The following is a 140,100-nucleotide window of genomic DNA, read 5'->3' on the forward strand; positions in this document are numbered from 1 at the left end:
GCACTATTTGTAGGAATGGAGTTAAGGATAGTGTGTGGATTCAGCAGGAGAGGGTGCCACGGAATGACAATGCTGTTAATAGTGCTAAAGTCCTGAAGAAACGGCCATCTTTATCCATTTGGTTTACCTTCAGGGAGGATAGGAGTATTACAAGAACTAGTATGTGGAACAATTAGGATCTTATCAAAATGTGTCTCTGTTACAGGAAAAATTTCTTTAAGGTCCTGTACCCTAATGGGGTATTTCTTAATGTTAGGCAAGGCTTTAGATGCATGTACCTGAATTTTAATTGGTGCGAGCGAGTGGAGGATTGTAATCAAAATGAGGAGGAACAGATTCTAACAATTTATTGTTGATTTGGTCACTTATCATGGCCATCATAATTGGAATTTTAAATTCCAACTGCTGTGTAGGGAAGTTATCAGAAGAGTCAAGTATCTTGAGATTAATTTGGCCCTTAGAAGAAAACAAGATATTAGCCTGGAATTTGCCTAAAAGAACTTGCCTGAATAAATGTATTTGGACAGAGGGCACAAGGAGAAATTTGGTATAATCCCAGTAAGAAACCTCTTCTAAAAGGCAAAGGGAGAAACTTGTATGCTTCCATGACATGATTAGAAACATCCATCATTTTGATTTATTCTGTACTCCAAATAAAAGGTATTGAGAGGCTGATGGGGTTAAAAACTGTTAAAGTTGCCCTGGCATCAATGAAGGCTCTAATAGTATGTTAGTTCAGTTTTGCCCTAGAAATTTAAAAGGAAGATTAAAACAAATTTCTGTATGTTTCTCAGCGCATCCCTAGTCTGAATGTATGTATGAATGAAAGGAGGATAGGGCTTTTCAAAAATTTCAGGTAATTCATGAAATGGGTCCACACAAGGAACCTCCGTCTGCAGATAAGGCTTTCACTTTAATTTTGGACAATAGTTTTTCCAGTGACCCGGTTGTTTGCAATAATGACAAATACCTTGTGAAGATGGAGTCTGTCTAGAAAATGTTCCTTGGGGCCTTCTATTTGAGGAGCTACAAATTCATAATTTGAGCAGTTTTTTCCTTGGCTGATCAATGAATGGTTCTAGCCATTTGTGAGGTTAATATGGCCATTCATTGTGAGACAATTTTTTTTGAAGTCCTTTAACCAAGGTGTTTCGTTCTTTTATTTAATCCATTAAGGAATGTGGTACTAAAAAAGGAGTAAGACTGCTGGTGAGTTTGGCTCAGCATTTAGGGCATAGACCCATGGACCAAAGGGTTGCTGGTTTGATTCCTGTTCAAGGGCATGCACCTGGGTTGAAGGTTTGAACCCCTTCCCCGGTTGGGGTTGTGCAGGAGGTAACCAATGGATGTACCTCTTTCACATTGTTTCTCTTTCTCTACCTCCCTCCCTCCCTTTCACTCTATCTAAAACTCAATGGAAAAATATCCTCGGATAAGGATTAAAAAATAAAAAATAAATAAAAAGGGACTAAGAGAAGCATCAATTTTCTCTAACCCTGAATACGGCTTAAAGGCAGCTTCCAGGAGATTGCAATAATCTAAGACTGGTTCATCAGGTTTTTGTATGATTTGCTAGATTCTTTTTCAATCTATGGATGGTGGGAGGCATCCCTAATTTTCTCATGTAAGCACTGAGCTAATTTTTAAAAATTAAATTTATTGGGGTGACATTGTTAATAAAATTATATAGTGTATTATCAAGTGTACAATTCTATGATACATCATCCATGTCTAGTATTGTGTGCCCACCACCCAAAGTCAAATATTCTTTCATCACTGTATATTTGACCCCCATTACCTTTTACAACTCCCATACCCCCTTCATTCTAGTAACCACCATACTGTTGTCTGTATTTATGAGTTTTTGTCTGTTTTTCTTGTTTGTTCATTTGCTGCTTTCAGTTTTATATTCCACATATTAGTGAAGTCATGGGGTTGTTGACTTTTTCTGTCTGACTTATTTTGCTTAGCTTGATAGTCTCATATACAAATGGCAGCATTTAATCTTTTTAATGGCTGAGTAGTATTTCTTTGTGTATATATGTACCACAATTCTTTATCCAGTCATCAATAGAAGGACATTTCGGTTGTTTACATGTCTTGGCCACCACGAATAATGCTGCAATGAACATAAGGGTGAATATATCTTTGTGAATAAATGTTTTCAAAATTTTTGGTAGATACTCACAAGAGGGATTGTTGGGTCATATGGTAATTCTATTCTTAATTTTTTGAGGAACCTCCATACTGTTTTCCTCAAAAAACTGGCTCTATTAGTTTATATTCCTGTGAATGAGGGTTCCTTTTTCTCCAACACATGCTATTATTTTCTTGTTGATAACAGCCATTCTAACAGGTCTGAGGTGGTATATCAATGTAGTTTTGATTTGTATTTCCCTAGTGGCTAGTGAAGGTGAGCATCTTTTCATATACCTGAGGCCATTTGTATGTCTTCTTGGGAGAAGTGTCTGTTCAGGTCCTCTGTGTATTTTTAAATTGGATTGTTTATTTGAGTTGTATGACTTTTTAATTATTTCCCCCAATTTTTATTAACTTATTTCTGTTACATATGTTTCTCCTTTGTCCTCTAGACACCCTCCTCCACACCCCACCTCCCATACCCCCTAGCAATGTTGTCTATGTCCACTGGTTATGCATACATGCATATACGTTCTTTGGTTCATCTCATCCATCACCGGCTGCTCCCCTTTACTGAGGTTTGTCAGTCTAAACCATACTCCTTTCTATGTCTCTGGGTCAGTTTTGTTCATCAGCCCACCTTGTTCATTATATTCCACAAATAAGTGAGATCATGTGGTATTCGTCTTTCTCTGACGAGGACATTTTTCCATTTTTTGTTCAGGTAGAGTGGGGGGGAGAGAGAGGAACAGAGAGAGAGAGAGAAACATTGATGTGAAAGGGACACATCGAGTGGCTGCCACCCGCACAACCGACCAGGGCCGGGGACAAACTGTAACTGAGGTATGCGCCCTTAGCGGGAACTGGACCTGGGTCTCTCAGAACTGCAGGCCGACGCTCTAACCGCTGAGCCAAACTGGCCAGGGCTGTAACACAGCTTTTTTATCCACTAATCTATTGATGGACACTTGGGCTGTTTCCAGATCTTAGCGATTGTAAACAGTGCTGTTATGAACATAGGGGTACATATAATCTTTCTGATTGGTGTTTCAGTCTTATTAGGATATATTCCTAGAAGTGGGATCACTGGGCCAAATGGCAATTTAATTTTCAATTTTTGAGGTAACACCATAGTGTTTTCCATAGTGGCTGCACCAGTCTGCATTCCCACCAGCAGTGTACTAGAGTCCCCTTTTCTCCACACCCTCACCAGCACTTGTTGTTTGATGATTTGTTTGATGGCAGCCATTCTGGCAGGTGTGAGGTGATAAGTCATAGTTGTTTTAATTTGCCTCTCTCTGATGATTAGTGACAATGAGCATTTCTTCATATGTCTCTTGGCCATTTGTATATCCTGTCTGGAGAGGCGTCTATTTAGGTCCGCTGCCCATATTTTAATTGGGTTCTTTATTTTCCTTTTGTTGAGTTGTATGAGCACTTTATATATTTTGGAAATTAACCCTTTATCTGATGTACCATTGGCATTTATGCTCTTCCATACAGTGGGTTGCCTTTCTATTTTGATGGTTGTTTCTTTTGCTATGCAGAAGCTTTTTAGTTTAATATAGTGCCATGTGTTCATTTTCCCCTTTGTTTCTGTTGCCTTAGAGTGATATATCAGTGAAAATTCTGCTGCATATGATGTCTGAAATTTTGTTGCCTACATTTTCTTCTAGGATTTTTATCCTTAGTGGGAACCGAACCTGGGTCTCTCTGAATCACAGGCTGATGCTCTAACTGCAGAGCCCAATAGGCCAGGGCAGATCCTTGTTTTTTTTATAACCTTGATTACTTCATGCCATTCCCTTCTGGCCTGTAGTGTTTCTGTTGAGAAGTCAGCTGATAGCCTTATGAAGGTTCCTTTGAAAGTAACCTGTTGCTCATCTCTTGCTGCCTTTAGGATTCTCTCATTGTCTTTAATATTTGGCATTTTAATTACTATGTGTGTTGGTGAGGGCCTATTCGGGTTCTTCTTACTTGGGGCTCTCTGTGCTTCTTGAACTTGAATACCTTCTTTCTTCACCAAGTTAGGGAAGTTTTCTGTCACTATTTCTTCAAATATATTCTCTAACACTTGCTCATTTTCTTCTTCTTCTGGAACGCCTATGATATGAATGTTGTTACATTTTCAGTTGTCCCACAATTCTCTTAAGCTGTCTTCCTGTTCTTTAATTATTTTTTTTTCTTTTGGTTTTCTGATTGGTTGAGGTTTTCTACTCTGTTTTCTAATTCACTGATCCAGTCCTCAACTTCCTCTACTCTGCTGGTTATTCCTTCCAGTGTGTTCTTTATTTCTGCTATGTCATTCTTCATTTCCACTTGGTTGGTTTTCAGTGTTTCTATACCTTTACTCATGCTGTTGAGCCTCCTCAAGATCATGGCTCTGAACTCTACCTGATAACTTGCTTTACTGCATTTTGCTGATCTCATCTTCAGTAGAGTTCTGTTGTTCTTTCATTTGGGATTTGTTTCTCTGTTTCACCATTTTGCCTATCTCAGTGGGTTTTGGAGCCTGACAAATTTTCCCTGTGGGTATTAGTGTTCTGCTGTTTGTGACTCCCTCTAGTGGGTTTTGATGAGTGTGGGAGGACCCACATTAAACACCATTGTCAAATCTTACTTTCCTGGTAGATTTGCAAGTCCAGGAAAAATTCAGTTATCCTCTTGCTTATTGCGTGGAGGGTATTAGTCTCAATTACTTGACGAGCCTTGGGTTGTAGCCCTCAGCTGAATGAAAAACTTCCTCAGGTGTTCAGCATAAGGGGATTTCCAGAGGATGGGGTAGAAGCTGGCTGTTAATGAGCCTCAATTTTCATTTCTCTGGTCCACCTGGGTGGGGTTAAATCTCCAAGGGAGGGGCTGCTTCTCCCCAGAGCTCCTGGAATGGGCTCCCCAAGCAAGATGGCCACTGTCCTGTGTGGTTGTTACTCAGCAAAAATTCTGAGCACCCTCTGAATCCCATGTCCCCACACTGTTCCTGTCTAGTCTGCCCTTTCTCAGCCAGAGCCCATGGTGAGTGGCTGTAGCTAATTTATTGCTCTGTCCCGGCCCTCTGTGCTGTGGAGCCAGCATGGGATTTTAACCCCGTGAAAGCTGCTCACAGCTAAAACAGCTGCTGTTCGTGGGCTCCCAGCCTTCCCTTTCATGCCTCTGCAGACCTACCAGGTTTGATTCAGTGTCCTTTTTTCCTGTCCCTGGTTATATGGGTCCTCTCCAGCTGCTTTTCTGTTACTTTTGCCCAAGAATTTGTCTTTATTTTAGTTGTAATTCCAGTTTGGTCCTGGGAGATGGTCTTTGTAGCTTCCATTCACTTACTGCCATTTTGGAATCCGAGTGGTATGAGTTCTTTAAATATTTTGCATATTAACTCCTTGTTGGAACTACTGTTTGCAAATATCTTCTTCCATTCAGTTGGCTGCCTTTTAGTTTTGTTGGCAGTTTCTTTTGCTGTGCAGAAGCTTTTAGTTTGCTATAGTTTCATTCATTGATTTTTGCCTTTATGACTCTTGCCTTGTGGGTCAAATTAATAAAAACTTCCCTAAGACCAAGGTCCATACCATTGATACCTATGTTTTTGTCTATGTAATTTATTGTTTTAGGTCTTATTTTCAGGTGTTTGATTCATTTGGAGTTACTTTTTGTATATAAAGACAAACAGTAGTCTAGTTTCATTTTTTGGTATGTGGCTTTATAATTTTCCCAGCACCATTTACTAAAGAGGCTTTCTTTTCTCCACTGTATAATTTTGGCTCCTTTGTCAAACACTATTTGCCCATATACATGTGGATTTATTTCTGAGCTTTTAATTGTGTTTTTGTGTCTGTTTCTCTGCCAATACCATACTGTTTGATTGTCATCAATTAGTAGTATAATTTGAAGTCAGGGAGTATGATACCTGGGGCTTTGTTCTTTTTTCTCAGTATTGCTTTATTCGATTTTTTTGTGTGTGTGTGGTTCCAGACAAATCTGATGATTTTTTGTTCTTTTTTCTGTAAAAAATATCATTTGGATTTTGATTGGATTGCATTCAATCTGTGTATTGCTTTGGGTAATATGGACATTTTAACTATGTTGATTCTTCCAGTTCATGAACATGGAATATCTTTCCATTTCATTGTATCTTTTTCAATTTCATTTAACAATGCTTTGTAGTTTTCAGTATATAGATCCTTCACACATTTTGTTAAATTTATTCCTAGGTATTTTATTTTGTATTGCATTTTTAAAATGAATTGTTTTTTAAATTTTCTTTTTCTGAAATTTTATTTTTAGTACATAGGGATGTAGTAGATTTGTGTACATTGATTTTGTGTCTTGTAACTTTACTGTATTTGTTTATTATTTCTAATACATTTGTTTGGTGGCGTCTTTAGGGTTTTCTATAAAAAGAATCATGTGATCTACAAAAATACTTTTTTTTTTTAATCCTTACCTGAGGATACTTTTTCCATCTATCTTCAGATAGAGTGGGAAGGACGGAGAGAAAAGGAGAGAGAGAGAAACATCGACATGAGAGGGACACGTTGACTGCTTGCCTCCCACATGACCCCAACCGGGGCCGGGGACAAACCACTACCGAAGTACATGCCCCTGACCAGAATCGAACCCACAACTCTTTGGTCTGCAGGCCAACACTCTAACTGCTGAGCCAAACTGGCCAGGGCTAAAAAAATACTTCTTTATTCCAAATCTGAATGCCTATTATTTTTTTCTCTTGTCTGATTGTGCTGGCTAGGACTTCCAGTATTATGTTGAATGAGAGTGGTGACAGTGGACATCCTGTCTTATTCTTGATCTTAGAGGAAAAGCTTTCAGTTTTTTATCATTGAGTATGATATTAACTGAGGGTTTTTCATATATGGCCTTATTTATGTTGAGGTACTTTCCTTCTATAACAATTTTATTGAGTGTTTTAAATGCTTTTTCTGCATATATTGATAAGATTATTGATTTTTATTCTTTATTTTGTTAATGTGATGTATCACATTGATTGATTTTCATATTTTGAACCATTCTTGTGCCCCTGGAATGGACTCTTCCTGATCATGATGTATTGTTTTTTAAATGTATTACTGTATTCGATTTTCTAGTATTGTACTTAGGATTTTTGCATCTGTATTTATCAGAGATACTGGTCTGTAGTTTTTTTGTGTCTTATTGTTACCAGGTTTTTGTACCAGGGTAATATTGGCCTTGTAAAATGTGTCAATAAGTATTGCCTCTTCAATTTTTTAGAAGAGTTTGAGAAGGCTAGGTATAAACTCTTTTGGAATGTTTGGTAGAATTCACCAGTGAAGCCATCTATTCCTGAACTTTTACTTTTTGGGAGGTTTTTGATCATTGTTTCAATTTCTCACTGTTAATTGGTCTATTTAGGTTTTCATATTCTTTATGAGTCAGTCAAGGAAGGTAATATATTTCTAGAAACTTACTCATTTTTTCTAGGTTATTGAATTTGGTGGCATATAATCTTTCATAGTATTCTTGTATGATCCTTTGTATTTCTGTGTGGTCTCTGGTAGCTTTTCTTTCATGTCTGATTTTGTTTGAGTCTTTTCTCTTTTTTTCTTCATCTAGACAGGGGTTTGTCAATTTTATTAATCTTTTCAAAGAACCAGGTTTTTGTCGTATTAATTTTTTTTATATAATCTTTTCTCTATTTCATTCAATTTTGTTCTAATTTTTATTTCCTTTCTTCTGCTGACTTTGGGCTTTGTTTGTTCTTTTTCTAGTTAAGATGTAATGTTAGGTTGTTGAGATTTTTCTTGTTTCTTGAGAGAAACCTGTAATGCTATAAACTTCCCTATTATTACTGCTTCCACTACATCCCAGAAGTTTTGCTATGTCACATTGCCATTCTCATTAGTCTCTCTCTCTATTTTTTTTAATTAAAAATGTTTTTTATTGATGAGAGAGAGACAGAGAGAGAGAGAAAGAGAGAGAGAGAGAGAGAGAGAGAGAGAGAGAGAGAGAGAGAGAGAGGTCAATTTGTTGTTCCACTTATTTATGCATTCATTGGTTCTTCTTATATGTGCCCTGACAGGAAGTTTGAATCCACAATGTTGGTATATCAGAACAATGCTTTAACCAACTTAGCTACCTGGACTTTATATATAGCTTAATCTCACCTTTTATTTCTTCTTTCACCCAGTTACTTTTTAGTAGCATGTTGTTTGATCTTCACATATTTGTGTTATTTTTTGCTTCCTCTTTTTTTTTTTTTTTTTGCAATTTAATTTCTAATTTCAAAGCATTGTGGTCAGAGAATATGCTTGGTATGATTTCAGTTTTTCTTAATTTGTTGAGGCTAGTTTTGCATTCTAACATATGGTCTGTCCTTGAGAATGTTTCTAGAGAAAAATATATAATCTGGTGTTCTGAGATGAAAGGCTCTGTAAGTGTCAATTATGTCTAGTCTAATGTGTCATTTAAGGCTGATATTTCTTCTTCGTCTTCTTTTTTTTTTTTTGTTACAGATGTTTCTCCTTTTTTTCCCATTGACACCCTTCTCCCCCTTGCTCCTTGCCCCATCCTCAGCTTTGTTGTCCATGTCCATTGGTTATGTGTACATGCATATAAGTTCTGTGGTTTATCTTTTCCCCCACCCCCTCTTCTAGGGATTGTCAGTCTGTACCCTACTTCCATGTCTCTGGGCTACCCTGTTCTTCAGACTGTTATGTTTAGTATATTCCACAAATAAATGGGATCATATGATATTTGTCTTTCTCTGCTTGGCTTGTTTTCTTAGGATAATACTTTCCAGGTCCCTCCATGTTGTCTCAAAGGATAAGAAATCTTTCTTTCTTACAGCTACACAGTACTCCATTGTGTATACATACCACAGCTTTTTTACCCATTCATTTACTGATGGACACTTGGGTTGTTTCCAGATCTTAGCTATTATAAGTAGTGCTGCTATGAACATGAGGGTACACATATTCTTTCTGATTGCTGTTTCAGGCTTCTTAGGGTATATTCCTAGAAGTGGGAGCACTGGGTCAAATAGCAGTTCAATTTTTAACTTTTTGAGGTAATACCATGTTGTTTTCCATAGTGGCTGCACCAGTCTGCATTCCCACCAGCAGTGTACTAGAGTCCCTTTTTCTCCACACCCTCGCCAACACTTGTTGTTTGATGCTTTGTTGATGGTGGCCATTCAGACAGGTGTGAGGTGATACCTCATTGTTGTTTTAATTTGCATCTCTCGGATGATTAGTGATGTTGAACATTTCTTTATATGTCCCTTGGCCATTTGTAAGTCCTGTCTGGAGAAGTGTCTATTTAGGTCCTTTGCCCATTTTTTCATTGGGTTCTTTGTCTTCCTTTTGTCGAATTGTATGAGCACTCTGTATATTTTGGAAATTAGGGTATATATCTAATATATCATTGGCAATTATGTTCTCCCATATGGTGGGTTGCCTTTCCATTTTGATGGTTGTTTCTTTTGCTGTGCAGAAGCTTTTGAGTGTGATGTAGTCCCATGTGTTCATTTTTTTCTTTGTTTCTGTTGCCTTAGGTGATGCATCAGTGAAAATTCTGCTGCATATGATGTCTGAAATTTTGTTACCTACATTTTCTTCTAGGATTTTTATGGATTCACAAGTCACATTTAATTCTTCTATCCATTTTGAGTTTATTCTTGTGTATGGTATAAGTTGATGGTCTAGTTTCATTTTCTTGCATGTAGCTGTTCAATTTTCCCAACACCATTGATTAAAGAGGCTGTCTTGCCCTGGCTGGTTTGGCTCAGCGGTTAGAGTGTCGGTGGTCCAGAGAGACCAGGGTTCATTTCCTGCTAAGGGCATGTACTGCGGTTGTAGTTTGTACCGGCCCTGGTTGGGTCGTGTACTCGATGTGTCCCTTTCACGTCAATGTTTCTCTCTCCTTCTCTCTTCCTCCCTCTCTCCTTCCTGCTCTATCTCAAGATAAATGCAAAAAAAAAAAAAAGAGGCTATCTTCACTCCATTGTATGCTCTTGCCACCTTTGTCAAATATTAATTGAGCATAATGTTTTGAATCAATTTCTGAGTTCTCTGTTCTATTTCACTGATCTATGTGCCTGTTCTTATGCCAGTAGCAGGCTGTTTTGACTACAGTAACTTTGTAGTATAACTTGATATCTGGTATTGTGATCCCACCTACTTTGTCCTTCTTTTTCAAGATTGCTGTGGCCATTCAGGGTCTTTTTTGGTTCCATATGAACTTTTGAAGTATTTGTTCTAGTTCTGTGAAATATGTCATTAGTATTTTGATGGGGATTGCAGTGAATCTATAGATTGCTTTGGGTAGTATGGACATTTTAATGGTGTTAATTCTTCCAATCCATGAACAAGGTATGTGCTTCCACTTTTTTATATCATCTTCTATTTTTTTTTTTTTTAATGTCCTTCAGTTTTCTTCAAATAGGTCCTTTACTTCTTTTGTTAAGTTTATTTCTAGGTATCTTACTTTTTTTGCTGCAATGGTAAATGGGATTTTTTTTTAGCTTCTCTTTCTGTGAGTTCATCATTTTGTATAAGAATGCCATCGATTTCTTGATGTTAATTTTGTATCCTGCTACTTTGCCATATTCATTTATTAAGTCTAGTGGATTTTTGATGGCGTCTTTATGGTTTTCTATGTATAATATCATGTCATCTGCGAATAATGACAGTTTCACTTCCTCCTTTCCAATTTGGATCCCATTCATTTTTATTTCCTGTCTGATTGCTGTGGCTGAGACTTCCAGTACTATATTAAATAAGAGTGGCAAAAGTGGGCATCCTTGTCTTGTTCCTGTTCTTAAGGGAAATGTTTTTAGTTTTTGTCCATTGAATATGATGTTGGTTGTATGTTTTTCATATATGGCCTTTATTATGTCGAGATATGATCCCTCTATTCCCAGACTACTGAGTAGTTTCATCAGAAATGGGTCCTGGCCCTGGCCAGTTTGGCTCAGCGGTTAGAGCATCAGCCTGCGGTCCGGAGAGACCCGGGTTCGGTTCCTGCTAAGGGCGCGTACCTCGGTTGCAGTTTGTCCCCGGCCCTGGTTGGTTGTGCAGGTGGCGACCACTTGATGTGTCCCTTTCACATCGATGTTTCTCTCTCTCTCTGTTCCTCTCTCTCTCCCTCCCACTCTACCTGAACAAAGAATGTCCTCGGGTGAGGATGATTAAAAAAAAAAAAAAAAGAAATGGGTCCTGGATATTATTGAGTTTACTGAGCCTTTCTTCTGCTGAATTCCTCTTTAGTTTAATTATTGTATTTTTCAAATTTATAATTTCTATTTTCTACTCATTATAACCATATTAGTTGTACATTTCAGTGTCATTGAGTATACTCATTTTGTTTTGCAACATCACCACCATTCATCTCCAGATTTTTATTTTACTTTTCCAGCTGAAACTCAATACCCATTAAACACTAACTGCTCCTTGTCTCCTCCCTCTAGTTTCTGGCAACCACCATTGTACTTTTTGTCTCTAGGGATTTGACTCTTCTCAGTGCCTCACATTAAGTGGAATTATACAGTATTTTTCTGGCTTATTTTACTTATTTCTAACTGGCTTATTTCACTTAGTATAATGACCTCAACATTCATCTGTGTTGTAGCATGTGTCAAAATTTACTCCTTTTAAAAGCTGAGTAGATATGTATTCCATTGTGTGGAATACATATAAAAATATATATTTCATTTTGTTTATTCATCTGTTGATTGGATATTTGGGTTACTTTTACTTTTTGGCTAGTATGAATAATACTGTTATGAATGTGAATGTACAAGTACCTGTTTTGAGTCCTTCTTTTTAGATCTTTTGGGTATATACACAAAAGTGGAATTTCTGGATATGAGTATGGATATGAATATTAAAAATAGAAAATTCTATTTCTATTTCTATATTTAATATTTTGAGGCGCTATCACATTATTTTCCAGCTGCACAATTTTACATTCTTACTAGCCATGCACAGAGGTTCTAATTTCTCCACATTATTGCCAACACATGTTATTTTTACTTCTTTTAATTTTTTTTTCATGATAATAGTCTTCCTAATGGGTTTGACATGGCTTTGGTTTGCATTCCCCTAATGATAAATGTTGTTGCTTATCTTTTCATATATTTATTGGACATTTGTATATCTTCTTTAAAGAAATAAGTATTCAAGTTCTTTGCTCATTTCTAAAATTGGGTTGTTCTTTTTGTTTTTGAGTTGTGTTTTTCTTAGTGTTCTTGATACTAGATCTTTTTCAGAAAAATTATTTGCAAATATTTTCTCTCATTTTGTACGTTGCATATATATACTCTCTTGTGAGTGTTCTTTGACTCACAGAAGTTTTTAATTTTGATGAAGCCTAATATATCTGTTTTTTCTTTTCTTACTCATGTTCTCGGTGTCATTTCTGAGAATCCATTGCCAATCTAAGGTCATGAAGGTTTACTCCTGTTTTTTCTTTTAAGAATTTTATTTTTTACCTCTTAATATTTTTGCTATTGATCCATCTTTTTTTGTCCACATAATGTCTTTACTTTTTTTGTTAAACCTCACCCGAAGATATTTTTCCCATTGCTTCTTAAAGAGAGTGGAAGGTAGGTGGAAAGGGAGGGAGGGAGGGAGGGAGGGAGGGAGGGAGGGAGAGAGAGAGAGAGAGAGAGAGAGAAACACTGATAAGAGAGAGACACATTGATTGTTTGCCTCCCACACGTGCCCCCTACTGGAGCCTGGGATGGAACCTGCAACCCAGGTATGTTCCCTTGACCAGGAATTGAACCCGTGACCCTTCAGTGTGCCAGCTGACACTCTAAGCACTGAGCCACATCAGCCAGGGCTGTTTTGCTTTTTTTTGAGAATAAGCAAATAGCAGAATTAACATGACATTCAGCAACTCCAGACCAGCTTTTCTTACACCAATGAAGAGTGATCAATAGAACAGGCAGAGACTTTAGAATTTCTGATAGCCTCTTACCCAGCCTGTAGGTAAGCGAGACAGCTGTGCTTCCACAGAAAAGCAACTCTTCCTATTGCTTTTTTTAGTACTGATCTTTAAAGGAACAAGAGTGGGATACTGACACATAGCAAGGTGTACCATATTGGGGGTTAGTGCACATGTCATCATCTTTTGGTTGTCTGGTGAGAGACAGGGCCGTGAGAATACATCTCAGAATGTGCTATCATGCATAATTCTGGACTTGGCTCACAAAGGCAGAGGCAAGAATCTTTTTTTTTTTTTTTTTTTTTAACTCCATTAAACATTTTTTTGGTACTCTGCTGTATTACTATAGACCTGATCTTTTTACCTAAAATTTCTTCTTTAGATTATGAGTTGCTATTTTTATATTAACAACTGATCACCCCATCATAGTACCAAAATATCCCCCAAAATGTAGTTAAAATTTTATCGAATCATAAACCAGTCTTTGTAGAAGGGAAACTCACCCTAAACCCCTGTCTGCTCATGTGTTGCCTGTGAGAGTGGGAACAGGGAAGAGGAGAAATCTACATACATCACTGAACTTGAAAATATTGCTTTGGGCTCCCTGGGTGATTTCTGCCTCCTGGCTTTCTCCTACTTCCCAGACAGCTGTTCTCAGAGCTTGGGCACATAGTCATCCCTTTCTGCCTGGTAACATGTGCCAGCTGCTGGGGACCTAAGATCCTATTTTTTGTGGAAAGATTTGCCATGGTGGTGTCCAGATTGGTTGCTGAGAGTGGGCTTTTCATACTTCAACAGCCTGTCATACTTATAAACTAGCCAGGCATATGGTAAAGGCCTGTGCCCTTGGGAGGCCCAAAGCCCACATAATTGGACCACCAGAAAATGGTGCTATTTTCTATATTCTGGGCCTATCCTGCTGGGAGAATTTGGGTCTGTCAAGACCAAAGTATAGAGTTTACCTGGTTCAAGGCCATCCCATGCAATACTGGTGGGCCAGTTTTTAACCTGAGTAGGTGTAAGCATTTTTTTCCAGCTCATCAGTCTCTGCTCCAGTGTATTTGATCTGCATCAGCTGCTGTGGCTGCTTGTCCACTTCCGGCAGGCTCAAGGGACTAGACCACTTGATGAGGTCCTTTGGCATTCCAGAGCCAGGAAGGTGGATAGCCAGGATTGCTGCAGTAGACCAGGCACAGGTCAGCAGTATGAACTCGGAATGGTCAATGATCCATTTTGAGCTAATTTTTGTATATGGTGTGAGGTAGCATTCCAATTTTTTCTTCTTCTTCTTCTTCTTTTTTTTTTCATTCATTCTGGTTTATTTTTTTATTAACTGTATCCTGCTTCTGTTTCTAATAATGATTTTGCCCCTTAAATTTTATTTGTGCTGTTAACTACATCAACTTTTCTTAGATTAATATTTGTTGTAAATATAGTTTCCCCATCCTTTTATGTGACAAAGCTCCTAGTGCTCACGGTTTTTGCATACATTTTTTGTCCCTTTTCCATTAAATTGGGTCAATTCAAGTAGCTCTTGCTCAAGGGGTTGAGAAGAAAGGATCTGTTCCTTTGGGATCAAGGCAACTAAGAGTGGCTACCCCTCTTTCATCTTTCTTTCCTAATGCACAGTGACCTGAGAAACCAGCTGTGTCTAATTATGTCTGTCTGTGAAGAGGGGCTCAGGTTGCAAGATCTATAGTATCACATGGTCTGAATTTTAACCTCTATCAGAGTCCAGTTGTGAGCTAGAAACATGCATAAAATAAATATACTTGTATACTTATATTAATTTGTTGTGGCTGCCATACGAAGTACCACAAACTAGGAGGTTTAAAATAACAGAAATGTGCTTTCTTATACTTCTGGAGGCCAGAAATCCAAAATCAAGATATTGATTCCTTTTGGAAACTATGATGGAGAATCTCTTTCATGCCTCTTTCCTAGATTTGGTGGCTGCCAGAAATCCTTAGTATTTCTTGTCTTGTAGACATGTTACTTCAGTATCTGCCTCTGTCTTCATATCACTGTCTCTCTTGTGTCTTCTCTTACTTACAGGATACACCCTAATCTGGAATGGTCTTACTTCAAGATCCTTAGCTAACCACACCTTTCAAAGACACTTTTTCCAAATAAGGTTACCTCCACAGATTCTGAGTGGACATGTCTTTATGTGTGTGTGTGTGTGTGTGTGTGTGTGTAGGGGGTGGGGTCAGTCATCATTCAAACCACTACATATGCCAATGAGGACATGTCTGCTTCAAAACCTCAGGAACATTTACTGAGGTTCTCCCAGTGGGGCTTAATACAGGCTCAATTCAGCATTTACATCTGCCACAGATCCTTAGTGTACTGTAGTTTCCCTTGGTCATAAATGAAAAATGGTAGAACTGCCTGCACAGTAGCTTTAGTCAGCTGAGGAGTTTTCTTTTACTCTGGCATCTTACAAAGCTGGCAGCCTATGATTTTTCAGTAAAATGGTCAAAGCAACACAGTTATGTTATGTGTGTTGCCTCCAAAATCCAAAGTGGTTTACCAAGTGTTGTGCTTCTTGCCATTAATTATGGAGGAGTTTTACCATTTCTTCTAGACCACTGTAGATGGATTTTTCTTTTGCATGGTGTGTGCGTAATAAAAACTTTGGCATACCTGCTTCTTACCAAGGCATCTGATATACCTGCTAGTTCAGATCTTATAGGCATGATTTTATGAATATAATCTCCAGAATGATTTTATCTTAGATGGTATATTTTTTCCTATTGTTGCAGTAACAAGTTACCATAACGTTAATGATGCAATACAAATTTATTATCTTACAGTTCTATAAAATTGGTTTCATTGGGCTAAAATCAAGGGGCTGGCATTGCTCTGTTCATTCTAGAGGCTGTCGTAGAAAATCTGTTTTCTTGCCTTTTCCAAATTCTAATGCCTGTTTGCATTCTTTGGTTTGTGAGTCCTTTATTCCATCTTTAAAGCCAAGAACATTGGATTGAGTTCCCGTCCCCTCTTCTACATGTAAAGTTCCTTGTGATTGAATTTAGATTACAGATAATCCAGAATAATCTCTGTATTTTAAGGTCAGTTGAACAGCAACCTTAATTCTCAATTACAATTTGCCATGTAATTTAATATTCACAGATTCTTGGGATTAGAACATGGACATCCTTGGGAGGATTATCCTGTCTACCACAGAGTGTGGTATATTTAGGGTCTAGATAGAAGCAGAACCAGAGATGATAAAGACCTGAGGCAATACAGATGGTGAATGTATACTGCCATTACTGCCAAGTGAAAAAGCGACCTTGCTGCGGTAATTCTCTGCTTATTGAGATAGTGAAAACAGCACTTTTTCTATCAATGGTTACATACAGGTGTCAATTGCTATGTTAATTTGCTTCAGTAAAAGGACCATATTTTAAATAATATTTGTTATTTCAATCATCACCTGACTAAATTTAAAATTTAAATCATTCACACAGATCAAACAAATAAAATAGGAGCATAATAGAGATCACTGACTTTGTATATTCCAAATCACTTCACAGTGGGTCTACTTTCTGGATTCAGGAAGTCTTTTGGTTTAATGTTTTGTTGATGGTGCAAATGATATTCAGAGTTTTCTCTTTGGCCCTTCTTACCATAATAATCCTCATCCTATATATTAGGTAGGCTAGATTATTGATTATATCTATTTCCACACACTGTTCCATAATTGGGCAAATTATGATAAGGCTAACTTGTAGAACCATGAATACACTCGTAGATTTGAACCTAAATTCCATTAATCATCTGAAATTTCCTGGTAAGCATACATTTTATCCTAAAGTGAGCACAATCATATTTTAGGTCCTCAAAAATTAATAGTAGCCTAGATCCAGTATTTATTATTCCACAGAAGGTCTGAATAATTGGGTTTTTATTTTGTGGATCCAGTCTGAGGATTTTTCTTTTATTTGGTCACTTCATCTTACTTACATTTATTGATATGACAAATTTTTTTATCGTAGTGCTTCTTATTTATGTTATACTTTATTGATTTTATGCTTTTGTTTTGGTAAAAAGTCTTTTACCATAAAAATCTGTGACTTGATGTACTTTTTTGGGTTCCTTGTGTATTCATCTTCTTTTAATTTGGAATATTTATAATTTGTTCTATATAATAGATTCAATTGTTCATTTAGGTAGTAACTAGTGATTTCTCACTGTGAGAGATTAGAAAATTTAGTATCTTGCTACTTATTCCTACCTCCTGCTCTCCTTTTTATACATGACTATAGTTTTAGTTCTTCTAATACCTTTATATCATTAAACAATATGTTTCTACTTCTACCAATTGATTTTCAGCTTTAAGTCACATTTTTTTATCACACTGCAATAAATTTAAAGAAATCAGTATTCACATATGGTATTCCTCTCCTGCTATACTTTGTACCATTATTGTAAATGTTACTATGCCTATATAATCATAGTTTATAATATTTGCATTTTATTAAATAACTATAATTCCCACAATTGTTTTAATCTTTATTCTATATTTAAGTTTATTTAATGCTCACTACTACTAGGCTTTTTTCCTCATATCTGTTGATATTTTATTGGGAGAAGTTCATTTGCCCTTTATGACAGGTATATGTGAACTATGTTCTTTGATTTTTTTCTTGTAAATATGTCTTTTGCCTTCTTATTTTAATAACAGTTTTGCTGGGTAAAAATTTCCGGTTCCATACTTTTTCATGAAGATTTAACAAAGACATTGTGATTCGTTTTTTTTAATGTTAAATACTGTTGTAAAAATTTCTCAAGCCAGTCTTCTTTTCTCCCTGTGTGTCCAATACGATTTTCTTTTTCTCATATGCCCATAGAATTATTTCTCTTAGGCAGTCAGTAGCGTTAGTAGAATAGTCTGAGTTTTGATGAATTATTATTGCTTTTAACTTCAATACAGTGTACTTTCCCATCTATTGTTTCAAATATTTCAATTCAGGAAAGTCACCTTGAAGTTCATCTTTGATTATTTTTACTCTATTCTGTGTTTTTCAGGAACAGCAAATTTTGTGTAAGTTGATACTTCTCCCTGTGCTTTTTATGATGTCTTACAACTATTGTTTTTCAATTGTTTTAAAGATTTCTATAGGAATATACAGTGAGAACTCATATTTGCATAAGTGAATTTTACAAAAGAACCTGAAAAAATATTTAGTCAGGTTTAAGACACAGTTATTCACTGTTTTTTAAAATAATTTCTTTAGGTTCTCAAAATTCATCTCTACAGATTGTATTTCCAGAGAAAATCCAAGCAAATACAAATGATAATTCACAAATAGAAAACGTAAGATATATTTTTCACAATCAATATTAGTATATGATATTTCTTGTTTTTATTGTATACCAATGAAATATATCAATCTTAAAGTATGAATATAAGTTCCCAGTATTATTTCTACTAATGAATTTAAAGTTTTGATGGTAAAAGCAAATATGTATATCAGAATGTTCTATTTTTGTTTAATATATCTCATTTCCTCATGGTAAAACTATTAAAAGTTCAAATACAGAAAATAATGCAGAAGAAATAGGGTCTTATCTGAGTGATATCTATATGACTCATATGAAGAGAATGCTTTTCTCCAAGACGGTTAAGAAAAATCTTTTTAAATTAAAGTCTCCTTCCTTCCTCTTTACCATACCACCTACCAGTTCTCAAAGAGAAAAAGCCTTTTATTCTATTCTTTTTGTTAGAAAGGGAGATACTTTATCTTATTCATTAATTTATTTAACAGATATTTTTCTGGACTTGTGCGTATAGCTATAAGCTATGTGTCTTAGGAGATTAAAAAAAAAAAAAAAAAGAAACACAGTGAATCAAGCCTTTCTTATAAGTGGTCAATATTTTGATAACACTTTGTTGTTAACACTTTTATTAAGGTATATTTTGCACACCATAGAATTCACCCTTTGTAAGAGTATATAACTTAGTTATTATTAGTACATCAGTGGAGTTATGTAAATATTATCACCATTCACTTTTACAGCATTTCTGTTGTCTAAGAAGTTCCCTTATGTCTATTTGCAGTTTTTCTCTGCTGCCATTCTCAGCCCTTGGCCACTGCTGATTTGTGTTCTGTTTCTATCTCTGTACTAAATTTTTTTTTTTTTTTATCCTGACCCGAGGACATTTTTGCATTTTTTGTTCAGATAGAGCGGGAGGGAGAGAGAGGAAGAGAGAGAGAGAGAAACATCGATGTGAAGGGACACATCGAGTGGCTGCCACCCGCACGACCAACCAGGGCCGGGGACAAACTGCAACCGAGGTACGTGCCCTTAGCGGGAACCGAACCCAGGTCTGTCCGGACCGCAGGCCGACGCTCCAACCGCTGAGCCAAACCGGCCAGGGCTGTGTTTTGTTTCTATAATTGCCTTTTATGGACATTTCATATAAATGGAAACATATGATATGCATATTCTTCATTGGGTTTGTCCATCTTGTAGCACTTGTCAATAGTTCATAAATTTTTATGTCTTATTAGATGTGGATAACACATTCTTTGACTTCATAGACATTGAATTGTTTTTCAGATATTGGTTATTATGAGTAATTCTGTTATGAACATTTATATGTGGACATTCTCTTGGGCATATTCCTAGGAGTAAAATTGCTACACCATATGACAAGTTTATGTTTAAGATTTAAGGAAACTGCCAAACTGTTGTCCATAGTGACTGTACAATTTTACATTTCACATCAGCCATAAAAGAGGGTTCCAGTTTTTTTCTTGTCAGCACTTGATTTTGTCTCTCATTTTTGGTTAATGTTATTCTAGTGGGTGTGTAGTGTTTTTCATTGTGGCTTCAATTTGAATTACCCTAATGAAAAATGATCTTGAGCATCTTTTATGAGCCTATTAAACATTTATGTCTTTTTTGTAAAATATTTATTCAAATTTTGTTCACATTTTTAAATTAGGTTGTTTTCCTCTTTATTTCTGAATTCTTAGAATTCCATATATATTCTAGATACAAATTCTTTATCTATATGATGCACAGTTATTTTCTCCCAATTTGTGTCTTGCCATATCATTCTCTCATTGGTATATTTTTAAAGCACAGTCATTTTCAATTTTAGTGACATATAGTTTATCAAGTTTTCTTTTTATGAATCTTGTTTTTTCTCATTGTGTATAAAAGCTCTGTTATGGACTAAATTGTGCTCCCTGCCCCTGAATTCATATGTTAAAGTCCCAGTCATCAATGTGACTGTATTCTGAGATAAGGCGTTTAAGGAGATGAGATTAAATGAGTTCATAAGAATGGGGCCCTAATCTAATAGGACCTGTACCCTATAAGAACAGGAAGAGACACCCTCCCTTTCTCTCCAACTGAGCACAGAAAAAAGACAATTAGAGGACACAGCAAGAAGGTAGCCATCTGTAAGTCATGTAGAGAGGTCTCGCTGGGAACTAACGTGATGGCACCTTAATCTTAGACTTCCAGCTTCTAGAACTGCGAGAAAGCAAATTTGTGTCTTTTAAGTCTTTCAATCTGTGGTATTTGGTTAAGGCAGCCTAAGCTGACAAGTACAGATTTTGGTTCTGTGGAGTGGGGTGCTGCTGTAACAAAAGCCTAAAAATGTGGAAGTGACTTTGAAATTTGAGTGATAGGTAGGGGCTGGAATAATTATGATGGCATACTAGAAAAAGTGTGGCTTGCCTTGAAATAGCTATTGATGTACAAATGAATGCTAGAGGCAGTTCTGGTGAGAACTCAGAAAGAAGAGAGAAGAGTTGTAGAAAAAGCTTCTATCATTTTGTAGAATATACATATCATCCACCATGAACACAATATTGGTTGAAATGAGGAACAGGTTATTGGAAACTGGAGGAAAGGCGGTTGTTTTTATAAAGTGGCAACAGATTGAATAGTGTTCTAGTGTTTTGTGGAAGGTAAAACTTGTGTCCACCTTGGATATTTAGCAGAGAAGATTTCTAAGTGAAGTGTTGAAGATGATGACTGGTTTCTCCTTACTGATTATAGTAAAATGCAAGAAAAGAGAGATAAATTGGAGGAATTGTTAAGCAAAAAGGAATCAGAACTTGAAGATGGAAAACTCTCATCATATCCATATTGCAAAAAATTAAAAAGCATATTCTGGAGCAAATACCAGGTTTATGGCTGGACAGTCACTTCATAAAGAGATTAGCTATGGATTTAAACAGCTAATACCTAAAGCCAGCAGAAACATTGCCAGCTAGGAATAAATGGGCAAGAGAAAATGAGATAAAATGAAGAAAGGCTATTGGACTTCTGGGATTCTACAGGACAGGGCAATAGAGCTTTAGAGCTTTGAACATTCATTTTCCTTTAAGAAAAAGAAAGAATGATGCAGAGGATATTCAGAGATAACCAGGGTTTCCACTCTCATTACAAGCCTAGGAAGCAAAGCTTTTTCCTCGATTTCAGAGGGTTTGACGACCTTCTCAGTTTTGGTGGCCAGGATGCTTCTCTCCAGTGTCTCCGGCAAGACCACGGTCCAGAGACATAGGGGTGGGGAGAAGACAGGGCTACTACCTAGGGTTTTGGGGATAATGCTGCTGCCTCAGTGTACACAGAGGGCCAGAGCATCAGTTCCATAAATTATGCTGTGATGTATTTTTCTTTCTTTTTTTTTTTTTTTATCCTGACCCGAGGACATTTTTGCATTTTTTGTTCAGACAGAGCGGGAGGGAGAGAGAGGAAGAGAGAGAGAGAAACATCGATGTGAAGGGACACATCGAGTGGTTGCCACCCGCACGACCAACCAGGGCCGGGGACAAACTGCAACCGAGGTACGTGCCCTTAGCGGGAACTGAACCCGGGTCTCTCTGTACTGCAGGCCAACGCTCTAACCGCTGAGCCAAACCGGCCAGGGCTGTGATGTATTTTTCATTCAGTTCACAATATTTTTAAATTTCCTTTATGATTTTTGTCTTTGATCCATGAGTTATTTAGAAGTTTGTTGTGTAATTTTCATACATTTAGGAATTTCCTAGATTTCTTTCTGTTGTTGATTCTAATTTAATTCAGTTGCAGCAGCAAAAACACTTTTTTGACTTCACTTCTTTTTAATTTTTTGACCTAGAATATGGTCTATCATGAAGAATATTTCATATGCACCTGAAAAGAATATGGATTCTGCATTTGTTGGATGGAGTGTTTTCTATGTCACTTTGGTTGTGTTGGTTAATAGTTTTATGCAAATGTCCTTTATGTTTGGCGATTTTTTGTCTAGTTGTTCTACCCATTATTGTGAATGGAAATTGAAATTTCTGACTATGATTATTAAATTGTCTGTTTTTACTTCTAATTCTTTTAGTTTTTCCTTCATGTATTTTGAGGATTTGTTAATAGATGTCTGTTCATTCAAAAGTTTTATATTTTTGAATGTATTGACACTTCTATCTTTATGAAATATTATTCTTTTTAGTAATGCTTATTGTCTTCAAGCTTATATTATCTGATATTGCTATGACCCCTTTTTATGGTTACTGTTGGTATGATATATATATACATATATATATATATTTTTTTTCTATTCTTTTATTTTGAACCTATTTGTACATTTGAATCTAAGGTATGTCCCTTGTAGATAGCATATTATTGGATGTACATTGTTACAATTTATCTCTGTCTTTTTACTGAGGTGTTTATTTTTATTTTTAATTTATTTTTTTATCCTCACCCGAGGACATTTTTCCATTTTTTTCTTCAGATAGACTGGGAGGGAGGACGGGAGGGAAGGAGAGAGAGAGAGAGACAGAGAGAGAGAGGGAGAGAAACACTGACGTGAAAGGGACACATCAAGTGGTTGCCACCCACACAACCCAACCATGGCTGGGGACAAACTGCAACCGAGGTACATGCCCTTAGCGGGAACTGAACCTGGGTCTCTCTGGACCACAGGCCGACGCTCTAACCACTGAGCAAAACCGGCCAGGGCTTTACTGAGGTGTTTAGATCATTTACATTAAGATCAATAATTTGGACTTCTGGTCAAGATGGCGGCGTAGGTAAACGCGGTATCGCATCCTCCCACAACCACATCAAAGTTACAACTAAACTACAGAACAACCATCATTCAAAACCACCTGAAATCAAGCTGAATGGAAGTCGTACAACTACGGAATTAAAAAAAAAAAAAAGCAGCTACTTCCAGACTGGTAGGACGGGCGGCGGGGCGGCGCGAGGGGTGGCGGCGGCGCGCAGCTGCGAGACGGGCTGGTCCCACACCCAAGTGTGGCGGATAAAAATCAGGAGGCTCCCGCGGCTCGGAAGGTCCTTCCTGAGGACTGAGGGGTCCCCGTCCCACACCAGGTGCCCCGCTCAGGGTTCCAGTGCCAGGAAGAGAATCCCCATAACTTCTGGCTGGAAAATCCAGCGGGAACTGAGGCTCAGGGAGGCTGAGGCGGCTGGAGCCCCAGGCAGCTCCTTAAAGGGCCCGCTCACAGACTTATCGGACTCTCTCCCTCTAAGCTTGGAGGGGAGGCAGCTCGAGGGGCGCCAGAGACATCCAGGGAAGAACTGAGCTGTTTGGCACTGGAACGAGGGCTGGAGAGGGGGCTTCCTCGGGGACAAACGTGGTGTAAGAGTCCTTTGTTCCTTTGGTGAGCCTTTCCCGAGGGCAGCAGACAGAAGCCATATCTGGGACTCCAGCAACCTGGCTCACACTGGTAGCCCCGCCCTGGTGACTCCCTGAGGCCCCGCCCCGCCCAACTTTCAAGCCCACCGAAGCTGTTGCCACTTGCTTAACCATAGGATTGGCCGGTCTTGGATCCTGCTTCAGGTTTTTCCTAAATTCTTTCAAACGAGCAGCATCGGGTCTCAGCGAGCCCCATACCGCTCATTAAGTAATACACTGAAACAAACACAGGGAGGCAGCCAAAATGAGGAGACAAAGAAACAGGTCCCAAATGAAAGAGCAGAACAAAACCCCAATAAAAGAACTAAGCGAAAGGGAGATAAGCAACCTAACAGATACTGAGTTCAAAATACTGCTTATAAGGATGCTCAATGAACTTAGTGAGAACCTCAGTGAACTTAGGGAGGGCCTCAAGAGCATAAAAAAGGACCAGTCAGAAATCATGGATACACAGTTAGAATTGAAGGAGGCATTAACTGAAATAAAGAATAATTTACACAGCTTCAATAATAGAGTACGTAAATCCAAGCAGCAAACCATCGATTTGGAATATAAGGAAGCAAAAAATGCCCAATCAGAACAGCAAAAAGAAAAAAGAATCCAAAAAAATGAGGATAGTGTAAGGAGCCTCTGGGACAACTTCAAGTGGCCAACATTCGCATCTTGGGGGTGCCCGAAGGAGAAGAGAGAGAACAAGAAATCGAAAACCTGTTTGAAACAATAATGGCAGAAAACTTTCCTAACTTGGTGAAGGAAACAGACATACAAGTCCAGGAAGCACAGAGAGTCCCAAACAAGATGAACCCCAAGAGGCACACACCAAGACACATCATCATCAAAATGCAAAAGGTTCAAGACAAAGAGAGAATCTTAAAAGCAGCAAGAGAAAGGCAGCTAGTTACCTACAAGGGAGTACCCATTAGGCTGTCAGCTGATTTCTCAAAAGAAACTTTGCAGGCCAGAAGGGAGTGGCAAGCAAGAACCTACAACCAAAATTACTCTATCCTGCAAAGCTGTCATTTAGAATCGATGGACATATAAAAACTTTCCCAGACAAGAAAAAGTTAAAGGAGTTCATCACCACCAAACTGTTATTATATGAAATGATGAAGGGTCTTTTTGAAGAAAAAGATAAAATGTATGAACAAACAAAATGGCAATGAATACATATCTATCAACAATGGAATCTACAAACAAAATGAACAGGAAGAACAGAAACATTCTCATAGATACAGAGAACATTTTGTTGGTTGCCAGTTGGGAAGGGGGTTGGGGGAACGGGTGAAAAAGGTGAAGGGATGAAGAAGCACAAATTCATTGCTAGACTGACAAACCTCAAAGGGAAAGGGGTTGAGGGAAGAAATAAACCAAAGAACTTATATGCATAACCAATGGACACAGACAATAGTGTGGGAAAAGGTGGGAGGGGGACGGGAGGGGGGAGGAGGGGGTCAATGGGGGAAAAATGTGGAACATCTGTAATACATTTTACATCCAAAAATAAAGATTTGAAAAAAAAAAATCAATAATTTGTATGGTTGGATTTACATTCCTCATTTTGTTATTTTTAAAACATGTTTCTTTGTAGTTGCTGTGGGTACCACAATATGCATTTTAAATTATCACAATTTACTTTATATTAATATGAAAAATTCCAGTAAAATATTGAAACTGTGCTTCTATATAGTGGAATTCTATCTCCTTCCTTTGTGCTATTCTTGTCATATAATACATTTATATTTGTATAAACCAAACTATACATTATAATTATTGCTTCATTCATTGTTATATATTTTAAATAAATTAAAAGGAGAAATAAGAAAAACTACATTTATAATTTTAAAAATTTAATCAAATCTTTTATATTAACTCATGTTTAACCTATTCTGGTTCTTTGAGTTACCATTCTTCTTATTTCCTTTCAACATAAAGAATTTTTTTAGTATTTCTTGTGGGTCAGGCTTTACTTCACCTTCATTTTTAAAGGTAGATTTGCTGGATATGGAATTCTTGGTTGGCAGGATTATTGTTCTTTCAACATTAAAAAAAAACAACTTTTTAAGTACCTTCTGTCCTTATTATTTCAGATGAGCAGCCTACCATTAACTGTATTGATACTTCTGTGTATGTAATGACTTATTTTTCTTTTGATATTTAAAAATTTTTTTCTTCATGGTTGGCTTTCAACAGATTGAACATGATATATTTTTATATGTATCTTGTATTTTTTTTTTAATGAGGGATTTGTCAAGAATTTGGATATGTAGATTACTGTTTTTCATCAAATTTTGAATATTTTTGAACTCGCTCCCATACAAAAAAACAATTTTATAAACCTACTGGTAAACAAATACTTTAATATAACTGGAACCTTAGTATGCTAGAGTTGTACTCATTTAAAAAACCATTCAGCTACCTTTGGTCTTAAAAATTTTTGATATGTTGTTGCAGATTTTAAATCGCACATAGTCTGAGATGCTTTAATGAAGACTTTTTAAGCATTGTTTGGAGAAATTAATTGATGTAAAATTGTTGTTTTGCTTATTCTATTACATTTGTCTTTACTCTCAGTTCTGGATTTTTTTGAAACAGATATCCTATATTATTCCAATAGATGAGAAGCCATATACAGTACACCTTAAACAAAGGTAATTTTTTCATTCTTTAGTTTTGAATTTCATTCTATTTAATGAATGTTTACTTATGATAAAAATGGACTACTAAAATAATAAATATAGTCACTATTACATTTTTAGTTGTCTCAGATGAACAGATACTCTTCTGTGAATTAATTACATTTTTGGTCCTTATTCTTCATGAAAGTAGCCTTTTGTGAACAGGGAGGTTAGGAACAGAAAAAATAGACTCACCTCCTGAACGTGAATCTGTATGATTTTAAGTTGATGGAATGAGCAGGACCTGTATAATCAAGGCAAGATGCCAAAACAAGAACTAAGTCTGTAAATGATTGTATTAGTTAAGATTTAATCAAGGAGGCAGGCCCACCATTAGGGATATGGAATAGGGATTTAATACAGAAATTAGATGATATATTGTGTGAGAGCTAGTGAATAGTTTATGGAAAATGGTGCTAGCTATGTATCATCTTTCAGAGAATTGAGAAAATAATCGAAATAACTTTTTATAAGATTTACTTCTTTAATGGAAACCCAGCTGTGAAAAGCTGGATTGTAAGTAATGTGTGACTTTCAAGACGACAATTTCAGTTAATTTTTGGGTATAAAACTAGACTACATGGAATTAAGGAGTGACTAATTATATGACCAAAAATAGTAAAATGTAAATAACTTATTAAAAATATTGAGCAAAGAAAGAAGAAAGAGGAAGTCAGATAAATGCTTTCAAAGAAAGATAAAACTAAGTTTTTTGACTGAGCGGAAATTTCTTAAAGAGAGATGTGGAAACAAGTGATTTATTGTGTAAGATACCAAAGAATGTCATTGAGTAAAAGAAGAGTTAACCTATTCCTGTAGAGAGAAGGGAAGAATATGGTAAATGATAACACAAATAACTTCTCAGGTATATAAGAGAAAAAGTGAAAGAACTCACATTGAATTTGAACATTTTATCAGGACTATGAACAGTGGTAAGACATACAGGAACTGGAGCTTGGGATATGTATGGATAGAGAATGTGTATATTGTTTTGGGAAATTACCTGCATAATTATTATGATAGCATAATGCTAATTATGTTATTGCAAATAACTTATGTGAGAAATAATGAGAAGCAGAACTATGACTGTGTAGAAATAGAGATTTTTTTTTTTTGAGAAATACTGAGGTGGCAGAAAAAGGATTAGCTAACGGATTGGATACAGTGAGTTGTGGCAGAGATTTATTTAGTGGGGCAATGAAGGATGAGGGGAACAGATTTGAGTTAGAGCAAATATGGGCTCATTTTTGGAGAGGTTGTATATGAAATGCTTGTGGGATATCACAGGAGTAATGTCTAGCTGGCAAGTAGATTTAGTTTAGAACATGGAAGGGAGATGTGGCTTTTACAGCTATTTAAAGAAAATGTAGATATAACTGAAGCACCAACATGAACAAGATAATCTATAGAAGTGAGGATGAATATTAAAGGTGAGAAGGAAAAACAACCCACAAATGAATGCCATGGAAACATTTAAGGGAAGAAGCAGGGATACAGATGAAAGGATTTACAGAAGTAGAAAGATATGAGGAAAACCAGGGGAAATGGTATGATTGAAGTTGGAGTCAATGATTTAAAGAAGGGGAATGTGGTCAGCAACATGAAGTACATTAAGAGTAGTTTTACTTGACTTCGAACTGCCTTCTGGATTTGACAACTAGAGGTTCATTAGGTAATTATTCTATATGAGATCAGTTTTAGTGGAGGATTCCCAACAGAAACTAGTCTGGGTGGTCTAGTTATGTTACTTTGGATGGAGGAGTGAGCATGAGGTGAGGACGCCTAACTAAATTAGCATAAGTTCAGGGAATGGTATCAGAGAAGGTTGAACTTAGACTGTAGTTTTAGTACCTGTATTTTTTTCTTCTCTTCTTTTTCAATTACATTACTTTTGTTACAGATGCTTCTCCTTTTTCTCCCATTGACACCCTCCTCCCGATCCCGCCCCCACCCCAGCACTGTTGTCTGTGTCCACTGGTTATGCATATATGCATATAAATTCTTTGGTTTATCTGTCCCCCCACCTCCTCTGAGGTTTGTCAGTCTGAACCCTACTACTACCTATGTTCTTAATATGATCCAATATTATTTGAGTATTGAGTATTTATCCAAAACTTTTTCACTTCATTATAAAGGAAATATGTATTCATGGTAATAACATTTAGAAAAAATGAAGGAACAGACAACTGTCAGAATCCTACATCCAGTTCACAACTTTGTAAATTTTAAAATGCTTTTCTCTCATCTTGTAGTCCCTTTTCTTTATTTTCTTTAAAGGAGTCCATTAAGATAGGAAAATTATTTTTAGTAAATGTGTATTGCTTTGAATAAAAATTATGTATATGTCAAAAGAAAATACTATCTTTGTCAGAGGTTGGCAGAGTTTTTTGTTGTTTTTTTCCTAAAGCCCAGATAGTAAATATTTTTGGCTTTGAGGGCCATAAATTCTCTGTTAAAATGACTCAACTCTGCTGTTGTAACAGAAAAGCAGCCATTGAACATACAAAAGTAAATGGCTGTGGCTGTATTCCCATAAAACTTTATTTACAATAATAGAAAAGAGCAGGTCATACTTGGCCTGAGGGTGTTAGCTTGCTTGCTGTTGCTTTATATGTTTCAAAAAGAGTAACTTTTAAAATTCTCTCATTCTTTTTTACATTTAGATTTTTTGTGGCAGATAATTTTATGGTTTATTTGTATAATGAAGGTGTGAATTCTTATTCTTCAAATATTCAGGTAAGATTTAAGGTCTACGTTTTACAGATTTTTTTGGAAATCTTTTTTACATTGAATAACTGCTTTCCTAATGAAGAAGACTCTATTCACAGGGTACATGTTTAAGGGATCCATTTTTAGGGGGATCTGATTTTTCCTATTTTATACTTTCCTGAAGTCTCGGTAAATTAAAGACTAATTGGATTTACTTAGCACCTTTACTCTGCCTAGAATATAGGTACCATTTAATTAATTAATTAGTTTGTATTTTGTTGACTAAATGAACATAAATTAAAGAAGTAAAAGCAAACACAAATATTACTGGACACAAAATCATAGATTGAAAACCTTTCCTTTTTTTACTCTCTATCCCAGTGATTTTCAACTGGTGTGCCTCAAGAATTTTTAAAACATACATTACCTGACTATTTAGTCAGGGGCACTGAACTCTTTTCCCTTAGAGCATCAAATAAAAATATGATGACAGCCAACACAACAATAGCTGTCTGGTGTAAATGTATCAAATTTATACCTATTTTTTTGTTCAGATCAACAAAAAGAATGTGTGTGTGTGTGTGTGTGTGTGTGTGTGTCACAGAATTTTAGTAATTCGTTTATGTGTGCCATGAGATAAAAAAGGGATGACAATTGCTGCCTTATCCCATCCATGAAAAAATTCTGTTGAATCTACTCTTTAAATTCTAGTATGTCCATAATCCACCCTCTTCCTTTGTCTCCAACCACTGAAACAACTCTTTTCCAAGCAAACATCAGGGTTAACAGGATTGTCAGAACTTCTTGAATACTTTCTACTTTCACACCTTGCCCATCCCCTCAGAGTCAATTCTGAACACATCAACCAGATTCATTATTAAAATCTGGTCAGATCATGTTGCTTCTCTTGTTAGAGAACCTTCCATGGGGTGACCATTTATGGCTCACAGAGTGAAAACCAAAGTCATTTCAATATCCTACAGCCTTTATACAATTTGCTCCTCTTTATCAGTCTGACCTCATTTCCTGTTATTCTCTACCTTACTCACTTGTTTTAATACATTTCTCTCCTTGCTGTTCTTCAGACACATTAGACATGTTCTCTTTTCAAGAACTTTGCACTTACTATTTCTCTGATCCATGTATTTGATCTTTTACAAAATACCACATGTTTTTCTTCCTCATTTCCTTCAGGTCTTGCTCAAAATCACCCCATTAGTCCTTGACTAACCCCTTTTTTATTTATTTGTTTTAAAGTAGGTTTTTATTTATTAGAGAGAGAGAGAGAGAGAGAGAGGGAGAGAGAGAGATGTCAGAGAAATATTGATCGGCTACCTCCTGCATGTCCCCTACTGGAAACTGAGCCCAAAACCCAGGCATGTACCTTGACCAGGAATTGAATCAGCGACCTTTTGGTGTATTGGATGATGCTCAACCAACTGAGCCACACCAGCCAGGGCCTAACCTTAATTTTAAATTGCATTCTTCCCCTTAGTACTCCGTTACTTTACTTGTTTTGTTTCTCCTCATAATGGTTATCAACATATGATGTGCCATCTACATTATTTACTTTATTTTCTGATTCTCCAGTGCAATATAATCTTCATGAAGCCAGGGATTTTAGTCTGTTTTATTCACTGATGTATTCTCAATGCCTAGAAAAATGCCTGGCACATAGTTAGCATACAATAAGAATTTGTTAAAATATTAAATTGGACACCATGTCACTTTATTTATATTAGATAGGACCATTAGTTTCCTTTACTTGCTTCTTCCTTCCTCCCCTAGGTTCCAACATAAGGCAGTGTGTTTACAAACTTTACATTGATTTCTACCAAAAGTTATAGTACTATTGAATCTTGGAAATTATATAATATTTCTCTTTTTCTATGATGATGTTTGTTAGATCTCTAGCATAATTGTGCTGTGGGCAGAGACCAATCTTTGTATGATTACAGTTATTTAAAATTTATTCTCATGTTTCATTGTCAGCATGTGTTTTTATTTTTTTAAAGGTTCTATGTTCCTTGAAAATAAAATATATTCTACAGTTTTAAAGTATAATATTATGTCTATATTAGGTTGTTAACATGCTGTTTAAATCCCCTATAGATTCTGAATGCTTGGTTTATCAGTTACTGACAGAGTGTATGTTTAAAAATCTTTTACTATGAATATATATTTCTTGCCCTGGCCGGTTTGGCTCAGCGGTTAGAGCGTCGGCCTGCGGTCCGGAGAGACCCGGGTTCAGTTCCCGCTAAGGGCACGTACCTCGGTTGCAGTTTGTCCCCGGCCTTGGTTGGTCGTGCGGGTGGCAGCCACTCGATGTGTCCCTTTCACCTCGATGTTTCTCTCTCTCTCTCTCCCTCCCACTCTACCTGAACAAAAAATAGAAAAATGTCCTTGGGTGAGGATAAAAAAAAAAAAAGAATATATATTTCTCTATTTTTATTATTCTTTCAATTTTGACTTTACATATTTTGAAGGTATGTTATTAAGTGACTACAAATTTGGAGTATTTATTTCTTCTTTGTGAATTGAAACATCATTTTAAAGTGTCCCTCTTTATCACTACTCATACTTCTTGCCTAATGTCTGCATATTTTTGTATTAGTATAGCTTCAAAATCATCCTTTTAGTTTGTGTTGGCATGGTGTATCTTTTTCTACCTCTTCATTCTTTCTGTTCCCTTACATTTTAGATGTTGCCTTTTAGCAGAATATTAGATTTAAAAGAAATTCAGATTCACAATCTTGGTCTTTTAATTGATGACCTAAATTTACATATTGGAAAATAATTTTACCAAAAATATGGAATTAACTTTGGAAGAAGGGTGTAAAATAATAATCCCAAGTATTAATCTGATAAGAGTAGTTAATACAGTAAAAGTGGCAAATGTGGGGAAACTTTGTTTCTGAATGTTGCTTTATTTGTACTGAGAGAGATTGTGTAGCCTGGAAAATATTCAGAAAATTCTATAAAATAAGAAATCATTAGAAAATTTTGTCAATGCCTAAATAACCACCTTACTTTTTTAATTTTCTAGACTCAATGCTACTACCAAGGATATATTGAAGGATATCCGAATTCTATTGTCACACTCAGCACATGCTCTGGACTGAGGTTATATATTTTCTACTGTTGATATGTGAACATAATAGTTATGATATTTGGCTGCATTGAATTTGTTATGTTGATATTAAGTGTGAAGTTGGAAGAAAATTCCCATGTGATTATTCAGTTGTATTTTCTGCTGTTTATTTCCCACTTTCTTCAATGAGCAGAGAATTTCCAGCTTCCTTGAAAGTTTGGATTTTCTGGCATCCTTGCTCTATATTCTGTTTTTTCTTAACTTCAGAAATGACAGCTGAACATGCTTGACTACGGCAAGTTTGAAAAGCCAAATTTAGGGTAGCTCATTTTATAGCAAATATTCTATTTTAATATTACCATATACCAGCTACTAGCCAAGTGTTTGAAGATATAAAGAGAAATAAAGATAAATAAGGCATGCTTTTTCTCAAGGAAAATCATCTGCAGAGAGAGGAAGTCAATTCTATATAAACAAATAATTATTAATGTAGTACTTAATTTTCTAATAATATCAGTATCTGAAAGTTTCTAAGAATTGTAGGATGTCCTCCTTAGTGCTTAAAGAGTTCCCCATCATGTCAGGAAATTCTTCACTCTCATTTTGTGTTGTAGGGTCCTTGTTCACAAAAAATGTTCCTCAGTGCTTTTACATAGAACCCTGAATTTTTTTTTTTAGGGAGTAGTCATTTGAACTGTTACCTGTATTTAGGGAAGAAGAGTTACGAAAGTTGTTTTACTCTTTAAGATCTTGCTTTACATTTCTCATTCAAACTACGTGCATAAACAAAATTAATAAACATCTTTTCATAATTACTGCTAAATTTTATTTTTATAAATAAATAGATCATTATATAGCCTTTTATTATATAAGCACTGCAATCCTTTTTCTAAATCCTTTTCAATCCTTTTTCAGGATTTCCATATTGCTTTCATTAAGTAAGTCACTGACTTGGAGGACAGGGGAATTATTTGATCACTATAAATGCTGTGCACTACACCTAGCAGTTTTTACATAATTTCTCTGTGTTTATAACTGTAAAGGAAATGAGAAGTTAATTTTGTGGATTGGTGGTACTCTTTTGTCTCTTCAGAGTCATTATCAAAATATAAAGGATTTGTATCAAGATATTGAGCTAAAAAAGGTTCTGTATTTTCTCCTTTTTTCTTTTTTGATTCTGTCAGAGTTTTATAAAATTGACTACAAGCACTTAAATTCTTTATCCTTAATTTTACAGAGGATTACTGCAATTTGAAAATGTTTCTTATGGAATTGAACCTCTGGACACTGAAGTTGAATTTCAGCATCTTCTTTATAAATTAAGGAACAAAGACAATCAATTTGCAGTTCATTCTGAAAATGACAGTGGTATAGCACAAAAACCAATGGAGTATAGCATTTTCATAAGTGAAAAAGTTAGTTGTACATGCTTTGTTACTACTTTCAAGATAGTTACTGCTTTTAAAAATTTATTTTAGAAAGAAATTGACCTCATGTATAGCTGTAGCAAATATCCTTTCCTTAAGAACATCCTCACCTTTTCTTATTATTTTCCATCTATTTTGTTCATCAGTTCATTTTGTTCCTTAGATTCCACATATAACTGAGATCATGTGCTACTTGTCTTTCTCTGACTGGCTTATTTTGCTTAGCATAATATTCTCCAGGTCCCTCCATGCTATCTCAAAGGGCAAGAGATCCTTTTTTATCGCTGCATAATATTCCATTGTATAAATGTACCACAGCTTTTTTATCCACTCATCTACTTTTATTTTAATTCTTATTTTGTTTGTTACTTATAACTTTCTAAAAATTAACTAGTGTATATTCAATATAAACTTTTTTTTAAATTCTCACTTGAGGATATTTTTCCATTTATCTTCAGATAGAGTGGGAGGGAGAGAGATAGGGGGAGAGAGGGAGAGAGACATACACAGAGAGAGAAACATTGATGTGAGAGAGACACATCAATTGATTGCCTCCCAGATGACCTTGACCAGGGTCGGGGACCGAACCACAACCAAGGTACATGCCCTTGACCAGAATCAAACCCATGGCTCTTTGGTCCATGCACCAACACTCTAACCGCAAAGCCAAAACAGCCAGGGCTCAATATGCACTTTAAAAATTCACTTTTTGCTTTTGTCTCTATCTTTCTGGAAGTTATTCTGTGAAACCTGTATTTATAAAGGTTGTATTCATAACCAAGGAGTCAGCATTCATTAAATTATAATTTAATTCATCTAATTAAAATGTTATAAGCAGGGTTGTCAGTTGTGGCTATGTAAATTGTTCATTGTACACCCTGTATAACTGCATGTTTTGGTTCTCCTAAAAGTAATTGTGAGAAAGAAAAATTTTGTGCCAAGTAAAAGTGTCATAAATATGCATCGTTTACTGAAGAGGCATATGGCATTGTTAGCTCTTTATAGTACACGTTCTTCTCATTTTGTTTGTTTTTATAATACCCCTCAGAGTTTAGCTGGGCATGTAAAAACGTACCTCTCAACTTTCCTTGCATTTAGGTAGGGCCAGGTGATAAAGTTATGGCTAATGACATATAAGCAGATGTAATATGTATTATGTCTGGATTGAATTTTAAAGGAAGGGGATTTATACTCTCCTCCTTTTCCCGTTCCTGATGGCTGCATTGTGGACATGTTGATTCCTCATAGTCCACAAGGATGAGCATGACACCATGTGTGGCAGAGCGTGAAGGTGGAATCAGCCTTGCTCCTGAAGAATTTACAAGACTAAATCACCATTTCAGACTTTTACGTGAGAGAGAAATAAACTCCAGTATTGTTTAACTCAACATTATTTTAGTGTCTCTGTTATAATGTCTAATGCTATGCTTAAAATAATACAAGAATCAAATGTACGAAGAAATGAAGGTTCAGCACCAAAGTATTTAGTGCTATCACATATAAGTATATGAACTAAAATGAAATTTTGTTAACTAAATACCAAAATTTTCCTTTTCCTTCTGAGAGTTTAGCAGGGTAATTTACAGTACCTTAAATTACCCACTGTGGTGGACAGTGTTAGTGCTCTGCCCAGATTCCTTCAGATCCCTTTTTACCATATTTTTGTGGATATAAGGAGGAGGGGGTAGGACACTGTTTTTGTGCTTTTCCTTTTAACATCTAGAATCTGTGACTCTTTCAAAAAATGCATTTATGCTTAAAATTATTTTATTTCCATCACATTGACATGTACTTGGCATATAATAGTGTGTACATACCACACAGTGATTTGACATAGGCATATATCATGAAATAATCACCACAATAAGTCTAGTTTACATCCATTACCACACATTGCTCAACATCACTAATCATCAGAGAAATGTAAATCAAAACTACAGTGAGATACCACCTTATATCTGTTATAATGGCTATTATGAAAAAGACAAAAAATAAAGTGGTTGTAAGAAAGTAAATTGGTACCACTATGAAAAACAGTATGAAGTTTACTCAGAAAATTAAAAATAGAGCTAGGATATGACTCACCATAGCTCTATATCCTAGGCAATGAAAAGAATATCTTGAAGAGATATCTGCTCCATGTTTATTGCAACTTTATTCACAATAGCCAAAATATGGATACAACCTAAATATCTACTGGATATTTGAGATGGATAAGACATAAATCTCTCTCTCTCTCTCTCTCTCTCTCTCTCTCTCTCTCTCACACACACACACACACACACACACACACACACAGAGGAATATTATTCTGCTTTAAAAATGAATACAATCCTATCATTTGTGACAACATGGATGAATGTGGAAGACATTATGCTAAGTGAAATAAGCCAGGAAAAGAAAGACAAATACTGTATGATCTCACTTTACATGTGGAGTCTAAAATAGTCAAACTCATACATGCAGACAGTACAATGGCAGTTGCCAGGAGGTGGGGACAAGGAAAATTGGGGAAATGTTGGTCAAAAGGTACAAAGTTTCAGTTATGCAGAAGGAATAAATTCCGAAGATTTAATATACAATAATGTGACCATAGCTAATAATACTGTAATGTAGTGTAATGTAAACTTGAAATTTGCAAAGAGGGTTGATAGTGCTTGTTCTCACCACACACACACACACACACACACACACACACACACACTCTAAAGAAATGGTAACTATGTGAAATTGATGTGGTAATTAACTTTATTGTGCCAATTATTTCACAATGTGTGTTTGTGCATGTGTGTATAAACATCAAGTCTTATACCTTAAATATAATTTTGTCAGCCATACCTCAGTAAAGATGGAAACATTTTCATAGTTCAGAATAAACAATGTATGAAAGTTTTTGTTTTTAAATACTGTTTTTTGTTTTTTCTAGTCAGAATCAGCTCTTCCAGACTTAATTCCTCTTTATCTAGAAATGCATATTGTGGTAGACAAAGTTTTGGTATGTATTTTCCTTTACTTTTAAATATTTGGTATGAATATATGATTATCCCTAGCTAGGTAGGAACTTAAAAGACTCTAATCTTCTTAGTTGGAAGTCATAGAACAGTGGAAAGATTTGAAAACATTAAAAACCACATATTCAAAATTATATTAGTTCTATCAGAAATATTCAATTTGAAATCTTTACATGGTACTTCACCTTTTGGAGCCTCTCTCAATCCACAATATTTTTAATGGTGATATTTGTTTTATGTGACATTCTTTAAGCTTTAATTCTTATTTACACTTGAAGAACAGTATATAGTCTAGAGAATATTTTGCCCTATCAAATATTTATTGACACAAAAATGGTAATACTATAGCTATTTACAGGAAATGTTTACATTAATATGTCAATATTTTATAGCAGTTTTTATTGGTGCATCTGTTCCAAGCTGCTGTTTGCCTGGTCTAAATGCATCTCTAGATCCCTGATTCCCATAAACAATTTGAGAACCTCTGAACTTCAGGACTTGGGGTGTTAATTTAGTTTGCACTCAACCAGTTATGGTTTTGTTTCCCTTATATTTCGAAGATTTCAGAAAATAGGAATAAAAATATACTTTCCAGATTTTGTTCTGTTAATAAGCATTGGGTTGTCACCCCTATGGAATACCACAGATAATATAAATTATATTCCCTGGGGCCGCATATGGGAGACAACCAATTGATGTTTCTCTCTCACATTGGTGTTTCTTATTGTCTTTCTCTCTCTCTCTTCCCTCCCTTCCTCTCTCTCTCTCTAAAAAAAAAAAAATCACAAACATATTCTCACTTGAGGATTAAAATAAAGTAGGTTTTATTATTATTCAGGTCTGATGAGGCCAACAGATCAGGAAATAGTTGCTGTTGGAAAGATGTGTGGGAGCCTTGATTGTGGTTTCTTTGGGAAGGAACTGTTGAGACAAGGTAAACAAGTTTAGGATTGGCTAGTTTGAACAACTTTAGTGGGTTCTAGGGTGTAGGGGTTGTCTCTAGTTGTGTGGTACCTAGCCCTGGGTGATTAGGGCAGGGAATAATGGCTTGGAGTATACAAATCTCATAAAACTTTGGGGTCTGCGTTGGTTTATTTGGGTAATGGGGGGTAAGGTGGGGCCAGGGAAGACTTTGTGCAAAACCTTTCTTAGCAAGGGCACATAAATATAGGAGAAAATTTTGATACTGGACACTAAATGGGTCCAAGGCCACCTGTCACTGCTTGAGCCAAATTAAGCAGAAACAGGGTTGAATCATATATGAGCCTTTATTCCTATAATATCGGCAGTATGAGGAGAGCAGTGGGTCATCCTCAAAATTCTGCTCTCAGCCATTTAATTTCAAACAAACTCTTATATAAGGTTAGTAAGTGGGAAAAAAAAAAATCTAAAATTAGTGTTTCTAGGGTCTGCCTTCTTTCATTGTCTTTGCAAAAATTAGCCCTGGAACACTGCCTCACTTCAGATAGGTTCTGTCCTTGATCTGGGCTCTGGGCTGCCTTATCTTCAGGGCCCATTCTCCTTTTTGTAACATGTCCTTCAGTTTCTTTAGGGTCTGTCAGAAAATCTCTTTTTTATAGTGAGTAGCTATTAAACAACTGTGATTCTATTTCTATTACATGCCACTCCCCATCAGGTTTTTTTCAGAAAACTTCAGGAAGTTTAGTATGCTTAATACAAAGCATTGGAGAAGGGAAGTGGAAAGAGATGGATTGAAGAATGGACATGATATTTAGATTTTATCCTAAAGATAATGGAGAGTCATTAGAAGATTTTAAGCAGGGGCGTGACATGTTAATGCTTTCATTTTAGAATCACCGTTTAAAAAGTTTTTTTATTGTTGACCGATGTTCCTCATTTACCCCCATCTTACCTTCCCCCACAGGACTTTACTACACTATTTTCAGTGTCCATGGGCTATGCATATGTGCATATATGTTCTTTGATTAATCTCTTCTAGTCCCCCACTCCCACCCCTCCCTCCTGAGATCTGCCAGCCTGTTCCATGGATTCATGCTTCTGGTCCTATATTGTTCATCAGTTTATTTTGTTCATTAGATTCCACATGTAAATGAGATCATGTGATATATTTTTTTTCTCTGACTGGCTTATTTCACTTAGCATCATAATACCCAGGTCCATCCATGCTGTCATAAAGGGTAAGAGTTTTTCTTTTCTACAACTGCATAATATTCCATTGTGTAAGTGTACCACATCTTTTTTATCCACTCATCTTCTGATGGGCACTTGGGCTGTTTCCAGATCTTGACTACTGTAAACAATGCTGCTATAAATATAGGGTGCATATATTTTTTCTCATTGGTGTTTTGAAAGAATCACCATTTAAAAAATATAATGTAGTGACTGGATTGCTAGTGAGAAGATTGGAGAAGGAGGAACCATTTAAGAGATTATTTCAATAAGGTGAAAATTTATACATTAGTAATATTAGGAATAGAAAGAAAAGACAATTTAAAAAGCGATGGATGAAGTTGAATTAGAAGAGCTTATAAATTGATTAGACTTATTCATTCACTTAATAAGTTTATTGGTATGATCTAGATACCAGTTACTGTTCTATTTATTGGATATACAGCAGTGAACAAACAGAAAAAGTTCTGCTCTCATGGAATGTGTAGTGTAATAAATGTGAGAGGTCATAGATGATAATACCATTTACTGTAGTAGTGAAAACATAAGTAGGAGCAGATTTTTGAGGAAGAATGATGAATTTAGTTTGGATACGTTTAATTAGAGGGTCATGTGGCACATCAAAAGGATAGTGTACTTCAGAGTTATGATTTATAGATATGAAATTTGACATTGGCACTTTCATAGAACTTGTTCAGTTTTCAACAATTATATATACACTCATTTGTGTGTGTAGTTTCATACGATAGCATCACAAATGTAGCCTTGCATAACCACCACCACAGCCAAGACTTCCAACCGTACCATAACCACAAGATTCTCTTATGTTTTCTTATTATAATCATACCCTTCTCTCCCCTCTTCCTAAAGTTACTAACTTCTGGCAATTACTAATCTGTTCTCTATCTCTATAATTTCAGCAATATTGCATAAATGTTATCATGCAGTATGTATCCTTTTGAGATTTATTTTATATTCAGTATAATTTTTCTTGAGGTTTATCCACACTGTTCCATATGTGAAAAGTTCAGTTCCTTTTTATTACTGATATTATTCCTTGGTATGAATGTACCATAATTTTTTTAACTAGTTAATCATTTGAAAGATATATGAGTTTCTAGTTTTTGGCTTTTATGAATAAAACTGTTACGAACATTTATGTGTAGAAATTTTTTGTTTGAATGTATCAGTTTTTATTTCTTTGGGATAAATGCCTAGGACTACAATAGCTGGGTCATGTGGTAAGTCTGTTATTTATTTAGAAAGATGCTCCCAATCTACTTTCCAGAGTGGCAGTATGATTTACCTTCCCACTGGTATGTAAGAGTGTTACATCCATTTTGTATTTGTTACTGGCTTATTTTTAACTGTTCAAACCACCAAGTAGCCAAAAACTTATGCGAGTAGATGGAGAGTCAATCTCAGACATATTGTATAGCAAATCTGTATTTACATTTAAAATTAATTCTGTTTTTCAGTACGATTTCTTGGGCTCTGATAGCATGATGGTAACAAATAAAGTCATTGAAATTATTGGCCTTGTAAATTCGGTAAGTATTTTCCTTTTCACTAGTTAGAAAAATTCTCACTAGTTTTGAAATTATAATTTTTATTATCTTGATGTGGCATTTCTGGATACTTAACTCATCCACATAAACTGAGCATGGATTTGTCAAAACTGAATTAATTTCTTGGTCATTTAAAATAACACAAATGTTATTTTTTCTTGTTTTATCTCTTTTGTTTTTAGGTATTTTCCCAATTTAAAGTTACAATTGTGCTGTCATCATTGGAGTTGTGGTCCAATAAAAATAAGATATCTACAGTTGGTGAGGCAGATGAATTATTGGAGAGATTTTTAGAATGGAAAAAATCCTATCTTACCCTAAGACATCATGATATTGCATATCTATTCATGTAAGAATAATGTTCAGTAGTCTTAGAAAGCAAAGATCTGAGATAATTGTGTAGCTTTATTTAAGGAAGTGTTATTCATTTCTGACTATTCTAAAGGGAAGGGGGGAAGGAAGATAGAAAAAAAGTTTTCCAGAAAGCAAAGCTAAAAGAGATCATCACCATTTGAGTGACCTTACAAGAATGTTAAAGAGACATCTCTAGCTGAAATGAAAAGGTGCTAATTAATAACAGAAAAACATATGGTATATATATATCCAGATTTAATTTAATGTTGTAAAGATGTAGATGTGTTTAATCATTTATAAAATTACTTATGAAGTTTATAAGGCCAAAGTAGTAAAAATAATCATGGCTACAATAATTTGTTAAGAGATACACAAAATAAAAATATATTAATTATGACACCAAAAATATAAAATGTGAGGGTGGAGGGGGTAAAAAAGTAGAGTCTCATATTATGTACAAACGGAAGTTGTTTTCATCTTAAAATAGACTATTACAAATACAAGTTGTTTTATGTAAGCCTCATGGTAACTGCAAAGCCAAAACATGTATATGTATACAAAGGATAAGATAAAAGGAATCTAAACATATCATTACAAAGCAATCAAATCTCAAAGAGTAAGAAAAGAAGATACAAATAAAGCAATTATGAAACAGCCAGGAAATAATAAATAAAATAGCAATAAGTACATAGCTATCACTAATTACTTTAAATGTAAGTGAAATAAAATATCTAACCAAAAGAATAACCAAGTGGATAAAAATAAGATCCATGTATATGCTGCCTACAAGAGACATACTTTGGATGTGAGGATGCACACCAACTGAGTATGATGGGATGGAATAAGATATTCTGTGAAAATGGAAACCAAAAGAAATCTGAGATAACTATACTTATATCAGACAAAATTGACTTTAAAACAGAGACTGTAAAAAGAGACAAAGAAGGTCATTATATAATGATAAAGTTGTCAATTCAAATAAATATATGTTTTCTATTTCTTTCTCTTGCCTAATTGCTCTGGCTAGGGCTTCTAATACTATGTTAAATAATATTGGTGATAGTGGGCATCCTAGTCTTGTTCCTGATCTTTTTCATTCTAAGTATACCAGCTGTTGACTTGTCATATATGGCTTATATTATGTTGAGGTATAGTCCCTTTATACCTACTTGATTGGAAGTTATCATAATGGATGCTGAATTTTCTCCGATCCTTTCTCTGCATATATTGAAAAGATCATATGATGTTTAGCCTTAATTTTGTTAACATGGATTATCACTTTGTTGTTCTCAGATGTTGAACCATCCTTGTATCCCTGGAATAATCCCATGGTGTATGATTTTTTTGATGTTCTATTCAATTCAGTCTGCTAATATTTTGTTGAGGATTTTTTTCAATTATGATCATCAGAGATACTATCCTACAATTTCTTTTCATAGTATCCTTGTCTAGTTTTGGTATCCTGGTAATGCTGACCTCATAAAAAAAGTTTAGAAGTATTCCTTTCTCTTCTTTTTTCCAAATAGTTTGAGAATGGTTGATTTTAATTCTTTTTTAAATGTTTGGTAGAATTCACTCGAGATGCCTTTTGGTCCTGGGCTTTTGTTTTTCAGAAGTTTTTGATTGCTTTAATTTCATTGCTAGTAATTGGTCTGTTCAGATTTTCTGTTTCTTCCTGGTTCAGTCTTGGAAAGTTATATGTTTCTAGAAATTTATCCATTTTTTTCTAGGTTGTCCAATTTGTTGACATATAATTGTTTATGGTGTTTTTAAGTGGTCCTTTGTATTTCTGTGGTGTCAGTTGAAATATCCCCTTTTTCATTTTTGATTTTGTTTCTCTCTCTCTCTCTCTGACGAGCCTTGCTAGAGGTTTGTAAATTTTATTTTTTCAGAGAACCAGCTTTTTGAAATCAGTTTCATTGATTTTTTTCCCTATTTTTTAGTTTCTATTTCACTTATTTCTACTCTGATCTTTATTATTTTCTTTATTCTACTTACTTTGGATTTTGTTCTTCGTTTTGTAGTTATTTTAGTTGGAAAGTTAGATTGTTTATTTGGGACTTTTTCCTGTTTCTTGAGGTAGGTCTGTATAGGTATACACTGTCCTCTTATAACAGCTTTTGCTACATTCCATACATTTTGGAAAGTTGTATTCACATTGTCTTTTGTCTCAAGGTAATTTTTGATTTTCTGTTTCATTTCTTCTTTGATCCATTGGTTGTTTAGTAGGATGTTATTTATTCTCTACATATTTGTGTTTTTTCCAGTGTCTTTCTATAGTAGATTTCTAGTTTCATGCCATTGTAGTCAGAAAAAAATGCTTCATATAATTTCAGTTTTCTTGAATTTATTGAGGATTTTTTTTGTGGCCTAATATATGGTCTGTCCTAGAGCATATTTTATATGCACTTGAGAAGAATGTGTGTACTGCAGTTTTGGGATGAAATGTTTTATAAATTAGATCTTGATGACTGATTTGATGTAGAAACTAGGTAGTAGGCAGTTTTAAATAAAAAAATAACTATTATTGAATCCAGCTCATCTAAGGTATGCATAGAATTTTGGAGGAATTCTTTTCTATTGGGAGAACTATCTTGGATGAAGAAAGAGTGTAAACAATACATAAAAATTGGAATGCAAAGCCAGAGTTGAGTGTTAGGAACAAATACTTGAAAACAAATACTGGAGGGGTTATGTATAAACAATATCAGAGAGAGAGAATAAAGCAGCAGTGGGTACACCATGTAATTATGAAGTAACATGCAGTTGACACCATAGGGACATTTCAAACTGAGAATTGAGTAGCAAGCCTTTTTACATACATCCTGGAATGTTTGTTTTGGTCAGAGTTCTAAAGATGACATAATTTATGTTTGGAACATCTATACCTTTGTGGTTGAAAGTATTGCTCTGGTTACAGGTTGTCCAAGTTTCAATCATTTAGTAGTAGTAACTATTGTTTGTGCTACCTTGAGAACATTACTTACCATCTGATATTTGATATTTTTCAATGAGGTTAAAAATAATATATATTTCAACTTGTTTATTTGAGTAGCAAATGGAATAATTTATGTAGATCTCTGAAAATAGTGCTATTATTACACAACAATTTGTATGGGCCCTTACTCAAAGCAGAAATAATAATATTAAGTTGTAGAACAAGAAAGTTATTTTTATGAGAAACTGATGAGTTTTTCTATATGAGAGTGAATATTTTTAATCCATACATTAAAATTATTTTTTATTGTCATTCCGCAAAATGCTTATGATCAAAATGTTTGATTAAAGGCTTTGGTAGCCTTAACCAAATATGATGAGAACAGTAAAGGAACAAAAAACAAACAAACTTGGATTAATTGGATATGTTTTAGAAATCCAGAGTACTTAATTTCGGTTAATTAAGAAAAATTTTCTAATTTGAAACAATTAAGGACACGTGGAAATATTATACCTCAATTTTCTTCACACTAGGATTCCATGAACTACAGACAGGTTATTAGCAGGAATTCTTACATTTAAATTGCTCGTCAAATAAATTATAAATGTATACTTACTTTATTTAGCTATAGAGATTATCCAGATTATGTGGGAGCAACGTTTCCTGGACAGATGTGTGTTACTCATCATTCTGCAGGGATTGCTTTGGTATGTAATTATTATTATTTTTTTCTTTTTTTTGGGTATGTAATTATTTTAAAAAATTATATATTTAAAAAGTACCCCAAATTGCAGTACTATTTTATACAGTTTACATTTAGAAATTGTGTTAATTTATTTTTTAAAATAATTTTTCTTTATTCATTTTAGAAAGAGGGGAAGAGAGAGAGAGAGATAGAAACATTGATGAGAGAGAGAGAGATAGAAACATTGATGAGAGAGAACATCGATTGACCGCCTCCTGCATGCTCCCCACTGGGAATTAGGCCTACAACCCGGGCATGTGCTGTGGTTGGGAATTGAACCAGTGACTTCTTGGCGCATGGGTGGATGCTCAACCACTGAACCACACCAGCTGGACAGAAACTGCATTTATTTTCAATTACTGTTAAAAATTTGAAGTGTAAAAAATTTTGAAGTGTATAAAAGGAAGAATATTCTGTAGAATAATTGTATTGTTGCAATTATATGGAAGTTAAAGTGGAATAAAAATATCAGCTACACATGCATTCTTCAATATATAGAATAGTGTGTCATGAGAAATCAATCTGCAAATACATTTCTGTAACCCAAATCGAATATTTCTTGTAGACATAAAGTTGGAGAAATAATTTTACTGATAAAAGAGCTTCAAAATCAAAACAAATGGTAAAAATAATAATATTTCCAACAGTGTTTAAATAAACTTTTACATGTATTTTAAATATTTATAGTACTTAAATATTTTATATATAAATAAATTACTGCATCATTGAAAGGTGAAGTAATTTGTTGAGCCATTTTCCCACCCTATTCAGTCTTTTAAAAAACAAGCTTAAGTACTATATATATTTTTAAGTTAGAAAATAGTTTTTACTCATGTCCATTTTTTAAAGTATATATGGGAACAGATAAGGAAACGTATATAATCTGACCTCTTCACATGCAGGGAGCAATCACTATATATATTTAACCCACTCTCTATATTTATTATATATATATGTTCTTATTATTTTATTTTTTTATTTTTATTCCTCACCAGAGGACTTTTTTTTTTTTTTTTCATTTATCTTCAGATAGAGTGGGAGGGAGAGAGGGGGGAAGAGAGAGAGAAACATCGATGTGAGAGAGATATGTCGACTGGTTGCCACCCACACAACCCCAGCCGGGGCCTGGGACAAACTGCAACCAAGGTACATACCCTTAGTGGGAGCCGAATCTGGGACTCTCTAGTCCACAGGTTGATGTTCTAACCGTTGAGCCGAACTGGCCAGGGCGATATATTCTTATTATTTTAATATTTATAATAATATTATTAAAATATAATATAGTATTACACATTATATGTATATTATGTAATGCATATTATACATATGATATATTTTAATATTCATATTTTTATTAGTTATGATTTATTATTTAAATGATACCTATTTAAATTAGGCAATGTCTATTCATTATGTGCTATGAAAAATAAGAGATGTAAAATAGCTGTACCATTCTCATATTCATTGTCAAGGTTTATAAAATTTATAATTAATTCTATAGAATTTTTGTACTTTGTGTACAGGATGATTTAATAAATAAATGTAAATAATATTAACTACTGAATAAAGAAATACATTATTATGCTAGTAAAGAGCTTTGGTAGAGGAAGATCTTTTAGACATCAGGGTCTGAGACAGAGTCTTAATTTTTTTCTAACTTCAATGGGCAAAACCAACTGCCATAGAAAATTAAACCTCCTCTTCTCCTTGGAACTCTTTGCTATTTTTCTGGGATAACTCGAGGTTTTGTAAAAATAGTCTGTATAAATGGTAAACACTGAATTATTTTATTAATGAAAATACTTTTGCTTTCTTACCACATTTGATTGATAATTTGACTAGGTGTAAAATCCGAGTTCTCACATCTTCAGTCTTAGCATTTTGAAGATTGATGTGTTGTGTTTTTCTTAAGCCATTTTGAAGAGAAGGGACAGCAAGGTAACTTGAGGGTGTTTGTAAGAGGATTTGAACTGATTAAGGGAGGAGAGAAATCAGTAAGGAAGTTAGGAGCAGTGGAGATTTAGGAATGAACCATGGTTTGGATATGCTTGTGGGTAGAAGATTGTTGGAGTTAAGTTGCTAGAGGAGTAATCAGAAAAGGAATTAGGTGGTCAAGATGTAGTATGCACCTTATAGAGATGATGCAGGGGTCACAGTTATTGATAAAGAGTTGTTGTCAAGGCTAAGGGTGTGAACCATTTGAATGAGTGGCTGAAGCAGGTTGTAGGATACAATAATTGGAAGAGATGACTTCAAGGAGAGCTTGTTCACAAAGCTCTCATAGTTATACTTTTAGAAAACCTTTATATTTCTTTGCTTAATAGCTCATGCTTTTACCACAATTGAGTATTTCTCTAAACAAGAATTGTTTTAATGCTTTTAACATAATATAAATTGTATCATAATATGTCATTCTGCAATTAAAATTTTTGGTTTCCACTTGTAATTTTGAGATTTATTCAACTAGTACATGGAATTATAGTTAATTTTTTAAAGACTTTATTTATTTCACAGATAATTTTATTCCAAGTGCTGTTAGGCATAATGAACATACAAAAAAGAATGTACAATGTGATTAAGTGAATATAAAGCAATGAAGCCCAGTAAAGCATGGCACATAGTAAGAGCATAATAAATGTTATCTCTTATTATCATCCTTATCATTATTTATGTCATTAGTTAAGGACCCCTAAACCTAGTAGGGGTTTAATGGCATGGATAAATGGCATGCAAATTTTTATAACAGAAGGCAGAACGCTTACAACTTATATTGTTGGTACAGATAAAAATCTGTAGGAATCCAAGGAAAGAAAAAATAATTTCAGACTGGAGATGAACATTTAAGATATATAATAATAGGGAAGCTCAACCCCTTTACCCCTTAGTATTATATAAGACTTTATTTTTAAATCGAAAATTTAGGTTCACAGCAAAATAGAGAGGAAAATACAGAAACTTTCCCATACCCTCCATCATTATTAACATTTCACACCATAGTGGTACATTTGTCATAAATGATGAACATATTGACACATTACAATCACCCAAAGTCCATAGTTTACATTAGACTCACTTTTGGTGTTGTACATTCCATGAGTTTTGACAAATGGATAGTGACATACATCTATCATTACAGTATCACACAGAGTAGTTTTACTGTACTCAAAATGCTTTGTGTCTATTTTTTTGCATTGGTGTGTGATATTTCATTATATAAATGTACCCCACTGTAATCGGTGTGCTTTTCATGAGCATTAGGTTCTATTTTTTCTTAACAAATAGTATTTAAGAAACATTTCTGGACATACCCCTTCCATCTCCATATCATTTTTTTTTGGTTAAAACAAAAAATCCCAGACACCAGAACCCTAGTTTTCAGATAGGCAACACTCCTGCTCATATAAAAGCCTTAAATTTTGCTATTTTTATAGCTATTTTTTTCTGAGTTTTATCTGATGTCACTTAAGTAGAAATAATGTTTGAAGCTTCCAGGAAGCTTCTTTAAAGGGATGGTACCCGTCTTCATGGTGCCCTTTCTTGAATCTGCTGTTTAAAGTGCCATGTGGAGCAAGTTCTTTCTTTAGGCAGCATGGAACAGGAAGCTGGAAGGAGCCCAGATCCCTGAAAACCAAGAAGGTGCTTTTATGTGTGTGAGAAATTTCTTTCCATTCTAAGTCATTATTATTTTGAATTTTCTATCTCATACAGCTACATTGAATCCTAGCAATTCAGGAGTATTTCTTGTAAACAGGATAGAACCGGATCAATTTTCTTGACACAATATGAAAATATTTGTATTTTGACTGTTTCAGTTTAAATCATGAACATTTTTGTGCTTATTGATATTTTCAGAATTAATGCTATCATCTTATTTCCCTTTTTTTTTTTTCTGTTTGTTTCTTTGCTTCCACTACTTTGCCAATAGTTCATTATCACTAAGGAGAATTATAAATAATATACTTCAGAAAAAAGGAAGTGATCCCAAATGGGAGATCTGAGAATCAGAGGGAATGAAGAGTAATAAAACAAATAAGTGTTTGGACATGGCATGCAAGAACCAATGATAGTTGTGTCTGATGAGATTAAAATAGATACAAGATTAAATTAAAACAAGTGACAACGATGTGTCATAGGTGGTTGTCTGATAACATAGTCGACAGCCGTGGCTGGAAAGCATGTGCCAATCCACAGGCAGCATTTCTCAGACCTCCTTATATTAGACGGAGTCATGTAATATGAAGTAATAGGAATAATAGGAGTAATGTGTGTCACTTCTTGGTTGGAGCTGTTAAAACTGTGTGAGCCTTCCCCCTGGTGAGCTTAATGTAAAGACATAAATAAGGATAGAAGCACAATATGTAGTTATTTCAGCATGAACATATGTAAGGGTACCCACAACCAGGAACATCTACACTGGGCATAATGTAAATATATTAAATCACTATGATTTTAGAATCTTGTTTGTAGCTGCATCTAACATTACATTAAATTATATACATAATAATATATGGGTTGGAGGAGTATAAATGGAGTCAAGCAACAAAACAAAATGAAACGTATTTCTATATACTGGCAACACACAGATATTAAAACTAACATAAAAAAAATCAAGAAATTTGGGAATAAAAAGCTATCAAAAGATGTAAGACCTCTGCAAAGAAACTAAAACATTATTAGAGACAGTGCCTAAGTTCCTGGACTGGTAGACAATATTATAAAGATACTGAACCCTGTCCCCCTCCCCCAAATTGATTTACAGGGTGAATGCAGTCCCCAGTAAAAATACTAGCATGTTTGTGTGTGTGTAAAATTGACAGGCTAAAACTACATTTTTTATAGTGATGCAAAGAATTAAGAACAACTAAGATAATTTGATAGTAAAACCTATTTATCATAAAGCATCAGTGATTAAGACAGAGGTAGACAAATGAATAGACCAATAAAATAGAGAATTTTGAAACAGAAAAATGATAAGCATATACTTATTTTTTTTAAAAAAATGATTATAGTGAACTTGCTAGTGCATGATCTTTTTTATTTTAAAATTGAGCTAATATCATGTATAACATTATACTGTAAGTTTCAGGTGCACAACATTATTTGACAGCAGTATGCACTGCAAAATGATCAGCATCAAAAATCTGATTACAGTGGATGATCTTTTTGATAAATGTAATTTCATTGCTATTCAAAAGATAAACTTTAGGTAGATTGTAGATCTATATATAAAATTAAACAATAAAGCCCGAAAGGCAAAAAGGGAACATAGCTTCATGACTATGGGAATAGGAAAATATTTTTTGAAGGTGGACACAGAAAACAATGATCACAAAGGAAACATTGTATGAATTGGACCACCACAAATTAATGAAATTTTGTTCATGAAAAGACATTAAGAGAGTCAAAAAACAAGCCACAGAGTAGGGAAAGTATTTGCAATGCATGACTAACAATGACTGATGTACAGAATATATAAAATGCTTCCACAAATCAATAAAAAGGCTAATGCAATAGAAAATGGACAAGATACTTGAATAAACACTTCACAAAGAAAGGATAGCCAGTCAAAAATATATAAAATGCAAGTTAAAACTTAATGAAATAGTATCTTATACCCACCAGAAATAACATAAAAAAGACCAACAACACCTTGTGTCCCATTCTCCTTGCAAGGAAGTTATCTGTGCACTTCATAAATATATTAGAAGCCTAATCCAAGAATGTGGTTTTTCTTGATACCAGTTGCTGTGTCATTGAGAATACTAGCATGAAGCAGACAGCACACTTAAACTCTGTATTTTGTTATGTGGGCACTTCATGAGCTGGGAGGTGGAATATCATGTGGACTATTTAAGTGTGTATGAGAGCTGTTGTAAGAAATTAGATAAATTGAAGATCATGGTTTATATAGCCAAAATAATAATGCAAAATTTAATGTTAAAACAGCCCTTTTATATATTTATGGTAGCAACTTCTTATGTTAGTTATTCAAATTTTAAATATGGTAAAGCTTGGCATAGACTCAATATGCTTATATCTCAATAAAATGTCCTAAGAACTTCAACTTTTCACCTGTCCAATCATCTGTATTTACCTATTCTTAAGTATTTGATAGAACAGTTAATGTGTTCATAATTAGAAAAATATTATTTTTAACACCCTTCAATGAATTGCCTTTTGTTTGAAAATTTTTTTGTTAATGTAGTATTCAGAGGCGATAACTTTGGAGGCATTTTCAGTAATTGTCACGCAGATGCTGGGACTCAGTATGGGAATATCATATGATAACCCAAAGAAATGTCAATGTTCAGGAGCCATCTGTGTAATGAATCCAGAAGCTATGTAAGTTTTTAAATAATAGTATATATTTATTGATCATGTTTATTTCGTTTTAAAAATTTGAAGCTCAAATATAGTGTTTACTTATAGCACAAATTAGCTATAAATGGACCGAGTACTATGAAATATAAACACAAAATTTTCAGGGTAAGAGGAGTATGGAGGGAGATGTATTATTAAGAACAGTCAAGGATAACAAATTCAATCTGCAAGATACATTATCTAAGGGATTCTCCTTAGGCTGCTGTGTGTTTTCTGAATGCACTTACTAAGGATCTTTAAAAATATGTCTGTAGGTCAAACAAGTGGACTTCATTTTTAGACAGAATAATTAGTTTTGCTTTCAGAGTAGTTTAATGTTGTGGAAAAACTTAGAATAAGTCCTAGTTGGAGCTTCATATGAAATATATGATATTTGTGTGATCTTGGACAAATTACTTCATGTTTAGAGTTATCTTGCTCATCTTTGTAATGGAAATCATTATGTCTACAGTGTTTTTTTTTCATTTGTGAAAGAGCCTATGCTAAGTAAGACCTACTCCTAACTGAAGAAAAATCAAAAGTGAAATATAAAAGTAAGGCATTCATTTTTGAAAACATACTCTTTTCATAGTTCCTTCTAAGCACCACCTAAAGGTTAACTCTTACATTCTAAAATAGCTCAAACTCACACATTTTATATCACCAATAAGTTCAAAATGAATTACATATATAAAAAATTTTAAACACATGTAAAATACAATTTATTAAATTAAATATACAATACATTAAATTTTAATATGTTTATTAAATCAGATATATAATTTATACAGATATATAAACAATATGAAAATTACTCTCTGGGCTTATTTTCAATTTGAACAACTATTGTGAAGTATGCTATGACGAGGTGTTTGCTTATGTGTCCCAGAATCTAGTATTAAGATGATAAGAAAAGCAATATTTACATTGTACTTACTACGTATTAGAAACTATCTCAAACACTACATATGTTTACTCATTTGATTCTCAAAATATCTTTTTAGGGCAGCTTCTATTATTTCCATTTTTACAGATGAAAAACTGAGTTAAAGAGGATAATTATCCATGCTCAGATAACTAGTTTGTGGCAGACCTGAGTTTTGAATCCAGGCATTCTAGCTTTAGAATCTGTGTTAATAAATATTTAGATTTGTAATATTTATAATATTTGTTATTAGATTCATACTATTTTAAATTCTTTTTTTTTTTTCTTTTTTATCCTCACCCGAGGACATTTTTCCATTTTTTGTATAGATAGAGTGGGAGGGAGGGAGAGGAAGAGAGAGGAAGAGAGAGAGAGAGAAACATCGACATGAAAGGGACACATCGAGTGGCTGCCACCCGCATGACCAACCAGGGCCGGGGACAAACTGCAACTGAGGTACATGCCCTTAGCGGGAACTGAACCCGGGTCTCTCTGGACCGCAGGCCGATGCTCTAACCGCTGAGCCAGGGCCTATTTTAAATTCTTTCATACATATTCTCCAGTTTCTTAAAAAACTCTTGTGATGTGTGTAAGGCATGTTTTATCTTAATTTTTATAGTCTAACAAATATATAGCTATCTTTTACATTTCTATAGTACATTGGATACATATTTTATGTAATTTTCAAAGAAGTCATGTGAGTAGGGCAAATCTTTCCATTTTATGTACTTTTTATTTATTTATTAAAAATTTTTTTTCTTTATTGATTTTAGAGAGAGAGGAAGTGAGAGGGAGAGAGATAGAAACATCGATGAGAGTGAACATCAATAGGCCACCTCTTGCATGCCCCCCACTGGTGATCAGGCCTACAACCTGGGCATGTATCCCAGGGAATCGAACTGGTGACCTCTTGGTGAATGGGTCAACTCTAACCACTGAGAAACAGCAGTTGGACCATTTTATGTGCTTAAAAAAAAATCCCTTGAAGTACAGAGACTAAATGACTCTACATCAGATATAAAATTAATGAAGTGGCCAAACTTCAAGTGATGTCAGTAATATCATCACAGATTTGTTAGGTTCTTACTATAAGCCGGAGAGTTGAATTAGGCACTTTATTTAGTATTATTTAATCCTCACAACTTTATGAAGGGGATGGATATTTTTCCTATTTTGTAGATGAGAAAACTGAGACTTAGTCTAATTATTTGCTTAAAAGCCACATAAGTTACAGGATGGGTACTGGTCAACAAGTAAATCAACTTAAAGTTTTGTTGTATTCTTTACTCTATAATGACTTCATATAGAAGGCAGTTAATATATTGGAATTAACTTAAACCAAGTAGCAAGAGAACATTAGTATACTTTATACAAACTTCATTCTTATATTTCAGTGATCCTTCTACTATAGTATTTTGATGATTTAATTTTTATTTACTTTAAAAAATGGGTAGCTCATGTTTTAAACCCTCACTTTCAATATGATCCACGTACAAAAATGAATTAAGAAATGTAGGGAGAAACCTAAAAAAATAAAAGATGTTGGTGGGCAGGATCTGAGTGAGGATGAGTATATGAGAGTGTGAGCAAGTGTGAGGGAGAGTGTGAGTGGATGTGAGTGTGGATAAGCAACCTTGAGCAGTGCAGAAACATGGTGCAGAGGGCTCCTGTGCTGTGGATGGGGAGCAGCCAATTAGTGCAGTAAGAGGCTTGACAGGGCGCTTCTCCCTGAGAGGCTGGAAGGCCCTGCCATTTTGGAAGATCCCTGGTCTTCTTTGGGAGGAGGCAGTGGGAGCAGCTAGGGTTGAGCAACCTAAATCCACCAGTGCACCTTGCACAATTGGATCAGTGGAACCCACTGTGTCAATGCAGTCCAGTGCACAGTAGTGGAGCTATCAAGGTGCCTGCTGTGGTAGCCGCAACCAATGGGGAACTGAGCACTATCCTCCACAGCAGCAGCAACTGGTGGGAGTAGAGCCCCTCCCCCAGCAGCAGCAAAGTCCCTGGAGCTGAGCATCCTCAGCTACCAACAGCACAGAGGATTGGGAGCTGATAGCAACCCCTGGCGGCAGCAGCAGCAGCAGCAGCAGCAGAAGTAGCATTGCAGATCATGAGCTGACACATGCCATTGTGATCTGAGAAGATGCTTGATATGATTTCAGTCTTCTTGAACTTGTATAGAGTTAGTTTGTGCCCTAATATGTGGTCTATCTTTGAGAATGTCTCATGTGCACTTGAGAAGAATGTGAATTCTGTAGTTTTGGGGTGTAGTTCTCTGTAGATATCTGTTAAATCCATTTGGTCTAGGGCTCATTTAGAGTCTCTGTTTCCTTTCTAATTTTTCATCTAGAGGATCTATCCAGTGATGTCAGCGGGGTGTTGAAGTCCCCTGCTATGATTGTATTGCTATTGATTTCTCCTTTGAAGTCCTCCAGAAGATTTTTAATATATTTTGGTGCTCCTATATTGGGTGCTCCTATATTATCAAGGTTATATCTTCCTGTTGGATAGATCCTTTCAATATTATGTAGTGGCCTTCTTTGTCTCTAGTTATGGCCTTCATTTTGAAATCTATTTTATCAGATATGAGAATTGCTACCCCAGCTTTTTTTTCCTTTTCGTTTGCTTGGAAGATTTTTTTCCATCCCTTCACTTTCAACCTATGTGAGTCATTTGTTGTAAGGTGGGTCTCTTGTAAACAACATATAGATGAGTCATGCTTTCTTATCCAATCAGCTACTCTGTGTCTTTTTATCAAAGCATTCAGTCCATTTACATTTAAGGTGATTATTGATATGTACTTATTTATTGCCATTTTTGTTTAGTGTGGTTTTATTTTTCTTCCCATTTCTCCTGCTAGTTACAGCAGTCCTTTTAACATTTCTTGCAGTGCTGGGTTTTGGTGCTAATGTATTCCCTTAGCCTTTTTTTTTTTGTCTGGGAATCTCTTTATTTGACCTTCTATTTTGAATGATAGCCTTGCTGGGTAGAGTAGTCTTGGATTCAGATCCTTGTTTTTCATGACCTTGATTACTTCATGCCAGTCTCTTCTGGACTGTAGTGTTTCTTGTGAGAAGTCAGCTGAGAGCCTTATGGGGTTTCCTTTGTAGGTAACCTGTGGCTTATCTCTTTCTGCTTTTAGGATTCTATCTTTGTCTTTAATTTTTGGCAGTTTGATTACTATGTGTCTTTGTGTGGGCCTGTTTGGGTTCTTCTTACTTGGAGCTCTCTGTGCTTCTTGAACTTGAATGCTTTCTTCCTTCACCAAATTAAGGAAATTTTCTGTCACTATTTCTTTGAAAATATTCTCTAACCCTTGCTTATTTTCTTCTTCAGGGACTCCTATGATGCGAATATTATTCCGTTTCCAGTTGTCCTACAGTTCTCTTACGCTGTCTTCCTGTTTTTTAATAGTTTTTTCCTTTTGGTTTTCTGATTGGTTTATCTTTTCTACCTTGTCTTCTAATTCACTGATTCGGTCCTCATCTTCCCCCACTCTGCTTTTTAGACCTTCCAATGTGTTTTTCATTTCTGATATGTCATTCTTCATTTCTTCTTGGTGGTTTTTAATTTCCAACTGGTTGATTTTCAACATTTCTATGTCTTTACTCATGGTGTTCATGTCCTTACACATGCTGTTGAGCTTCCTCAACATCATGGCTCTAAATTCTAGTTCTGTTAACTTGCTTAACTGCACCTCATTTATATCATCTTTGGTAGGGGTCTCTTGTTCTTTCATTTGGCTTTTGTTTCTGTTTTTCACCATTTTGGCCATCACAATGGGCTTTGGATTCTGCCAAATTTTCCCTGTGGGTGTTGGTGTTCTGCTGTTTGTGGCTCCCTCTCCTGGGTTTGGATGATCCAAGGAGGACCCACTTTAAACACCACTGTCAAGTCTTAGCTTTTCTGGTTAGTGTTGCTAGCCCAGGGAATGGTAGTTATCCTCTAGCTTTTTTGCCTGGAGGCTATTAGTAGAGGTCACTTGAAGAACCTTGGTTTCTGAGTTGCCTGAAAAACTCCCTCAGGTCCTCAGTGTAAGAGGATTTCTTGAGGGTGTGGCAGCTGCTGGTTGTTAATGGGCCTCAATTAGCATTTCAATGGCCACCAGGTGGGGTTGAATCTCTGAGGGAGGGGCCGCCACCTCTCCCCAGAGCCCTGGGAAGGAGTAAGATGACCACAGTCCTGTGTGGCTGCAACTCAGCAAAAGCCCTGAGTGCCCTCCAAATCCCGAGTGACCCTACACAGTTCCAGTGTAGTCTGCCCTCCCTCTGCCAGAGCCCAAGGTAAGTGACTGCTGCTATTTTAGCCTCTGTCCCGGCTCTGCATTGTGGAGCCACTTGGGAGTTTAACCCAAGGCCGTGGCTCACTGCCAAGGCCGCTGCTCCCAGCCAAGGCTGCCGCTCACAGCCAGGGCCGCTGCTCCCAGCTAAGGCCTCTGCCAACCGTGGACTCCCAGTCTTCCTCTCGCGTCTCCACAAGCCTACCAGGATTGAATCAGTGTCCCTGGTTATGTGGTCCTTCAAGCTGCTTTTCTGTTGCCTTTTCCTGACGGTTTTTCTTTATTTTCGTTGTAATTCCAGTTTGGTCATGGGAGATGGTTTATGTAGCTTCCATTCACTTCACTGCCATTTTTTCTATCATGTTGTACCTATTCTTAAGGGAAATGCTTTTAGTTTTTGCCCATTGAGTATGATGTTGGATGTAGTTTTATCATAAATGATCTTTAATATCTTGAGATATGATCCTTCTATTCCCACTTTGCTGAGAGATTTTTTTTTTTAAATAAAAAATGGATGCTGGATTTTGTCTAATTCTTTTTTAGTATCTCTTGATATGATCACATGATTTTTTTAAAATTAATTTTTGTTACAGAAGTTTCTCCTTTTCCCCCCACTGATTCCCCCCTCCCCCTCCCTCCCTGCCCTTTCCCCAGATTGTTGTCCATGTCCACTATTCATGCATACATGCATATAAGTTCTGTGGTTTATCTCTCCCCCACCACTTCCCTCTTTAGGGGATTGTCAGTCTGTACCCCGCTTCCGCGTCTCTGGGACTACCCCATTCCTCAGACTGTTATGTTCATTATATTCCACAAATAAGTGAGATCATATGAAACTTGTCTTTCTCTGTTTGGCTTGTTTCACTTAGGATGATACTTTCAAGGTCCCTCCATGTAGTCTCAAAGGATAAGAGATCTTTCTTTCTTATAGCTGCGTAGTACTCCATTGTGTATATGTACCACAGCTTTTTGATCCATTCGTCTACTGATGGACACTTGGGCTGTTTCCAGATCTTAGCGATTGTAAATAGTGCTGCTACAAACATGGAGGTACATATATTCTTTCTGATTGGTGTTTTAGACTTCTTAGGGTATATTCCTAGAAGTGGGATCACTGGGTCAAATGGAAGTTCAATTTTTAATTTTTTGAGGTAACACCATATTGTGTTTCATAGTGGCTGCACCAGTCTGCATTCCCACCAGCAGTGCACTAGAGTCCCCTTTTCTCCACACCCTCGCCAAGACTTGTTGTTTGATGATTTGTTGATGGCGGCCATTCTGACAGGTGTGAGGTGATACCTCATTGTTGTTTTAATTTGCATCTCTCTGATGATTAGTGATGATGAGTATTTCTTCAGATGTTTCTTAGCCATTTGTATGTCCTGTTTGGAGAGGTGTCTATTCAGCTCCTCTGCCCATTTTTTAATTGGGTTATTTGTCTTCCTTTTGTGGAGTTGTATTGGAAATTAACCCCTTATCTGATATATCATTGGCAGTTATGCTCTCCCATACAGTGGGTAGCCTTTCCATTTTGATGATTGTATCTTTCGCTGTGCAGAAGCTTTTGAGTTTGATGTAGTCCCATGTGTTCATTTTCTCCTTTGTTTCTATTGCCTTAGGTGATGTGTCAGTAAAAATTCTGCTGCGTATGATGTCTGAAATTTTGTTGCCCACAGTCTCTTCTAGGATGTTTATGGATTCATGAGTTACATTTAAGTCTTTCATCCATTTTGAGTTTATTCTCGTGTAGGGTGTAAGTTGATGGTCTAGTTTCATTTTTCTGCAAGTAACTGTCCAATTTTCCCAGCACGATTTATTAAAGAGGCTGTCCTTACTCCACTGTATGCTCTTGCCACCTTTGTCAAATATTAATTGAGCATATTGCCTTGGGTCCATTTCTGGGTTCTCTGTTCTGTTCCACTGGTCTATATCCCTGTTCTTGTGCCAGTACCAGGCTGTTTTGATTATAGTGGCTTTGTAGTATAACCTGAAATCTGATATTGTGATCCCTCCAACTTTGTTCTTCCTTTTCAAGATTTCTGTGGCTATTTGAGGCCTTTTTTGGTTCCATATGAACTTTTGAAGTAATTGTTCTAATTCTGTGAAGTATGCCGTTGGTATTTTGATGGGGATTGCGTTGAATCTATAGATTGCTTTGGGTAATATGGACATTTTAATGATGTTAATTCTCCCAATCCATGAACAGGGTATGTGCTTCCACTTTTTTATATCTTCCTCTATTTCTTTATTCAATGTCCTGTAGTTTTCTGTGAATAGGTCCTTTATTTCTTTGGTTAAGTTTATTCCTATGTATCTTAATTTTTTTTGCCGCAATGGTAAATGGATTGTTTGCTTAGTTTCTCTTTCTGTGAGTTCATCATTGGTGTATAAGAATGCCATAGATTTCTTGACGTTAATTTTGTATCGTGCTACTTTGCCAAATTCATTTATTAAGTCTAGTAAACTTTTGATGGAGTCTTTGGGGTTTTCTATGTACAGTATCATGTCATCTGCAAATAATGACAATTTCACTTCCTCCTTTCCAATTTGGATCCCTTTTATTTTTTCTTCCTGTCTGATTTTGTGGCTAAGACTTCCTGTACTATGTTAAATAGGAGTGGCAAAAGTGGGCATCCTTGCGTTGTTCCTGTTCTTAAGGGAAATGCTTTTAGTTTTTGCCCATTGAGTATGATGTTGGCTGTAGGTCTTTCATATATGGCCTTTATTATGCCAAGATATGATCCCTCTGTTCCCACACTGCTGAGCGTTTTTATCAGAAATGGATGCTGGATTTTGTCAAAGGCTTTTTCAGCATCTATTGATATTATCATGTGGTTTTTATTCTTCATTTTATTTATGTGGTGTATCACATTTATGGATTTGTGAATATTGTACCAGCCTTGCATCCCTGGGATGAATCCCACTTGGTCATGGTGGATAATTTTTTTGGTGTATTGCTGGATCCGATTTGCTAGTATTTTGTTCAGGATTTTGGCATCTATGTTCATCAGGAATATTGGCCTGTAATTTGCTTTCTTTGTTGTATCTTTTTCTGGTTTTGGAATTAGAATTATGTTGGCTTCATAAAATGAGTTTGGAAGTCTTCCTTCTTCTTGAATTTTCTGAAATAGTTTGAGGAGAATGGGTATTAGTTCTTCTTTGAATGTTTGGTAAAACTCCCCTGTGAAGCCATCCGGGCCTGGGCTTTTGTTTGCTGGGAGAGTCTTGATTACATCTTCAATTTCTTCTGTTGTTATTGGTCTGTTCAAGTTTGCTATCTCTTCCTGATCCAGTTTTGGGAGACTATGTGTTTCTAGAAATTTGTCCATTTCGCTTAGATTGTCGAATTTGTTGCCATGTAATTGTTCATAGTCAGTGTTAATGATCTTTTGTATTTCTGTGGTGTCAGTTGTTATCTCTCCTCTTTCATTTCTGATTTTGTATATTTGGGTTCTCTCTCTTTGTTTCTTGGTGAGTATAGATAAGGGTTCATCAATCTTGTTTATCTTTTCAAAGAACCAGCTCTTTTTTTCATTGATCCTTTGAATTGTTTTTTTGTGGTGTATCCACTTATGGATTTACAAATATTGTACTAACCTTGTATCCCAGGAATAAATCCCACTTGGTTGTGGTGTATACTTTAAAAAAATATTTTGCTGGATTCTATTTGCAAAGATTTTGTTGAGGATTTTGGCTCCCATGTTCATCAGGGACATTGGAGTGTAATTTTCTTTTATTGTAGTGTCTTTATCTGGATTTGGGATTTGAATTATGCTGGATTGCATCTTAATTTTTTTGGAATGGTTTGAGCAGAATAGATGATAGTTCTTTGAATGTTTGGTAAAACTCCTGTGTAGTCGTCTGGACTAGGGCTTTTGTATGCTGGGATTTTATTGATTACTTCTTCTGTTTCCTTAATTGTTATTGGTCTCTTTAGGTTTTCTGACTCTTTCCAGTTGAGTTTTGGAGTAGTATATGATTCTAAGAATTTGTCCATTTCACCTAGGTGGTCGAATTTATTGTCATATAATTGATCATAGTATTTTCCTATAATCCTTTGTATTTCTGTGGTGTCTGTTGTTACTTCACCACTTTTTTATTTTATTTTATTAATTTGGGTTTTCTTCCTCTGTTTCTTGGTGATTCTGGCTAAAGGTTGATCAATCCTGTTTATCTTTTCAAAGAACCAGCTTTTGGTTTCATTGATCTTTTGTATTGTTCTTTTAGTCTCTATGTCATTTATTTCTGCTCTGATTTTTATTATTTTATTCCTTCTACTAACTCTGGCTTTTTCTTTTTGTTCTCTTTCTAAATCTTTAAGTTGTTGGGTTAGTTTACTATAAAATTTTCTTCTTCCTCGAGTTAGGCCTGTATTGCTATGAACTTCCCTCTTAGGAGTGCTTTTGCTGTGCTGCATACATTTTGTATTGTTGTGTGCTCATTTTCATTAGTTTCCAGGACGTTTTTGATTTCTTTCTTGATCTCATTGGTAACCCATTCATTGTTTAATAACATGCTAGTTAGTCTCCATGTGTTTGAATGTTTTTGAGTGTTTTTATTGTAATTGATTTCTAGTTTCATGACATTGTGAAAGATGCTTGATATTATTTCAATCTTCTTGAATTTGTAGAGACTTAGTTTGTGTCCTAACATATGGTCTATTATAGAGAATGTCCTGTGTGCACTTGAGAGGAATGTGTATTTTGTAGCTTTGGGGTGAAATGTTCTTAAAGATCAATTAAATCCAGCTGATTTAGTTTGCCATTTAAGGACTCTGTTTCCTTGTTAATTTTTAGTCTATAAGATCTATCCAGTGGTGTCAGTGTGGTGTTCAAGTCACTGATATGATTGTATTGTTATTTATCTCTTCCTTGAAATCCTCCAGTTTAAAAAAATATTTTGGTCCTCCTGTATTTGGTATATATATGTTTACCAGGATTATATCCTCTTGTTGGATTGATTATTTAAATTTCTAGAGTGAATCTTTTTGTCTCTTTGATGGTTCGCATTTTGAAGTCTATCAGATATAAGTATTGCTACACCAGCTTTTTTTTTTTTTTTTTCTCATTTTCATTTGCCTGGAAATTTTTTCCCCATATTTTCACTTTCATCCTGTGTGAGTGTTTTGTTGTGAGGTGGATCTCTTGTAGACAGCATATATATGGGTCATGTTTTCTTATCCAATCAGCTCCCCTAGGTTTTTCGATTGGGACCTTTAAGCCATTTACATTAAATGTTGTTATTGATAAATACTTATTAGTTGCTATTTTTTATTTTATGTCTGTGTTCTTCTCTCTCTATTTCTTTTTCTTCTTCCAACAGTTTCTTTATTTTATTTTTTTATTTTTTATTTTTTTATCCTCACCCGAGGATATTTTTCCATTTTTTTGTACAGATAGAGTGGGAGGGAGAGAGAGGAAGGGAGAGAGAGACAGAAACATCGATGTGAAGGGACACATTGAGTGGCTGCCACCTGCACGACCAACCAGGGCCGGGGACAAACTGCAACCGAAGTAGTGCCCTTAGCGAGAACCGAACCCGGGTCTCTCCGGACCGCAGGCCGATGCTCTAACCGCTGAGCCAAACCGGCCAGGGCCCAACAGTTTCTTTAGCATTTCTTGCAGTGCTTGTTTGGTGGTGGTAAGTTCCTTTAGCTTTTTTTTTTTTTTTTTTTTTTGTCTGTGAAGCTCTTTATTTCACATTTAGTTTTGAATGATAGCTTTGCTGGATAGAGTAGTCTTGGATTCAGACCCTTGTCTTTTATTACTTTGTATATTACTTGCCACTCCCGCTGTCCCATATTTCTGCACTGCTTGAGGTTGCTCTTCCACACTCACGTCCACTCACACTGTCTCTCACACTCACTCACACTCTCACATACACCGCCCCCCCCCACTCTGGTCCTGCCCACTGCCAGGTCCTTTAGCTTTTTATTGTCTGGGAGGCTCTTAATTTCTTATTCAATTTTATTTGTTTGTTTGTTTGTTTATTTTTATTGTTGAAAGTATTACAGATATCCCCCTTTACCCCTCATTGACCCCCTCCTTCCATTCCCACCCCTCTTCTGCCTTCCCCAGCCTAGTGTCTACGTCAACTTGTTGTGCATATATGCATATAGCTTCTTCTTATTCAACTTTAAATGATAGGCTTGCTGGGTAGAATAGTCTTTGTTGTAGTTTTTTTGCTTTTCATCACCTTGAATATTTCATGCCAATCTCTTTGGCCTGAATGTTTCTGTTGAGAAACTAGCTGACAGCCTTATGGGAGCTCCCTTGTAGGTAACTGACTGCCTTTTTCTTGCAGCTTTTATGATTTTCTATTTGTCTTTAACTATTGCTGTTTTAATTATAGTGTGTCTTGGTGTGACCCTCTTTGGGACATTCTGTGCTTCCTGGACTTGTATATCTTTTTTCTTTACCAGGTTAAGGAAGTTTTTAGTTACTGTTTCTTCAAATGTGTTCTCAATCCCTGCTCTTTCTCTTTTCCTTCTGATGGAAGGGGATACTGTTGTGGAGTATGGAATACCTTGAGGGGAATATGGGCTTTGGAGTCTTTCACTTGTTTGTTTGTTAATTTTTTCTAACCCTTAGTTTTTTCATCTGAAAATTGAGCACCATAATAGCTATATCACACAGTTGTGATGATGCAAGTAATCAAGATATATGTAAGTTATTTATAATTGTACTCATATCTGTATGGTTTGAAGAATAGGGAAGGTCTAGGAAAGTATTAAAATGGTCATATAGGAATACACAGTAACAACAAGAAATTTTTTTGGAAAAAAGTGTAGAAGACAGAAAGACCTTGAAAGGAAAATCAGAGAGTATAAAGGGTAAACTTTTCTTTTTTTTCAAACTGCTATTAAATTTTAACACCAATTTCAGAAAAATGGTAGAAAGTACTACTCTTTCTTATTATTTTCTTCTGCCACTTAATTTCTCTGTTCTTTGACCTGAGAATTTAAGTTAGTTATATGACAGTTTCAGTGGGGGTGGGAGTGGGGAACAAGGGGGTCAATGGAGGTAAAGGGGAGATATCTGTAATACTTTCAACAATAGAGATAAATTAAAAAAATAATTTGGGGCCCTGGCTGGTTTGTTCAGTGGTTAGAGTGTTGGCCCGTGAACTGGAGAGACCTGGGTTCGGTTCCTGCTAAGGGCACGTACCTCAGTTACAGTTTGTCCCTTGCCCCAGTTGGGGTTGTGTGGGTGGCAACCAGTCAATGTGTCTCACTCACATTGATGTTTCTCTCTCTTTCGTCCTCCCTCTCTCCCTCCCACTCTGTCTGAAGATAAATGCAAAAATGTCCTTGGGTGAGGATGAAAAAGAAATTATAATAATTTGGGAACAAAGCTAACATAGCATTAGAATTCAAAATGCAAAATCTCAACCAAATAAATGAAAAAAACTTCTGATAACTGATTACAAATAAACTTTGGAAGTGTATGTTCTTAAGTTAAAAACTGTCATTATGGGAAGCAAAAAGCTGAATATATATAGTAAATTATATATAGTTGACCACAAATAGTCCCCAGAGCTAGAACATTATGTAGTTTCTAATTATAAATTTTTATCAAGTTTCAATTTTGGTGGTAAGATAATCAAAATATGTGTTTTCAAAGGGGTGGGGAAGGTTTGGTCTGTGGGCTATATAAGGCCCACGAAATCAATACCAGTTAACATCACATGCCTCACCAAATTAGCCTGACCAAATATAGCAGGTTATTTTTTTTAAATTTTTGTTTTTATTTATTGATCTTTAGAGAGAGAGAGAGAGAGAGAGAGAGAGGACAGAGAAACATTGATGAGAGAGAACATTGATTGGCCACCTCCTGCATGTCCCCCACTGGGGATTTGGCTCACAACCTGGGCATGTGCCCTGACCGGGAATCAAACTGGTGACCTCTTGGTGCATGGGTTGATGCTCAACCACTGAATCACACTAGCTGGGTGCAGGCTAAGTTTTAAGGTAATAATTTTGTATGTCCTACGAATGATGTTATAAAGATCCACTGGCTCTTGGCAGATAAAAAGTTCCTCACCTCTGCAGGAGTAAAACAATATTAATATTTAATAGTATTTTTATTGAATTTTGTAATAGTCACAGATGAATTCTTGGTAAAAAGTACCTGAATTTGACGTCTTTAACTGTGTGCGACGGATCCTGTTAATTATAAACTGTCTGTGTTTGGTGAGGATTTATCTTCTCTGTATGCTGGTTCAATTTCTATAAAATGTTGATGACAATACGAGCCTCCCTGGTTTTGGGGCAAAATTAAATGATCAATTATATGAAATATCTGTTTAATAATAGGTACTCAGGATATGTCAGTTTTCTCCTTGCCTTATAGACTTTTACTACATATTGAGAGTGACATCCTATGGAATTATTTTCTGAAGTTATTTTTATACTGTTATATGGACATAATTAATTTAAATTGTAATTAATTACATTTCTCTGAGATTTTTGAGAAAGTTCAAGACTAAACATAGTATAGTTTGCTTAATATAAGTTGTTAGTATGAAGAATCAATAGGCAATTGATTCTACATTTGGTAAGAATTGTGCAGGTAATGTGAAGCCAACAATAAAGATGACAAAATTTCTTTCTCAGGTAAGGTAAGTTGAATGAATTAACTGTCATATTATATATTTTGTATAAACCTATGAATAAGCTTAAAAAAACATTGAAATAGATTTAAACTGTCAAAGAGTTTGATTCTTAATTTTATAGTGCTCAGGGGAAAGATGGATGAAGTAAAAGAAAAGTTTGAAGAGATATTGATATTCATATGGAGATTTACATAAGAGATTACAGGGTTTTTTTTTATGCCATCATTTCATTTCAGAGACGGTATCATACACATAAATAGCCATTTTTCTCCATGTGGAAGAATTTGCATAAATCCCACTCCCAAACTAAAAACATTTAAAGATAGATTTAGTTTGTAATGCATATAAAAATAAAATTAATTTATTCTTAATTTTGTTGTAAGAATATTTAACAGGAGTCCTTTTAACAATTTAAAAATATACAATATACAATATATTATTGTTAAGTTGTACAGAAGTCCTCTTAGATTTATTCATTTTGCATAACAAACTTATACCCATTGAACAATTCCCCATGTTCTCTTTCTCCTAACCCTTGACATTTGCCATTTTACTCTCTGCATCTATGAGTTTAGCTATTATAGATACCTCATAAAAGTGAAATTATGCAGTGGTTCTTTTCCTCTGTTGGCTTATTTCATTTATCATCATGTCCTTGAGGTTCATCCATGTTGTTGCATATGTCATATTTCCTTTTTTCAGACTGAATAGTATTCCATTGCATGTATACACCTCATTTTCTTTATCAGTTCATCTGTCATTGGATATTTAGGTTGCTTCCATATCTTTGCCTATTGTAAATAAGGCTGCAGTGAATATGGGAGTACAGATATTTTTTTGAGATATGTGTTAGAATGTGTTAGGATCTGGAGTAGCAATACTATATATTGCCATATATATATATATATATATATATATATATATATATATATGCCAGACAAATTAGACTTAAAAACAAAGGCTATAATAAGAGACAATGAAAGACATAATGATAAAGGGGTCAATCCAACAAGAGGATATAACCTTTGTAAACATTGATACTCCCAACATAGGAGCACCTAAATATATACAGCAAAGTGATGGACATAAAGTGAGAGATTGACAGTAATATAGTCCTAGTAGGGGATTTTAATATATATATACCCAGAATATATGCCCAGAAGTGAGATTTTTGGATCATATGAGTTGCCATATTCTTAATTTTTTGAGGAACCTCTCTACTATTGTTTGTAGCAGCAGTACAAATTTACATTCCCATCAATAGTATGCCAGGGTTTCAATTTCTTCACATCCTTAACAGCACTTATTATTAGAAAAAAGTTGATTGGCCATTCTAACTTGTGTGAGGTGATGTCTCATTGTGGTTTTCATTTGAATTTCCCTGATGTTTAGTGATTTTGTGCATCTTTTTATATACACGTTGGCCATTTGTATGCCTTCTTCGGAAAAATGCCTATTCAAGCCCTTTATCCATTTTCTAATAAGTTATTTGTTTTTGCTATTGGGTTGTACTTAAATTAGTTTTAATAAAGACGTGTATTCCAGTAAATAAATCACATAATTTCCTCAAGAATGATTTTGGCCTCTAAGTTTTTATTATGAACGTTTATAATTTTAGATAAATTTTACATTTTGAAATTAATTTATATAATATATAGTTGTATTTTCTAGAGTATACTTCAACAACATTATGTGGATTCTTCCTTAGGCAGTACAGTGGTGTGAAGATTTTTAGCAATTGCAGTTTGAGTGACTTTAAAAATTTCATTTCCAATATGGGTGGCAAATGTCTTCAGAATAAGCCACAAATGCAAGCAGCTCCAGCAGCAATCTGTGGCAATGGCAAAGTGGAGAGCGGTGAAATCTGTGACTGTGGTACTGAGGAAGTAAGTCTGATAACTAGGAAAATTAATTAATAAATTTACTGTTTTATTTTATCTCTTTGTCATGAATGTTCTATATCTCAAATATGACTGAGTATCATGTAGACTATGGCAGTAAGTGAAATCAAGGTTGAAATACATATAAGAAAATACTGTCTAGGTTTTATAGGTTGAAGAGTTTTGAACAAACATTAAATGTACTCCAAAAAATTAATGCTGATGGGAAAAATGGGAGTCTAGAATGAGATTTTAGATTTCAGACTAAATATATAAGATCTTTCCAAACCTGTGCTTAACTTTTGGACATTTTATAAATGTATTATTGAATATTAATGTGACAGTGGACTGTCAAGTATCTTTTAGGGTCTTACTTCACAGTGGAACCAGTAATATGGTAAGGGAGAACTGTGTTAATATTATAGTTTGAACATTGCATGATTTTGATAGGGAAATCCTGAAAATATGAATGCAAAATACCCAGGATATAATATTTCTAGACTATGAAGTATTTGTGGTGATACAGCAGACATTATGGATTTCTATGATCACAAAATAGATAGGAATAATATTTGGGTTTGAATGTCTTTGTGCGTATATCATGTTGTTTTAATTATTAAGCCTTTTTTTGTATTATATATTACCATTTGGTAGAACAAGTCTTCTCTCTTTACTCTTCTTTATCTGTTTTCCAATCATTTTTATTGGGGCATAATCTACATACAATAAAATGTACTCATTTTAAGGATACAGATGGATGAGTTCTGACAAATGTATATAAGCATTGGTGCAATTAAGATACAGATTGTTTTCATTATACCCCCAACTTTACTCATGCCCCTTTTGCAGCATTTCCTCCTCTTCTCATCTTCAGGCAACTTCTGATTACATCTGTTTTGCCTGATCAAGTAAGTTATGTGAAAGAAATGATACAACATGTATTCCTTATGTCTGACTTATTCCTTTAAAGACAGTATTTTTAAGATTCACCCACATTACATAACAGTTTCTTCCTTTTTATTTTGAGTATTATTTCATTGTTTGGATATACCACAATCTGTTTTTTTATCCACTTGATACTGGGCATTTGAATTGTTAACAGTATTGGGCCATTATTCTGAATTCCTAAAATATTTGCTGGGTCATATAATAACTGTATTTTTATGAGAAACTTCCAGACTCTCTTCCAAAGTGGTTATATCATTTTACATTCCTAGCAGCAAGATATGAAACTTTGCCTCCACAACCTCACCAGAAATTGATATTGCAGCCTTTATATTTTAGTCATTCCAACAGTTTGATTTGTATTTCCTTGATGACACTACCGATGTTGAATATTTTCTCATGTCCTTATTGGCCATTTGTTGTTTGGATAATATGTTCAAATATTTTATCAGTTTTTAAAATTAAGTTGTTTATTTTTTATTATTGACTTGTAAGAGTTTTTTGCATAGGTTGGATACCAGTTCTTTGTCAGACATGTATATTATAAAACAGTTACTCTGTTTTGACCTGAAGTACCTTAGTATTTTAATAGAGATGCAAAAATCCATAAATATTGACCATATTCGTGTTCTTTCCCCAAACTCAAAAGCACAGTAAATATAGCTCCTATCAAAGTTTATATTATGTTATAATGTATTTTTATTTGCATTTCATAGCAGTGTGGACCTTCTAGCTGTTGTGATCCTAAAAAATGTGTGCTAAAGCAAGGATCAATGTGTGATACAGGACTATGCTGCCTCAACTGTAAAGTAAGATTTAGTTTATTAACATCATTCAAATATATAATGAATCATGTCTGGGATTCTTTTTTACCCTTTATTTACCATTTATCCCCCATATACCCTCTTCTACATCCAACCATCTTCATCTCCCCCACAGGTACTACACAGTTGTCCATGTCCATGAGTTCTTTCTCTCTTCTTATCTTTTTTGCTCAATCACTTCACCCTCCCAAACCCCATCCCCCACCAGAGCTGTTGTCCTGCTCTCTATGAGCCTGTCTCTATTTTGCTTATTAGTTGAGTTTGTTCATTAAATTCCACATATGAGTGAAGTCTTATAGTATTTGTCTTTCTCTGACTGCCTTATTACACTTAGCATAATGTTTTCTAGGTCCATCCACGCTATCGCAAAGGGTAAAAATTTTTTCCTTTGTACGCCAAGTAGTATTCCATTGCGTAAATGTACCATAGCTGTTTTATTCACTCATTTACTGATGGACACTTGAGCTGCTTCCAAATCTTAGCTATTGTAAATAACGCTGCAATGAAAATAGGGGTGCATATATTCTTTCAAATTGGTGTTTTTGGTTTCTTCAGATAAATTCCCAGAAGTGGAATTGCTGGTTCATAAGGCAGTTCCACTTTTACTTTTTTGAGGTAACTCTATACTGCTTTCCACAGTGACTACACCAATCTACATTCCCACCAAACAGTGCACAAGGGTTCCCTTTTCTCTACATCCTTGCCAACACTTATTGTTTGTTGATTTATTGATGATTCTCTTTTTGGCAGGTGTGAGGTGATATCTCATTGTAACTTAATTTGCATTTCTTTGATGATTAGTGACATTGAGCATTTTTTTTATACATCTATTGTTCATCTGTATGTCCTCTTTATTTTTTATTTTTATTCTTTCAAAATATTTTTTTAAATTTAATTAATTAATTAATTTTTGTTACAGATGTTTCTCCCCCCCCAACTGGTTCCCCCTCCCCCTCCCTCCCTGCTCTGTCCCCAGCTTTGTTGTCCATGTCCATTGTTCATTCATTGTATGTCCTCTTTAAAGAAGTGTCTATTCACTGTCCTTTGCCCATTTTTAATTGGATTGTTTATTTATTTTGGTGTTGATTCTTGTAAGTTCTTTATAAATTTTGGATAGTAATTCCTTATCAGATGTATTGGCAAATATTTCTCCCATTCAGTGAGTTGTCTTTTGCTTTCAGTTTGATATAGTCCCATTTGTTTATTTTTTGGTGTGCTTTGTTTCCCTTATCCAAGGAGATATATCAGAAAAAATATTTTTTTGAGAAATGTCAGAGATTTTATTGCCTATGTTTTCTTCTAGCATTTTTATGGTTTCAAGTCTAACATTTAAGTCTTTAATCCATTTTGAGTTTATTCTTTTGTGTGGTGTAAGAGGGTGGTCTAGTTTCATTTTTTTGCACATATTGGTCCAATTTCCCCAACAACATTTATTAAAGAGACTATCTTTAGCCCACTGTGTGTTTTCACCTCCTTTGTCAAATATTAATTGACTCTACAATTGTGGGTTTATTTCTGGGCTCTGTATTCTTTTCCATGTATGTTTTTGTACCAGTACCATGATGTTTTTATTACTATGGCCTTATAGTATAGATTGATATCATATAGCATGATTCCTCCAACTTTATTCTTCTTCCTCAAGATTGTTGCTGGGATTCTGGGTCTTTGTGGTTCTATAAACATTTTTGAAATATTTGTTCTAGTTCTGTGAAATATGCCATTGGTATCTTGATAGGAATTGTGCTGAATGTGTAGATTGCTGTGGGTAGTATGGACATTTTAATGATGTTAATTTTTCTTATCCATAAACATGGTATATGCTTTTGTATCTTCTTCCGTTTCTTTCTAGAGTGTCTTATAATTTTCCAAGAACAGGTCTTTTACATCCTTGGTTAAATTTATTCCTAGATATTTTTTTCTTTTTGAAGCAATTATAAATGGGATTATTTTTATAGCTTAAACACAGGGCTCCAGCAAGGCATGAGCAATATAGCCTCCTGCAGTACTGGCGAGGAGCGTGGCTCCAGTGGGGCATGTGCCATCAGCTACGTGCAGGACCAGCAGGGAGCACAGCTCCAACGAACCCTGTGTCACCCAGCTGTGTGACTGCAGCAGGGCCTGTGTGATCCAGCTTCCCATGAGACAGGGGGAGAGTGAGCCCCAGCAGAGTTTGAGTGATCCAGCTGCTTGCGTCATCAGCAACCTGCAGAGAGCATAGCTTCAGTGGGGCCCACATGATCCAGCAGCAGCACCTACCAGGACAGACTGATACCAGCCACCAGTGGTCAGTCCTCCAGAACCCACAGCAGGCAAGAGGTGACACACACCAGAACAGTCTGGGAGGCACAGCAGCCTTGTTTGATACACACTGACCTGCCTACACATCCCAACATCCCTCACCTGGTCTAGAACTACCAGATGGCTAAATAGAGAGAGAAAGAGATAACACCAAAATGAAAGAAAAGGGAGAATCACTAGAATAAGAACTTAATGAAATGGAAGAAGCATTTGTCAAATAAAGAATTCAAAGAGATGATTTTAAGGGTGCTCAAACAATTCAGTGAAAACTACAAGCAACTTAATGAGAATTATAGAGTGCTCAGTGGGAACTACATCAGCTTAAAAAAAGAGGTAGGAGCTATGAATAAAAATCAAGAGGAAATAAAGAATGACATAGCTGATATGAAAAATACCTTAGAAAGATTCAATAGTAGATCAGAAGAAGCTGAAGACTGAATCAGTGAGTTAGAAGACAAGGTAGAAAACAATGCCCAAATAGAGCAGCAAATGGGGAAAAAAAATGAAAAAACAGGAGGAGAGATTAAGGGAGCTTTGGGAAGATACAAAACATATTAACATTTGCATCATAGAGATACCAGAAGGAGAAGAATCAGAGAAAGGAATAGAGAACCTGATTGAAGAAATAATGACAAAAATTTTCACTAATTTGGTGAAGGAAAAAGTCACACAAATCCAGGAAACACAGAGAGTCCCCAGAAAGAGGAACCCCAAAAGATCCATAGCTAGACACATCATAATTAAAATGGCAGACATTAAAGACAAAGAATTTTAAAAGAAGCAATAGAGAGACAGAAAGTTACCCACAAGGCAGCTCCCATTATACTGTCAGCTGATTTCTCAATAGAAACACTGTAGGCCAGAAGGGAGTGTCATGATGTGTACAAAGTAATGAAAGGCAAGGGTCTTAGTCCAAGACTACTTTATCAAGCAAGACTATCATTCAAAATTGAAGGTGAAATGGCTTCATAGACAAAAAAAAAGCTAAGGAAATTTACTACCACAAAACCAGCACTGGAAGAAATGGTAAAGGGACTGCTGGAAGAGGAAGAAGAAATAGAGAAAGAGAGAGAGAGAGAGGGAACAAAGGCATAAAATAAAATGTCCAACTAATAAGTACATATCAATAATAACCTTAAATGTAAATGGCTTAAATGTCCAAATCAAAACACATAGGGGAGCTGATTGGATAAAAACATGACCCATATGTATGCTGTCTACAAGAGACCCACCTCACAACAAAAGACTCACATAGGATGAAAGTAAAGAGATGGAAAAAATTTCCCAGGCAAATGGAAATGAAAAAAAAAAAAAAGCTGGTGTAACAATAGTCGTATCTGATAAGATAGACTTCAAAATGAAGTCTAGACAATACGGAGGGACCTGTCTGTGGTTGGACTTCCATTACTGTGTTGGATAGAGTGGTAAAAGTGGTCATCCCTGTCTTGTTCCTGATCTTAAGGGGACCGTTTATAGTTTTTTCCTGTTGAGTGTGACGTTGGCTGTAGGTTTGTCATATATGGACTTTATTACGTTGAGGTATGTTCCCTGTATTCCCACTTTGCTGAGATTTTTAAATAAAAAATGGTGCTGGATTTTATCAAATGCTTTTTCTGCATCCATTGATATGATTATGTAGTTCTTATCTTTCATTTTGTTTATGTGGTGTATCAAATTTATTGTCTATTGGATGTACCAACCTTCATCCCTGGAATAAATCCCACTTGATCATGGTGTATGATTTGTTTAATGTATTGCAGATTTGGTTTGCTAATGTTTGTTGAGGATTTTAGCATCCGTATTCATCAGAGATATTGGCCTATAATTTTCTTTCTTTGTGTGATTTTGGAATCAGGATAATGATGGCTTTGTAAAATGAGCTTGGGTGTCTTCCATACCTGAGATTCTATAGAACACTTAGATCTATAGTTGTAAGTCAAATGAATGACCTTTCAAATGCAAAAAAAAAAACATACTAAATTCAGAATCAGGTTTCTAATTTTGTGAATTATATAGATTGGACGTTGAGGCCTTTTTTTAATGCCGTTATTCTCTCTAACTTGATTGTGTTTTTAAGTCTTGATTGAGAGCTAGTATAGAATCCTCAATAAAAAAATCTCCATTAAAAGGAATTTTTTTCATTTACTTTATCCAAAATTATTCTACAAATTAAAGTGTTACTGACTGTGATAGGTGTCTGTAGGTAAGTAATTGAAAGACACAACAGTTTCCCATAAATGTATAAACAATGAAACTCACTATAAGTAACTATTCCAAATGTTACATTAGCATAATATCTAAATTATGAACTTATTATTCAAAGATCAGGAGTCTTTTAAATATCACATTTTAGCTGATATGGTAAAGATGTTGACTCCTGTCCCCTGTTTTCATTTTTAGTTCTTTCAGTATATTTGTAACAAATTCATCATATGAAAATCCCTTTATTGAACTATCTATCATGGGTTCTATGTTCTTGATTTTCTTTCATTGACACAGTTTTATGTTATTTTTCTCTAGAATCTTACCATGTAGTTACATTCTTACCTTTGATCTTTTTTTTTTCATTTCCCCAAAAGTTTATTGAATACTTACTACTCGCATTGGAAACCATTAATTAAGAAGTATGAGATAGATGCCCATTTAAGATTCTTTATATAAAGTTTTAGAATTTTATATGTGAAAATTTTAATTAACTACAGGGTAATTCAGGGGAAAGATTGCAATTACAGATACTCCATATTTACAAACTATGTTTTGAATAAGTATATTTTATTTGGAAATTGTCTAGATTACACTGTTTTTACCCAAAAGGAATGATTATCACAAGGAAAAAGTGATTTTTCTTCCCTTGCACCAAAACACAACAAAACCTTGACTCTTATCACACCATACTTTGTTATACTTTCCTTGTGTATATGTTTTATCTCCTGTTTTAGTTAAAAACATTCATGCTTTTCAATATAATTAGCATAATACTTTATATAGAGGATATTAAGAGACATTAATGAATAAACCATCAACCTATAAATGAAAGTAACAATTTTGAAATAAATATTAATAAACACAACTATCTTATAAATAATGCTTTATTTTTTTATATTTTATTTTCTACCAGTTTAAAGTAGCAGGTTCTTTATGTAGGCCTGCTGCACATCCTGAATGTGATATTTCTGAAAGTTGTAATGGATCCTCAGCAGCCTGTGCTCATGATATAACTATACTCAATGGACGTTTATGTGAAAACGATAAATATATTTGTTATAATGGAGACTGCCATAATGTTGATGCACGTTGTGCATCCATATTTGGAAAAGGTAATAATGTTTTGTAACATCTAAATTGTTGGTCTTCAATATTTTATTAACATTGCCAAGATAGTAGGCGATTATATAATTTATATTTCATATGCTTATATGTTTTATATACATATATAAATTTAAATTCTATACTGTTTAACATTTATATTTTTTCTAAATTTTATTAAGTATTACAGACAACTAAAAATGCATATATTTATAGTATATTATTTGATGTCTTAATATTCACATATAGTAAAATAATTATCACAATTAAGCGACTTAATATATCCATTACATATATATTTATATGAAATTATATATTATATGAAATTATATAATATATATGAAATGAAATTATATAATTATATGAAATTATAATATTGGCCTCATAAAATTTATATATATATATGTGTGTGTATATATATGCATATATATACACACACATATATATGAAATTACTGGATCATGTTTTTAATTTTTGAGGAGTTTATATGCTATTTTTCATAAAAGCTGTACCAATTTCATTCCCATCAACAGTGTATAAATGTTACCTTCTCTCCATGTCCTTGCTAACACTTATTTATTTATTTTATTAATTTGTTTTTGTTACAGATATTTCTCATTTTTTCCCCATTGACATCCTCCTCCGCTTCCCCCCCCGCTCCATCCCCAGCTTTGTTGTCTATGTTCATTGGTCATGCATACATGCATGTAAGTTCTGTGGTTTATCTCGCCCCAGACAGGCTTGTCAGTCTGTATCCCACCTCTATGTTTCTGGGTTAATTTTGTTCATCAGTTTGTTTAGTTCATTATACTCCACAAATAAGTGAGATCATGTGATATTTCTCTTTCTCTGCTTGGCTTGTTTCGCTTAGCTTATTATTATTATTTTTTGATAATAGTTATCCTAAAAAGTGTGAGTTGTTCTTTTGATTTGCATTTCCCTGATGGTTAGTGATATTGAGCACATTTTCATATATCTGATGACCACTTTGATGTCTTCCTTTGTGAAATCTCTCTTCAGGTTCTTTGCTATTTTAAAATCTCATTATTTGCTTTTGCTATCAAATTGTATGAGTGACATATATTTTGGAGATTAACCCATCATCAGATATATGATTTGCAATTATCTTCTCTTATTCTATATTTCCTTTTCACTGTGTTGATTGTTTCATTTGCCGAGATGTTTTTTTAGTTTAATGTAGCCCCACTTGTCTATTTTTGTTTTTGCTGTCTGTGCTTTTGTATCATAAGCAAAAAATTATTGCCTGGACCAATGTCTAAGAGCTTTTTTTCTTATATTTTCTGCTAGGAGTTTTATAGTTTCATGTCTCATGTTAAAGTCCTCTTCACCCCCACCACTAGTGAGATATAATTGCCATATAGCATTGTATAAGTTTAGTGCACAATGTGTTGATTTGATACTCATATTTTGCAAAGTGATTAGCACCATAACATTAGCTAGTACTTCCACCATGTCACATAATTACTATTTCATTTTTGTGAGGTGAGAACATTCAAGATTTACTGTCTTGGCAACCTTCTATATTTTCCAGTATATAATTTCAGGTACCTAACAGACATTATGTTGTACATTAGATTCCCAGAACTTATTCATTTTATTCCTGGAAATTTGTACCTTTGATGAACATCTTCCCCTTTTTCCCACCTCCCAGCCCACGGTAACTACTACTTTAGTTTGTGTGTTTCTGTGAATTTGGCTTTTTTAGATTCCACATATAAGTGATGTTATAGAGTTTTTTTTCTTTCCCTTTCTAACTTAGTCCACTTAGCATAATGCCTACAAGTTTCATTCATGTCGTTGCAGATGATAGAATTCCCTTCTTTCTTATGACTGAATAATATTCCATTGTATGTATGCATATATGTATATCACATTTAAAAAAAGTTTTTATTGATTTTTAGAGAGAGAGAGAGAGAGAGAGAAAGGGAGAGGGAGAGAGAGATAGAAACACTGATGAGAGAGAAACATTGATTGGCTGCCTCCTGCACATTCCCTATTGGAGATCCAGCCTGCAACCCAGGCATATGCCCTGACCAGGAATTGAACTAGTGACCTCTTGGTCCATGCTCAACTACGGAGCCACACCAGCTGGGCTATATTACATCTTCTTTACCAACTCATCCATTCATGGACACTTAGGTTGTTTCCATATTTTGCCTATTGTGAATAATGCTTCAATGAACATGGGTGTGCATATATCTCTTGAGATCCCGTTTTCATTTCCTTTGCATATGAAGTGTATTGGAAGTAGGATTATTGGATCACATGGTAGTTATATTTTTTAACTTTTAGAGGAACCTCCATACTGTTATTCATAGTTGCTGTGCCAGTTTAAATTTCCACCAAAAGTGCACATGTTCCATCTTCCCCACAACCTCGAGAACATTTACCATCTCTTAACTTTTTTGATGAGAGCCATCCTAACAGGTGTGAGCTGGTATCTCATTAAGGTTTTGATTTGCATTTTTCTGATATTAGTGATGTTGAACACTTTATGTATCTGTTGGCCATTTGTATGTCTTCTTTGAGAACAGTCTATTCAGTTCCTTTGCCCATTTAAAATCTAATTATTATTATTAATATTATTTCTATTGAGTTCAGTGAATTCTTTATATATTTGAAGATTGTTATCAGATATATAATTTACAAATATTTTTTCTTTCTTTAGGTTACCTTATTTTTTCTTGATTATTTCTTTTGCTGTGCAGTGACTTTTTATTTTGATGAAGTACCACTTATCATTTTTTTGCTTTTGTTGCTTGTGCTTTATGTATTATATCCAAAAAGTCACTGCCAAGACCAATGTCAATGAGCTTTCCCCCTATATCTTCTAGGTGAGTTATGGTTTTAGTTCTTACATTTCAGTCTTTAATCCACTTAGTATTGTTTTTTGTGAATTGTGCAAAATAGAAGGTCCAATTCATTCTTTTTTCATGTGAATATCCAGTTTTCCCAAAACTATTTATTAAAGAGCCTCTCCATTTTCCATTGAGTATTTAGTCTTGGCTCCCTTGTCAAATATTAGTTGACCATATATATAGAGGTTTGTTTTTGGGCCCTTAGTTCTGTTCAATTGGTCTATGTATTTATTCTTATGCCAGTACCATCCTGTTTTAATTAGTTTAGCTCTGTAGATGAGTTGCAATCAGGAAATGTGTACCTGTAACTTTGTTCTTTCCCAGGATTTCTTTGGCTATTCAGGGCCTCTTGTGGTTCCATACAAATTTGGGACAGTTTTTTTTCTATTTCTATGAAAAATGACATTGGAATTTTGATAGAGATTGCATTGAATCTGTAGATGGCATTAGGTTGTATTTGCATTTTAACAATATAAGATCTTCTGATCTAAGGACACAGGATATCTTTCCTTTTATTTGTGTCTTCTTAGATTTTTTTTTTTTTTTTCATGAAATTCATGTAGTTTACAGGGTACAAGTCTCTCACCTAGTATTCTCAAAGTATTTTATTGATTTTGATGCTACTGGGAATGGTATTGTTTTCTTTATTTTTTAGCCATTTGGTTGTTAATAAATAGAAGTTTTCTTATTTCCCGTGTTGATTATTTTGTTCTGTAACTTAACTGAATTTGTTGATTAGTTCTAACAGCTTTTTGGTAGAGTCTTTAGGATTTTCTCTGTATAAGATTATATGGTCTGCAAACAATGAACATTTTACTTCTTCCTTTTCAATGTGAATGCTTTTTTATTTGTTTTTCTTCCTTGACTGCTTTCACTGTTACTTCCAGTACTACGTTGAATAGGACTGGTGAAAAATGAGCATCCTTGTCTTTTTCCTGATCTTAGAGGAAAAGCTTCCAACCTTTCACCACTGGGTATGATATTGGTTGTGGGATTATTCCTTTATTATATTAAGGTATATTTTTCCTACACTAAATTGTTGATCATTTATATCATAAAAGGATGTTGTATTTTGCCAAATGCTTTTCTACATCTATTGAGAGGATCATATTATTCTTTTAGCTTCATTTTATGAATGTGGCATATCACATTTATTGGTTTGCATATAACCATCCTTGTATTCTAGGGATAAATACCATTTTACCATGGTGTTTGATCCATTTAATTTTCTGTTGAATTTGGTTTGCCAATATTTTGTTGAGAATTTTTCTATCTGTATTCATTAGGGATATTGGGCTCTCATTTTTTTTCTTACAGTGTTCTTATCTGGCGTTTGTATCAGAGTATAGCTGGAGTCATAGGATTAGTTTGGAAGTATTTTCTCGTTTTCAATTTTGGAAGAGTTTGAGAAGGAATAGCATAATTTTTTCTTGAAATGTTTGGTATAATTTACCAGACTAATCATCTGGTTTGGTTCTTCTGTGTTGGGAGGTTTTGATCACTGATTCAATCTCCTTATTCATTATTAGTCTGTTCTGATTTTTATTTTATTTCTTAATGATCTAGTTTTGGTTTGTTTCTAGACATTTATTTATTTTTTTCTAGGTTATCCAATTTGTTGACATATAATTGTTTATAATAGTCTCATGATTATTTGTGTGTTATGGTATCACTTATAATGTCTACTCTTATTTCTTATTGAGTCATCTTTCTTTTTCTTACTCTAGCTAAAAGTAAATAGATGAATGTCAGTTTGTGTATCTTTCAAAAACAATTCTTAGTTTTGTTAATTATTTTCATTGTTTTTCTCATCTCTATTTTGTTTATTTCTGCTTTCATCTTTGTTATTTTTTTTACTTTTGCTAACTTTGGACTTATTTGTTCTTTTTTTAAAATTTCTTTAAGGCTGTTGATTTGAGATCTTTCTTTTTCCTTAATGTAGGTGTTATAAACTTCCCTTTTAAGAACTAATTTTCAGCATCCCATAGATTTTATATGTTGTGTTTCCCTTTTCAATTGTTTCAAGATATTTTTTGATTTCATGGTTTATGTATTCTTTGACCCATTGGCTGTTTTGAAGTGTTGTCTAATATTTACACATTTGTGGGTTGTACAGCTTTCCTTCTGTATTTAACCTCTGTTTTTATACCTTTGTTGTGAGGAAAGATAGTTTGAATTTTTAAAAATTTTCCAAGATTTGTATTGTGTCCTATCATATATTTAATGTACACTTGAGTATAATGTGTATTCTGTTGCTGTTGAATGGAGTATTCTGTTAGGTCAATTTTGGTTCAAAGTTTGGTTCAAGCCCTGGCCGGTTTGGATCAGCAGTTAGAGCGTTGGCCCATGGACCAGAGAGTCTGGGTTCAGTTCTTGCTAAGGGCACGTACCTTGGTCGCAGTTTGTTCCTGGCCCTGGTGGGGGTTGTGTGGGTGGCAACCACTCGATATGTCTCTCTCACATTGATGTTTCTCTCTCTCTCTTCCTCCCTCTCTCCCTCCCCATCTATCTGAAGATGAATGCAAAAAATGTCCTTGGGTGAGGATAAAAAAAAGAAAAAAAGTTTGGTCCAAGTTCAATGTTTCCTTGTTGCTTTTCTGTCTAGCTATCTATTCATTGTTGAAAATGAAATATTGAAGTTTCCTACTATTGTATTGTTTTCTATTTTCCCTTCAGTTTTGTAAGTATTTGCTTAAGATATTTATGCGCTTCAATTCTGGAGCTGCATGGTATTCCATGTATATATGTGCCACAGCTCTTTTTATCTACTCTATTGCTGAACAATTGAACTGTTTCCAGATCTTAACAATTGTAAATAGTGCTGCTATGAACATAGGGATACATATATTCATTCTGATTGGTGTTTCAGGCTTCTTAAGATATATTTCTAGAAGTGGGATCACTGGGTCAGATGGCAGTTCAATTTTTAATTTTTTGAGGAAACACCATATTGTTTTCCATAGTGGCCACACCAGTCTGCATTTCCACCGTCAGTGTACTAGAGTCCCCTTTTCTCTATACCCTGGCCAGCACTTGTTGTTTGATGATTTGTTGATGGCAGCCATTCTGACAGGTGTGAATCTTATTCATCTTAAATTGCATCTGTCTGATGATTAGTGACATTGAACATTTTTTCATGTGTCTCTTGGCCATTTTATTAAAATTATTTCTTTTTTTGCAATTTTTATTAATTTATTTTTGTTACAGATCTCCCCCCCCCCCCCCACCCCAGACACCTTCCTTCCAATTCCCATCCTCTTTACCTGGCATTGTTGTCTATGTCCATTGGTTATGCTTATGTACATATAAGTTCTTTGGTTTATCTCATCCCTTCCCTGTTCCCCCTCCTCTGAGGTTTTTCAGTCTGAACCTTACTTCTTTCTATGTCTCTGGGTCTATTTTGTTCATCACCTTATTTTTTTAACTATATTCCACAAATAAGGGAGATTATGTGGTATTTGTCTTTCTCTGATTGACTTATTTTGCTTAGCATAATACTCTTCAGGTCCCTCCATGTCGTCTCAAAGGATAAGAGATCTTTCTTTCTTACAGCTGCATAGTATTCCATTATGTATATGTACCAGAGCTATTTTATCCAGCACTCTATTGATGGACACTTGGGCTGTTTCCTGATCTTAGCAATTGTAAATAGGGCTAAGAGCATAGGGGTACGTATTTTCTTTCTAATTGGTGTTTCAGGCTTCTTAGGATATATTCCTTGAAGTGGTATCACTGGGTCAAATGGCAGATCAATTTTTAATTTTTTGAGGAAACACCATATTGTTTTTCATAGTGGCCGCACCAGTCTGCATTCCCACCATCAGTATACTAGAGTCCCCTTTTCTCTATACTCTCACCAGCACTTGTTGTTTGATGATTTGTTGATGGCGGCCATTCTGACAGGTGTGAGGCGATACCTCATAGGTGTTTTAATTTGTGTCTCTCTGATAATTAGTGACATTGAACATTTTTTCATATGTCTCTTTGCCATTGGTATGTCCTGTTTGGAGAAGGGTCTCTTTAGGTCCTCTGCCCATTTGTTAATTGGATTCTTTGTCTTCCTTTTGTTGAGTTTATGACTACTCTATATATTTTGGAAATTAACCCCTTATCTGATGTATCATTGGTGATTATGCTTTCCCATATAGTGAGTTCCCTTTCCCTTTTGATGGTTGTTTCTTTTGCTGTGCAGAAGTTTTTTAGTTTGATGTAGTCCTATGTATTATTTTCTTCTTTGTTTTGCTTGCCTTAGGTGTTGTATCAGTGAAAATTATGCTATATGTGATGTCTGAAATTTTGTTGCCTACATTTTCTTCTTGAATTTTCATGGATTCACGTGTCACATTTAAGTTTTTTATCCATTTTATCTATTTTATCCATTTATTCTTGTGTATGGTGTAAGTTGGGGGTCTAGTTATATATTTTTTTTGCATGTAGCTGTTCAATTTTTTCAACACCATTTATTTAATTTAATTTTTATTATTATTTTTGATCCTTACCCGAGGATACTTTTTTCTATTTATATTCAGATAAAGTGGGAGGGAGAGGATGGGGAAGAGAGAGAAACATCAACGTGAGAGGGACACATTTACTAGTTGCTTCCCGCACAACCCCAAACTGGGCGGGGGACAAACCTCAACTAAGGTACATGCCCTTGGCTGAAATTAAACCTGAGACTCAGTGGTGTGCGGGCTGATGCTCTACTGATGAGCCAAACTGGCCAGGGCCCAACACCATTTATTAAAGAGGCTGTCTTAACCCCATTATATGTTATTGCCACCTTTGTCAAATATTAATTGAGACTAATATGTTGAGTCTATTTCAGGACTCTCTGTTCTGTTCCATTGTTCTGTATGCCAGTTCTTGTGTCAGTACCAGGCTGTTTGATTACAGTGGCTTTGTAGTATAACCTGATATCTGATATTGTGATTCCTCTTACTTTGTTCTTCTTTTTCAAGATTGCTGTGGCTATGGGGTGTGTTTTATTCTATATGAACATTTGAAGTATTTGTTCTAGTTCTGTAAGATATGTCATTGGTATTTTAATGGGGATTTCACTGAATCTATAGATAGTTTTGGGCAGTATGGACATTTAAATGATGTTAATTCTTCCAATCCATGAACAAGGTATATGCTTCCACTTTTTTATACCTTCCTCTATTTCTGTTTTCAAGGTCCTGTAGTTTTCTGCAAATAGGTCCTTTACTTCTTTGGTTAAGTTTATTCCTAGGTATCTTAATTTTTTTTTGCCACAATGGTGAATGGGACTGTTTTTTTAGTTTCTCTTTCTGTGAGTTTATTATTGGTGTATAAGTATGCCATCAGTTTCTTCATTTGAATTTTGTATCCTGCTACCTTGCCAAATTTGTTTATTAAATCTAGTGGATTTTTGATGGAGTCTTTAGGGTTTTCTATGTACACTACCATGCCATCTTTGAATAATGACAGTTAACTTTCTCCTCTCCAATTTGGATCCCTTTTATTTTTTCTTCTTGTCTAATTGCTGTGGCTAAGACTTTCAGTACTATGTTAAAAAGAATGGCAAAAGTGGGCATCCCTGTTTTGTTCCTGTTCTTAAGGGAAATGCTTTTAGTTCTTGCTCATTGAGTATGATGTTCGCTGTAGGTTTTTCATATATGGCCATAATTTGTAGAGATATGATCCCGCACTTCCCACATTGCTGAGCGTTTTTATCAGAAATGGGTGACGGATTTTGTCAAATGCTTTTTCAGCATCTATCTATATGATCATATGTTTTTTTGTTGTTGTCGTTATTGTTTTTTTAATCCTCACCCAAGGACATTTTGCATTTATCTTCAGATAGAGTGGGAAGGAGAGAAGGAGGAAGAGAGAGAGAGAAACATCGTTGTGAGAGAGACACATCAAGTGGCTGCCACCCACATGACCTTAGCTGGGGCCGGGGACAAATTGCAACGAAGATATGTGCCCTTAGTGGGAATTGAACACAGGACTCTCTGGTCCATGGGCTGATGCTCTAACCACTGAGTAAAACTGTTCAGGACTGATCATATGGATTTTATTTTTCATTTTGTTTATGTGATGTATCACATTTATTGATTTGAGGCTATTGTACCAGCCTTGTATCCCTGGGATGAATCCCACTTGGTCTGGTGAATAATTTTTTAAATGTATGGCTGGATCTTATTTGCTATTATTTTATTAAGGATTTTGGCATTTATGTTCATCAGGGATATTGGCCTGTAGTTTTCTTTTTTTATAGTGTCTTTATCTGGTTTGGAATTAGAATTATGTTGGCCTCATAAAATGCATTTGGAAGTGTTCCTTCTTCCTGAATTTTTTGGAATGGTTTGAGGATAATGGGTGTTAGTTCTTTGAATGTTTGGTAAAACTCCACCATCAAGCCATCCGGCCTGGGCTTTTGTGTGCTGAGAGATTCTTGATTATATCTTCAATTTTCTCAGTTGTTATTGGTCTGTTCAAGTTTCCTATCTCTTCCCTGTTTAGTTTTATGAGACTATGTGTTTCTTGAAATTTGTCCATTTTGCTTAGATTGTCTAACTTGTTGCCATATAATTCATAGTGTTTGTAAATAATTCTCTGTATTTCTGTGATGGCTGTGGTTACTTCTCCTCTTTCATTTCTGATTTTGTTTATTTGGGTCCTCTCTGTTTGTTTCTTGGTGAGTCTAGCTAAGGGTCCAGCAATCTTTATCTTTTCAAAGAACAAGCCCTTTATTTCTTTGATCTTTTGAATTGTTTTTATTGGTCTCTATCTCATTTATTTCTGTTCTGATCTTTACTATTTCTTTCCTTCTACTTGCTCTTGGGTTTCCTTTTTGTTTGCTTTCTATTAAGTTGTGAGGTTAGATAGTAAGTTAGAAATTTTTCTTGTTTCTTGACGTAGCCCTGTAGTGTTATGAACTTTCCTCTCAGGACTGCTTTTGCCACATCCTTATCATAAATTTTGTGTTGTTTTGTGTTCATTTTCATTGGTTTCCAAGAAGTTTTTAATTTCTTCCTTTATCTCCTTGCTAACCCATTTGTTTTTTAATAACATGCTGTTTAGCCTCCAAATGTTTGAATGTTTTTGTTGTAATTGAGTTCTAGTTTCATGCCATTGTGATCTGAGAAGATGCTTGATATGATTTCAATCTTCTTGAACTTGTAGAGACTTAGTTTGTGTCCTAACATGTGATCTAACATTGAGAATGTCCCATGTGCACTTGAGAAGAATGTGAATTCTGAAATTTTGGGTGTAATTCTCTGTAGATAGCTATTAAATTCTTTTGATCTTGTGCATCGTTTTGAGTCTTTATTTTCTGGTTAATTTTTTTTCCTAGAGGATCTATTTAGTGATGTCATAGGGTGTTGAAGTCTCCACTATGATTGTATTGCTGTCGATATTTCTTTTGATGTCCTCCAGCACAGGTTGGTGCTCTTATGTCAAGTGCATATATATTTACCAAAGATTTATCTTCCTGTTGGATAGATCCTTTCATATTATGTAGTGGCCTTCTTTGTCTCTAGTTATGGCCTTCATTTGAAAACTATTTTATCAGTATGAGTATTGGTACCCCAGCTTTTTTTTTTCTTTCCGTTTGCTTGGAAGTTTTTTTTTTTTTATCCTCACCCGAGGACATTTTCTAATTTTTTTGTTCAGGTAGAGTGGGAGGGAGAGAGAGGAAGAGAGAGAGAGAGAAACATCGATGTGAAAGGAACACATCAAGTGGCTGCTACCGCACGACCGACCAGGCCCAGGGACAAACTGCAACCGAGGTATGCGCCCCTAGCGGGAACTGAACCTGGGTCTCTCAGGACCACAGGTCGACGCTCTAACCGCTGAGCCAAACTGGCCAGGGCGGAAGATTTTTTTTTTTTTTTTATCCCTTTACTTTCAACCTATGTGAGTTTTTTGTTGTGAGGTGGGTCTCTTGTAAACAACATATAGATGACTCATGCTTTCTTATTCAATCAGCTACTCTGTCTTTTGATCTGACCTTTTAATCCTTTCACATTTAAGGTTATTGATATGTACTTATTTATTGCCATTTTTGTTTATTGTGGTTATATTTTTCTTCCTATTTCTTTTACTAATTACAGCCGTCCTTTTAATACTCCTTGCAGTGCTGGTTTGGTGCTAATATATTCCCTTAGCCTTTTATTGTCTAGGAAGCCCTTTATTTCACCTTGTATTTTGAATGACAGCCTTGCTGGATAGAGTAGTCTTGGATTCAGATTTTTGTCTTTCATGACCTTGATTACCTCATGCCATTCTCTTCTTGCCTGTAGTGTTTCTGTTGAGAAGTAAGCTGATAGCCTTATGGAGGTTTCTTTCTAGGTAACCAGTTGCTTATCTCTTTCTTTCTTTTGGATTATCTCTTTATCTTTAATTTTTGGCATTTTAATTATTATGTGTCTTGGTGTGGACCTCTTTGGGTTCTTATTACTTGGGTTCTCTGTGCTTCTTGTATTTGTATGCCTTTTTTCTTTAGGAAGTTAGGGATTTTTTCTGTTATCATTTCTTCAAATATATATTTTTTAACACTTGCTTATTTTCTTCTTCTTCTGGAACTCCTGTGATGCAGATGTTATTATGTTTCATATCGTCCCACAGTTCTCTTAGGTTGTCTTCCTGTTTTTTAGTTGTTCTTTCTTTTTGATTCTATGATTGAGCAATTTTTTCTAGCCTGTTTTCTAATTCACTGATCTGATCCTTGGCCTCCTGTACTCTGCTGGTTATGCCTTCCACTATGTTTTTTATTTCTGCTATGTCATTCTTCATTTCCAATTGGGTGGTTTTCAATGCTTCTATATCTTTATTCATGCTGTTGAGCTTCCTCATGATTATTATTCTGAACTCTTCCTCTGATATCTTGCTCAATTCCCTTTCATTTATCTCATCTTCTATCAAATTATCTTGTTCTATTATTTGGGATTTGTTTCTTTGTCTTGCCATTTTTGCTGTCTCAGTGGGTTTTGGAGCCTGCCAGATTTTTCCTGTGGGTGTTGGTATTCTGCTGTGTGTGGATCTCTCTACTGGGTTTGGATGAGTGTGGGAAGTCCCACATTAAACACCACTATCAAGTATTCCTTTCCTGGGTAGATTTGCAAGCTCAGGAAACATTCAGTTAACCTCTAGCTTTTTTCTTGGAGTCTTTTAGTCTCAGTTACTTGATGAGCCTTGGGTTGTAGCCCTCAACTGAATGAAAAACTCTCTCAGGTGTTCAGGGTAATAGGATTTCCCGAGGGCAGGGAAGATGCTTGCTGGCTGTTAATGAGCCTCAATGTGCATTTCTCTGGCCTGGCTGGTTGGTGTTAAATTCCTGAGAGAGGGACTGCTTCTTTTCCCTGGGTCTCTTAAAGGAGCTTTTTGAGTAAGATAGCTACTGTCCTGTGAGGGAGTGATTCAGCAAACAACTCCCACTGCTATTCCAGCTCTCCCCGCTATCTGATCTCTGTAGTCTCCACACAGTTCCAGTCCAGTCCACCCTTCCTCTGCCAGAGCCCAAGGTGAGTGGCTGTGGCTAATTTAGTGCTCTGTCCTGACTCTCTCTGCTGTGGAGCCAGTTTGGTGCTGAGGGAGCTGCTCACAGCTAAAAGAGCTGCTGACCATGGGCTCCCGGCCCACCCTCTTGTGCCTCTGCAGATTGTACCAGGCTCTATTCAGTGTTTTTTTTTCTTTCTTTCCCCTGTTATGCGGGTCCTCTCTCACTGCTTGTCTGTTGCTTTTTCTCAATGATTTGCCTTTGTTTTAGTTGTAATTCCAGTTTGGTATTGTGAGATGGTCTCTGTAGCTTCCATTTACTCCACCACCATTTTTTCTTCTTCGTCTTTTATTATGGCCCTTGTTTTGATGTCTATCTTATCAGGTGTGAATATTGCTACACCAGCTTTTTTTTTTTTTTTTTTTCATTTCAATTTGCCTGGAAGTTTTTTTCACCCCTTTACTTTCATTCTGTGTGAGTCTTTTGTTGTGAGGTGGGTCTCTTGTAGACAGCATATATATGGGTCATGCTTTCTTATCCAATCAGCTCCCCTATGTCTTTGATTGGAGCATTTAAGCCATTTACATTTAAGGTTATTATTGATATATACTTATTAGTTGCCATTTTTATTTTATGCCTGTGTTCTTCTCTCTCTCTCTCTCTCTCTCTCTCTCTCTCTCTCTCTCTCTCTCTCTTTCTTTCTTCTTCTTCTTACAGCAGTCCCTTTAACATTTCTTGCAGTGCTGGTTTGGTGGTGGTAAATTACTTTAGTTTTTTTTTTGTCTATGAAGCTCTTTATTTCACCTTCAATTTTGAATGATAGCCTTGGTGGATAGAATCATCTTGGATTCAGACCCTTGTTTTTTTGTTACTGTGTATACTTCATGCCATTCTCTTCTGGCCTGCAGTGTTACTATTGAGAAATCAGCTGACAGCATAATGGGAGCTCTCTTATGGATTACTTTCTGTCTCTCTCTTGTTTCTTTTATATTCTTTCTTTGTCTCTAATGTTTGCTATTTTTATTATGATGTGTCTAGCTATGGGTCTTTTTGGGTTCCTCTTTCTTAGTACTCTCTGTATTTCCTGGATTTGTGTCACTATTTCCTTCACCAAATTGGGGAAGTTTTCTGTCATAATTTCTTCAAATGGGTTGTCTATTCCTTTCACCAATTCTTCTTCTTATGCTAACCCTATGATGTGAATGTTGTTATGTTTTGTATTCCCAAAGCCCCTTTAAACTTTCCTCCTGCTTTTTAATTTTTTCCCTCAATTTGCTGCTCTATTTGTTTTTTTTTTTTCTACCTTGTCTTCTAACTCATTCAGTCTTGAGCTTCTTCTAATCTACCATTGAGACCTTTTAGGGTATTTTTTATGCCATCTGTGGCATTCTTTATTTCCACTTGATTTTTATTCATAGCTTCTACCTCTTTTTTTATGCTGATATAGTTCCCACTGAGCTCTTTATAATTTTTATTAAGTTGCTTGTATTTTTTTTTTTTTTTATCCTCACCCGAGGACAGTTTTCCATTTTTTGTACAGACAGAGTGGGAGGGAGAGAGAGGAAGAGAGAGAGAGAGAGACATCGATGTGAAAGGGACACATCGAGTGGCTGCCACCCACACGACCAACCAGGGCCGGAGACAAACTGCAACCAAGGTACATGCCCTTAGCGGGAACCGAACCCGGGTCTCTCTGGACCGCAGGCGGGCGCTCTAACCGCTGAGCCAAACCGACCAGGGCAAGTTGCTTGTATTTTTTACTAGATTGTTTGAGCATCCTTAAAATCATTACTTTGAATTCTTTATTTGACAAGTTGCTTGCTTCCATCTCATGTAGTTCCTTTTCTGGTGATTCCTCCTTTTCTTTCATTTGTTTGCTGTTTCTTTGTGTCACCATTTTAGCTGATTTGTAGTCTAGGCCTGGTGAGGGATGTTAGGATGTGTAGGCAAGTCAGTGTGTATCAAATAAGGCTGCTGTGCCTCCCAGACTGTTTTGGTGTGTGGTACCTCTTTCCTGCTGTGCGTCCTGGAGGACTGACAACTGGTGGATGGTATTGGTTTGTCATGGTACGTGCTGCTAGGAGGCGTGGGTCACCCTGGTGCACTACAGGGGTGTGCGTCTCCTGCTGGTGCGCTGCTACGGTGTGTGGGTTCAGCTGGTATTCTGCTGGGGTCTTCTGCTGCCTGTGTGGCTCAGCTCCTGATCAGTTGCTGTCGCTGCTGCTGGGGGTGAGTGTCAGCTCCCAGTTTGCACTGCTACTGCTGCTGCTGTTGCCATTGGGTACTCTCAGCTCCCAATCCTCTGCTGCTGTTGGGGGCTCAGGGTGCTCAGCTCCTGGGACTTTGCTGTTGCTGGGGTAGGGGCTCCACTCCACATCTACCGCTGCAGTTGTCAGGGACAGATCTCAGCTGCCTGAGCCTTGCTGCTGCTTGGGATGGGGCACTACTCCTGATCATCCTCTGCTGATGCTGCTGGGGATAGGTCTCAGTTGCTGATCCGTGCTGTTGCTGCATGGGGATGGACATCTGCCCCTGAGCCTCTGCTGCTGGGGGTGGGGCTCTACTCTTGCCCCATCACTGCTGCTGTGGGGGTAGGTGGTGGGCTCCCAAGCTGGCACTACTGCTGCTGGGGGTGGTGCTCAGCCCCCAGCCAGTTGCTGCTTCCCTGAGCTGGCACCTTGGCAGCACTGCTATTGTCCACTGGTCTGCGTTGACACAGCAGGGTCCAGTGGTCCGATGGTGCAAGGTGCACTGGTGGACTCAGGTTGCTTGGCCCTAGTTGCTCCATGCTGCTGCCTCCTAGAGAAGACCACGCATCTTCTGGCCGTGCAGGGAAAAGAAGCAGCCTAACAAGAACTTACTGCGGTGGCTGGTTGCGTCCTGTCCACAGCCCTGGAACCTGCTGCCCCACCTTTCTGCACTGCTCAAGGTTGCTTGTCCACACTCATGTCCAGTCACACTCTCTCACACTCACACTCTCACACACACACCCTTGCTCCTGTTCTGCCTGCTGCCATCTTTTTGTTTTTCAACTTTATTTCTTTTGATTGGAGAATTTAATCCATTTGCATTTAGAGTAATGATGGGTAGTATTTTCTAATTCCATCTTGTTAATTATTTTTCGCTGTTTTGTAGTTCTCTTGTTCCTTTATTCCTCTCTTATTGCCTTTGTGAATATGCAATTTTTCATAATAGAATTCTTTGATTCTCTTCTCTGTATCATTTGTGAATCTACTACAAGTGTTTCATTTATGGTTACCATGAGACTTATGTTGAACATATTATTGGAATAACAGTCTATTTTACAGTGATAACAATTTTACTCTGATTCCATGAAAAGCTCTACCCTTTTCTCCCTTCCTTTCTTAAAAAATTGATTTGTAGGGAAAGGAATAAAGGGAGAGGGAGAGAGAGAGGGAGAGAGAGAGAGAGAGAGAGAGAGAGAAGAGGATATGAGAGAGAAATGTTGATTGGTTGCTTCCTGCACATACCCTGATCAGGGGTTGAATCTGCCACCTGGGTATGTGCCCTGACTGGGAATAGAACCCGCCATCTTTTGGTGTATCGATAATGCTCCAACCAACTGAACCACATTGGCCAGGGCTCCCTTCTATTTTTGATTTCATAATTTGTCTTTTGTAGTATGTATCCATTAAGAAATTGTAGCTATTGCTGTTTTTAATACTTTTGTCTTTTAACCTTTATATTAAATAGTTAACACACCATCATATTAAAATTTTAAAATATTATGAATCTGAGTATATCCTTGCCTTTACTAGTGTTTTGTATATTTTCATTTGTTTGCATATTACTGATTAGCTCCTTTCATTTGAGGCTGATGAACTCCTTTTAGCATTTCTTGTAAGGTAAAACAATTTTTATGGTGATCAATTCTCTTAGCTTTTGTTTTTCAAGGAAGGTCTTTATCTCACCTTAATTTTTGAATGACAAATTTGCTGCTTAAAGTATTCCTGGGTGACAGTCTCCCCCATCCCCCCCCCCATGAACTTTGAATATATCATTCCATTTTTTTTTTTTTTTTTTTTTTATGGGCTGCAAGGTCTCTGCTGAGAAATCTGTTGATAACATTATAGGGGTTCCCTTTTATAAGAGATATTTTTTCTTGCTGCTATAAAATTCTGTCTTTGTCTTTTATTTTGGGCAGTTTATTGTAATATGTCTTGGTGAAGATTAATTTATATTGAAAACTTGGGGTAACCTATTAGTTTTATGAACTGGGTTGTATTCCCAGGTTTGAAATATTCTCAGCCATTATTTTAAAAAATAATCTTTCTACCTTTTACTTTTCCTTCTGGGACTCCAGTGATTTACATATTATTTTTGTTGATAGTGCTCCTAAGTTCCATAGCCTTTCTTCATCCTTTAAAATTATTTTTTTATTTTCTCCTCTGACTAGATAATTTCTAGTGATGTATTTTTTTGCTCACTGATTCTGTCTTCTGTTTGGTCAGTTCTACCATTGAAGCTCTCTATAGTTAAGTCCTTGTAGTCTTCAGTTCCAGAATTTCTCTTTGGCCATTTAAAAATATTTTTTATTTATTTGTTGAACCTCTCATTTTGTTCTTGTGTTGTTTTCCTGATGTCATTAAATTGTTTATTTATGTTTTCATGTTATTTTGTAGCTCTTTGAGCATCTCTAGAACAATTATTTTGAAATATTTCTGACAGTTTCTGGATCTCCATTTTTTGAAGCCATTTATTTTGTTATTTTGATGGTGTCATATTTCCCTACATTTTTTGTGATCCCTGTAGCTTTATGTAGATGTCTACATATTTGAAGAAGCAGTCACCTCTTCCAGACTTTATGGACTGATTTGTTAAGAGAAGGCCTTCAGTAGTGGGTGGGGGCACTCTGACATGTGCTTTGACCTGTGTCTAGTGGTGCCTGGCACCTGGTTCAGGGACATGTTGGTTTCACTGAGTCCTGAGGCATGTGATGTCTCTTCAGCTCATTAATGATGGTGGTCAGCCAGGCAGCAAGGGCTATGGCCAATTATGGGCTAACTGACAGCTTTGGTATTCCTGGTTGTCAGAGTGCTTTACCATAGCTGCACCCTACTGCCCAGTTATGTAAAATGCATTGGAGTCTGGTGACAGTATTTGGGCTGCGTGCATATGGAGGAACCAACTCCAGATGTTCTTGTGGTGTAGGCCAGTGACTGAAGACAATACCTGATGCAAGCTCATAGGAAGCTCTGACAGTTTGTGTGTTCTTTTGTAGCTGAACACCCTCTAAGGTGTACATATTTTAGAGGAGGCTAGTGACAGACATTGAGCCAGTGATGTGTAAGTGAACAGCTGTATGGGCTGAAGCACATACTTATGGTGGTGGGGTGAACTGGGGGTGGGAGTTTATGCCAGAATCTTGTACCTTGCACAGCCACAGAGGCCTGAGCTGGCTGAAGGTATGGTTCTTGGACTCTGGCATGGGTGAATTTGGATGGAACAGGAAGAAACTTAGGCACCTAGCACCAGCAATTATGAGTACCTGTGTGTGAAAGCTGTTGAAATATGCAGGTATGGTATCTGTGGTGACTGTGCTGGCTATGGTTCAGTCAGTGGTGAAATCTCCTGGGTTAATCTGCAGAGCAGGTCCCTGTGGACCTTGGTCACTTCTACTATATGACTGCTATTACTAGACCCAAGTTTCTTCATTGTTTCTAGCTGTTTTGCTGGTGTGGGTAGGGTGAATCCAAAGCAGGACCTTTATGCAGTGCTCTGGAAACCCGGAGAAACTGGTCCCTCACCTCATTCTTTCTTTCTAGGTCAGGGGAACTCTTTATAGGAAGAACTTTCTAGGAAGTTCTCCATTGGTGCTGAACAATATGGACATGGGGGATGGCTAATGCAGACCAAGTTATGCTGTCTTTCTTCTCTTCCTGTGTGATTATTCTCAGGATTTTTTTTTTTTTTCATAATACTTGTATTGCTAAAATTTCCTAAGTGAACATTACATCTCTCCCAGAACTGTTTTTAGTCATGGATAGTTACCCAACTGTTGAATTTTTGTAGGGAAATGGAAAGGCTGGAGTCTCTTATATTGCCATTTTGGTTACATCACTTTTAAGCACACTTAAATCTTTTATCTATTTTGAGTTGATTTTTGTGTATGATGTGAAATAAGTCCAATTTCATTCTTCTGCATGTGGACATCCAGTTTTTTCAACACCATTTACCAGAGAAACTATCCTTTCCCCATGGTATGTTCTTGGTACCCTTTTCGAGAATCAGTTGAATATAGATGTGTGGATTTATTTCTGGCATCTCTGTTCTGTTCCACTGAGTTACATGTCTGTGTTCATGCCAGTATCATATAGTATTTATTACTGTAGCTTTGTAATATATTTTGAAATCAGAATATGTGATACCTCCAGCATTATTATTTTTGCTTTGGCTATTTGTGATTTTTTGTGTGGTTTTATATCAATTTTAAAATTGTTTTTTCTATTTGTGTAAAGAATTCCATTAGGATTTTGGTAGGGAGGGCATTGAATCTGTAAATCACTTTGGGTAGTATGGATATTTTAACAATATTAATTCTTCAAATCTATGAACATAGAGTTTCTTTCCATTTTCTATGTCATTTTTGTTTTTCTTTATTACTGCTTATAATTTTCAATGTATAAGTCTTTTACCTTTCTGCTTAAATTCATTCTTGATTCTATTTCTTTTGTTGTTATTATGAATGGGATTAAAATACTTTTTCTTGCCCAGCCAGTGTGGTTCAGTGGTAGAGTGTCGATCCATGAACCCAGAGGTCACCAGTCAAGTTCCTAATCAGGGCACATGCCCGGGTTGTGAGCCTGGTCCCCAGTGGGGGACATGCAGGAGGCAGCCAATCCATGTTCTCTCTTATCGATGTTTATAACTCTCCTTCTTCTTTTCTCTCTCTCTAAAACTCAATAAAGAAAAAAAAATTTTTCTTTTCTGATAACTCATTGTTAGTGTATTACAAACATAATTGATTTACTGTGTTTATTGATTTTTTTTTGTCTGGATGTTCTGTTATTGTAAATGGGGTAGAGAAGTCTTATAATATTATATTGCTATCAATTTCTCCTGTCAGATCTGTCAGTCTTATGCTTTATATGTTTTATGTTTATATATAAAACATTTATAATTGTTTTATCTTTCTGTTGAATTTTGACCCTTTAGTCAGTATATCATGGATTACCTTGTTGGAGAGGCTGTGAGTCTTTTCTGAGAATTTTGGACAGTTTAAGAAGAAAATTTTTTCTCTGAGAGCTGTAGAGTTTTTGGCAGCTATGATTTTTGCTATGTGGAAAAAGGTGTGCCTCAATGAGATAGAAAAATGAAGCTGCAATGATGAAAACAAGAGAAAGAGAGAAACTTTACCTATATTTCTTCCTTCAAGGCCAATGTAATAAGTGGTGTTTCTTTCTTTTTTTAAAATTTTCACCCAACGATACTTTTCCATTTATCTTCAGATGGAGTGGGAGAGAGGGGTTGGGGGAGAGAGAGAGAGAGAGCGTGAATGGGAAAGAGAGAGAAACATTGCTGTGGGAGAGACACATCGACCAATTGCTTCCCGCAAGATCCCGACCAGGGCTGGGGATGAACAGCAACCGAGATATGTGTCCTTAACCAGAATTGAACCCATGACTCATTGGTCCGAGGGTGGACACTAACTGCTGAGCCAAACCAGCCAGGGCTTAAGTGACATTTCATTTAATGTCTCTTCTCATTCTTATAATTATTTATGGGCTTTCTGGACTTACTAGAAAATGGTTATTTATCATTTTAGCTAATGTTACAGTAGTAATCTGTAGTTTATTGGAGATGGAAAAGAATTATTTAGCTCAAGGAGCTTCAGATTCTATAAGTGAGTTCATGCTTACTTATCTTAAATAATCTCACAAGACTGTTTTAGGAGCCATGAGGAAAAGATTGCTACTCTCTTAACCCATTTGTGGAAAATTTAAATTGGCTTTACCTGATAATTCTTTGAAAAATATTTCTTCACCATGGCTGGTTTGGCTCAGCCTATGGACCAAAGAGTCATGGATTGGATTCTGGTCAAGGGCAAGTACCTTGGTTGCAGGTCAGTCCCGGCCCTGGTCAGCGACGCGCAAGAGGTGGCCAGTCGATGTGTCTTTTTCACATCAATGTCTCTCTCTCTTTCCTTCACACTTTATCTGAAGATAAATAAAAAAATATTCTTGGGTGATTATTGAAAAAAAATTGCCTGTTTCAATAAAGAACATATAATGAAATTAGTGAGGTGACATTGGAAACATAATTTGGGAAGAGATCACTAAGGCATTCATTTCAAATGTTAATCTTTAAAATTCTTTGTTGCTTCAAATAAAACAGGTATAACTTATTTTGGAGGACCTGATTTTAAATGTTAAAATTCATAAGGAAGACAGATCAAGAGATATAGTTACCCAAGATATTGATCTTTTAAAATTTGTTTCATAAATGTATATTTAACACCTCAGTTGGGTAAGGCACTCTTCTAGCACTGGAAATCTAGGGATGAACAGGACAAAAATTAGGGTTCTTATTCCTACAGAGGTTATATTCTACTGAAGGGTTCAGGCAATAAACAATAAAAAATTAGTAAATAAATAAATTTAATCATTTCCATTAGTAGTGTTATAAGGGTTCAGACAAATAATAAAGATTAGTAAATAAATATGCACTATCATTTCTATTAGTGGTCAGTGTTATGATAAAAAACAAAACAAAACAACAGCAGCAGCAACAATACCTGATGACAGGAGAAAGAGTGATGATGAAGGTAGGCTGCTTTAGATAGGGTGTACAGAGACAGTTTTGTGTGGAAGTTACATTTAAATAAAAATCTGAATACTCAAAAGGAGCTAGTGAGGAGATGATCTTGTGAAAGAGCATTTCAGGCAAAGAAATGCGAGAACTGTTGTTACTGAGTTGGGATTGAATGGAGTGAGTTTAAGGATAAAAAAAAGAACAGTGTGGCTGAAGTGTAGTGAACCAGGCTGAGTGAAGATGGTGGTAAAAGATGGATTTTATTCTTTGTGTAAGGGGAAGCCATTAGAGATATTTAAGTGGGAGTCTGCTTTGTGATTTTTATTTTAAAAAATCATTCTGATTTATGGTTTGGAGATGCACTATGAGGAGTGGACAGTGGTGCAAGCAGGAAATTGATCAGAAGGCTGTTGTAGCATATTAGAAGAGAATTGATGACAGCTCCTGCAAGAGTGGTGACCATGAAGAAGGTGAGAAGTGGTCAGGCCCAGGCTGTATTTAGGAAGTAGTGTCAAAAAGACTTGGATTAGACAGTGGAGACAGGTAGTGAGGGGGAAAAAGTAAATCAAGGATGATTCCTAAGTTTTGGCTTGAATATCTGGTTGATCAAATGGTCCCATAAACTGAGATAAGGAAGTCTAGGGGTAAAACATAATTTGGTTTTAGGATATGTTAAATTGTAAATGCCTGTTAGTCATGAGATGAGGTGAGTCGAATGTTAGGTTACGTTCACTATTTTATTGTACTTCATAGCCTTTGACAATAGAATACAGGGAATCTATATCATTTGGAATAGTGAAGAACAAATTCTCTCCCTTAGTAGATTTGGTCAGTATAGTGGACTTAAGGGAATATTTGATATGTGAGTTCACATTTGCAGTGTTGCCCTTTAAGTGTTTTTATCTCACTCCGAAAAACCCAAACTAATCTGAGAGAAAGTCCCTAACACTAATGAGAGTTATTCAAGGGGGAAGTTAATAATATGGCTCATTGGTACCTTTAGATGCAATAGATCAACTAATAAAAATTGGACTGGATGAAGAACGTCATCCCTAGATATTATCATGCTGTTTAACAATCCCTGTATTGGAATTTTTAACCTGGTATTGCAGATACCAGGTTCACAACTGAACTAATTAAACATTGTGAATACTTAAAAATAACATTGCCTGTCTTTATGGTATATACACACCCACTTATTTATTTATTTTGTTAATCCTCACCTGAGGATATTTTTCCACTGATTTTTTTTTGGGGGGGGAGAAGGGAGGGAGGGAGAGAGAGAGTGAGAGTGAGAGAAACATTGCTGTGAGAGAGACATATTGATTGGTTGCCTTCTGCATGACCCTGAATGAGGCTGGGGATCAAATCTGCAACCCAGGTACTTGTCCTTGATTGGCGTTGAACCTGTGACCACAGGCTGATGATCTTAACTGCTGAGTCAAACAACCAGGGCTATAATCACTTTTGATGGACCAATGTTTAAAAATGGGGGAAAGATATTGAATTAGGAGAAGATAAAAAAATTTAAAAAGTAGTGGGAAAGCCTAACTAGTGTTGCTCAGTGGTTGAGCATCGACTTATGCCCCAAGAGGTCACCAGTTCAATTCCTGGTCAGGACACATGCCCAGGTTTTGGGCCAAACCCCCAGTGGGGGGCATACAGGAGGCAGCCAATCGATGCTCTCTCTCATTGATGTTTCTTTTTTTTTTCTTTTAATTAATTAATTTATTTTTGTTACAGATGTTTCTTTTTTCCCTTCACTGATTCCCCCCTACCCCTCCCTTCCCACCCTGTCCCCAGCTTTGTTGTCCATGTCCATTGTTCATGCATATAACTTTTGTGGTTTATCTCTCCCCCACCACCCCCACTTCCGGGGATTGTCAGTCTGTACCCCACTTCCACGTCTCTGGGACTACCCCATTCCTCAGACTGTTATGTTCATTATATTCCACAAATAAGTGAGATCATATGATACTTGTCTTTCTCTGTTTGGCTTGTTTCACTTAGGATGATACTTTCCAGGTCCCTCCATGTCATCTCAAAGGATAAGAGATCTTTCTTTCTTATAGCTGCATAGTACTCCATTGTGTATATGTACCACAGCTTTTTTATCCATTCGTCTACTGATCTCTCATCGATGTTTCTATCTCTCTCTTCCTCTACCTTCCTCTCTCTAAAATCAATAAAAAGAAAAAAAATGGAAAAGATAGTGGGAAAAATGTAAATCATGGAAGGGACAGGTAAACAGGAGAAATCTTGATCTTGAGGAATTAGCTGAGAATTAATAGCGACTAAATAAATACCATCTTAATTCTCATCGCAATTGAGAAACATCTGTAACAAAAATACATTAATAAAAATTGGAGAAAAAAAGAAAAAAATTTTCATCACAATCTATTGCGGTAGATATTATCATCTGCTTTTATAGATGAAGCAGTTAGGCTTAGCGAGGTTCATTTTAGAGAAGGTGACTGTGCTATGCAGAATTCTAAGATGGCCCCCAAGACTCTCCTGATATACATGTCTTGCATAATACACTTTGAGTTGGGGCAGAACCACTATATGCATGATGGGATATCATTCCTGTGATTATATTATATAGTGAAGATGAAGAAATTTGAAGATGTAATTAAGGTTTATAATCAGTTAACTTTGAATTAATTGAGATCATTCCAAGTAGGCCTAACCTAATTATGTGAGCCCTTAAAAGATGGGAGATGTCAGAAAGATTCTCTTGCTGGCTTGGGAGAGATAAACTGCCATGTTTTGAGAGGGCCATACGACTAGGACCTGATGGGGAATTCCTAGTAACCAAGATCAACCCTTGGCAGATAGTAAGAAAATGGAGTTATGACTGTAAAAAGACTTAATTCTACCAATAGTCAGCAAGCTCACAGAAGGACTCCAGCCTCAGCCAATAACTTTATTTCAGTCCTGTGAGACTCTGAGTAGAGAAATCACTTGTGCTTTGCTGGAATTCTGACTTTTAGAAACTGTGACATTATAAATGGGGTTGTAAGCTGCCAAGATTTTGGTAGCCTTTTGCAAAGTGATAAAAAACAACTAATATCACAGTAATAAAGAAAAAGTAGTTAAATATAAAGGTTGGTAATTTTAACCCTTTTATTTTAGACTTCTTGAAGATATAATTAAGTTTCTTCAATGAGATTAAGTAATAGACCTGGCTTTTTATGAGTTCCAACTCAGAATCTAGGAGAACAGTACAATTTTCTTGTGTTATCTTTCTATTGCCTTTCTTCACAGAGCCCTCTCATAGTTTTCACTACTATAACTCTTCTTTCTCCTATTTTTTTTTTGTGATGAAAAGAACAGAAAATGAAGCAAAAGGAGGAATAACCATGATCATTGCCTTTCACTTTAATTTCTCTATTTTTCAACAATCTTATTAGAAAAATTTTTGAGTTATATAATAGAGAAAAAGGAGTAGGAGACATAATATATGAGGAAATGAAGAAAATGAAAAAGAAAGGGAGTTTTAATCCAAATATATTTTAAACTTGACAGGTTCACAAAATGCTCCATTTCCCTGCTATGAAGAAATACACTCTCAACTTGATAGGTTTGGGAACTGTGGTATGGCTAGAGGCTCATATAAATACTGTACATGGAGGTATGTTATACAAATATTAAAGATGCTTTTATGTTCTACAAGATTCTATCTTTAGTTTTTCTTTTTTTAAAATTGATTTTTGAGAGAGAAAGGAAGGGGTGGGGAGAGAGAGAGACATTGATGTGAGAGAGAAGCATCAATTCATTGCCTCCCATATGTGGCCCGACTGGGGACTAAACCCACCACCTGGGTATGTGCCATGACCGGGAATCAAACCCACAACCTTTTGTTGTATAGAATGATGCTCCAACAAACTGAGCCACATTGGCCAGGGCTAGTCTTTCTTCATATGTTCCAAGTACTACATGTGTATGGGAGTGAATCTCAAATCAAAATCTCTAGCCCTGACATCTTGTGCTATAGGATTAAATTCACATCTAATTTTTAAACATATGTAGATGGCTATTCGGCTCCTAAATCCAATACATGACTGAAACTACTAATGTTTTGTGTACCTTTCCTTTCTGAACGTGATCATTTCCTTGACAAAAATACTGTCCCCATTCACTTGATTGCTTGCCCAAGCTGAAGACTGCCTAGTGTTTTTAAAATGAAGTTCACTTTTTCCTGCATCTGAAGAGCTACCTCTTTGATATATTGGTCATGAATATATTTTAACAAGCATTTATTAAGAACCTACTATGTGCTGGACAGTGGGCTAGATACTAGTTAGCAAATCATACATGGCCCTTGTACTCATAAAATTTGTACACAGCTAAACATACCACATAGTTTATACTTCGTGGTTTGTTTATGCTGTTACCTTTGTTTAAAAATGACTTACTCTGTTGAAATCTTACTAATTTGTAAACTTTGACTCAGATGGCATGTTCTCTATGAAGTTTTCCTTGTCTGCTAATTAGAATGTGTCCTCATCTTAAATTTCTGTAAGAATTTATTTCATTTGTAGAACGTTTACCCCCTCAATTATCCTTTATTTAAATAGAATTTATTGGGGTGACATTGGTTCACAAAACCATACAGGTTTCAAGTGTACATCTCAACAAACCATCATATTTAGTATGAGACTGTAAGGTTCTTGAGGGAGAACCTTAAGGGTATGGGTCATAATTGTTTATCATTTTAGCATATAAAATGCTTGCATGAATTGATTATTTGACAATAAGTGTATAAATCTGCACAGTGAATAAAAGGCCATTAATAGTATTGAAAGGTAATCTTGTATCATAGGCTTTATACTTTTTTATTTCAAATGTTAAAGTATTACATTTTCCCTAGATATATTGCAATAAATGATGAACCATTTATTTTTATTTTTTTCAGAAAGCAAATCTGAAACATTTCCAATAAATGCCTAATATATAGTAATCATATAATTTTATTATCTTTGCAGGAATCTTAGATGTGGAAGATTAGTTTGTACTTACCCTTCTCAGACTCCTTTCAAAAAAAATAATGTTTCTGTGCTTTATTTGTATGTACGAAATGTTAGATGTATAACTTTAGACTATACTTTTCATGGCTCAGCTACAGATCCATTGCAAATCCGTGATGGCTCTGATTGTGATACTGACAGGGTAAGTGATCTAAAATGTATTTAAAAAATTATTTATTTATTTATTTAATGTATATTTTCATTTCAGTATTACATGTAGCTTCATTTGTAGTGCTATGTAACCCTAAACATTTAGAAAAAAAGTAAATGAATAAGCTTCAATTGGACCCCAGGTAGTAAGAGGAAAATGGAACTGTTTGATTCATTTTAGACTTTCAATGTTGAGAGCAAGGACACTACCAAGTGTTTTGAGACTGGAGTGGGGAGGGGATAGACCTTGGTTATACATTGTAGTTAAGTACTCTCTATCATGGAAACTTACTTTTCTTCTTGGAAAAAATAAAGAAAACCCACTGGGTAATATGTGTCTCTTTGTGACCCAGAAGATTAGAGCACAAGTTAGATCAGGCTGCATGGAATCAAAATATTACCTCTTATATTTTGACATTTTGCTAGTTATCTAATCAGCCTGAGATACCACAGCTATCTGCAAAGTGGGGATAATAACAGCATTTACTCTGTGGGGTTATTGAAAAGATCAAATGAGATGACAGTACAATGTGATTATCTCAATGTCCAGCACATAGTAAGAGTTAACAACAGGTTGGCAATTATTATTTACTGTTATTATAACTCATTATTTCTGAGGCTGACACAAATCTGGAGAAAACATAGAATAAATTTACTTCAAAATCTATTTTTATTCCTGACCAGATCTTTACCAGGCTTCTTCTTCATGTCTAGGAGTCATGAATGCCCCCTTGAAGAAGAGGTATATACGCCTGGGAGCTCAGTAGATATATTTAGACCATGGAGCCAAAACAATTAAAAAAATAAAACAAGTCTCCATGCCTCTGTTTTTACTTTGTCCATCAGTTTATTTTGTTCATTAGATTCCACATATACGTGAGAGCATATGGTATTTGTCTTTCTCTGACTGGTTGATTTCACTTAGCATAATAATATCCAGGTCCATCCATGTTGTCGAAAAACGTGAGTTCCTTCTTTTTTTATGGTTGAATAGTATTTCACTGTGTAAATGTGCCACAGCTTTTTTATCCACTCATCTGCTGATGGACACTTGGGCTATTTCCAGATCTTGGCTTTTGTAAACAATGCTGCTATGGACAGAGGCATAGATACATGAAACAGACTGACAGCTGTCAGAGTGGAGGAGGAAGGGATGGACTAGAAGAAAGAATGTAAAGAGATTAGCCATATATGCATAACCCACAGACACAGCAGTGTGGTGATGGCCAGAGGGAATAGTGGGGCACAGGGTCTGGGTGGAGGAAGGAAAAGGGGAGAAATGGGGACATTTGTAATAGTGTCAGTGATAAAAATTAAGTTAAAAAAGATTAAAAATGTTATTATAAATTTCCTGTGCAGAGTAAAGCTACAAAATGATATGTAAAATTATTTCTCATAAATAAAATTATGTTTCTAAAAGGGAAAACATAAATTACTAGATGTTTTGATATTATTCAGTTGGTAATTTAATAAGGATAGAATCTTTTCCATAACATGGACATTTATTCTCAATGATAATGTATGAACAATTTTACCAGGTAACCTTTAATGATACTATAAGCCCTGTATGATAAGACATTGTTGAACATTTGTTACAATCGATGAACTTACATTGACACATCATTATTACCCAAAGTCTGTATTTAACATTAGACTTATCTGAAAAATCTCAAAATACTTGGAGATTAAACAACACATTCTGAATAACACATGTGCCAAAAAAGAAATCTCAAGATAAATTGGAAAACATCTTGAACTGAGTAAAAAATGCAAACACAACATATAAAAAGCAGTACTTAAATGGATATTTATTGAATTGAATGATTATGATCTCATGTTATAAGATTACTGACAAAAAGATGCAATTGTATTCAATAATTATAGTTACTGATTTGTTTTTACAAAAAAATAACTTCTGGTCTAAAAATTATATTTGCATATTAAAATATAATGGACTATTAAAAAATTTTAAGATAGCTGAAATTCTCTAAATGGGAAATTTTTTTTCTTTAGGTTTGTATAAATCGTCTGTGTGTAGAATCGAGGTTTGTTAAGGCTCATTTCCTTAACTGTTCATCAAAATGCAGTCAACATGGGGTAAGTAAGCACAAGATAGATGTTTCCCAAAATCACATTAATCTTGGACACTTTTCAGCATCACTCATTAATTCAACATTTATTGGGTTCCTACTATATACTATAGTTGGGTTGCAACCTCCTGCAGAGCTTCCTGAGTATAATCTGAAACTGGGCCCCTATGTGGAAGGCAGGGAGAGACTGAAAAAAAAGGCAGAACACTTCAATTGGTAGGTAACAGGTTCAATCAACAAGAGAACTTACAGGCTTGCCTTGGACAGCCACAAGAGAAAGACTTTTTTGCACCAGCCCACCAGAATTTTAGAATATAGAGGCCCTAACTGGGTTCAGTCACATATACAGGGGGCCTAATTTGGGTTCATTCACATACCTAGTTCAAATATTCTTATCACCACATTTCTATCTCAAGATTGTGTCCTTGGGTAGCTTCTAGCACAGGGAAAGCAAACAGCACATATTCCAAACTTAGTGGATGGAATGGGAGCCTCAAATATCCCAGGTTCAGCTTGTGGGTCAGTCCAGGGGTCACATCTTGATGATCTCTCCCAACAGCTAGATCCTGCTGTATCTAGTTTCAGTATAGAGCTGAATTGGGTTACTACCTTTGTAGCCATAGTTAGTTATAGAGACCATTGTATGGAATTAATTTGGCCAGGATTTCTGGTTGTGTAGGTCTTGGAACTATACTCAGCAGTGGACAGGGCTATTACTCAGGTCTCCTGCGTGGTGAGGGAACAGACCAGGCTCCAGAGGTGGCAAGACTCTTTGTTTGAGGTCCCAAAGTAGACAGACTTGCACCCTGTCAAATTCCCTGGTCATACTGCACCACTGTCTTGGCTCTGCATAGGAGAAAAGCCATTGGTTGAGACTACTACTTGGGCACTGCTGGTAGGAACTTGGACTACCAAGATCCAAGCACTGGTTGTTTGTTACAAGCTCCTCTTGCCTTCTCCAGGAAAATCAGAATCCCAGAGAGCAAGCCCCATAGATTTTCCCATGATCCCCCTGAGGCAAAATGAGAGTGGGGACTCCCAAGAAGAGATACAATGCTGGGGGATCTGTATATCCACCCTCTTTTTCCATTGGTGGAACTATAGGCTCAAGGAAGACCTCTCAGTGTGGTCGTGTGCTGGCCTGGGGGAGGAGCAATGTGGTCAGTGTATTGCCACTCCTCTTACCCTTCTAATGCAGTCTGTCTCCATTTAGGTGGTGCATGGGTCTGCTTCAGTCTCATCCTCATGTTGTAGGATTCTCTCATTGGTGTCTTGTCCATGAATAATTAGTTTTTCTTTTTCTGAGAGGAAGCAAATTTGAGAACAACCTGTGTTGTCATCTTGGTGACATTTTCCTCTATATTTTTCTTTGTCTAGTTGAAGATTTGTCAATTTGTTTATCTTTATTAAAATTTTTCTCTTAGTTTTTTTTTCTTTGTTTTTATTGCTTCTTATTTATTTCACTATGATATTTGTAATTGCCTTTCTTTTGCTAACTTTGGGCTTACTTTTGTTTTTCTAGTTCCTTTAGGTGTAAAGTTAGATTGCTTATTTGAAATGACCTATTTTCTTTACCTTTGCATGTATCATTATAAACTACCTCTAAGGACTGCTTTTGTAGCATCCCAGTAGTTTTGCTTTTGGCATGTTTATTTAGATGTGCTTTGGATATTTTTAAAATTTTCCTTTTATTTTCTACTTTGACCCACTGGTTGTTCAGAGTGTATTGTTTAATCTGTATGTGTTTGTGACTTTTTCAGCTTTCCTCTAGTTGATTTGTAATTTCATACTATTTTGGCCAAATAGATACTTGGTATGTTCTTAAGTTTTCTAAGATTTCTTTTGTGGTCTGCGATAGGACCTATCCTTGGTAATGTTTCATATGAATTTGAGAATGTATATTCTGCCAATGTTTGATGAAATGTTCAGTATATATCTGTGATGTACAATTTATTTAAAGTGTGGTTCAATACAACATTTTCTTGTGATTTTCTGTCTCTATTATCAATTCATTGTTGAAAGTGGTGTATTGAAGTGTCCCACTTTTATTTTATTGCTCTCAAGTTCTTTCTTCAGTTCTGTTAGTATTTGCTTAATATATTAGGTGCTCCAGAGTTGGATGAGTATATTATGATTGTTATATCTTTTCAAAGTGTTGACCCTTGTCTGGCCAGTGTGGCTCAGTGGTTGAATGTTGACCCATGCACCAAGAGGTCGCTGTTTCAATTCCCAGTCAGGACACATGCCCAGGTTGTGGGCCTGATCTCCAGTAGGGGGCATGCAGGAGGCAGCCAATCAGTGTTCTGTCATTGAAGTTTCTATCTCTCTCTCCCTGTCACTTTCTCTCTCTCTAAAAAATTAATAAAGGAAAAAAAGTGTTGACCCTTTATCATTATATGATGACCTTCTTTCTGTATTATTATTTTGGTTTAAAGCCTATTTTGTCTTATATAAGGATAGCTACCCTATCTTTCTTCTGGTTTCTACTTTCATGGAATATTTCTTAATGTCTATTTTGAGCCTATGTGTGTTCTTAAAACTGAAGTCAGTCTCTTGAAGGCAGAATTTAGTTGGGTCTTGCTTTTTTGTTCCTTTATTTTACCATCCATTGATATAATTGATATTTAGAGTACTTGTCGATATGTAAGGATTTATTAATGCCATATCTTTAATTGCTTTCCATCTGTTTTTCAGTTCCCTTGTTCTTTTCCCCCTTTCCTTTTGCTTACCTTTGTGAATTGGTGATTTTATGTGGTGGTAGGTATACTTTGATCCTCCTTTCTTTATCTCTTGTGAATCTACTATAGCTTTTTGCTTTGTGATTACCATGAGTTTATGTAAAACATCTTATAGATGAAACAGCCCATATTAAACTAATTGCAACTTATCTTCATTCCTATATAAAAGTTCTAGCCATTTACAACATTTTTTTGGTTTGTTTTTTGATGTCACAATTTTCTCTTTTTACATTGTGGATTTATTAGCAAATTATAGTATCTATAATTTGTTTCTAATAATCTTTTCCTTTCACCTGTATACTAATGTTAAGTGGTCAATTCACAATCACATAACAGATTTAGAGTTTTCTAAATCTATGTATTTAGTTTTAGCAGTATGTTGTATATGTTTGTTATCTTTCATGTTACTGATTATTCTCTTTTCATTTCAGATGGAAGAACCCCTTTCAGCATTCCTTATCAGGCAGGTCTAGTGGGGATGAATTCCCTTAGTTTTTGTTTGTCTGGGAAAGTTTCTATTTCTCCTTCATTTCAGAAGGATAAGTTTGCTGGGTAGAGCATTCCTAAATGACTTTTTTTCCTTCAGCACTTTGAATATATTATTCTATTCTCTCCTGGCCTTTGGGGATGTTGCTTTGTTGATTAAAATTGTTTTTTCTTTGGGTATTTCTAAGAATTTATTCTTTGTCTTTAATTTGTATGCATGTCATGAGGTAATATATTGTTTTTATGAGTTTTGATGTCCAAGTCTCTGCTTAGGTTTAGGAAGTTCTCAGCCATTATTTTTTTTAAATAGACTTTCTGCCCCTTTTCTTCTCTGTTGTCCTTTTGGTGCTCCAATTATTCTAATATATATATGTTTGATGGTTTTTCATAGATCATATATGCTTTCTTTGCTTTTATTCTTTTTTCTTGTCTACCCTTGGTTTCCATCATCTAGATCATCACTTCAGTCTTCTGTTTGGTCTATTCTGATATAGATGTTCTCTATTACATTTTTCCCCCAATCATTAATTAAATTATTTACCTCTAAAATTTCCTTATAGTCCCTATTTATGATTTTTATTCCTTTGTTAAATTTTTCATTTTGTCTGTGAGATTTCCCTATTTTCATGAATACTCTTTTTGTGTTTTTTTGTAGCTCATCGAGTTCCTCAAAATAGCTATTGTGAACTTTTTATCAGCTAAATAGCTGAATTCTGCATCTTTGAATTTGGTTGCTGGGGTATTATTGTTATCTTTTGGTGATAACTTGTATCCTTGATTTTTCATTTTCTTGGAATTTTGCATTACTGTTTTCACATTTGAAGTAGTAGTCACCTCCTTAAATCTTTACTAATTGTCTTCAACTGGGAAATACTTTTTATTGATCTTGCTAAAGGTTAGGTCTTTCTCCAAACTTGTGTGGGTACACATACAATTGCTCCACAATTCTTGCTCCCTCTTGTGGCATAATTCTTATACTTGTGTATCTTCTCTGGTTCTTACAATTGACAAAGCTGCCTGCTGGAAATCTCTCTTTTGTTTTCCAGAAGATAGCTATAGCTCAAGTTTGTGCTTTCTTCCTTGCCCAAGTACCCTGGCTTGATTTTATGAGGGAAAACCCTGTCTACTGAGCATGTTCTTGCTGCTCAACTCAGGTGTACACAGAAGAAGTAGGCCACAAAGTGGAAACAGTTATAGATTTAGCACTTGAGGTATTTGGGGTGCTTATAGGTCAAGTGGAGAAGATCCCTGTTTAGTTTTTGTAGCAGTTCATGGAAAGCTTTCCTGCTGGAATATTGAAAACATTCAGCAGGAACTGTATCCCTTTAATATTATCATCTGACTCTTTTCTGACCTTACTTCCCCTAGTCATGGAGGTCCTGCCTCATTATTCTGGATATTTCAGGAGAAAAACAGGTTTCTCCAGCTGTGTGATGCTAGTCATTGAGGACTCACTCACTCACTCCTCTCCCTTCCTCTACAGGAGAGGTCACCACTGGCTAGTTCAGCCCTGTGCTTAGGGGAGAGATGGCACTGGAAAAATTACTCTTACCCTCTCCAGTGTGTTCCAAAAGTTATATTACTCCAAAAGAATGCAGGAATCTATTCTTCAAAAGGTTGAATTTCTGCAAGGCTTTTGTGTCCATGGTTTTCTGATGCCTAAATCAGAACTGTCCAGATTTACCCCAAATGCAGTCAAGAGGGGCTGAGGTCTGTTCACTGACTAGTGCTGGTTCCACAGCCTATAACGAGGTCTGTCTACCTATTACCATCTGATGCACAGGTCCCTTAGTGTATGGTGCTCAATTACACAATTCTCACAAAAGTACTTTTGTTCATGGATAGATAGATGCCAAATATAGTTGTTAAAAAAGGGGGACAAAAAGGAGAGATGTCTTTTGTCACCATGATGCTGTTGTTACTTCCAAAACCAGTTTTATTTCTTTCTTCATAATTTATATAGCTTTTATCTTCTTGTTTTCCAGCATTATGTTTAAAGGAATGGTGAGAGGGGACTTCCTTGCCTTGTTCCTGATCTTAGTGGGAAAACTTCTAATCTCTTTCTTTAGGTTTAATTCATCTGTGGAGTTATTTTTAATTCTTTATCTTGGTTAGGGTTTTCGCTTCTGTATTCATCAGATATATTGGTATGTTTACTTTTTTCTTTTTCTTTTTTTTTTTTAATCCTCACCCGAGGACATTTTTCCATTTTTTGTTCAGGTAGAGTGGGAGGGAGAGAGAGGAAGGGAGAGAGAGAGAGAAACATCGACGTGAAAGGAACATGGCCGCCACCCACACGACCAACCAGGGCCGGGGACAAACTGCAACCGCGGTATGCGCCCTTAGCGGGAACCGAACCCGGGTCTCTCAGGACCGCAGGCCGACGCTCTAACCGCTGAGCCAAACCAGCCAGGGCGTGTTTTCTTTTTTCATGTTACCCTTACCAGGTACCAAGATTATGTTCCTCATAAAATGTGTTAGAGAGTATTGCCTTTTCTTCAATTTTTAAAAATATTTTCTTTTCTTAATTGATTTTCTAGAGAGAGGGAGAGAGAGATAGAAACATCGATCAGAGAGAACTTTGATTGGCCGCCTCCTGCATGTTCTTCACTGGGGATCGGGCCCACAGCCTGGGCATGTGCCCTGACTGGGAATCAAACTGGCAACCTCTTGTTGCATGGGTTGATGCTCAACCAGTGAGCCACACCAGCCAGGCATGTTTTCTTCAATTTTTCGGAAGAGTTTGAGAATGATAGGTATCAAATCTTTGTGTTTTTTTTAATCCTCACCCGAGGACATTTTTGCATTTATTTTCAGATAGAGTGGGAGGGAGAGAGGGATGAAGAGAGAGAGAGAAACATCAATGTGAGAGAAACACATTGAGTGGTTGCCACCCACACAACCTCAACCAGAGCCGGGGACAAACTGCAATCGAGGTACATACCTTTAGCAGGAACTGAACCCAGGTCTCTTTGGTCCACGGGCCAATGCTTTAACCGCTGAGCCAAACCAGCCAGGGCTAGATATCAAATCTTTGAATGTTTGGCAGAATTCACTAGTGAAGCTATTTGGTCCTGGACTTTTACTTTTTACTTTTTTAGTTTTTGATGGTTGTTTCAATCTTCTTAGTGTTGATTGATCTCTTTAGATTTTCCAGTTTTTCATGGTTCAATCTAAGAAAGTTATATATTTCTAGGAACTTACACATTTTTTTCTAGTTCATTGATTTGGTGGCATATAGTCTTTTATAATATTCTAATGTGATCCTTTATATTTCTGTAATGTCTCTTTCATTTCTTCTTTTGTTTGTATGGATCCTTTTTATTTTTTTTTCCTTAGGGAGTCTATCCAGATTTTTGTCAATATTAATCTTTTTAAAAAACCAGCTCTTGCAGAGAGCCAGGACAGAGTGTTAAGATAGCCACAGTCACTTACCTTGGGCTCTGGTAGAGGGAGGGTAGACTGGACTGGAACTGTGTGGAGACACTTGGGATTTGGAGGGTGCTCAGAGCTTTTGCTGAGTTGTGGCTATGGAGGACTGTGGCCATCTTACTCCTTCCCAGGGCTCTGGAGAGAGGCGGCGGCTCCTCCCACAAAGACTCAACCCCACCCATGTGGGCCATTGAAATGCAAATTGAAGCTCATAAACAACCAGCAACTGCCTCACCCTTAGGAAATCCTCTTATGCTGAACACATGAGGGAGGTTTTCATTCAACTGAGAACCCAAGGCTCTTCAAGTGACCACAACCAATAGCCTCCAGGCAAAAAGCCAGAGGAAAACTGAAATTTTCCTGGGCTTGCAACTCTACCCAGAAAAGTAAGACTTGACAGTGCTGTTTAACATGGGCCCTTTCAATCAGCAGAACACCAACACCCTCAAGGAAAATTTGACGGGCTCCAAAACCCACTGAGATAGCCAAAATGGTGAAACAAAGAAACAAATCCCAAATGAAAGAACAAGAGACCTCCACCAAAAATGACATAAATGAAATACAGTTAAGCAAGTGAATAGAGCTAGAATTCAGAGCCATAATATTGAGGAAGCTCAACAACATGAGTAAGGACATCAAGACCATGAATAAAGACATAGAAACTGAATATCAACCAATTGGAAATGAAAAACCACCAAGAAGAAATAAAGAATGACATAGCAAAAATAAAGAACACATTGGAAGGACTAAACGGCAGAGTAGAGGAAGCTGAGTACTGGATTAGTGAATTAGAAGACAGGGTAGAAAAAATCAACCAATCAGAAAACCAAAAGGAAAAACCAAAAAAACAGGAAGACAGCTTAAGAGAACTGTGGGACAACTGGAAACGTAATAATATTCGCATCATAGGAGTCCCTGAAGAAGAAGAAAATGAGCAAGGGTTAGAAAATATATTCAAAGATATAGTGACAGAAAACTTCCCTAATTTGGTGAAGGAAGAAGGCATTCAAGTTCAAGAAGCACAGAGAGCCCCAAGTAAGAAGAACCCAAACAGGCCCACATCAAGACACATAACAATTAAAATGCCAGAAATTAAAGAGAGAATCCTAAAGGCAGCAAGAGATAAGCAACAGGTTACCTACAAAGGAAACCCCTTAAGGCTCTCAGCTGACTTCTCAACAGAAACACTACAGGCCAGAAGGGAATGGCATGAAGTAATTAAGGTCATGAAAAACAAGGATCTGAACCCAAGACTACTCTACCCAGCAAGGCTATCATTCAAAATAGAAGGTGAAATAAAGAGCTTCCCAGACAAAAAAAGGCTAAGGGTATACATTAGCACCAAACCAGCACTTCAAGAAATGTTAAAAGGACTGCTCTAATTAGTAGAAGAAATAGGAAGAAAAATATAACTACATTAAACAAAATGGCAATAAATAAGTACATATCAATAATCACCTTAAATGTAAATGGATTGAATGCTTTGATAAAAAGACACAGAGTAGCTGACTGGATAAGAAAGCATGGCTCATATATATGTTGTTTACAAGAGACTCACCTCACAACAAAAGACTCACATAGGTTGAAAGTGAAAAGATGAAAAAAAAAATCTTCTAAGCAAACGGAAAGAAAAAAAAGCTGGAGTAGCAATACTCATATCTGATAAAATAGATTTCAAAATGAAGGCCATAACTAGAGACAAAGAAGGCCACTACATTATATGAAAGGATCTATCCAACAGGAAGATATTATCTTGGTAAACATATATGCACACAATATAGGAGCACCAAAATATATTAAAAATCTTCTGGAGGACTTCAAAGGAGAAACTGACAGCAATAGAATCATAGCAGGGGACTTCAACATCTCACTGACATCACTGGATAGATCCTCTAGACAAAAAATTTGCAAGAAAACAGAGACTCTAAATGAAACACTAGACCAAATGAATTTATTAGATATCTACAGAGAATTACACCTCAAAACTACAGAATTCACATTCTCCTCTAATGAACATGGGACATTCTCAAAGATAGACCACATGTTAAGACACAAACTAAGTCTCTACAAGTTCAAGAAGATTGAAATCATATCAAGCATCTTCTCAGATCACAATAGCATGAAACTAGAAATCAATTGTAACAAGAACATGGAAAGACATTTGAACACATGGAGGCTAAATAGCATGTTATTAAACAACACATGGGTTAATGAGGAGATCAAGGAAGAAATTGAAAACTTTTTGGAAACCAATGAAAATGAACACACAACAACACAAAATCTATGGGATGCAGCAAAAGCAGTTCTGAAAGGAAAGTTCATAGCACTACAGGCCTACCTCAAGAAACAAGAAAAATTTGAAAGGGATGGGCTATGAATTTCTAGGGTGCTCTCAGTTCTGCCCTCTTGTCGCTAGAAGCTACTCATAAAGCTGCACCAAGTTGATCCACCTGCTTCCACTAAGCTGTACAGGAATGGGTGGGGGATAAAATCAGGGGTTTTATCTTACTCATGGGCTTTGTCACAATGAGAATAGACCACTTAGTCTGGAAAGGGTTTTTTTTTCCTTCTTCAGCTCTCTTGCAATCTGCCAAGAGAGGGTCTTGCAGAACTGGTGACACCTCAGGGGGATAAGATTAGCAGATTCTCTGTCTGCAGAATCCTTTCTTTGGTGCTGATGGGCTTTGGATCACTGTGATATTTTTGCATCATTTCTCTGCCCCTGACTTTGGGCCCAACCTCAATGTGTGCCAGCCATCCAGGTCTGACTGCTGTCACTGCCCCTTTGGTCTGGTCTACCCAGAAGGGGCTGAACCCCTGCCCTTCTCTATTATTGTGTTCATGGCACAGTGGTGAGCTCAGGGCTGTGTGCAGATTCTGTCTTTGTCCTTCACCCCATCTTGTGACCAATGTTCATTCAGATATACCTACCTTCAGATGTCTCTGAGCATGTTTCAGACATGTTTTTGTGTTGAGCATGGAATTTTTTTGTTGTTGAATTATAGTTGTCCAAGTAGTTACAACTTCAAAGGGAAAGACTTGGAGGTCCTCTCACGACACCATGCTGCTGACATCACTCCTCATCGCTTACTTCTTTTTAATACAAAGCATTTTGACTCCAGAAAATTTTTCCAAGTTTTGAACAATGTCTAATAATCATGATAGTAAATTATATTATATAACTTTATTTATATTTTAACCATTTCCATATGTTAAATATAATATGGTGTTTGATTCTTCCTTATTATCAAAATTTGCTTTGCTGAACAAACTTGTATATTAATATTTGTAAGCATTCTTTTTTTTTTTTTCTGTAGGGTAGATTCCAGAAGTGTAATTAGAGGTGTAAGGGGGTAATCCCCTTTAAGATATTTACCTAAAATTTTTATATGCTTTCCAGAAAGGTTTAGAAATTTACTCAATGTTAATAAGCATATGGGTGCCTCTTTTAACTCTTCCTTTTGTCTAAGTACTACTTTATTATTAATATTTGCTAATTTGATACATGAAAGTTCTCCACTATTGTTTTGCTTAGATCTTCTTTGACTACTGGTGAGTTTGAAAATAATTTTTTATGTTTAATGACTATGTGCTTATCACAAGTTATCTATTTCTGTCTTTTGCCCATTGGGCTTCTAATTTCCATGTGGTGTCTATGATGCAGTGCTATGTGTATTATTCGTTTGTCAGATATATATAATGGTGATTTTATTTTATTTATCTATTCTCATATTGGTAAAATATTGTTTTATGCTTTTTAGCAATTAGTAAAAATCAATTAAGTATAATATTTGATATGTTAAATTTTCTAATTATTCTGTCTTAGATTATTTATTCAGATCTTTTTTACTGTTTTCAGGAAAATTTGTAGTTTTATCCACATGATGTTGCATATCCTTTGTTAAAATTATTTTTACATATTCCATAGTTTGCATCTGTGATTAGGGCTTTTCACTACTACATTCAGTGTATAAGGAAGTTAATGATACTTGTATATTTATTTCTATTCAGGCAACTTACTAAACTATATAAAAATATTGAGGGTTTTAGTAAACAGTCATCTCTAACAATAAAATTACCCATTTCTTCTTACTAGCTGTATTTTCAATTATTTATATTGCTTTATTATATTGACTAGGTCTTAAAGGAAAAATTAAAATAATAATGGTGATTTTCTCGCTACTTTGACAGTAAGACGTTCTTGCCCCTGATACAAACAGAATATCTCAGATTCTTTTTGAATTATCTAGCTATATTTATAGAATTAGTCACTCTTTGAAGAACTCTAGTACTTTTGAAAAAGGAATGGTATTCAAGAGCATAATTATATCTTCAGGAATCCACACACACTATATGTATGTATGTATGTATGTATGTATAAATGTTTACACGAGGTCTTGAGGTATCGTGGAGAAACATTGAGGCCACTACCTGTTTTTGTAAAAAAGCAGAAGAATTACCCTTTTCTCAAAAGTTCATAAATATTTGGGGTACGGAAAATATGTGGATCTTTAATTATTACACTCTTGCCATAAACAAATGGAAAGCTGAAAAGAAATATTTAAAACAAAAGTTTTCAGATATTAGACAACAAGCAGCACAGAACTTTGTTCCCTGAGAGAAGGAAAACAAAAGAGATGTGTCCTGTGATCGCCCTGGCTTTATTCCTGCTGTCTGTTTTTGGACGTCAGTGCCATGGATGGGATCCAGGTCGAGCACAGTAGGCTCAGTAGGTTGAGGAGACAGAGCTGGTAGTTAAGGGAGCTAAAGGTGGATGTAATTTTGAGGCAGAGTTTCAGAGGAGAAGCAGTAATATGCGGTAAGAGTTTCAGAAATTTGCACAGAGGTTCTCATAGGTCTATTGATGAATATTAAACCCCACAGACAAAGGATAGAATGAGAGAATTTTATGCTGAACAATTATCAGTGTTTGTAGAAGGCCAGGAGATATTTGAGCTATGACTAATTAGAGTGAAGAGATTTTGTGAAAACCTAGAATATTTACTAGAGGCACCAGAAGAGTCATACTTTACTAGTAGTACTAAATTTTCCCTAGAGAAAAGTATGTTTTAAATCTCCCCTCTCAAAGTTTAAAAACAAACTTTGATCAAGCTGTTCTGCAAATAACTTTACTGCCTTCCAGTACAAAGTATAGCAATCTTAAAGGAAAACAACAAGACCCAGACTTTGCACAACATAATATTCACAATGTCTAGCACAAAATTTTAAAAAGTAACAAACACATAAAGAAAAATTATGTGACTTATACCATGAGAAAAAATTAGTCAATAGAAAAGGACCCCGAAATGTTAAAAATTATATAATTAGCTGACAGGGACATTAAAAAGCTATTATAAATATTCTCATGGATTTAAAAGAAAACTTATCATAAGAGAAATGGGAGATATAATATGACACATATGGAATTTCTACAAATGGGAAAACACTGTAACTAAAATAAAAAATTATGTCAATGGATTAACAACACAAGACACTGCAGAAGATAGGCAATGAACTTAAAGATAGGATAATAGAAGCTATACAAACTGAAGCAAAAAGACAAAGACTGAAAAATAAATGTGAGCCAGTGACTCATGGGATGCTATCAAATGGTTCAGAATATGTGTAATTTGAGTTACCGAAGAAGGAGAGAAAGAGAAAAGGTTGGAAAAATTTTAAGTGATTTTTAAGATTTGATAAATACTATAAACTAGAGTTGCAAGAAGTTAAATAAATCTCAAGCTAGAAAAACACAAAGAAATACACAGCAAGGCACATTATAATCAGGTTACTGAAAACCAGTATTGAAGAGAACATTTTAAACATGGTCAGAAAAGAAAGACATTATATTCAGAGGAACAATAAGAATGACTTCAGACTTCTTATCAGAAAATATGTAATGTAGAAAACAATTAAATGACATAATTTAAATGTGAGAAAACACTGTCAATTTAGTATTCTATATCCAATGAAAATCTTTAAAAAGTTAAGGATAGAAAAGATGTTTTAAATATATAAGTATCTGAGGAAATTTATTGCTGGAAAGGATGCATTAAAGGAAATATTAAACTATATTCAGGTGGACGGAAAATAATGTCAAACGGAAATACAAATCTACACAAAAAAATGAAGAGGGCTGGAAATTAAAATTATGCAAATATATAAAAATACTATATTTCATTTAAATGTGTTTTAAAAAGACAATTGACTATTTAATGTAATCACAATAGTAATATACTACGGCATTTATACTTAGAGTAGTTTGTTGTTTTATTGTTAATATTCAATTTTATGGATATTACACAATTTATCCACTCACCTTTGAATGATAATTTGATTGTTTGTTTGTTTATTTTAATCCTCACCCAAGGATATTTTTCTGTTTATCTTCAGATAGGGTAGGGAGTGGGAGAGAGAGAAACATCAATGTGAGACACATCAGTTGGTTGCCTCCCGCACAAACCCTGACCAGGGTCGGGAACCAAACTGCAACCTAGGTACGTACCCTTGACTGGAATCAAACCTGTGACTCTTTGGTCACCGGCCTCCGCTCTAACCATTGAGCCAAACTGGTCAGGGCAATAATTTGATTGTTTAAAGTTCTGGCTATTTTGAATAAAGCTGCTATTAATTTTTTTTGTGATAAAAATCATAACATAAAAATTGCCATCTTAACCATATTAAGTGTATAGTTCAGTAGTGTTACTTATAGTCACATTGTTGTGAAACAGATCTCCAGAATTTTTTCACCTTGCAGATTTTAAACTCTAATACTCATTAAACATCAACTCTTCTTTCTCCCATTCTAACAGCCCCTGCAAACCACTGTTCTATTACAGAGAACTGACTGATGGTTACCAGAGGGGAGCAGGAGGGCTTACTGAAACAGATGAAGAGATTAAGAAGTAAAAATTAGTAGTGACCAAATAGTCATGGGGATGTAAATAAAGCATATGGAATATCGTGAATAATACTGTACTATGTATGGTGCCAGTGGGTACTGGAAATATCAGGGGAACACTGTGTAAAGTATATGATTGTCTAACCTCTATGCTGTACACCTGACACTAATACAAAATAATTGAATGTAGGCTGTAATTGAAAAATAAAATTAAAAAAGAAGAAAGAATGACAAAACCCACAATGACAATGATTTATCATATTGGCTAATATCAGCTTTAATTTTCACATAAGTGTACAAAATATATTATTAGCTTCATTTTACAGATGGGAAACTAATGTTAAAAAAGACCCCCATCATTCCATTTCCTTTTTCTATGAATTTGACTTCTTTAGATATCTCATATAAATTGAACAATATGTTATTTGTCTTTTAGTGATGGCTAATTTTGCTTAGCATAATGTCTTCAAAGTTCATCCATGTTGTAGCAGATGACAGAATTTTCTTTCTTTATATGGTTGACTGATACTTCCTTGTATGCATAAAGCATATTTTGTCAATATAGTCATCTGCTGAAGGTATTTGGGCTATTTCCACCTCTTGGCTATTGTGAATAGTGCTGCTAGGAAAAGGGTATGCAAGTATCACTTTGAGACTCTGCTTTCAATTCTTTTGTGTATATATACCCAGAGTGGGATTGCTGGATTATATGGTAGTTCTATTTTTAATTTTTTGAACAATTTCTGTACTGATTTACAATGCAGTTGTACTGTTTTCCAATCCTACCAACAGTGCTGAAGTGTTTCAATTGCTCCACATCCTTGCCAACATTGTGATTTTGTGATCTTTTTCTTACATATAGCCATCTGAATGTGTGAAAGTGATATGATTATGATTTTTATTTGCAGTTACCTTATGACTAGTGATATTGAAAATCTGTTTATAGCATTGTTGCCATTTGTATATTGTTTTTTTTTTTAGAAATGTGTATTCAAGTCTTTTTCTCACTATTAAACAGGTTTTTAAATTTTTTGTTGTTAAGTTGTATATTCTTTTTATATTCTGGATATTAATCTCTTATCAGATATAAGATTTGTAAGTTTTATCTGTTGTTTTGTTGGTTGCCTTTTCACTGCGTTGGTTGTGTTCCTTGAAGTGTAAATGGTTGCTCTAGATCCACTTGTCTATTTATAATTTTCTTGCTTGTGCTTTCAGTATTATATCCAAGAAATTGTGAAGTCCAATGTCATGAAGATTTCCCTCTGTGTTTTCTCCTATGAGTTTTATAATCTTAGGGCTTACATTTAGGCCTTTAACTCATTTTGAGTTAATTTATATATATGGTGTGAGATAAGGGAAACTTTATTCTTTTGCATTGGATATCCAGTTTTCCCTGCAGCATTTGATGAAGAGACAGACTCTCCTTTTCCCATTGAGTTGTCTTGGCACCCTTGTCAAAGATCATCTGACCATATCAGTAATATATTATACTATATTATAATTATATTATATTAATTATATTATATTATACTATTTAGTTATTACTATAACTGCATAAATAATTGGAAATAAGGGAAAACTCTTCCTAATAGTATAATCAATATAAAAGGAATAATGGAATTAAATAATTATCAGAGGATGCTAAAACTAGTGGGTGAAAATTTTATGAAGTCCCAGATACTTACATAATTGTACAGATATCTCCTCACAAATTACTTATTAATTACAATGGAAGCATAGTACCTTACAGTGGAAAAACTTGAAAGACAGGCCCTTAACCAAGTGATCCAAAAGTAAGAACACAATATTAGAATAAACTAACAAGTGTCTCCTAAGAAGGACAATATTACTTCTATGAAGTATTTCACAGTAAAAGCATACACACACACACACACACACACACACACACACACACACAGTGGTATGAAGGTTGTATGACAGAAGTTGGGGCATTGGATACCTTGAACATTTCCCCTGTGCATTTAAGCCTTAGAACAGAGAAATTAGATTCATGTTCTTAAACTGAGATCTTAGAAACTGAGTGATATTTTATGTTATTTTGAGAAGTAGCATAACACAGTGGTCAAGGACAGAGCTTCTGAAACCCAATTGCTTGGGTTTAAATGCTGGCTCTATCACTTACCAGCCATATGGCTTTTGGCAAGTTAAATATCTAAGCCTCAGTTTCTTTATCTGTGAAGTAGGAACAATAATAGTCTTGACCTCAAAGGGCTGTTATGAGGATTAAATGAATCAATCTGTGTAAAGTGCTCAGAATAGAGACTCATTAGAAGGCATCATAAGGTGTTTGCTATTATTTAATAATTATTAATAACAGAAACCATCTGTTCCTAATGTTATGCTGTAACTAAGTATATGATGCCCTCTTTTAATACAAAAATCTTTTGCTTAAAAATCAAACAAACAAAAGCAAACCAAACAAAACTTGATCATGGTCAAGGGCAGTGTTATGCTTATAAATGTTTTAACAACCACTCCTGGGGGAGGGTAAAGTCCTCATTTGTAGGTGCAAATACTTCAAGTTACCACATGACAACACTGGTCTTGGAGTTTGGTAGAGATGTGCACATCAGCTCTGGGAACTGGTACCAGTTGGCCTCTAGCACAACACTGGAAGCATTTCATTTTCATTATAATTTAAATATGTGCTTTTGAAATTGCACACTAAAATTTCAGGTGAACATTTGAAGATGTTAAAATTTTTTGATGCAAATATTATGAACCTTAATTCATAGCTTTATTTAGCTGTTGTATGTATATGTGTATGTCTGTATCTCTCTGTGTGTGCATGCTATTTAGGCTAAGAATTAAAGCATTTGATTTATAGGCTTATCTCTCTAAATAAATCAAATAAAAAATTACACTAGATAAAAATACAAAAGTAAGCTTGATGATCCAAGTGATAATTTTAATTTTTATGAGGAAATATTTTTACATGATCATTTAAATTTTTCACAATGATTCTAGGTATGCACATCTCTGTCTGAATGCCTTTGTGATGCTGGCTGGACAGGTGCAGACTGCCAAACACACAGCAGAGAAACTTACATAGAGACACCAGGCAAGTATCCACACTTTACATATCCAGTTAACAAAATTTTCAAATAGCTCATCTTGACAAAAACAAAGTTAGATTTTTGCTCCTTAGGAAAAAACCAATATTTGTAATGAAAAGGTAAATAGGCTTCTTTTAAGAAAAGGAAACTAAATATGCCTTCTTAATCTTGCTCTTTTTTCCTCTAATATTAACTTTCAAATATCCAGATGGAAGCTTAGAGTATCTTTTAAAAATGTTATTTACTGATCTCATTGACTTTCCTCCTTTAATACTACCTTTCAACATTGCAACCTTCATAACTGATTCTGCAATCTCAGCTCTATACAATTACTCTGTGTTACTATGTGTTTATTCTAGAATAAAGGAAATTGAAGATAAGTTTTATTGTGAAGAACTTTACAGTTTAAATGAGAAAAATCTACAAATCACTATTAAAGAGATCACAGAGAGATGCTAGCACAGTGTTCTAGTTTGTTCACCGTGACTTTAGTTTCTGTTATTCACTCATTGATTTGGCAAATATTTATTGAACTCCTAATGTATGCTAGATCCCAGTCCCATGGCACGAGGGATGTACAATAAGCTAAACAAAATCCCTCTCATCATGGAGCTTAAAGAATATGTTTAGGGCACCACACCCAGTGCTAAATAGTTGCAGAATAAGGATTAGGAATCAAGTCTGATTTTTTGCCAGTGCCATTTTAGTAGTGCTGCAGTAGCTACATATATAAAAACAGAGCTCTAATGTCAAAAAGTCAACAATCTAATAGAGAAAAATAGAATATACACAAATTTAATGAGATTCTGTGATAATGCAACTTGTAACAATGTCAATTTATTGGATAACCTTGCAATTACACCATACCACATTATGTATCATTGAAAGTTTTGGGCTCCATTTACAGTGTTGTGAGATTTTCTGTAGCTGCTGTGTAATATAAAATATGTTGCAACTTTCTGGAAGTTGTTTTCTATTCTTTTAGAATAAGAGGTAGTAGCCCTGGCCGGTTCTGCTCAGCGTTTGGAGCGTCGGCCTGCGGTACAGAGAGACCCGGGTTCGGTTCCCGCTAAGGGCACGTGCCTCGGTTGCAGTTTGTCCCTGGCCCTGGTTGGTCGTGCGGGTGGCAGCCACTCGATGTGTCCCTTCACGTCGATGTTTCTCTCTCTCTCTCTCTTCCTCTCTCTCCCTCCCGCTCTATCTGAACAAAAAATGGAAAAAAGTCCTCGGGCGAGGATAAAAAAAAAAAAGAGGTGGTAGATATAGTCCAAAGTATCATGACTCGATTATTTTTCCATAGTACTCAAATAGCAACAAAAATAAGAACATTTTAATTAGTTTGCTGCAATTTAACAGTAAAAATAGATTACATTTTAATCTTGATTTAAAAAAACTTTTTTTGTTTTGTTTAATCTTTAGGTTTAATCACAGAAAGAGATTTTTGGAGTTCTAAAAAGAACCGATGGCTTCTAGGTTTCTACATTGCTGTACCTGTTCTTGCCATAGCAACTGTAATGGCTATTTCATGGAATCACAGAAAAAAGTTCTTCAACAAGAAAGAGGAATCCCTAAGTAGCGAGTAAATTTGTGCTCTGAAGTTAAACTTTAGTACCATTTGAATTTAATCATACATAAGGCATTATCATGAGCAGAAACAATACATTTTTTTACACTTATTTGATATTTTATTCTATATGGAATAAATCAGAATTTTAAAATCTTTTTATTTATTTATTAAAAATGTTTTTTCTTTATTGTTTTTAGAGAGAGAGGGAGGGAGAGAGAGAGAGAGACAGAAACATCTATGAGAGAGAATATCGATTGGCCACCTCCTGCATGATTTGACCCACAAACTGGGCATGTGCACTGACTGGGAATCGAACTGGAGACCTTTTGGTGCATGTGTCAACACTCAGCCACTGAGGCACACCAGCCTAGCTATTTATTTATTTTTTAAATTAATTTATTTTTGTTATAAATGTTTCTCCTTTTCCCCCCATTGACACCCTTCTCCTGATCCCCCCTGCCACAGCATTGTTGTCTATATCCATTGATTATACATATATGCACATAAGTTCTTTGGTTTATCTCTTTCCTCCCCTCTGTGCCCCTCCCCTAAGGTTTGTCAGTCTTAACCCTACTTCTATGTCTGTGGGTCTATTTTGTTTATCACCTTATTTTGTTCATTATATTCCACATATAAGCGAGATCATGTGATACTTGTCTTTCTCTGACTGCCCTATTTCGTTTAGCATAATACTCTCCAGGTAACCTCCATGTCATCTCAAAGAATAAGAGATCTTTCTTTCTTAACAGCTGCATAGTATTCCAGTGTATATGTACTACAGCTTTTTTATCCACTCCTCTATTGATATATACTTGAGCTGTTTCCAGATCTTAGCAATTGTAAATAATGTTGCTATGAACATAGGGGTGCATATATTCTTTCTGATTGGTGTTTCAGGATTCTTAAAATATATTCCTAGAAGTGGGATTACTGGGTCAAATGGCAGTTTCATTTTAATCTTTTGAGGAACCTCCATAACATTTTTCATAGTGGTTGCACCAGTCTGCATTCCCACCAGCAGTGTGCCAGGGTTCACTGGGAAGCAGAGGTGGGTGAGGGGATGAAGAGAGAAAGAGACACAGAAGGATACATTTTATATGAGAGAGACATCAATTGGTTGCCTCCTGTATGTGCTCCAACCTGGGCCAGGGATTGAACCAGCAACCAGGCATATAGCCTTGCCTGGGAATCATACCTACAGCTCTTCAATATGCGGGCCAATGTGCTAAGTACTGAACCACACCAGCCAGGGCTGGACCATATTTTCTTATCCATTCAGCTATCCTATGTCTTTTGAGTGGATCATTTAATCTATTTACAATTAAGGTTATTATTGATAATATATCTTTTTTTTTTTTTTTTTTTATCCTCACCCGAGGACATTTTTCCATTTTTTGTTCAGATAGAGTGGGAGGGAGAGAGAGGAACAGAGAGAGAGAGAGAAACATCGATGTGAAAGGAACACATCGAGTGGCTGCCACCCACGCGACCGACCAGGGCCGGGGACAAACTGCAACCGAGGTTTGTGCCCTTAGCGGGAACCGAACCCGGTCTCTCAGGACTGCAGGCCGACGCTCTAACCGCTGAGCCAAACCGGCCAGGGCGATAATATATCTTTATGCCTATATTCCCCCCTCTCTCTCTTTATTCTTTTTTTTTTTTAATCCTCACCCGAGGGCATTTTTCCATTTTTTGTTCAGATAGAGTGGGAGGGAGAGAGAGGAAGAGAGAGAGAGAGAGAAACATCGATGTGAAAGGTACACATCGAGTGGCTGCCACCCACATGACCAACCAGGGCTGGGGACAAACTGCAACCGAGGTACGTGCCCTTAGCGGGAACCGAACCCGGGTCTCTCTGTACCAAAGGCCGACGCTCCAACCGCTGAGCCAAACCGGCCAGGGCTCTTTATTCATTTTTTAAAAAGCAGTTTCTTTATCATTTCTTGCAATGCTGGTTAGGTGATAATGTACTCCTTTAGTCTTTTTTTTTTAAACCTGGGAAGCTTTTTATTTTGCCTTCAGTTTTAAATGATAGCCTGTTTCACAGAGTAGCCTTGGTTTCATTTCCTTGCTTATCATCACTTTGAACACTTCATACTCATCCCTTATGGCCTAAAATATTTCTGTTGAGAAATCAGCTGACAGCCTTATTGAAACTCCCTTATAGGTAACAACATGTTTCTCTTTTGCTGCCTTTAAGAGTCTCTCTTTGTCTTTTGCCATTTTAACTATGATGTGCCCTTGTGTGGGTCTCTTTGGGGTTCATCTTGATTAGGACTCTCTGTGCTTCATGAACTTATCTGACTCTTTCCTTCACCCTGTTTAGAAAGTTTTCTATCATTATTTCTTTAAACAGGTTCTCTATAATTTGCTCACTTTCTTCTCCTTATGTTATCCCTATAATGTGGATGTTCTACCTTTTCTCATTGTCCTAAAGTCTACCTAAAATATCCTCATTTTAAAAAATTCTTTTTAAAAACAAATAATTTTTTTTTTCTTTTTGCTACTCTGGATGTGTTTTTCTACCTGTTCTTCCAAGTCAGTGTACTGATCCTCTTTTTCATTCAATCTACGTCTAATTTGTTCCAGTATATTCCTTTTTGTGTGTGAATGAATATGTATTTATTTATTTTTATCTTTATTGTTCAAAGTAACAGATGTGCCCTCAGTTTTCCCCCAATGACCCCCTCCTCTCCACTCCCCTCCCCTCCAGCTTTCCCCAAACTATTGTCTGTGTCTGTTGGTGGTGCATATATGCACATAAGCTCTTTGGTTTATCACTTCCCCACCCCCATCTCACCCTCACCCCTCTTCCCTCTGAATTTGTCAGTCTGTTCCCTGTTTCCATGTCTCTGGATATATTTTAATGGTCAGCTTATTTTGCTCATGATATTCCATAAATAAGTGAGATCATGTGGTACTTTTCTCTCTCTGACTGGCTTCTTTTGCTTAGCATAACATTCTCCAGGTCCTTCCATGTCATCTCAAAGGGTAGGAGAACTTTCTTTCTTACAGCTGCATAGTGTTCCATTGTGTAAATGTAGATTACTCAGTTTTTTCAACTCCTCTTCATTGGTCTTTTTTTTTTTTTTTTAATTTTAATTTTTTTATTAGTTTATTTCTGTTACAGATGTTTCTCCTTTTTCCCCTCATTGACACCTTCCTCTCCATCCCCCTGTCCCCATCCCCAGCTTTGTTGTCTATGTCCATCAGTTATGCATACATATATATAAGTTCTGTGGTTTATTCCTTACCCCTCGCCCCGTTCTGAGGATAGTCAGTCTGTACCTACTTCTATGACTCTGGGTTTGTTTTGTTCATCAGTTTGTTTAGTTCATTATATTCCAGAAATAAGTGAAACCATGTGATATTTGTCTTTCTCTTGTTGGCTTGTTTCGCTTAGGATAATACTTTCCAGGTCTCTCCATGTTGTCTCAAAGGCTAAGAGATCTTTTTTTTCTCATAGCTGCATAGTACTCCATTGTGTATATGTACCATTGCTTTTTTATCCATTCATCTACTGATAGACATTTGGGCTGTTTCCAGATCTTAGTTATTGTAAATAGCGCTGTTATGGTACATATATTCTTTTTGATTGGTGTTTCAGTTTTCTTAGGGTATATTCCTAGAAGTGGGATCACTGGGTCAATGGCAGTTCAATTTTTAATTTTTTGAGGTAACACCATAGTGCTTTCCATACTGGCTGCACCAGTCTGCACTCCCACCAGCAGTGTACTAGATCCCTTTTTCTCCACACCCTCGCCAACACTTGTTGTTTGATGATTTGTTGATGGCGGTCATTCTGACAGGTGTGAAGTGACACCTCATAGTTTTAATTTGCATCTCTCTGATAATTAGTGATGTTGAGCATTTCTTCATATGTCTCTTAACCATTTGTATGTTGTATTTGGAGAGGTGTCTATTTAGTTCCTCTGCTCATTTTTAAATTGGGTTCTTTGTCTTCCTTTTGTTGAGTTGTGTGAGTACTTTATATATTTTGGAAATTAACCCCTTATCTGATGTATCATGGGCAATTATGGTCTCCTATATAGTGGGTTCCCTTTCCATTTTAATGGTTGTTTCTTTTGCTGTGCAGAAGCATTTGAGTTTGATGTAGTCCCATGTGTTCATTTTTTCTTTTGTTTCTGTTGCCTTAGGTGATGTATCAGTGAAAATTCTGCCGTGTGTGATGTCTGAAATTTTGCTGCCTGCATTTTCTTCTAGGATTTTTATGGATTCACGGGTCACATTTAAATTTTTTATACATTTTGAGTTTATTCTTTGAATGTTTTAAGTTGGTGGTCTAACTTCATTTTTTGTGCATGTAGCTGTCAAATTTTCCCAGCATCATTTATTGAAGAAGCTGTCTTGACTCCACTGTATGTTCTTGCCACCTTTGTCAAATATTAATTGAGCATATTGTCTTGGATCAATTTCTGGGTTCCTGTTTTGTTTTATTGATCTATCTGCCTGTTCTTGTGCCAGTACCAGTCTGTTTTGATTACAGTGGCTTTGTAGTATAACCTGATGTCTGGTAATGTAATCCGTTCTACTTTGTTCTTCTTTTTCAAGATTGCTGTGGCTATTCAGGGCCTTTTTGGTTTCACATAAACTTTCAGAGTATTTGTTCTAGTTCTGTGAAGTATATCATTGATATTTTGATGGGAATTACATTGAATTTATATATAGCTTTGGGTAGTATAGACATTTTAATAATGTTAATTCTTCCAAACCATGAACAAGGTATATATTTTCACTTTTTTATATCTTCCTCTATTTCTTTTTTTAATGACCTGTAGTTTTTTTGTGAAGAGATTCTTTACTTCTTTGGTTAAGTTTATTTCTAGGTATCTTAATCTTTTTGTTGTGATGGTAAATGGGATTTTTTTGAGTTTTTCTTTTTTAAGTTTATTGTGGGTGTATAAGAATGCCGTTGATTTCTTAACATTAGTTTTGTATCCTGCTACTTTGCCAAACTCATTTATTAAGTCCAGTAGATTTTTTATGGAGTCTATAAGGTTTTCAATGTACAATATTATATCATCTGCAAATAATGACAGGTTCACTTCCTCCTTCCCAATTTGGATCCCTTTTCTTTTTCTTTCTTTTTTCTTTAAATTTTATTTTTGTTACAGATGTTTCTCCTTTTTTACCCCATTGACACCCTCTTCCCCATCCCCTCCGCCCCATCCCTGGCTTTGTTGTCCATGTCCATTGGTTATGCATACATGCATATAAGTTCTGTAGTTTATCTCTTCCCACCCCCCACCACCTCCTCTTCTGAGGGTTGTCAGTCTGTACCCTACTTCCGTGTTTCTGAGTCTACCCTATTCCTCAGACTGTTATATTAATTTTATGCCATATATAAGTGGGATCATGTGGTATTAGTCTTTTTCTGCTTGGCTTGTTTCACTTAGGATAATACTTTCCAGCTCCCTCCATGTCGTCTCAAAGGATAAGAGATCTTTCTTTCTTACAGCTGCATAGTACTCCATTGTGTATATGTACCTCTGCTTTTTTATCCATTCATCTACTGATGGACACTTGGGCTGTTTCCAGATCTTAGCTATTGTAAATAGTGCTGCTACGAACATAGGGGTACATATATTCTTTCTGATTGGTGTTTCAGGCTTCGTAGGGTATAGTCCTAGAAGTGGGATCACTGGGTTATGGAAGTTCAATTTTTAATTTTTTGAAGTAACACCATAGTGTTTTCCATAGTGGCTGCACCAGTCTGCATTCCCACCAGCCTTGCACTAGAGTCCCCTTTTCTCCACACCCACACCAACACTTGTTTGATGACTTGTTAATGGTGGCCATTCTGACAGGTGTGAGGTGATACCTCATTGTTGTTTTTAATTTGCATCTCTCTGATGATTAGTGATGTTGAGCATTTCTTCATATGTCTCCTGGCCATTTGTATGTCCTGTTTGGAGAGGTGTCTATTCAGCTTCTCTGCCCAATTTTTAGTTGGGTTCTTTGTCTTTCTTTTATTGAGTTGTATGAGTACTCTATATATTTTGGAAATTAACTCCTTATCTGATGTATCTTTGGCAATGATGTTTTCCTATACAGTGGGTTGCCTTTTCATTTTGATGGTGGTTTCTTTTGCTGTGCAGAAGCTTTTTAGTTTGATGTAGTCCCATGTGTTCATTTTTGCCTTTGTTTCTGTTGCCTTAGGTGATGTGTCAGTGAAAATTCTGCTGCGTATGATGTCTGAAATTTTGTTTCCTACATTTTCTTCTAGAATTTTATGGATTCACAGGTCACATTTAAGTCTTTTATCTATTTTGAGTTTATTTTTGTGTATGGTGTAAGTTGATGGTCTAGTTTCATTTTTTTGCATGTAGCTGTCCAATTTTCCCAACATTTATTAAAGAGGCTGTCTTTACTCCACTGTATGCTCTTGCCACCTTTGTCAAATATTAATTGAGCATATTGCCTTGGGTCCATTTCTGGGTTCTCTATTCTGTTCCACTGGTCTATCTGCCTGTTCTTGTGCCAGTACCAGGCTGTTTTGATTACAGTCGCTTTGTAGTATAACCTGATATCTGGTATTGTGATCCCACCTATTTGTCCTTTTTCAAAATTGCTGTGGCTACTTGGGGTCTTTTTTGATTCCATATGAACTTTTGAAGTATTTGTTCTAGTTCTGTGAAATATGTTGTTGGTATTTTGATGGGGATTGCATTGAATCTATAGATTGCTTTAGGTAATATGGACATTTTAATGATGTTAATTCTTCCAATCCATGAACAAGGTATGTGCTTCCACTTTTTTATATCTTCCTCTATTTCTTTATTCAATGTCCTGTAGTGTTCTGCAAATAGGTCCTTTACTTCTTTGGTTAAGTTTATTCCTAGGTATCTTAATTTTTTACCACGATGGTAAATGAGATTGTTTTTTCAATTTCTCTTTCTGTGAACTCATCATTGGTGCATAAGAATGCCATCGATTTCTTGACATTCATTTTGTATCCTGCTACTTTGCCAAACTCATTTATTAATTCTAGTAGGTTTTGGATGGAGTCTTTGGGGTTTTCTTTGTATAATATCATGTCATCTGAAAATAGTGACAGTTTCACTTCCTCTTTTCCAATTTGGATCCCTTTTATTTTTTCTTCCTTTCTGATTGCTGTGGCTAAGATTTCCAGTACAATGTTAAATAAGAGTGGCAAAAGTGGACATCCCTCTCTTGTTACTGTTCTTAAGGGAAATGTTTTTAGTTTCTGCGCATTGAGTATGGTGTTGGCTCTAGGTCTTTCATATATGGCCTTTAATATGTTGAGATATGATCCCTCTATTCCCACATTGCTGAGCATTTTTATCAGAAATGGATGCTGGATTTTGTCAAAGGCTTTTTCAGCATCTATTGATATGATCATGTGGTTTTTATTGTTTATTTTGTTTATGTGGTGTATCACATTTATTGATTTGCGAATATTTTACCAGCCTTGCATCCCTGGGATGAATCCCACTTGGTCATGGTGATTAATTTTTTTGATGTGTTGCTGGATGTGATTTACTAGTATTTTGTTCAGGATTTTGGCATCTATGTTCATCAGAGATATTGTCCTGTAGTTTTCTTTCTTTGTAATGTCTTTTCCTGGTTTTGGAATTAGAATTATGCTGGCCTCATTAAACGAGTTTGGAAGTCTTCCTTATTCTTGAATTTTTTGAAATATTTTGAGGAGAATGGGTATTAGTTTTTTTTTGAATGTTCGGTAAAACTTCCCTGTGAAGCCATCTGGGCCTGGGCTTTTGTTTGCTGGGAGAGACTTAATTACATCTTCAATTTTCTTAATTGTTATTGGTCTATTCAAGTTTTCTATCTCTTCCCGGTCCATTTTTGGGAGACTATGTGTTTCAAGAAAGTTGTCCATTTTGCTTAGATTGTGGAATTTGTTGCCATATAATTTTTTATAGTAGTTGTTAATGATGTTTTGTGTTTCTGTGGTGTCAGTTGTTACCTCTCCTCGTTCATTTCTGATTTTTTGTATTTGGGTTCTCTATCTTTGTTTCTTGGTGAGTCTAGCTAATGGTCCATCAATCTTGTTTATTTTTCCAGAAAACCAGCTCTTTGTTTCAGTGATCCTTTGAATTGTTTTTTTTTGGACTCTATGTCATTCATTTCTGCTCTGATTTTTACTATTTTCTCCCTTCTACTTGCTCTAGGGTTTTCTTTTTGTTTGATTTCTAGTTATTTAAGTTGTGAGGTTAGGTAGTCTATTAGAGATTTTTCTTGCTTCTTGAGGTAGGCCTGTAGTGCTATGAACTTCCCTCCCAGAACTGCGTTTGCTGTATCACATAGGTTTTGTGTTGTTGTGTGTTCATTTTCATTGAATTCCAGGATGTTTTTAATTTTTTCCTTGATCTCCTCATTGACCCATTTCTTATTTAATAACATGCTATTTAGCTTCCATGTGTTCAAATGTCTTTGCATGTTCTTTTTGCAATTGATTTCTAGTTTCATGCCATTGTGATCTGAGAAAATGCTTGATATGATTTCAGTCTTCTTGAAATTGTAGAGATTCAGTTTATGTCCTAACATGTCGTCTATTTTTGAGAATGTTTCATGTGCACTTGAGAAGAATGTGAATCTGCAGTTTTGGGGTGTAATTCTCTGTTGATATCTATTAAATCCATTTGGTCTAGTGCTTCATTTATAGTTTTCTTGCTAAGTTTTTTGTCTAGAGGATCTATCTAGTGATGTCAGTGGGGTGTTGAAGTCCCCTGTCATGATTGTATTGCTATTGATTTCTCCTTTGAAGTCTTCCAGAACATTTTTGATATATTTTGGTGCTCCTATATTGGGTGCATATATGTTTATCAAAGTTATATCTTCCTGTTGGATAGATCCTTTCAATATTATGTAGTGGCCTTCTTTGTCTCTACTTATGGCCTTCATTTTGAAATCTAATTTATCAGATACGAGTATTGCTACCCCAGCTTTTTTTTTTTACTTTCTGTTTGCTTGGAAGATTTTTTCCCATCCCTTCACTTTCAACCTATGTGAGTCTTAGGTTGTGAGGTGGGTCTGTTGTAAACAACATATAGATGACTCATGCCCTCTTATCCAATCAGCTACTCTGTGTCTTTTATCGGAGCATTCAGTCCATTTCCATTTAAGGTGATTATTGATATGTACTTATTTATTGCCATTTTGTTTAGTTTGGTAATATTTTTCTTCCTATTTCTTCTACTAATTAGAGCAGTCCTTTTAACATTTCTTGAAGTGCTGGTTTGGTGCTAATGTATTCCCTTAGCCTTTTTATTTTTGTCTGGGAAACTCTTTATTTGACCTTCTATTTTAAATGATAGCCTTGCTGGGTAGAGTAGTCTTGGGTTCAGATCCTTGTTTTTCATGACCTTGATTACTTCATGCCATTCCCTTATGGCCTGTAGTGTTTCTTGTGAGAAGTCAGGTGAGAGCCTAATAGAGTTTCCTTTGTAGGTAACCTGTTGCTTATCTCTTGCTGCTTTTAGGATTCTCTCTTTGTGTTGAATTTTTGGCATTTTAATTACTATGTGTCTTGGTGTGGGCCTGTTTGGTTTCTTAGTTGGGTCTCTCTGTGCTTCTTGAACTTGAATGCCTTCTTCCTTCACCAAATTAGGGACGTTTTCTGTCACTATTTCTTTGAATATATTCTCTAACCCTTGCTTATTTTCTTCTTCTTTACGGACTCCTATGATGCGAATATTAATATGTTTCCAGTTGTCCCACAGTTCTCTTAAGCTGTCTTCAAATTTTTAAATTGTTTTTTACTTTTGATTTTCTGATTGGTTGATTTTTTTCTACCCTGTCTTCTAATTCGCTGATTCGGTCCTCAGCTTCCTCTACTCTGCTCTTTAGTCCTTCCAATGTATTCTTTATTTCCAGTATGTCACTCTAATCTCTTCTTGGTGATTTTCAATGTCCAGTTGGTTTATTTTCAGCATCTCTATGTCCTTACTCATGCTGTTGAGCTTCCTCAAGATCATGGCTCTGAATTCTTGCTCTGTTAACATGCCTAACTGCTCCACATTGATATCATCTTTGGTTGAGGTCTCTTGTTCTTTTATTTGGCTTTTGTTTCTGTGTTTCACAATTTTGGCTATCACAGTGGGCTTTGAAGCCTGCCAAGTTTTTCCTGTGGGTATTGGTGTTCTGTTTGTGGCTCCCTCTCCTGGGTTTAGATGAGTGAGGGAGGAGCCATGTGAAACACCACTGTCAAGTCTTACTTTCATGGTTAGACTTGCTAGCCCAGGAATGGTACAGTTATCCTCTAGCTTTTTTGCCTGGAGACTAGCAGTCCAGGTTACTTGAAGTGTTTTGTGTTGTCAGTTGATTGGAAAACTCCCTCAGGTGCTCAGCATAAGGATCTTCTGATGGTGAGGCAGGTTGTGGTTGTTAGTAAGCCTCAATTTGCATTTCTATGGCCCACAGGGGGTGGGGGTTGATTCTCTGAGAGAGGGGCTGCTGCCTTTACCCAGAGCCCTGAGAAGGAGCAATATGGCCACTATCCTGGGTGGCTGCAACTCAGCAAAAGCTCTGAGCACCCTCCAAATCCTGAGTATCCACGCACAGTTCCAGTCCAATCTGCCCTCCCTCTGCCGGAGCCCAAGGTGAGTGGGTTTGGCTGTTTTAGCCTCTGTCCCAGCTCTGCGCTGTGGAATCACTTGGGAGTTTAACCCGTGGGTGCTGCTCATAGCTAAGGCTGCTACTGAGCTGCTGACCGTGGGCTCCCAGCCCTTGTCTCGTGCCTTTGTACTTTTACCAGGATTGAATCAGTGTCCCTGGTTATATGGTCCTCACAAGCTTCTTTTCTGTTGCTTTTTCCCGTCAATTTGTCTGTGTTTTAGTTGTAATTCCAGTTTGGTTCTGGGAGATGGTCTGTGTAGCTTCCATTCACTCCACCACCATTTTGGAATCCTATTTTTTCTTCATGTCTAATTGCTGTGGCTAAGACTTCCAGTACTATGTTAAATCAGAGTGGTGAAAGTGGACATCCCTGACTTGTTCCCATTCTTAAGGAAAATGTTTTTAGTTTTTGCCCATTGAGCATGATGTTAGCTGTAGGTTTTACATATATTGCCTTTATTATGTCGAGATATGATACCTCTATTCCCACATTGCTGAAAGTTTTTATCAGAAAAGGAGTGCTGGATTTTGTTGAATTCTTCTGCATCTATTGATATGATTATATTGTTTTTATCTTTCATTTTGTTTATGTGGTGTATCACATTTATTGATTTGCAAATTTTGTACCATTGTTGCATATCTGGGATGAATCCCTCTTGGTCATGGTGGATAATTTTTTTGATGTATTGCTGGATCTAATTTGCTAATATTTTGTTAAGGATTTTGGTATGTGTGTTCATCAGGGATATTGGCCTGTAGTTTTCTTTCTTTGTAGTGTCTTTATCTGGTTTTGGAAATGGGATTATGCTAGCCTCATAACATGAATTTGGAAGTCTCTTATCTTCTTGGTTTTGTAATAGTTTGAGAAGAATGGGTATTAGATCTTCTTTGAATGTTCGGTAAAACTCGCCCATGAAGCCATCCAGGCCTGGGCTTTTGTTTGCTGGGAGTTTCTTGATTACAACCTCAATTTCCTTAGCTGTTATTGTTCTGTTCAAGTTTTTTATCTCTTCCCAGTTCAGTTTTGGGTGACTCTGTGTTTCTAAAAATTTGTCCATTTTGTCTAGATTGTCCAATTTGTTGGTGTATAATGGTTCATAGTATGTTCCAATGATCCTTTGTATTTCTGTGGTGTCTGTTGATATGTCTCCTCTTTTGTTTCTGATTTTGTTTATTTGGGTCCTGTCTTTTTGTTTCTTGGTGAGTCTGGCTAAAGGTCCATTGATCTTGTTTATCTTTTCAAAGAACCAGCTTTTTGTTTCATTGATCTTTTGAACTATTTTTTCGTCTCTATGTTTTTTATTTCTGTTCTGACCTTTACTATTTCTTTTCTTCTACTTGCTCTGGGTTTTTCTTTTTATTTTCTTTCTAGATCTTTAAATTGTAGGGTTAGAGAGTCAATTAGGAGTTTTTCTTGTTTCTTGATGTTGGCCTGTTGTGCTATGAACTTTCCTCTCAGGATTGCTTTTGTTGTGTCCCACAGATTTTGTGTTGTTGTGTGTTTGTTTTCATTGGTTTTCAGGAAGTTTTAAATTTCTGTTTTGATCTCATTGGTAACCTATTCGTTGTTTAATAACATGCTATTTAGCCTCAAAGTGTTTGATTGTTTTTGTGTGCTTTTGTTGTAGTTGAGTTCTAGTTTCATGCCACTGTGATCTGAGAAGATGTTTGATATGATTGTTCCAGTATTTTCTTGATGTCCGATTTAGTGTTCTTGTTTTCTGACGTCCTTATTCATTGTTTCTATGTTGCATTTCATGCTGTAATAGTTCCCACTAAGTTCTTTGAGAATTCTTTAAAAAAAATTTTTTTAAGTCCACATCCAAAGTTATGTTTATTAATTTTAGAGAGAGAGAAAAGAAGAGAGAAAGAGAGAAACATTGATATGAGAGAAAAACGTCAATCAGCTGCCTCATGCATATGCCCTTATTGTGTATCAAACCTGTTTCTTGTGTATGTGCCCTGACAGGGAATTAAACCCACAATTTTTTTGGTGTATGAGATAATGTTTCAACCAACTGAGCCACCTGGTCAGGGGTCCTTGAGCATTCTTATAACCATTACTTTGAACTCTCTATGTCTGATAAATTGCTTGCCTCCATTTCATTTTGCTCTTTTTGTAGAGATTACTTCTGTTCTTTCATTTGGGGATTGTTTATCTTCCCATTTTAGTTATGTCTTTGTATTTGTTCCTATGTAGTAGATAGAACTGCTATGACTCTCAATCTTTGTGGGGTGGCCTAATGTAGTAGGTGTCCTGTGAGTTCCATTGGTGCAATCTCCATGATCTCCTGAGCTGGATGCTCTAGAAATGTCCCTTGTGTGGGTTATATGGGCCCTACTGTTGTAATTGGGTCTTTATTTCTGTAGGGCCATGAGTGGGTGAAAGCTGGCTGTGAGGCTCAACCTTGACCATGTCATGCAAATTCTTGTACAAGTGCTGACAGAACAAAACAAAAATAAATCTACCACCACCAACAGAAAGAATAAGCAAAATAAATAAATAAATAAAAATAAAATACAAAAGAAAGAAGAATAAGAGAAGAAAAAAGAACATGAAAGAAAAAAAGGTAGAGAAATAAAGAATAGGAAAATAGACCTTAAAAAATGAGTAAGAAAAAAATAGAAAAAGAAAAAGAGAGAAATAAGGAAATATTAAAAAAATAAAATAAAATAAAAAACCAGAGAAGAGAAGAAAGATAAAATAGAAAAGAAATAAAAAGAAAAGAATAAAAAAAAAATGTGGATTTCACTTCAGCAGAGTTCATTGCCTGCTGTGATCACATTTTGGAAATGGTATTTTTGAAGTTTGTTGGATCCTTTTCCAATGTCTGAATTTGGCCACTTGTTCTGCCAGTTCTGGGCCTCTCAGGAGGTGCAATCCCTAGTTTGTGGCTTCCTCAGTTGGGCTTGGCTGTGCACTGGAAGGACCAAGCTGCACTCCAAGGCCAGCTTTTACCAGCTCAGGGCCCCAGAGCAGGTCAGCAAATGTCCCAAGACACCCTAGATTCCTCCTTTGCCTGCCTCTACCAGCCAGCTGGCTGCCAAGCTTAGTCACTTAAAAGGCTCAGACTCTGAAAGAGCGTTTGGTGGAATCAGACGATGAGGCCACAGGATCTCCCATGAGGGGGAGGTACTGTTCATACTTTAAGGAAGATAGTAAGTGTGTTCCCTTGCCCCTGAGCCACACATCTGAGTCTGTCCTGGATTTTTTCCCTGACCGTGGCAGGGTGGAGCCTCTAGTAGTCCAGCAGGTGGACTATTGAAACCCAGAGGTAGGGTTTGCCATGGGTCTCACACTTCGAATGTTCCTGGTCTGAGCTGCTCTCCCTTCCTCCATGCTGCACTCCGGGGGGGGACTTGGCAGGGCTAATTCAAACTTTCTCCCTTGGAGGTGGTGCCTGAAACCTGTTGGAGGAGAAGCAGGCACCTTTTCTCCTTCCTGAAGCAGCATGGGCTGAACTCCAGGGGAGCTGGTATCTGCCTTCCTCAGTGCAGCTGCAGAACCCAGCACTTGCCTGTCTGACTCCCGGACAGAAGCCTCCCCAGGAGACACAGTCCCCAAAACCTAGGTCTACAAGGCTCCTGGGCACCATATGCTCCCATGCTGCCAACCAAGCAGGAGGCCAAAAATGAGCCCTGCTGGGCACTCAGATTTCTCCTTGAGGCTGGCCACAACAGGGAGGGGCTATAATTCCCAGCTCTGCCTGGGTTCCAAATGGGTAGAAAAGTTTGGCTCCCCTATGCCATCAAACCAAGCAGGGCAGGCTTAAATTCCCAGTCCTGCACTGTTCCTCTGTGCCACAGAATCCAGCAGGACTGGGCAGACTGAGCAGTTCAGTGGGTTGGGGAAGGGGTACCACCCATTCTCTCGAGGTGTGTAAGACTGACCTCTTTCCTAAGCCACACAGTTTAGTCACTGACTGGCCTTCTGCCTAAAGCCTTTCCAGAGAATAGAGGGCCCCTCAAACTCATTGCTGGATGTAGTGAGCAGACCCCTATGCTAGACCCTAGCACAGCTGCATGGCCTCTCCAGCACAGACTGGAGCAAACGTCTCAGACTGGTGTTGTAACAATAGGAACATTCCCTCCCTGTAATGATGCAGTCCAAGTCTCCCAAGTGGACAGAATACCCACTGGTTCCCATGACCCAACGCTACCTGGCTCCTCTTCCTATTTGTTGCTCTTGGTTGGGGACCCCTATGTGGTGTTGAGACCCCATGCTCCTAGGGGGAGTTTTGCAGCTGCACTATCTGTCTGGCTTCTCAGCTGTCACACCTGCGTGAGAGGCCTCATCTAGACATTTCTGCCACTCCTACCCTATTTATTTATTTATTTATTTATTTATTTTTAAAATTGATTTTAGAGAGAGGAATTGGGGGAGAGAGAGAGATCTTTTGAACCCACAACCTGGGTGTCTGACCGGGAATTGAACTTGTCACCTTTCAGTGTATGAGACTCCTGTAGGCCATGGAAACAGTACCGGGTGTTAAACCCATGGGGTGAAACTTGACCTGGGTTCAGAAACCTGAGTACTTGAGATCTAGCTAGGAGAGAATTCAGAACCAAGACTCAAATGATAAAAAAATTTATTTAGAAAATCACAGATATGTAAGAAGCAATTTGTAGAAGAAATGGGTTTAGAAAATAAGTTATAGAGGCAAAGGAAAGGCCCTTGAAGCTTAGAAATGAGGAAGGTAAAGGTGACACACTTTGGGGTGTGGGGAGCAAGAAAGGAAAGGAAAGGAATGGGCATGCTCCCTGGAGGGAGAGCAGTCTGCGTTCTCTGCCCCAAGGGTTTTAAGGGTGGAGATTTTAAGGGCGGTCCCAGAGAAAGATCTCAACAGAATATTCAGCAGCTTTCCAGGTGTGTCCTTTCAGGGTTGGGGTCTCCACTGACTGATTGGTTGGCACCAGGGAAAGGGGTCATTATTCAAGTCATCCGGTCCTGAGGTCAGCCATGGAGGGGCTGGTCTGGTTTTGCTGCTTTCCTGGGTGTGGAGCTGAAATACAACTGAGGGCTAGATGTTATCTCTAGGGAGGATAGGTCAGGGGGTCCAAACTGCATGACCAGCGATATGCTAGGGGAGGAAAGGTCAACCTGGGGACAAGGTCTCACCCTACAATTGTCCTTTGCTAGGCACCCAGGACTTTCCACTGTGTGACCTCTGTACCTGGCCCATCCTTGCTCTGCTCATGTCTGTCTAGCTGCCTCTCTCAGCACGACACTCCAGCCAACTGAGCCACACCAGCCAGACCCCGCCTACCCTATTTATTTATTTTATAGTTATTATGCTATGATTCCATAAGGAGTGGGTTCTAGCAACTCAGGTTCCTTTCCATTGGTTCTCACAAGTTCTCTTGGTGGAGCAGATTAGGGCTTCATTTGAACCCATTTGCCTTTCTCTTTAGCTTCTTTATCTGATCATTTTCCTTCACATGTTTCAGGAAGCTGTCTCAGTTTGTAGAGCGCTTATTATGCTCAATATTTACATTAATTATCTTGGCAAGAAACTTGCCCTTAACCTATTTGTTTACATAATGCCAACAGTATGCTGGGTAACATTGTAGACACTTTCAGTTTTGCCATGGTTAACTTTTGTGGGGCATTCCTTTTTGTCCTCACCTGAGGAAATTTTTTTTCCCATTTTTTTGTATAGATAGAGTGGGAGGGAATGAGAGAGGGAGAAACATCGATGTGAAAGGGACACATCGAGTGGTTGCCACCCTCACGACCCAACCAGGGCCGGGGACAAACTGCAACCGAGGTACGTGCCCTTAGCAGGAACCGAACCCGGGTCTCTCTGGACCGCAGGCCGACGCGCTCTAACTGCTGAGCCAAACTGACCAGGGCCGGGCATTCCTTTTTGAACAGTGCCCATTCCCTTGATGTCCACAATATCAGCTTTCTTGTAGATTCACATGTATGTGCCAAAGGAACAACTCTGTTTTTAAAGGGCCTGAAGAATATATAATAGGTGTCTCTTTTTTTCCCCCTTTGTGTTGGAAATTAATGGAAGATAGTAGTTCCAGATGAAAGGCCCCATTTATTAATTGGGTTGTCTTATTAGTGAGTCATGCAAATCTTTCAATCACTTTAAAAATGAGCTATTTGTTGGTATGTGGATTTGTATTTGAGTATTCTTTTTATGTTCTGAATACTTTATCATATATATGATTTGTAAAATACATTCTCTGAGATTTGTCTTTTTCTTCTTCCAAGTAGCAAAATTTATTAATTTTGATGAAATCCACTCTATCAATTTCTTCTTTTATAGATCATGATTTTGGTGTTGTATCTAAGAAATATTTGCCTAACCAAATTTCATGAAGATTTTTTTTCCTATTTTTCCTTCTAAAAAATGATATAGTTTTAGGTTTTGCATTTAGGCCTATGTTCAGTTTGAAATGAGTTTTATATAGTTAAAGAGGTATGGATACAATGTTTTTCCCTTTGGCACAAGAATATCCAATTGTGCCCTGGCCAGTTTCGCTCAGTGGTTAGAGTGTTGACCTGAAAGACCCAGGTTCTGTTCCGTTAAGGGTGCGTACCTCAGTTGCAGTTTGTCCCTAGCCCTGGTTGGTCATGTGGGTGGCAGCCACTTGATGTGTCCCCTTCACATGGATGTTTCTCTCTCTCTCTTACTCCCTCTTTCTCCCACTCTATCTGAACACAAAAAATGGAAAAATGTCCTCGGGTGAGGACGGAAAAAAAAAGAATATCTAATTGTTCTAATACCATTGTCTGTTAAGCTTTGTTAAACAGGATTAGAACAGTCACCACTACTGAGGCAATACCCTTTTGAGTAACTCTGCCCAACTCATCATGAATTAAGAGATTTTTTCACTTGAGGTGGTGGGAACACAAACGACTCCTTCCCCTATGTGAGCACAATGGATTGCTCCCCTTCTTCATTTCAATCCCTCCCCAATCCCCCTCTGCCTCTGGCTCAAGTGGTTTCATCACTGCACTCAATAATCAGTCTTCTACCTAGGACTGAAGGGGACCCTCCACAGATCTTAGGAGCTCTCTGTGTGCAGCTCTTGCCCCTTTTGGTATTTTGCCCTGTGAATTCTAGATGCCTTTCCTTTCCAGGACCCCCTATTCTATCACCTCAGCTTGGAAACTTCTGGCTTTCCCTGGGTCTTACTTGTTTTGCTAGAACATGGAAATTCTCACCAGGCAATAAGAAGGGTCAAATATAAGTCTCATCTTTTATATTCCCTCCTCTCAGAGATCACTATCTTGCATTGACATATTAAATGTCTATAAACCACTGATTCATATATTTTGTCAGGATTTTCAGTTGTTTCAGGCAGAAGGGTAAATCCAGTCTGTTACTCCGTCTTGGCCAGAATTGAGGAAATGTCATTGTGGTTTATAGCTGCATATCTCACATTCAATTTTACTTCCTCAGGTCACTCTTTCATTTCACCAACTCATCTTCCATCTTTATCCTGATTTAGACTTATGGAATCTATTCTTGCAAAGATTTTTATGGATATTCTAAATATTCTTATATTAAAGTTTTAAGAATAATTTGTGTTGTATTTCTTGGTATGTGAATTTGTTGATTTGCTATGACTGCTGACACTCATGCTTAGTGGTTTGTAATCACAGGCTCTTTTATCCTCAGTGTCTATGATTTTCCCACGAGAATTCTGTGTGCTTTATTGAACACACATGCATGTGGGTTGTTTAATTTTTGCTTCTTTTAAAGCAAAAATATTGAAAACAAGTGCTATGCATGATATTCAGGAACTTGCAGTTTGTGAACTGGGATTCTGAAAGTATACTTTTTAAGAGATTCCTACTTCTTTCATTGATGCATTTTCCCCATTTATATATCCTCATGTTTTGTGCTGCATTCCAAACGCCTCTGGTCAGAGGTTGTTTGTTTTTATCTTGAGACAGGCTTTTTGTTTCTCCTCTCCTACGCACACTTAAAAAAATTAAATGTATTGGGATGACACTGATTAATAAGACTACATAGGTTTCAAGTGTATAATGCTATGGTCAGAGCTTTTATTATGCTTGTGTCATGGATGGTATGACCCTCCTTTGCGCCCAGGTTTAATTAAGGGCTCACTTACAGTTTCTGACTGTAAAGGTCTCAGACCCAACCTCCCTCTAAGGAAGGGCTATTAAATCTCTAGACCCAAAGGTATAACACTGGCTTAGATATCCATAAGTCATTCAGTTTTAGCTCCTGTTTATCCTTTGAAGTATGTTTTTTAAATTTTTACCAGCACCAGAAGAAGTCTTTTGTTGTTTTTTATCTCAGCTATACATTACACTTTTTTTTTTTTTCCCCTAGCATTCCTCTATGTGAGGAATGGAAAGGGGAGATATCTTACCTGCTTACTCTGCAGATTGTCTAGAAGTCAGTAGGGGTTTTAATTTACAAGATGTAGCATTTCTTTATAAATGAATAAAAAGTTAAAAGTTGAGGTATGAAGGTAAGAATCAGGCATTCAGAGTCAAATCTATATTTTGTGTTTAGAAGTCACAAGCAAAAAGCAAGGCAAATCTATGCCTTCTTCTCACTGTGGGATTTAATATTTACACTCTTTCTGGATGAGGTATGTGGGTAAATAAGGTTATTTATTGGCATCTTTTTTCAGTGACCTTGGACATTATTTTTTTGATTGATAACCAGACTTATAAAATAGATTGTACTGCTCATTAAATGGCCTTTTATTCATGTAGTAGGCAAGCTTTCCTAGGACTAAAATTAATAAAGTTTTCTATTTTTTTAATATCCAGATCAGAAGGCAGCACTCACACACATACCACCAGGTAAGTAAATTAGAAGGTTTCTGAAGATACATGTTGAAAATTAAGAATGAACGAATGATCCACAATTCACTTTTACATTTTGTTTGAACTCCTGAAATTGGTAAAATAATGCACTGAAACCAGGGTGCTAATATATAAAAATTTACTTTCTAGTAAATTAGTCTTTTATTCATTTGGCAGTCTACTCTGAAGAAACAAGGAATAAAATAGCTGATTCTAATAAATAGAATATGTATAATTAGTAAAGAAAAGAATGTGTAGCCATACCTTGGAA

General features: G+C 36.0%; 1 protein-coding gene and 1 pseudogene across 1 annotated transcript; one reads left to right on the plus strand and one right to left on the minus strand.

Annotated features, from left to right (window-relative positions):
* Nucleotides 1-13,683: 13,683 nt before the first annotated feature.
* Nucleotides 13,684-14,194, minus strand: LOC118623046 (annotated as a pseudogene).
* A 2,600-nt stretch (nucleotides 14,195-16,794) lies between these two features.
* On the plus strand, nucleotides 16,795-106,135 carry LOC118622326 (disintegrin and metalloproteinase domain-containing protein 32-like). The gene is made up of 18 exons (XM_036249776.1): nucleotides 16,795-16,849; nucleotides 18,297-18,376; nucleotides 26,312-26,367; nucleotides 29,058-29,130; nucleotides 32,150-32,226; nucleotides 33,432-33,609; nucleotides 36,548-36,616; nucleotides 40,262-40,333; nucleotides 40,534-40,700; nucleotides 44,269-44,350; nucleotides 50,594-50,730; nucleotides 66,274-66,451; nucleotides 68,107-68,199; nucleotides 73,631-73,829; nucleotides 98,464-98,569; nucleotides 99,924-100,107; nucleotides 102,129-102,212; nucleotides 106,085-106,135. The coding sequence occupies exons 1-18, from the start codon at nucleotides 16,795-16,797 to the stop codon at nucleotides 106,133-106,135; spliced, it is 1,941 nt and encodes a 646-aa protein (XP_036105669.1).
* Nucleotides 106,136-140,100: the final 33,965 nt, after the last annotated feature.

This window comes from Molossus molossus, unplaced genomic scaffold (genome assembly GCF_014108415.1).
Source record: "Molossus molossus isolate mMolMol1 unplaced genomic scaffold, mMolMol1.p scaffold_m16_p_9, whole genome shotgun sequence".
Lineage (NCBI taxonomy): Eukaryota > Metazoa > Chordata > Mammalia > Chiroptera > Molossidae > Molossus > Molossus molossus.

Bases quoted from the DNA above. Each gene is read 5' to 3' on its own strand.
- LOC118622326 (XM_036249776.1), top strand. From the start codon at position 16,795: ATGAATACACTCGTAGATTTGAACCTAAATTCCATTAATCATCTGAAA. The intron at 18,377-26,311 runs GTAAGATATATT...TTTTTGAAACAG, and splicing joins ATAATTCACAAATAGAAAAC to ATATCCTATATTATTCCAAT. The intron at 68,200-73,630 runs GTAAGATTTAGT...ATTTTCTACCAG, and splicing joins TATGCTGCCTCAACTGTAAA to TTTAAAGTAGCAGGTTCTTT.